Below are 109,350 nucleotides of genomic sequence, written 5' to 3' on the forward strand. Positions count from 1 at the left end.
GGTGAACTGTCCCTTTAAGGATGAAGAATTTCCGTCCCAAGTAAAGGCATAATTCTCAGCACGATAACTGCATGCTTCATTTTTCATTTTCAGACATATTTCATAACCAGATGATTAAATCAGGATCAGCTGCACGCCTGGAGCAAACAATGAAAACTTGCCTAACACCAGCCTGAATGCGTCTTAATGTGGGAAAAAAAAGCGCAGAGCTTTGCTCCACCCTCAGCGAACAACGCCTCCTGACGCGCTTATACAACACTTTTATGAAACATTTTGCATGTTGACACGTCTTCACCATCAGCACTGAGCTGCACATCAACAACAACGGGGGCTTTATTGTTGTTTGTTTATGGTGAGCATGATGCGTCTGCACGGGTAGGTGGACTTTCTCATGTAGCTGTGTCTCAAGTCTGTGTTAATTAACTTCAGCTGCAGAGCAACATACTGCGACATTATATGTGTCCAGTGAGAGAAACAGCTTGTACCATTCATATAGCTTATTATTCTTTTACAGAGTAAATATTCTGTGCAATTAATGTTGAGTGCATTTGTGTTAAATAGGTCAATGTGGTAAAGGAATCTGATCTGCAACACATCACCCTTTGTAACAACAGCATTACAAGCAGAGCTGAAAACTAACAGTCAAGTACTGTGGAATTTTTGAGGAAATGGCTCCTAACTTTAGTCTGCTTTTTACTTTAACTAAACTACAATTTAGTGGATAAAGAAGAACTAAGTGCATTTGCTTAAGTATATTTTAGTGTGCCAGAGTGCACACTTCATGTATGTCTTTAGCCTGCTTTAGCTGAATAATTCTCCTTTTTGCTATTTTAAAATATTAAAATATTGTACTTTTTACTCTATTATTATTTTTCACAACTGTAAGTACTTTGTATAATAGGAATTTTTTGTATAAAACACATGATGATGTTGAATTTGAGCATCTTAAACCACCTCTTAATTAATTAGTTACAACAGTCCCATGATGTAAAACTAAAAAAAGGAGTACTTAAGTACTTTTTCTGACGCCTGTGTTAACCTATGCAGGACTTTAACTTGGAATAAAGTATATTTATAAAGTGCTGTTACTACTTTTATTCAAAGGATCCAGCACAGCTTCCATGTACTTGATATTTTCATGCAAACCATATGATGATTGTGTAAATATGACGCACTTCCCTAATAATTTTAATATCTTTCAGGTCAACAGGCATGATGGTAGCAGTACTGTTGGCTCTGCTGGCTTTCTGTCAACAATGTGCCTCAGCTGACAGTGAAGCTCCACCAGAGGTCTCTCAGTACAATGGCACCCTGTATGCAGCCTGCAAAATGAGACCCAGCACCACACTACCTGACGGTCTGCCCAAAGTGTATGGCCAGGTGCTGTTCAAGCAGGAATATCCTCAGGAAAAACTCAGAGTCCTCATTCGCATCAATGGCTTCCCCACAGACAGTGATCCAGAGCCCAGGGCGGTGCACATCCATCAGTACGGAGACCTGAGCCAGGGGTGTGACTCCACTGGCGGCCACTACAATCCACATGGTGTGCACCACCCCAACCACCCTGGAGACTTTGGTAACTTTGAGCCCCAGGAAGGAAAAATCAATACGATGATTGAGTCTGAGGCAACGCTGTTCAGAGGGCTGTCTGTGATTGGGAGAGCAGTGGTGATCCATGAGAAGGTGGACGACTTGGGGCGTGGTGGAGATGCAGGGAGCCTGCTGCATGGGAATGCAGGCCGGAGGCTTGGATGCTGCATCATTGGGATATCCTCCCCTAACCTGTGGAATACGCACTATAAGCTGTTTAACAGGCGGCTGAGGAGGAATTAGTCTGATGGTCAACATACGGGATTTGCCTCTGTATTGATTAATTGTGTCCACTGTGTTCCTTGTCTGAAACAAAAAATCAATGACTTAATCAAACCCCCCCCTTTTTCCAAACATTCAAGAGAAGAACTGCTCCAACTTCATGTAAGAGTATTCCCAAAATACTAAGAATAAAGTACAGTAACTCAGATATGTTTTTATCCATGATTGCAGCAGGGTTGGTTTGTTTGGTCCACCACTTTGGTCCAGACTAAATATCTCAACTATTGAAATTTGGTACAGAAATGGTGCCCACACAATGAAATTAAAGTACCTTTCATCTAGCACCACCAGCAGGACACAGTTTGACATTTATCCTGTCAAATATCTCACATCTACACACAGATTCACACAGTTTGGTTCAGACCTTCATATGTAACAGGGTCAGTTATACAGCAGTAATAGGTGTAACAAAGTCAAATGTACGTTTGTAATATTAAGTATTATAATTCTACCTGACATGCTCAGGCCTCCATAGTCAATATGTGGAGTGTTTGATACTCAGTTTCTGTACCTCTGCATTCAACTTTGGGGAAGCTCACCTATATAGGAGTGTCTCCCACCTGTCCTCTCCCCTTTTGCTGTTGTACTCCATGGGAGAGGGGCTCGAGTTATATGGTTATAATTGACGGAGGATTTTGTTTTTACGTCTTGCTGTCAGAGTTGTCAGGAATAAACAGAGATCACCTCCAAATATATCCACTGTCTGGGCCTCTTCATATCATACATAGTCCCCAGAGGATGAATCCTACCCATTTTTTTGTTCATGTAACTTTTCCTCCATCGCCATCATCAAGTCAAAATTTCTGTACTTCTGTTTTGCCAAAGTTGGCACGCTAACATGCTAAGCTAAGATAATGAATGTGGTAAACACTACCACACCCTGCGTGACATCTGCACAGCATTACCGTATAAAGCTTCAGGGCTCATTTTGGAATCTGGTTTTCCCAGACAGTCACTGCAGCCTAAAATTACAACAATCCAGTAGTTGAAAACCTTTTATTTTGCAGAAATAAATCCATTTTTTACATTTGTTTTGCACACATATGGCTCTATGTCATTTCTATCTGGTGAGGTAATAATATCTTTCCACCACAAAAACACAAACAAGACATCAGTTCTGGTAATCTACATGTTGTGCCTTCATTGTGTTAGAGACTTATAAACTCTGTAAGTGTACTCTGTAATAAGACATCTGTTCAGATTCTTGTAAATCTTCAAATATGTGCTTTGAAGACACCTGTTGTGGGATTAAATAAGAGCAAGGTTTAATTAAAATAAATAAATAGTATATTATCATGCAGCATTTTCTATAGCTTTGATATTGTTTTCATTGTTAAAATAAAAAGCTGGTGTAAGGGTGTTTAGCAAAAAAAGCAAAATGCCCCACATTGTAAAATTTACAACAATATAAGAGATGAAACTGGAAATGTCTGTACTGTGTTTGAGGAAATAAAATAAAGCTGCTGCTTGGCTAAAAAACATTCATCACAGCTGGATGTCTGTTTTTGGATGTACTGATCAAAAAGATACAGTGGAGTACTTCAGCGTGGAGGGGGAAGTGTGGACGGAGGTAGAAAGATAAAGGAGACTGTGTCTTTCTGTGCATGGTCTTCATTTTGAGTTCTATGTGAAACCCTAAATCAGTGTTTGACCAGAGTTAACAGCTGATTTTATTCTCCTTCACTGCTGAGTACAATTCTCAGTCAAAGCGAGAGTTCCCACGACTAAAGCAAATGATCAAAGATGGAAGTTTTGTGCGTCAAAGGCAGAAAAATCGAAATCATTCCACATTTTTTTGCCACTTTTTATCACCATAAATCACAGTTTCCCTCCCTCTGATACATTATGTAACATTAACATTATGTAAAGCTTCAAACTTTGTGCCAAGAGTTTGGGAATAAGTGAAAATGGTGTCTGCACTCAAAACACCTGGATTACATTTGGATTAATTGGATTGTGAATCAGGCCGCAGCCGCACTAATGCTCTTCAGGCGGAATAGTTGCAACTCTGTGCCAAAACCTGTTGCAAGATTCTGTGGGAAAACAATCCTAAGTGGAGTGCAGGGTTTTATAACAGCATAACACTGTTCAACAACCACATCTGGGTTGCAGGTCGGACCACGACCGCACCGTGTTTTGGTCATGTTACAAGGGGTTACCCACTCGTTCCCTCTCAACTTGCCTACTGTTGTTGGCGGTTATGTTCAGGGTTTGACATTCTTTGGGCCATGTATGAATTCAAGACTCTCAAAATGGATCAAGTAAAGGAACAAATTAGATAATGAGTCGCTGACAGTTGTCAATTAACACTAAGGTTTTTCTGAGGTTAGTGATGAGTCATTCCTACTACTTTTACTTACTTTAAAATCCTCCATATTTCTTGGATTTACAGTAAGTAACAGATTATCAACACACCAGCTGTCAATCATAACTCAACAGTGTCACTTTCTCCTGTTTTTTTTTCTGCATTATTCATAAAAATCACATTACAAATGCATCATTCCTTCTTATCATTCTGAGGATTTCTCCTGGTGCTCTGCAGCATGTGAACGGCTCATGGAAGACTTCACTTTTCCTCACTGACATTAACATCTGTCCCATCCGACAGCTCTGTGTCCCGGTCTGACTGTACGTCCTCCTGCTCTTCGCCAGACCTTGCAGCAGCAGTAGCAGCAGCAGCAGCAGCAGTTAATATTGTGTTATCAATGTTTTCCTCTGTTTGAATATGCTCCGTTTCAACAGTTTCCACCCCTTCAGCGCACTTATCTGACTCATCCTTTGTTCCCACGGCATCAGAGGGGTCAGAGTTCTCTAAAGTCTGCTGTGAGTGGCAGAGGTCTGACAGATGGCGTGTGGGAGAGGAGTCGCTCGCACACTCCTCTTCTTCTGACCGCTGACTCGTTAGAGCCGTTAAATTTGCAGTGACCTGTGATTGGCTGGCGTCTGGTGTTTCTGTCTGAGGGCTCACCGGCTCTGCCTCAGCTGACTGGTGCGAGAGGTTCGGCTGGCTGGTCTCCTCGCTGGGTGGCGACTCCTCGAGAAGCTCCTCTTGACTAGTTGACACAGATGGTGCTCCACTCTCTTGGATTGGGACGTCTGTGGAGCTCTGCTGGTCGACGGCTGTTTGTCCTGACCCAGTGTCACCTGTAAGGATACAAGATTTAAGTACGATAATCTCAGCAACACACAAAATGATAGATGGTGTACACTGACAGAGGTTTAAGAATATTCACCTTCCTGTCCAGGAGACTCTGTTAACTCAGCCTGCTGAGTGTTCAGGATGATGGTGTCTTTCCCTCCTACTGTGACAGAACATTATTCAAAGTAAGCCTTTTTAAAAACTCATCTGTATATCACTACTTAAAACTGTTGGGACTGCATAGAAATGGAACAGATGTGAGAAATAATTAGAAGAAGGTGAAGTTCAAAGGTTAAAAAGTCATAAGAGGAAGTGAGAGGAACATACTTCCATATATTCCCAGGGACACATTATAAGTCAGGCCTCCAGGTAGCAAGAAGCAAAAGGACAGAAGAAAGAACAAAGAATGTAAATCATTGTTAACAGTAAGCTTCAATGACACACAATAGTCTCGGTGTATTCAGAGACTTGTGATCACCTGGCAGGCTCCATAATCCAGACATTTCTAATGTTTTTAGTTTGTTCTCCAGCTCTGCTACTCGGGTTCCAAGAATCCTAAAGACAAAAGACACACAAACAATGAAATCTGCCCGTTCTGTCCAGCATCCAAGTTATTACAGCATCTACAGAGAGTGTGAAGTACAAGATCGAGTACTTGTTGATTTGGCGTTGGTGCTGAATCACCATGTTCTTCTCGTGGATGGTTTCCAGCAGAGCTGTGGCCAGTGACTTGAGGTCGGAGATGGACTGAGGAGTCACGGGCAAACTGCAGCCGTTCTCTTCAGACAGTAGCAATTCCTTCACTGCACACACACAAAGATAGTCACAGTTTAACCCTTTGAAACCTGAGCAAATTGGCTTGGTTTCTTTCAAAAACATGGAAAGAAGGTAATGAGCAATGGAAGAAGAAATTACTCTGAAAAACTGAAAGAAATTAGTAAAAAGAGAAAATTAAAAAAAAACAAAAAACAAAAAAAACAAAAAGACAGAAAAAAGGAAAATTAAAAATAAATAAACAAATAAGGAAATTACCTGGAAAAAGTGTTGAAAATTATAATAATTCTGTAACATAATTTAAAAATGTAATAATAATGACAGAAATGTAGTTTTTTAATATTTTCCATAGCTTTTAAAAAACATATATATATATGTATATATATTTTTGTTGGCAATTTCCAAGACATTTCTTTCAGTGTTGTCTTTTTCCCCATGTTTCTGAAAGAAATTAAATTTTTACTAATGTGCATTGTCCCCAACAAATAAATAACTAAACCAGACACCATGTGCTGTCTGCAAAATAAAGGGTTATGAAATTGTCTTTCTTCACTGCTTCTGTAAATGTTTACATGCCACTTTGTGAGACTGTACATACTGAAATGTGAGGCGTGTTTAAATAATGAACCTTCTGACCTTGTTTAGCAGAGAGCACCCCGGTCAGAGAACTACTGTTGGGTTTCCCATTGATTTTAGAGGATTTCCTACAGTCCAGGGCGCTCTGAAACCAGAGGAAAACATTATTAATTAAAGGGTTTGTGTTTTATAAGATGTGCAAAATGTAAACTGTAAACTAAAAAATATAACTGTTAAAGAAATAAACATGACAAAAAAGAAATGTAGCTACCTTGTACTTCACCAGGTTTGTTTTGAGCAGGTTCATTTCTTCTTGAAGCTGACAGAACCGGTCATGCAAATACCTGAAAGATGATTTCAAAAAGAAACCCGTCACTGAATCATTAAACCTCACCGGTTCTGTTTACATAGGAAAGAAACCTTTACAGTCATCACTCAACAAAGGTAATTTAAATATTCATATTATTTCATTTAACTAATCAAATAGTAGCAGTGTTTCAACAGCATGCTAGACTTGTTCCTTAGACTGTGGACGAACTGCTGCAGATACTCTAATATTCTCTAACACAGAGAGGCACCAGTAGAATGTCTGTAAGAAAGAGTAACACACCTGTTCTCCATGCAAAGTGCATCTATGTCTAAAATGCGTATCTCATCATTGCCCACGATGTGGTTCATTTCCAAATTGAGGCGATGAGCCTTCTGCTGGAACACGTCGCGCTCCGCTCGTACGTCCTGGAGCTCGTCTGTGAGCGACTTCACGCTGTGCTCCAGGACCTCGTTCTACAGACACACAAAACACAACGTGTAAGCAGAATATTTCATCCACTCATATTTCTCTATATTTGTGACTATTTGAAGAAAATAATCACACTACTATCCTGTTTTACCTTTTTCTCCAGAAAAGACACTTTTACGCAATTTTTGGCACATTTTTTTTTATCAACATATTTTGTACATGTTCAGGTGAAATACCGTCTCTCTTTGTAGGTTGACACAGTATTTTTCTTAAATGATACATTTTAGTGTGAAAATAGAGTTGTTGAAAAAACCTGCTTAAGTTCAATAGAATTGTTGTTGTGATGATGTAAATTATACATTTTCTTTTTTTTTTTTTTAAAGAGAAATGTTCTTTTTTCTCCAATACATATATTTGACAGTTTTGGTTTCTGACTCTAAAAATCATGATTTTTACATACAAAACTATCAAACACAAACGATCAAGCACAATTACAGCTGAAACGATTTAGCGATTAATACATAATTCATTGGCAAATATTTGATCATTGTTTAAGTCATTTTTCATGCAAAAATGACAAACACTTAATGGTGCCAGCTTCTAAAATGTGAGGACTTGTTAACTTTCCTTCTAATTATTTAATTCACCTTTAACAAATTTAAAACTTATCTTCAACTTAAACTTAAAGGACATTTTCCTCGTAATACTTTAACACTTTGACTTGAGTTATATTTTCAATGCAGGACTTTTAATGGAGTGCTTTTTACAATGCGGAATTAAAACTTTCACTTAAAGATACACTATGTAACTTTCTGCTGCTGGGGTCTTTCATAATAGAAATCGAAACAGTAACAAAAGACAAAGCTGTAAGTGCAGTAAGTTTCTCCCGGTTAGAATTCCTTCAATATTCATTTTTCAGGAGGTTTTCATCAGGAGCTGTATTATCCACAGAGGTCTCTTCCTCTCCAAAACAAACTGACCAGTTGACTAAAACCTGTAAAAACACTGAGTAAAGTAGTTTCACATTAAAAAAAAAAATCAGTGTTTCTCATATGCTGTTTGGCACGTCGCAGGTGAGCCAATGTGCATGTTTTCTGTGATGACTTCAGGATCCAGCCCTTCCAGGTTTTTTTTTTTTTTTACCAGGAGCTGAATTATTTGCAGAGGCCTTCTCCTCTCCAAAACAAACAGTCTCAGTGATTTAAATCAGTTAAATTACTGAATAAAGCAGTTTTACATTAAAAATCACTGATTCTCTGACGCTGTTCGGCACAGCAGGGACTGGAGCCGAGCTAACGCCAACATTTGCTTAACTTACTTCACTGACAGCTTAAGATTCAGAAGTCCAGTGACTTAAATCCTTCGTCCATTTAAGACAGAGTTAAAATTGACCAAGATCTAATAAGCATATTGTAAAAATGTGGCTTAAAACTGGATAAAGAGTCAATTTATTACAGCTCCTGGCACACAGTGCACATTTCTCTGGGTTTGAATGCTGTTTGGTATAATGTAAGTACACAACTTAACAAAGCATATAACATTTGTCTGGTCGTTTTTAGATATTTTATTGCCAAAAAGTTACATATATCTTTAAATAAAGGATCAGGATACTTCCTCCACCACTTAATGTATGTTGTTTAATGAAGCCATCAGCTGACATTCACCTGAACAGCTGAATTAAAGCATTTAAAGACAGAGGACTGGAAGCAGCTTGATGTTCTCACCTGCTCTCTGGCTCTTTCTAACTGTTTGACCAGATCCTCTCGTTCATGAGCAGGAAAGTGTCGAGCGCCGACCTCCTCGTCTCCCAGCCTCTGTTTGGTGATGGTCATTCGTAGGAGCTGTTGGGACAGAGAGCAGCACAGTTTGACAATATGTTGATCTACTATATTTCATCCCATTCTAATTTCTTCCCAGTCAGACTGACTTGAACGCTACTATAATGCTGGAGATCTATTCAAGACATACAAAGAGAAACACACATACATTATATCCTTATTTGATTTTATTCCAGCTCACAGTGTAGTGCACAGTGTGTCATGGTACCTTGTTATCACCTTGAGCTTCCACCAGTCGTTGTTTCAGCTCCTTCACCTCCTCAGAAAGCTGACTGCTCTTCTCTCTGGAGTCTCTCAGTAGCTGGGCTAAGTTCACCTGGAGAAGACATGAACGCCTGGTATATGAATAAATTTACGACTGATATTTAAAGCTCTACAGAACAAGAATTTCATGTAAATATTCTCCCATCTTGTAATGTAAAATGATGAAGGTGGCAGCTGTGGTGAAGAAATATCCACACACACACTCATAAATGTGTCCTTCTTGCCAAAATAAAATTAGAGGGTTTATACTGTATGTACGCTGGCAGAAATGAGTGATTAGTGATGTACAAAGAAGAGCTCCAGGTTTGTCACTCACTTGATTCCTTTTCTCAGGCGGCAGAGAGAGATCTCCGTCCTATTAAAAAGGAAACAGTCAAATTTAATAGTGGACAATGACAACACTATATAATATAACTCTCATGGGGCATCCTTAGTTCAGCTCACAATGAGTTCCCTGTACTTCTTCTTGAGCCCTTGGTGTCGCTCACGGAGCTGGTTGGCCATCAGCTTGTACTGATCCCTCTCCTGCTGGCAGGTGTCCAGCTCTTTGGACAGAATCAGAAGCGCTTCTTTCTTGCTCTCCAACTTCCTCTTACAGACGAGGAACTGCATGTAAGACAATAACATGTTTTATAAGAGAGAAAGACTGGGTGGGCAGTGTCATCCTCCAAAAGCCAGAATCTTAATACTATATTAAAGGAGATGTAAGTGACACTCAGAGCATATTGATGAAGCAGAGTCAGAGCTGGGATTGCCTGCACATGGTGCTCAACATAGAGGTGGCTGAGCCGGTGGCTAGCAGCTAACAGTGCTATTAGTCCTAACAATGACAACAGTGCTGACATAGCTGTGTTAACTGAGGGGGGAACTGGAGGGTGGGCGTTACACTTCTGCACTACTGCCACTCTGCCACTGTCGTAGTGTAATTAGGTTCATTTTGTCTACTCAAAATAGATTAAGTGTAGAAAGTTTCTTTTTACCAGACAATGAGTTTTTAAGGAGATGTAGTTTACCTTGACATGTTTCGACTGTCACTTCAGTCTTCTTCAGAAGCGTCATCTGATGTGCGTCATGACGTGTCTTTATCAGCGACAGCATGAGACGTCCTGTCATTTTGGGGCGTGACCAGCCTGGCAATCTGATTTACCAGGCTGGTCACGCTTCCGGGATACCACCAGCTGATAAAGACACGTCATAACGCACGTCAGATGACGCTTCTGAAGAAGACTGAAGTGACAGTCGAAACATGTCAAGGTAAACTACATCTCCTTAAAAACTCATTGTCTGGTAAAAAGAAACTTTCTACACTTAATCTGCCACTGTCAGTCGGGGAAGCATTATAAGCAGTAACAGTCATACCAGCCCAGTGCAGAGCGGCAGTAATAAGCTAGCCAGAGGGACACACACACACATGGACTCATATGCACTAACAAGCAGGTGCAGCTGAACAATCTTCCGCAACAAAGAACAGACAAACTGATATTACAACACACACAGATGAAGCGTGACTTCATCGTCTGTGCAGGACGATATGACTCCACTATCTTTACAAAGCAAATACTGACATGCTGCTATATTAATGCTCTGAATCTGCATACAGCTCTTTGACTGGTCATTGGAGAAAATATTGAAGCAGTGGGTTCAAAGTAGGGCTGCAACTAACGATTATTTTCATTGTTGACTAATCTGTTGATTATTTCTTCGATTAGTCAACTAATCATTTTATCGAAAAATGTGTTAAAATGTTGAAAAATGTCGGTCTGTCTCTCCCAAACCCCAAAATTACGTCATCTAATGTCTTGTTTCATACTCACGCCAAAGGGTTTTAGTTCACTGTCATGGGAGAGTGTGTAAAGCTGCCAATATCTGAACGTAAGAAGCTGCAATAAGAGTATTTTGGGGTACTTTTACAGTACTTTTCTATGAAAAATGACTCAAACCTATTAGTCGACTACTAAAATAGTCACCGATTATTTTAGTAGTCGATTAGTCACAGATTAGTCGACTAATCATGGCAGCCCTAGTTCAAAATGGAACACACTTCATATCACAATAACCACATGAGACCCTCTGATATCTATCACTGTGACATATTTGTTAAAGTAGGAAAATCACATTTTTAGGTCTGCAAATTTTCATTAGAAATGCATGATAATATCGGCACATTATCGGTATCAGCCAATATCAGTTTTAAAGTGAACTAGGAGAATCGGCCAAGATGATTTTTCTTATCTTGTACAATGAATGAATATTATATACATTTAATGACACTGTATTTCATGTCTCCATCTGCTGATGGGCCGTCACAATAAGAGTATGCATGCATAATATTATGTTAATTCCACCACAGAAGAGACTTGACGAGCACTAAAATTAGGTAGGGAAAAAAGTGGATATATTGATATCAGTATCTGTTATCTGCCAAATGAGTGGTTATATATCTGCATACTGGATATCGGCAACAATTCCAATATCGTGCATCTCAAATTTTCATTATCAATTAATCTGTTGGATATGCTTTTGATTAACTGCCTATTAAATGGTGTAAAACAGTGAAAAATGCCCAACACAGTTTCCCAGAAACTCAAAGATATTCAATTTGCAATGATATAAATGAGATTATCACATTCAAATTAAATTTTTGGGGCTGTTTTCAATTAATTTTCTGTTAATTTTTTGAGACCCACAGTTGTGAAAGTGGTGCTACGCAATCAGCGGGTGGAGAAATGGCTTAAAATTTATACAACAAAGTTTCACGACATAACAACTTGTACAACACAAATGTAACATACTAGCAATAATAATAATAATAATAATCTTAACTGTCCATGTGTGGAAAATTGCCTTTGGTTTTACATCACATTAATATAACAATAACAGACATGGTTCCAGAGCAAATGGTGGTTATGAATCTAGCAAAGTTATTGCATTTGGTATGAAAGACTTTTTGCAAATGTTCTTAATTGTTGCAGCAACTAAAGAGAACATCCGGAGGGCAATCTTGTGAAGTCTTTTAAAAGGGGATGAACAGGATCGGCCACAATCTGTACGGCTTTTTGTCTCACCTGTGTTTTATTTTATTTGGTTTTATTTAACCAGGAAGTCCCACTGAGACTGATTTTTTTTACAAGGGAGACCTGGCCAAGATGGCATCCAATTAAAACACATTTAAAATGCAAAAAATACAACATATGATACAAAAATTCACATTAAAACAACAACTATTAAAACAAAGTGGCCTCTGAAGAAAAAAACAAGCACATGTCTCTGTCACCACCTTCTTCATGATGTTCTTAAATTCATCAATAATTTATAAAAACACCAAAGATGTGATGGACATGAGGATGACCATTAGCGCATCATGAGCTGTCACCAAACAGTAGTGACTGGGACAGATAATGTGTAACAACCAGAGTGAAGTAAATACACCTGCAGCCTGGTGCATGTAGTTTCACTCATCATCTGTGAATGGCACCATGCTCTGCAGGTAGAAGGAAAGCATTTACTTCCTTGTCTGCAGTCTGAGAGAAACCTGCTGAGATTTAATCCTCTTTACTGTATTTACACTAAACATCTTTAAGTATGTATGTGGCTGCAGACAGGAAGAGACACGCGGCATTTAAACGGAAACGACACAATGTACCCCTGATGTGACAGTGTGGTGCACAAACACGAGTGGAGGTTATACTGTAGTGAGTATTTTTTTTTATCCCACTCTCCTTCCTGCGTGTGTCCAGTCTCACCTCGTTGATCAGCCCCTGCCAGTCACTCTCGCTCCTCCTGCTCGGGTCCATCTCGCTCCGCACTGCAGGATAATGTTTATTAATAATGACGCAAGGTGAGTTTCAGACAAGCATCACCATGTTGTGATCAGATTCAGAGACATTTCGCATCATCAAAACGGATTAGGTGATCGAGGAATGCGAGCTGCATCACATCCGTCCGGGCCCTACGTCAGAGAAGCGTCACGCCGCATTTGGAAACCCTCGGAAAATTGGGCACCTTCTCTCTGTATTCTCTCTGTATTAAATAAGCTTATATGAAATTAGGAAATTAGTAATCATGTAAATAAATACAGACAAAATATATAACATTTATTTACTTATTCACCGTTTCTACAGTCAGAATCAAAATGCCTTTTCTTGTCATTGTATCATTAAAAAATTGTTCAACCATCCAGTCCGCACAATTAAATAATAAATCATAATCAATACATGAGTATAATAGGTAAAAACTACACATATGTTTCTGAATATTGCAGTTAGAATGTTGTATATTTCTTTTATGAGTACTGCACATTTAGTGTAGTAATTATACCTATTAAGAAAGATTCGTCCTGTGTATTTGAATTTGTTTAAGACCTTATCACTGTGGGAAAAAACTCTGTTTTTTCCAAGGTCATTAATTAATCTTTTAATATTCTAATATTTCATAGTAATGAGCAAGTTTATGGTTATATTATACATTTTGTCTGAATTTATTTAGGTGGTTATTTATTTCATACTACCTTGTTTGTATCAAGTAATGCAAACTTTGTGTCTCCACATTTTGTGCATTTTGTGGCACAAGTTACTTGAATTCGATGTTCATGTACTCTCAGTGCACAATGACAAACCCATCACTAACAGCGCACAAATAGGCCACTCTTTTTTCTTCTTCAAAGATTAATGGCCCATCAAATGCAGTACAAAGCATCAGTCATAATCATTCCTTCAAAATGAACATGATTTATTACAAGTTATATTTTTTCTAAAGCATCTGATTGACAAAAATAAATGAGGCACATGCCAAGGTTTGGGAAGTATTCTAGTTGATCTATTAATGTATTTTAAGGTTTGCAGTCTCAATTGACTTTCATGTGCAAAACAGATGTTTCATAAATTTACAGAACTGAAGCCCTGATAAATATAACTGGTGTGATTAGGGACTTCACAGCAGCCATTTGACCTTTGACCCCTTATTCTGGGACATCAGGGATTAGGGTGAGGGCAGAGGTGTCTCATGTTTCTTTGCCTTTTGTCTTTGAGCGTGACTGTATACATTTCACACAGATTAAAGAAGATGCTCTCGTCTCATAGTGTGCACGAGGAGGAAAAAAACAGCCTGTAACATGCAGCACTTCATGAAATAATTCATGACAGAGAATGCAATAATTCTACTTGCATGTGACATAGTGTCTAAGAATGTGGCGAAAGCTCACAAATCCAGATTGTTTAGTAAATATCTGTCACTGTTGGTATTATATAATGGACAGAAAATATATGAAGGCTACTTGGCAGCAGTGTTTGAGTCTAAAGTCTGGAGAGCAGGTGGGGAGAAATTTGACAAGAGTTTATCTCTGGAGAATTTTAAAGTGGGATCAATCATATCACCTCTCAGCACTGAATGACAATAATAACAGATAACTGATTATGACATATTCTTAAGCGTGTAGGTGTGACTTTAACATTGGATGGGACATATATGAAACAGGGGGTATAGGGGTCATCTCCCAGAAAATTCTGAGCACCAAACACTTAACGTCCTGCATGCTGGGGAATGTTTATGCACCAATGTGTGTCTTTTCTGCATCAATTTCTGGCGTGAATGTCTTAAATTTTGTCAAAAGTCAGTTTTTATTATGGGAGACAATGCACGTTCTAAATATTGAGGGGTTTTTGTCCCCTGCGCCCTCCTGAAATCTACACCTATGCATATCCTTGTTCTCTTGAATAAACCATATGATTGTATTAATTGTCCTCTGTTGCTGAAAGAAAATGCTGTCTCAGACGTCACATGCTGACAGCACTATCAATTTCGAACATGCTGCCTGAGGCACATTGTCTCTGCTTCATGGACACATTTCGCAGCCTTTGCATCTGACAGGAATGGAGGGAGGACAGAGTGAAACACAGAAGAATACGATACATGTGGTTAAATGTTCTTTAATGCATTTCCACAAACTCATTCTTATGCAGGACATGAGGACAGACAGAAGGGCAATAATGTTTTCTGCTTTCAACACAAACAAAAACATATTGCTTATGTTTGTTAGCATTTTGTAACATTAAGATGTTTGACCACGGGGTAATTTACACATCATGCTACTGTTACGTATGTGAAAAATGTTTATATTCCAAGCCATAATTAAATCTGTACAATACATGGAAAATAACAAAAGATCAGTATCTTAAAGAAAAGAGCACATATCTGTGTCTTAAGACCATGTAAGTGTCATTTTAAGTGACATAGCAGCACACACTTAACCTTGTGATTGTAATTCAGAGCAACACTCAGTATTATACACTTTGCATAGGAATCAGGAGTAAATTATATTTAGTTCTGACACTAATCAGACACTCTGTTAATACAGTAGCTTGTTATAAATGCTGTGCAATTAGGCTGAAGCTCATAATACTAAGCTAATACATTCAGCTGTGTTTCAGGGACAAACATCTTGAAGAAAACTTCTGTTTCATGTACATTTAAATCACATTAAGGAAGACGTAACAGTTTCTGGAACGACATGACTTCAACATTTTTACTGACTGCTCAGAAGACAAGGTTCCAGCTGTCTCAAACAAATCAATTCATCCACAGAGTTTAGAGTGGACATTTTGTAGGGGTGGGCAAATACCAAAATATCAATGTTACAGATACTAAGTTTTCGTTTTGAAGATCAATTCCAGCATCAATAGGATTGATACCAAAATAAGGATCAGTTTCCCTCTTCTATGTTATACCCAGTATTTAAGGAGCCAAACTGTCTCTGTAAACAAAACCCTGTTGTTGTAAATACATCTAATACATGTATTTCTTGCCTCTCTACTGCTGTTGTCAAGTTGTGTGCATTAAAAAGACAAGCATAAACAACATATGCATCGTGCACACTCAGCGCACAACCTGACTAGTTTAATTCAACACATAACTGCAGTGATGACTGAACGAAAGAGGAAACTGGAATTACCGCCTCGCTGTTCTATGCCTCCGCGGTCAGTCAAGTTGCAGTTTACATGCACAAGGTCCCGAGTTATGACGGCCATAAAAGTATTTTCGCAAAACATTATGATGTGACAGTGAATTTGACCTTTGGGATGTATAATTATTTTATCCTGTTAGACAATTGTGTAAAGTTTTGACATAATTAATAAATGAATTCTTGAGGCCAAAGAAATAGATTTTAAGGTCACAGGGACCTTGACCTTTGATCACCAAAATCCAATCAGACCATCCTTGAGTCCAAGTGGACATTTGTGCCAAATTTGGGGAAAATCCCTCAAAGCTTTCTTGAGATATTGCGTTCATGAGAACAAGATGAACGCAAGGTCACAGTGAATTTAACCTTTGACCACCAAAATCCAATCAATTAATCCTTGATTTCAAAGGGACATTTGGGTGTTCTTTAGATATCTTCACGCGAGTGGGACAGACAAACGGTCGGATGGACTGACAGCCTGAAAACATAATGTCTCCGGCCACAGCTATCACTGCCATGGAGGCATAAAAACCACAAGAAAGAGAACTTGGAGCTGCAACAGAAAAGAAGGTAGGAGGGAAATGCCTCAGCATCCAGACACCCGGCACAAAGACAGAGTTCATTGAAAGAGTGTTTTCAGAGATGCTCAGGAAATATAGTATCTCCAGGTATGCTGTCGTCAAATTAACATTTTAGTCAAATTGGATCTTTAGTTAATGTTACATTTTCAAACTGTAACTGGTCGTCTTTAGTTGTTACTTTCACAGACTGATTATTCACCTCATAAATCATGACACACTGTCCTCTCTTACATTAAAGTACATAAGCCGATTTTAACAGTAAAAAGTATTGGCGCTAGTATCAATATCAGCTATTCTGTCCCTGTATTACTTGTTTTCAGATTGAAACTAAATTTTGTGGTATCGCCCACCCCTAACATTTTGCTTGCAGCGGTGGATCCCATCTCATGGATTGGCCAGGCTATATGGTAGCAATGGCCGAGATGGACCACCCTTGGCTTGGTCCTTGCTTGTTTTACAGAATCACAATAAAAGCCATCACCTCTTACAATAATATCTAGTATGCCATAAAATTATCTTCATGCTGTTTTCATTTCAATGTTAACCATTTTTAAAATATTTCTGTCAGCCTTCAGTTTGACAGTAACGACTTGGGACCAATCAAACCTCCATATTTGCTGTAAATGCATATGAGCTGCAGAAACTTGCCTAAGATGTTTGTCTCAAACCAAGAAAGATATATCTAGTTGCATAAGGACGATATGCAGAATTTGAGTCTCTTTTGTAGCATAAACACAAATACTGATCTAAGTGACCAACTCCTACTGTGATTAGTCATAGTTTTGTGAGGCATTATAAGCTTAAATCTACAATGATATTCTCAAAAACCATCGATTTGCCCTTGAAGCTGGAGGAGAAGATGAAATTCCTGCGGTCAGTGGTCATTACAGTAAAGGTCCGGGGTGACTGCACATAAATGTCCTTGAACTTGTGGAATGTTTTGGTCTCGGTATCCCAGAGGTAGATCTGTGTGAAAGAATAATCGCTGCCAAGAGCAAGGTAATGCCTGTCTGTGAAGGTGAAAGGCTGGAGGATCATCGCTCCTCGAGAAGGCAGAGCCTGCACCTCAGTGAACTGCTTATTGGCCCACTTGAGAACTTTAGAGTCACCGATGTAGCAAGTCATGGCCAGATACAACTCATTCTCCACCCGGAAAGCCTTGACTGCCACCACGTCGTCGACATTTGGGATTTCACTGTGAAATATGAACTTCAGGGTGCTCTTGTTCCACAGGTAGATGACAGGCGGCTGAGACCGACTGGTCAAGATGAGGTAAGACTTCCCTTCAGACTCGACATACTCAGCATCTGTATCACGAAACCACTCATGGAGAAACTGGTAGGAGAAGAAACCTGTTTCATTGCGGTCCGGTTGGTCGGTCCACTTGTACAGTGTCGACAAACCCGCCTTGGAGCTGTCCACAATTACAAAGTACCACTCTCCATCCATTCGGAAGACTTCGATATCATTTGGCTTCGAGATGTTGAAGACCTCAATAGTTTGAAACTTTGTAAACTTGTTTTGTCGATCGTCAAACTTGTAAATATGGGAGCCTCCAAAGAGCTGGGTAACAATTATCAAGACATGGCTGTCGATCAGAACTGACCTGCACCCAACAACAGACTTCCCTGTGAAGATAAAGAAGTTAGAGGTGACACAACACCGAAAATGACAATAATTTCATAATAGAGTTATCTAAAGGCCCAAACACACCAAAACTACATCAAAGAACTAGTGGTGACAGAGGCTGACTGTTGCGTTGCCTCACATTGCCTGTGTTTTGGCCAATAAGCTGCACTTGAACACACCAAAAAGACGACAGCCAATGGCCAACCAGCACAAATGTTTTGTGCCTGCATGAGAGGAAATAACTCTCCATACCAGCAGGTGGTGGTAGTCTGTATTCGTCATTCAAAAAGGGAAACCGGAAGACTGAATTCAAGGCGCTAGTTAGCCAGTTAATATATAAACACACAACCTGATGTTGAAAAAACAAAATATATTTACTGTGCACTAGCGAACGATAACACAAACAGTTATGAGCCGTTTTTGCTAAAGAGCTCAATGCAAAAACTGACTGAAAGTCAAAAACTTGACTTTGTTGGCTTTCCTCACTTCCATTTCTCTTCTCATCACTAGGCTGACCTGCCAGTCAGAGTTATTTAATTCACCGACAGGTGCCACTGGTTTAGACGCCAATTAAACATGCTAAATCGGCCGAATAACAACCTTCAAGAACTGACTAGTGCCAACCAAGCGGCAACCCCTGGGGCTGATAAAATGGAGTCAACAGTGAAGTGCCATAAACTGTGGTCTTTAAATGGACACTTGAGGTTGGCCAGTCAGTCCCCATAGACCCCCATGTTAAAATGCCCAACTGGTAGAGCAGGCGCCCCATGTACAAGGCTGTTACTGCAGCAGCCCTGGTTCCCTAGCCCAAATATGGCCACTTCTGGCTCCAAAAAAACAAGAAGAGGTGCCAAACTATAGGCTTCGAAACAGGAGTCCAAAAACCAATGCATGATGTCATGGTACATCCATTATTTTTACAGTCTATTGTGCCAACAGTGAGGGAAACACCACAAAAACTAGGGCGACAGACACTCACAAATAGCCCAAACCTGACCAACAGACGACAGTCAGCTTGGTGTGTCAGTGCCATTTAAAAGATAGGGTGACATTATTAATAATATCTGACCAAAACCAACAATGTGTCAGTCTGTCTCCCAAGAAAAGAAGGTCATGAATATGCATGTTAATTTTCTTAATCAAATTAATCAATTAATCAAAACTTTTTCATGGGATCAATTCATCATTAGTTTTCTTTTTTTCATGAAATTTTCCGACTGTAAAAAAAATACAGAATATTATCATATTAATCCTGAAAGGAAAAAGATTATGAGTTTTGTCAAACCTGTTATATTGTCAAATTTCCTGAAGTTCATTTCAATGTGATCCCACTCCATGATCACACAGCTGTTGGAGTTGGGGGCAGCCATCGCCACGTAGATGTCCTCTTTGAAAAAGAAAATGTCCGCTGACATGGACTGAATGGGAATGGACTGATGACGCACAAAATCTGTGAGAAGTGGACAGAAACAGAAACGACCAGTCTGCTGACGAAGTGATGGAGTCGACATTTAAAACCTCACTGCTTCACATTTTTTATGCTGTGAAAAGCTTCTGAATGACACTGTGTAGAATCATGGCTATCATATTCTGGGTTTAATATTTTGCAATATTTAATACAGCGTACTTTCTATCATTCTTGTGTTTTTATAGTATCCTACATGATGTGACTATTGTGAAAATATCATTTTTTCTTACTCTAAGGGAAAGAGAAGACTGAGAGACTCAAAGAAGAGAATAAAGGCCTGACTGTGATTGTTGTTGCAAAGAACCATTCGTAGCTGCAAGCACGAGGACCTACTTGCTTAATTCAGCACATCACACGGGTATTAAAAACAAACATCACAGTAAGTTATGCTACCATATGGCCAACTAAAGCAGGGCACAGTATGCTTTGCAGGAGTGGTGTACTATATTCTGTAGTTTATCATCATACATAAGACACAGATAGGTCAAATAGCAAAACAGCCTATAAACACACAAATGTATGAGCTTCAGATTGCCGACAAGGGATCAAGCCCTCACCCACAATGTTTCAAGTTACCCATCAGATGAGACCCTATTTTTTTTGGCACAATCAAAACATCAAATGCAGGGGTCATGTTTCAACAAACTAGCACTCATCAATAATGGTCTAAGTTTACGCATAATCCATGATTATGAGGATAAAAAAAATTAGAAGCGGATGGCAAAATTATCATATTGTCAATATTTTAGAGGCCTGCCGAAAATTTGTTTTCAAGGGAGGTCATGTCTCACTAAGAGAGGTCAAGCTCCCCCTGGGTGTTTCTCAAAGTCAAGGAAGGATACTTAAAAGGCTGAACTTCAAGGAGGCTATATCATCCAATCCCATCGAAGGACTGTTTAAATATCAAGGATCCTTCAAAGTCTACTGAGGAGAAAGTCCTTCCTTCAGAGAATTTTAAAGGATGCATGTATATCCTCAGCGTGCATAAAGTACCCACAGTTCTTTGCACATGATTTGCTGGTGAAGCTTGACAGGATTTGTATTAATATCTACAGGAGTTTTTATCATACAAGCATGAAAAAGTATTGGTAGGACTCTTATAATTTACACTTTCAAATGTGTCCACTGCCAAATAACATGATTTTTAGGTGATTTTGAAAAGTTTTTAAATTAATCTGTCACAGCAGAGATGGAGCACGTGTTTTTTTTAAAGTATAATTCAGAGATATGTTCTTCCTAAAATTCATGTGACCCTGAAAATACTGCTTACGTTTGCTCCAATTGTACAACAACATTAGAGAGTGTCAGAACTATCACAGTATCGTGAAACCCCCTCCATCTCCAGAGGGTTAATGACACACATCTGGTGCACTTGCTAGCCTCTTCCAATGTATGTTCACTGAATGCTAAGAAGGGGTCTTATCTTGTTTCTGTATCAAGGAAGGATCCTTGACTTTGAGAAGCACCATCTGCCTCCCCTGCAGTTTGCACCAAGCGTGCAGATTGAGGGGTGTGGCTCTTCCAAAAATGCTTTTGGATTTAATTACAGCGCCATGTGTGGCCAATTAGCTAACTAGCACTTGTTTGCATGTTCATACTAAACTAAGATGGTGAACATGGTATAAACATTATGCCTGCTAGATATCAACATGTGAGCATGTGTCAGCGTGGGCATGTTTGCATGCTGACATTAGCATTTAGCTCAAAGATCTACTTTAGCACAGTGTGCCTGAGTGCAGCCTCACAAAGCGGCTGGCATAGCTATAGATGTTTGCGCCTGCATGTACATACATACATACGTGTGAGTGCTTTAAGAGACACACATGTTTCCAGGCCTGCAGTCTGCTTGTTTGTTTTTGAGTGCATGGTAGTGTCCTGTTGAATTATTGAACAGTTTTATTGATCTCTTTCTTTCTTTTTTTAACATGGCATCTTTAGCTGTGCCTGTGCCTGTTCACAACTGCCTTTGATAGTGTACTCTTCGTTTTACCTGTGGAGATGCACTCGCCCGGTGGAATAGGAAGGTCGTTGAGCCGCTTGCCCTTCATGTCACTGGGGCCTGCGCAGAAGACATCTGATACTGTGGCGTTTGTGTTTTTCAGCCACATCATCAGCCACTTGTTCTCACAGATGCACTGGAAAGAGTTGCCTCGGAGATCCCTAATGTACAACATGACAAAATCAGCTCAGACACATTTACTGAACACAATAACACATGTAATGTATCTTAACAGTAATTGGTATGACTTAACAATTAAAGGTCCAGTGTGTAGGATTTAGGAGCATCTATTAGCAGAAATAGATATAATATAATAAGTATGTTTTCTTCAGTGTATAATCACCTGAAAATAAGAATCATTGTGTTTTTGTTGCATTACAATAAGCCGTTGCACCGCCATGTTTCTACAGTAGCCCAGAATGGACAAACCAAACACTGTTTCTAGATGTTATAATAAGGCCATTCACGTTTTCACGTCAGCTACCATAATTAGCAGCCCCTCCGTGACAACCAGCATTGAAGAAACCCTAATTTGTAATGTGGAACTGTTTTTGTCAGTTTAAATTTCCAAATTTGTTTTGGAGAGTAAAAGACCTCTGCGGATTATTTGGCTCCTGGAGAAAAACCTCCTGAACATCTGGATCAGTAAAAAAGGTGAGCACATATTAGCAGGTCCTGGGCAGTGTCAGTGTCGAAGAAACACTGGTATGTAATGTGAAACTGCTGTATTCAGTTTTTATTTTCACCTTAATTACAGTCCATTTGTTTTGGAGAGGAAGAGACCTCTGTGGATAATTCAGCTCACCGTTAAAACCTTGTTAACAATGAACACTAATGGAATTCTGACTAGAAGTTCATGCTTGATGCATGGGATAAATTTCAGCTGGTTGCAATCGGCAATCCTCACCACTAGATGCCACAAAATCCTACTTACTGTTCCTTGAAGTATTGCAGAATCTCTTAACCAACACTGGGTGATTGTTTGATGCATACATAAATAATTTCAGCTGCAGTTTATGTTACAGAAAGGTTTTTCTAACAATCATTCACCGACAGGCACTTATGCATCATTGTAAGGACAATAATGTTATTAAAAAATGATAATAAACTGACAATTTTAACTGTAAATAGAAGTCACCATCAAACTATGATGCACTACAGAGGAGGAGGAATACAGAAACTTAACATTTGTGCTGTTCTTGTGGGGTTTAATGCAGCCAAACACAAAACGAAGCCTGAGTCAGCTTCACTTAGGAATGCAGTATGGAATAAGACAACACACACACACACACACACACACACACACTGCTGACACCACAAGTGCTTACTCACAGTTCCAGCAATGAATCCAAGTCGAAAAAGAGATCTCTTGGCAGAAACCTCATCTTGTTATTGGCAAGCGATCTAAACCAGAGACACGACGAGACCAGAGAAATGACATCACATCATTGTCACTCCTGAGCCTGTCTGGCTTTTAACATCAATCCTTGTCTGTAATAATAAAGTGTTGGCAGCAGACTTACAGATGAGTCAAATCTCGCAGACCACGGAAGGCATTTTTGGTGATCGTTTCAATCTTGTTCCCTTCAATGAATCTGTTCAATGAGATAAACATGAGTAAAAGAAATACAGCAGTGCATATTATCATCATGTCAGATAGTTTTTTTATATGAATAAATGGTGTAGCTATTGATACAGGAGAGGTAATGTACAGGGTTGTGGAGATTGAGATGGGTGGATTGAGGGGTGTGGCTGGAGAAGGAGAAATGATCTGCAGTTGTATTTACAGCATGATGTCATACAGCCTTTCAACATCATTATCAATTATCGACTGTTTTGCATTTAATTGTGAATATACTTAATTGATAAAGGAAATCACAAAACAACAAACACACATGAGGAAAGCAGTAACTTTGTCGACAAATACTCACAAATATTCTAGATGTGGGAGGCCGGAGAAAGCATCATCTTTGATTGTTGTCAAAGAATTTGCATTTAGAAGTCTGCAAAGGAAAAACATTGAGTAAACTGAAAATTAAAACTTCCCTCATTGGCACTTCAACTCCAAGTTTACCATGAGAGACAGAAAGAAAAGTTTGCATTACTGATAATCCATCTACTTTTTTGTTTGTGTGTCTGAAATGTCAATTTTTAATCAGCAATCAATCAGTGACAGTTTCACATGACAAAATTGCACTTACAGCAGCTGTAGAGAGGGCATCAGTGAAAACATGCCCTCTGTGATTTCAGAAATAGATCCATTTACCATGCTCCTGTTGGAAGAAAACAAAAGTCTTACTCGGGCTGGGGCATTTTAACACCCTGTACCAGACACACCAGAGCCAACTCTGCAGGGAAGCACCCAGCAGCAAGCAAATTGTCTCCTTGAACGCAACACTGATTGCTTTCCTCTTGACTAGCTATATAGATAATCCACAAATACGATGTGTTACTCACAGTGAGTTGATCTCACTCGGTATAGTCCGGGGAATCTGTGAGGTACCGACGCAGATGATGGTCTCCTTGGTGCAGGTGCATCCTGAAGGGCATTTGAAATTCCTCTTAGATTCAGCCGCTCCATAAATACACAGAAGCGCCAAACCGGCCAGTAGCCACTGCTGTGTGGATGTCATGTTGCTTCTTGAGCATTAATAATAGTAAATGAGGTCGTGGTCGGTGCTGGCAGCAGCTTTTACCCGCCTGGGCGACATCAGAATGCAGCACAAAGTGGAAAGCCCTGACACAGGCTGATACGACTGCAGCTGCGTCCCGGAAGGCTGCTTCGAGTATCGGGCAAGGGGGGAAAAACAAAAGCGTCGAGTTGTCAGTAATCACAATGGTAATTTGTTGAGAAGAAAGACGCTTAAGATTAGAGTGAATGTGTATTTAGTAAGGGACTGTTGTTTATTTATCAGAGGAGGGGGGTGACTTTGTTTTCTTGTTTTATTTTGACCCTCCCTGAAGCTGCAAATATTTTTCCTTGAGCCTCCTTCCACCAAAAAATAGTTATTAGTTTTTGAAAACTTAACCTTTGGTGTTTAAAACTTAAAAATTAATGTTAAAGATGAAATCCTGAAGTTGAAAAAGCTGTGTTTTTTTTTTTTTTTTTTAAACTCTTGTCGTGGTTAGTTAGGGCAAACGGTTTATTTTGGCAAATTTTTAAATGAGATGAAAAATAAAGCGATTTTAATAAAACTGACCTTTCGCTAAGTCCCGCCCCTGGACACAGACTGGCCAATCATAATGTAGCATTAGGCGGCTCAGACCAGGGTCCGACAACAACACAGCTGTGCTCCATTGACTCTAATGCAGTCGTTTCAGATTTCCTTCATTTTCAGGCTGGTTTTGTGGATTTGGAGCTAAATGTTGTGCCTGGGGCACGTCGTGTATTAATGATACTCGTTACCTGGAGAGGTTGGAAAAAGATACGTTTCTTCCCTGTTCCAAAACCAAAATCAGACCCTGAAAAGTGTAGGGTTAGCTACTGAAGATATAGCCTACTGAATGTATACACATGCTGCTTTTGCTTTTTAATGATTAACACTTCCTGCTGTACAGGAACCAGGGAGAGGAAGCAGGGAAACTTTGCTGATATTCAACCAGCTCTGTGTCATCACATTGTGCACAGATGAATGTTTGACTTCCCCCGGAGATCCCTACCCATTTGGCAGCGGAGGTCCGGGTGCTGGCAGCGGCACGGGGGTGAAGCCAAACACCGTTCATCTGCACACACTGTGATGCCACACAGCTGGTTCAATATCAGCAGAGTTTCCCTTTATATTCATTGTGTTCTGTGGCGATCAGCAGTGATGTGGTGGTTCACTTTTACACTGTGATCTGTAGCCTATAGTTCGGCTTTAGCTTCTAACTATCTTTGTCTTTTTAACCTGTTGTTGCTGCTGAGTCAGTTTGACATCCTGGATATATCCTTCAAACACAGACTGTAGACCCCTCTGTCTGCTTCTCTCTGGAATCACTGTTTCAGTTTTCCTAAAATATGGTAATATTTCTTCAGGGAGTGCAGTTAGTTACAGTGTGGGCTCCATGCTTACTCTGACAGCTTGTCGGACCATCACAAAGGGGCGGGGCAGAGAACCAACTCAGCAGTATATCTGACAGTGCTGTACGCAGGAAGGAATGTTTAAAGTGCTAGTCAAGGTGGAGAATCAATACAAAATGGCACTAAAGCACAAAAATGCTCGGTGGTTATTTCTGCATCACAGACAGCATTATTATTAAACACATATTTAAAATGTGCATGCACTTGCAGACTCAATCACGTGACACACTCAGCATACCAGAGCACTTTGACTTCGTTAGTACCATAAAGAGAGTGCATTAACAAGTAATGCTGTCTGTAGACCATACATTATATCATCATTACTCTCTCTAATGCATGTACACAAACAATCCTCCCAACTGACAAATATTCTCCTCTAATCAATGTTCAGTTTGATTGAGATAGATGTTACTGATGAACTGATGTTACTGAGTTAAGAGCTCTGCACTGTGAACACAGACACACACACAGTGGTGGCGTGGTGGTCTATGTGTGTGCTGTTACATGATTACACCACTAGAGGGAAGCTGCTGATAACCAAAAACTTAAACATATGTAAATGTTCTCTTAGTTACTTTCTATTGGGAAGATATCTTTCTATGCATATATAACCTCTTATGTTCAATGCTGTGGAAGCTACTTTAAAGGCAAAGCTTTGCAAACTACAACTACTTCACAGTGGAAGAAGTTGAACTACAGCAAAGCTACAATTGGGAGAAATCTAATTTGGTTAAATAAAAAAGAGTAGATCAAACAACAAATTGCTGTACATGATTGATTGATTGACTGATTTTTTATTTTGTGTCATGCACACTTACATGTGCCCAACCCTCATGGGTTTACAAGACACCATTATAGTTGCAGTAACAATCCAAAGTGCATGTTTTTTAACTATTCAGTCCAGAAACAGAATACTCTGTCCTCTTTCCCAGGCCTAGCAAAGTAATTTAGCTACAAAACAAATTACCTTTCTTAAACAAAACTCACATTTTTCATGATCATCCAACCAAAAGAAATCAGCATAGACAGAGGTCATCTTACTGAAAAGTACATTCCTTATGACCTCATATACAGGAGCGTAAAAGAAGAATTGAACCCATTCTCAGCATCACGTTAATTACACAACAAACAAATTCTGTCCTGTTTTGGGGTGGCATTAAACCTTCCAGTCTTAATGGCTAATGTTAACGTTCCTGAGCACAGTGTGCACACAGGGATCTTTGTCTTTTGTTAAGATTATACATCACTTAAGGATTCGCACTGTTGCTAATCTTTATGAGACAATAAGTTCGTAGTTTTGGTACCATATGTCAACAGACCACACTCCTAACTGTACATGTGATATGAAATGTTAACAATACACAATACAAAAAGTCACATGCCAACAAAAAATGTCACTCAACTGTTTATTGCAAAAAGTGCCCACTTGTTCATAGGTCATACAGAAACCAAAACATAAGCTAAATGTCCACTACTGGTGGGAAAGTGCAAGAAATATCAGCTTAGGTTCAATATACAATGTCCATCAGTCAGACACCTGCCTTCAGAAACTACAGTCCAAGCAGGATTACTCAGTCAGCCAGGTAACTTCTAAAATAGCATGCAACGACTTCTCTGAACATTCATTCATTCATTCATTCATCTTCTAACCGCTTCATCCTCTTGAGGGTCGCAGGGGGGCTGGAGCCTATCCCAGCTGACATCAGGCGAGAGGCGGAGTACACCCTGGACAGGTCGCCAGACTATTGCAGGGCTGACATATAGAGACAAACAAACATTCACGCTCACATTCACAACTACAGTCAATTTAGAGTTATCAATTAACCTAGTCCCCAATCTGCATGTCTTTGGACTGTGGGAGGAAGCCGGAGTGCCCGGAGAGAACCCACACTGACACGGGGAGAACATGCAAACTCTGCACAGAAGGGCTCCCACACTGTAGTGTAAAAGTTCGTGTTCAACAAATCAAGTAACAAGGTTAAGATACATAAGTTGATTAAGAGACAAAAAGATTATATAATCATGTTTCATGTACAGGGCGTTAAGCTCCTTGATCTGCATCTGAATATGATAAAACGTTGTATATGTCAAAGTATTCATAGCACCAGACTATGTAATCATGTTGTATGCACCTACTGAAAGAACACACTATGTCTTGTTTAATGATGAAACACATACTCAAATGTTGTAATACACACACACATATTCACATATTGTGTTCTAAAGGTTCACTTTGTATAAGAATGAGAGCACTGAGGACTGCATAAAAAGTCCCCAAAATTCACATGTTTTTTAAAAATAGAGTGAAAGCGAAACCAGACCTAAGGGTAGAAGATTTGGGAAATTCCAGGCTGCATTACACCATTAAAAACGGGCCCAATCAGAATTGGACACAAAGGAAAGTTTTCCACCAATAGAATTGGACTTGAATGGGAAGGATTAGCAAAAGAGGTGGAGACTCATTTGAATCTCCACCAGCATATAAACCAGGGCTCGGAGAGCAGTTTTTCAGTCACACTCCGGAGTCTGACTCGCTAAGTTGTATGTGTTAAAGCCTGTTGACACATTAAACTTGATTGCATCGGACTTTGCCTGTTTCCAGTGTTTCTTTAAGTTTTTGCCAGCTGAGCCTAAGATATCAAAATCGACATTTGAGGACAACTGACAAGAGACAAGAGGTTCAAGGTCGGGAGCCTACAGGCCCACTTCCAGGCGCCGACTTTAGACACTTCAACACCCGGGATCGAACTGGCAACCCTCTTGCTGTGGGACGACAGTGCTAACCACCACACCACCTTACCGCCCCTTCTCTGAACATTTGTTCATAATTAATAATAATAATCAACACTTCACTTAGTAATCATCATTCCTTTTCTTCTTAATGGCCCCAAATGGTTTGTAGTTTCAATGGTCAACTACAAAAACATGGCAAAAAAAGCAATTTGAAGATTTGAATCACTATGCAAACATGAATATAAATGAACTACCAGAAAGCTACTGCATAATCTAGTAAAAGTACTAGTTTAATTTTGAGTAGCTCACTGGGGAGCCCAGTAGCTTTGTAGGTAGAGCAGGCGCCCCATGTACAAAGGCAGTATCCTTGCCACAGTAGCTACAGGCTTGATTCTGGCTCATGGCCCCTTGCTGTATGTCCTTTACCATCTCTCCCTCTTTTACTTGTCTGTCCTGTCATCGGAGACAAAAAGCCCCCAAACTAACCTTAAAAAATTATATGTAGTTTACTGCTTCCCAACACTGCTTGTATAATGTGTAACAAAAGCAGAATAACTGAGAACAACTCTGCACACAAATGTATTTATTCAGAAGTGTAACTGAAATAAAAATTGCTACAACATATCAGAATGCTTCTTTCTTTCCCTTTTCAGGTTGTTTTCTTGCAGTTCTTTGGATTTTAGGCCAGTGTTTGCAATTTTATAGCTGTAAATGTGTGATATGAACCAAGCAACTACATGTTTTATGTAGTAAATTGATCAGGAGGAGGAGCAGGATGTTGATGATGATACTTTAATTGTGAGATTGAGTCTAAATTTTTTCTTGCCTCACTGCAGCGCCATCATAAGGACAAACATTTTGGACAGGAAACAAAGATACATACATTAATCAACAATCGAGACCCTTCAACGTGCATTTGAACATGATTAAGCTCCATGTTTAGTTTTATTATTGACTGCTGCACAATTGAATGCTCCACTCTAACCTTATTAAAACTGGGACTCTGTTTCTTTGATTTGATTGCAGCAGTCCATATTCACTGTTCAGGACATGACTGGGGTCAGAGACAGTGTTGTTGGCCAGCCTGTATATGTTTGTTGTTTCACTTGATTATTTGGTTTTGTAACCCACAATCATGGCCCCAAAGCTACCAAACTGACATTACAATTGCTCTTAATACCACATAGTACCATTGTTCATAGAAAGAAGTATCGACTGAACAATAGGGCTGTTAGATGTCGCAGCAGGCCCTAACAAGGTGCTGACCTTTGCTGGAGGACCAGTAGTTTATGAGCATGAGTGAAACCGAATACCCATTGCCAGAAGGGGGCAACCGTACGTGTCTGCCATTGCTGGCATAATTCATGGCAGCTCTACATCTAGCATTGCTGTTTTTAGGCTAGAGTATCTCTGAAACACTCAGGACACGTGCAAGATGAAACCAGATGATGCCACAGCAAACACCTCTTCGCCATTTCTTTCTAGACGACCGTCAACGTTTTTACATTTAGTCTCTGTAGAATACAAACTGAGCTCATGTTAGGCTCAGCCATTTGTCTCTCATGAACATGAGGAGATGTGTTTTACTCATCATGACCTCTGACACAGTGAATGTCATATTATTACATTCTGACCATGTTTAGGATGTCTGCACGACTTAATCAACACAATAAAGGGAACTTGTTTTTGGTTACTCACAGATCAAACAACAACATGTGAAAGAAGTTATTTATATTCCTTTAGTCTGTAAGGGTCGTCAGATCAAAGAATCAAAAGGCTTTTTCATAAAAATGAATCCTGAGTGCTGTAACTCTGTTTATCTGATGCGCTGTCTATTGGAGCTGCATCATATGAATGATTCATAATTGATATATTATCTGAAGCCTAATTTTTATACAAGTAATATTCATATGGTTTTTAAAAAAAACCTATTTGATTGTATTTCCCACCTTTGCTGAGAAACAGTTTTGTGTGAAAGGAATTAAAGGCCTGTCCCATATAGACACCTGTCCCAAATATAGGCCTGTTAATTTCAGCGATTTACGCAAATAATAGCCCGGGCTATTCATTGAAATTTTACGTTAGTTATGAAAAATATTACCATGAATTAATTTAGTGACTGCTCTTGGGAGAACACTAGGATCTGTTGTCGACAACTTTTAAATATGTGAATATCTGGGTATTATGATGCCAGGCCCAGTGCCGGTGTCTCCCCTATATTAGATTATGCTTCAGGGATATGGGGATTCAAACAATGTGTAACAGCACGCTTTCTTTTAGGTGTGAATATGTTTGCTCCTCCTCTGGCTGTTCGGGGTGATATGGGTTGGATTCTTGGATCAGTGACATAAAATTGTGAAATTACTGTTGATTACTACATTTGTCTTTGGAATGAATCGTACAATTCGTAATGAGCTACAGAGCTTCATGCTGATTTTGCAGAAAACTGAATTACAACATACTGTATGTAAAGGAATAATTTATCATGCAGCATGAACACAATTAGAAGAAAGTTACTGGCTAGATTCAGGGGTGTAAATACAGACAGTGGAGGCAGTGTGGGTTTACTGGGGCCCATCGGGTCTAGTAACAATCTAGAACAAAATTATATGTTATTATATGTTTACAGAAACTATAAAACTATAATAAAAACAACCCTCAGTTTGATGAATAATACAGTCATATACAGATTTTCAGTGATGATGATAATATGTATGTTGATGTTGTCCAATGTCAAGTCTGTATTTGATCATGTGATGATACTATAAAATATACAGTAGCTGCTTTGACGCACCGGCACTAGGGCCTTTCATAGTAGTGTGCATCAAGGCCCATCCTAACTACCATACGCCACTGGCTAGATTTGACGGAAATGGTCAAAAGATATCCTGTTAAAACCAAAATTATGAACAGATATATAAATCAAGCACAAATATAGCACTGAACCTTCTGTTGTGTGCATTATACAAATTGGGAAAAGCTGAGAATGTATCACACGGTCTTCTATATTATTGTTATTATGTTTTGAGTCAAGATGATCTAAATTTAATTAAATGTCTGTTCAAAATCCAGAAATGTTTTGGTGCACTGATAATGTCAGAATGGGTGGTTGTTTAATTTTAATGCCTATAAAGTGTCTACCTTTGTGTCTAACGCTTGGAAAAAACAGCAGGATGGTTTATTTGTTTATTATTTCTATTTCATGATGCTACTCTGGTTTCTGAGTAGCAGGTAGCAGTAGTAGGTTTCTGGTTTCTGCCATCTTTATTTTCTGAGGAGGCTGAGGTCGACATCTTCCGGACAATGCTGAGGATGTCTCTCAGTCAGTGTTCTCCTGTTTGCTGCTGTATGCTGGGGCAGCAGGTTAAGTGAAGCGAATGTCGACAGACTCAATAAACTGTCCCACAAGGCCAATAAAGTTTTGGGGGAGGAGGTGGACTCTCTGGTAGCCGTGTCACAGAGGAGGACGCTTTCAGTGATGCGTCATCTTGGACAATGTCTCCCACCCACTCCATGATGTGCTGTTAAAACACAAGAGTACATTCAGTGCTCGAGTAATTCCCTTGAGCTTCACCACAGAGCACCACAGGAAGTTGTTCCTGCCTGTGGCCATCAAACGTTTCAACTCCTCCCTCAGAGTGTGAGACACTCTTGGTGCTTCTCAAAGTCAAGGAGGAATCTTATTGCAATGTATTGCTTCTTCAACCTTGTGATATTCACAAATTGTTCAACTTATCCTTCGGTAAAAGTGACCTTGATGCTCACAGCGATCATTAATCCTCCTTAAGTGAATTGTCATGATTGCTGGTGTAGGGTAACGCTCTAATCCCCCTACATCCAGTGAACTAGCGCACATTTGACACTTTCAAATCCAAAGATGACCTTTTGCCCTTTGAACCATGAAACCCTTGAGGTTTGGGAGGCGTAACCTGGAGCAGTGCAGAGTCTGGCTGCTGGTGACTGCCTCACAGCAGGTGTTCAAGCTCTCGAACTTCTCCAGTTCCCACTCAGGAGCTGCAGGAGGCTCAGGAGGCTCAGGAGTCGGTATCAGAGAGTCACCGGGGCTGCTAGATGGCACGATCAGACAGGAAACACCAAGATATAAAGTTGGAGTTATGTATATGTTCAACAAGCCTCTGCTCGTGATATATTACAAAACCAGAGCAATCTATCGTGTTTCTATTTTAGTGTTTTCATCATCATTGCAATGATCATTTTAGTTTGATTTGATTTGTCTTTATTGTCAGAAATTTGTCATGCATCCCAGCACGTTGTTTCATTTATGTTTCACATAAATACAATAATACAAAACTCATTACCAGTGGTATATGGTTACAACAGGCCCCAGTGTGCACAATTACGATGTGCCCTAAGGCACACTAATTACTAGCCCCTGCTCGTTACATTCAGTGTTTGACCCAGGCTACTTAGAAGCCATACTCTGATTTAATAGGTTGACAGACTGAGGAACAAATGAGTTCTTCAGCCTGTTCAGTCGAGCCTGTGGGACTCTAAATCCTCTTTAATATATTGACCTTTTGACCCCTAGACTGGGTATAGATTTGTGCATCTTTTTATACACGTTTTCTCAAAGTTCAGCCTGGCATACACAATGTTTTTGAAAACTGCTGAATATTCACTAGAATTTAAAATAATGTTTTGTGGGCTTGAATAATATTTGACTGCACAGCATGAGTTTGTAATGAACAGTGATGTCATGTAACTAATGTACTAAAGTGCGCTATGTACAATTTGCTGTAGTTACTTTATAAATTGATATTTTACATGCAAACAATAACATCATATTAAAAATAATATAAGCAATGCATTGTTACAGATGAAACTATCCTACAGAGTATGTAGAAATAGTTAAAACATTTTGAATGAATGACTAGTACTGGACAGAGGTGGGACCAAGTCAGAAGTCACTAGTAAGTCTCAAGCCCTAAATCAAGACTGGCAAGTCCCAAGTCCTAAACTCTAAGTTCTGAGACTGAAACAAGTCATAATGTGTTCCTCACTGAATGTAATGCCACTTCAGTAACAGAGTTGAAATATATTAAATTTACAAAAATCATGACTGCTTTTTAAAATTTCTATTTATTAGTTAAAGTTTGTTAAAACAAGTGTGACTGAACTTAATCACAAAATAGTAGTGCTGACATTGAACTTCATAGCTTATATCACTATTAACCAGTATCACAACTGTCCTGTTTTGTTGGAAAAATCTCGATAACTTTCTCTTCCCATATTTGTAAGGCATTTTATCTAAGACTTAAAGTGATATTCTATATTGTTACCTGTTTTATGTTTCATGTCTAAATGAAATAAAAAGATTAGTTGATTTGAGAAGGGAAATTAACTGATTCATGGCACACTTTTTTAATAACATACTTTTCCGTCTTTGAGCTTGGGGGAAGGTACCAAATATTTTCAAGTCAAAAGGCTCAAGTCCGAGTAAAGTCACGAGTCATTGGTGGTGTTAGTAAAGTCCAAGTCAAGTTGCAAGTCTCAACTGGCTTGCTGGCTTTCCATAATCATAAGTGCTGCTATTGCTATTCAAAAAATAATATTATGATAACCATAACTATAGTTATAATAAATCCAGTATAGTTTTAATAACTTTTACTTTATGAGAATGCTATTATTTAATGATGGAGACCCTGTTTCAGACAATCAAGTGGTTTTACAGTAATTCATATAATTTAAAATATGATGGTATAACAAAAGTGTTGATTAGATAATATTTGTTTAATGAAATATTACATTAGTTGTTCCACCTGGTTTTGTCTAAATTTTAAGACAAAATTACATAATTTGTTTTAAATAGGCTTTTAATTTTTACTTGTTTTTACTCTATGTACTAATACGCCTGCCTAATGCACAACATGAACCTAGTTTCTAAGAGACAGGGTTGAATATCCCATCTCCTACTTTGACTTTTACACTTTCCATTTTGTGATCACTTTAATTTAAAGATGTGTGCAATCTGATCAGCTCATATTTGTTGGTAGGAATCTGGCTAATCAGAGCTTTTGTTGCTGCTCTGTGGATTAAATTAATTATAACTTTTTATGATTAAGTATTGCAGAAATCTACAGCTACTACACACTTACCAGGGTTTACCAGTGCTTACAAGCAGCCCATGTGGACCCAAGTCTGCTCTATGAGTGGCCAAACAACTGTCCGACCAACGCTTGTCAACTCTGGAAATCTGTCACTGTAAAATCAACACTTGTTAACGCTGGAAGATTTGCTGTGTAACCATTCAACTTATCCTTCACACTCGCACGGTTATTTTTAGAGCAGGTATACATATTGTGTATTCTGTATCAACATCTGAAGATTCTAAAGGTGCGAGCGAGGGTTGAGAAGATCTTCACACGGACTGTTTGTGGCATTGATTAATGGTGCTCATGATTTAACACCTGCTGTTTTAATGTAGCCACTGTAAGAAACTGATCTCAACATGCTTGCGTGAGCGGTGTCCCCATTTTAAATAGCTGCCTAAATTTATCAGCTTTGTGGAGGTCAGTTCAACCTGTGTGTGTGTGTGTGTGTGTGTGTGTGTGTGTGTGTGTGTGTGTGTGTGTGTGTGTGTGTGTGTGTGTGTGTTTTGGCACAGAAAGAGAAAATCAGATCTTTGACAGCTCTGACTTTGAGGAAACACAGACTACATATGCATTGTTTATCCAACTGAGATCTATCATGAAACACTTTTATTAATAATAAAGGAGGCATCTGTGCAATAATTTCATGAATATTTATGGAACTATGGTTAATTTTTATTTGTTTTATCTATTAGAATTCAAAAATTGGACTGAGAGGAGTAACTGCAAACTGATTAAAAGATTTCACAGGCGTCATGCACTGCTCTGTCATCTGATAGCAATTATAGGTTTAATTTATTGATGTGAAACTGAAGCTTGAGTCGTGACCTTTACTGCTGTTTGTCTTTGCAAGGCAGCAGCGCAACCGATACAAAGTATTCAGATCCTTCACTGACGTAAAGGTACCAATACACTAATGTAAAATTACTCCATTACATTATTGGAGTCCATACATCTAGCAAAAATATATTGAAATATCAAAATAAAAGTACTTGTTCTGCCAAAAAACAGCTCCAGTGAGTGACATACTGTATTATGCAGAATATCATTATATTGCTATGACTGATGAATCAGTCACTGTTGTAGCTGTGGAGGAGGAGTTAGCTTACACTGCTCCATATACATTTTAGTATTTTGGGTCCAGTGGTTTCCAATGTAGGGGTCGGGCCCTTTGAAGAATCACAAGATAAATATGAGAGGCCTTGAGATGATTAATGTGAGAGGACAGAAGATAAAAGGTTCAGTTCAGTCAGACAGCTCACATTTAAATGTTTATTTCAACTGCAGAACATAGTCAGAGTTTGGCGTCTAGAGTCTGGCCTCATTGCTCCCTGCAGATATGTTTACATGAGATATTAGGGAGTGATGATTAAATATTTCCCCCCCTTAGCCGGAGCCTGCAGGTGGATGCTGGGGTGGAGGTAGGGCTGAAATAGCTACTGATGCAGGGCAGCAGCAGCATAGACAATGCCAAGGGAGAGCTGGGTGGCAAATTGGAAGGGTGTGTTTTGTAAATGACATATGGGGTGTGACGTATGACGTGTGTGTATGAATCAGTGCAGCTCAAGTTGACTGCCCAAACTAGCTCGCAGGCGTCGCTCCATTTATTCCTTTAAGAGCTCAACAATAAGAATTAAGAGCAAGTAAAATGCCATGTGGGGCTACAAATCTAGCTATATCTATGTCTATTTGTATAGGGTCAAGTAAAAATTGACTTTGGGCGAGTAGATTTCTGACCCATGTGGTCAGACTTTAATGGACTTTTCTCTAATCTTTGCATTTTTTGTGTTCTCTGAAATGAGACTCTGCCTTTTCATCAGGGGCCACGAGCCAAAAGGGTTAGCAATCACTGTATTAATCTTTGCAATGTGTTTTATTTCAAAAGCTTAGTCTATAAAGTAACGAATTAATGAATGCAGCAGAATAAAAAGTATTATATATTTCCCTCTGAAAAGTGGAGTAGAAGTATAAAGTAGCCTAAAATATACTAATAACAAATACTCAAGCACCTCAAACTTGTACCTAAGCACAGTACTTGAGTAAATGTACTTATAAAACAGATTGTTTCTAAGAGGCTGCACCACATTAATGACACCAAGAGTAAAAGTGGGATTTGAGGGTGACAAAGGCTTTATACTGGTGGCCTCTGTCCTTGATATTGCTGTCAGTGTGCCCTCCACATGCAGCAACTGTTGGCCCAACCCCTCCCTGCTACATACCACCAATCTGGGGCCCTGTCCAGAAACAACACTTGTGTCTTCAACACTTAGACAGAGCTCTAATAACTAGATCATTACTCTGCGAGTTAACAATATTCAGTATTGTCTCATAGCAAACTAAACAAAAATCACTGTTGAACACTTAAGTCTTTGGTTACTTTTGGTCCATGAGTCCCACATGGCTCAGTGGTGGGAGTGGATTAAATTCAAGTGACACAAATCTAAGACTACATCTACAAATGACTGGATGAACGTGTAGTAAATTCTTTGAGCTGACTGGCACCAGCTGGTGGGGAATATTTTTCTCCATCAAGGAAAGGCAGCTGTTTGAGTGAGAGGGCAGAGGACTGATGGCATTCTCAGGTCCACAAATATTATTAGTGCCAATATTTACTAGCTTAGTACATTATCCATTGAATATTGTCCCAGTGTTCTTTGCACAACAGAATCACTGTACCACTAGATCACAGCCCTATACGCTAACAGCGTGACCTGTGTGCAGCGTTTGTCCATTTGTTGTTCTATCTTTATGTGTACGTTGCTTTCTTCTTTGTCTTTATTTAGCTTTGTGTCTGGGCTGTGTAAATGTTCCTGCACATTAACCCTTGACACCATGTAAATATACTGAAAGCTAGTGAGAACGGGAGTCGGATTTGTTAGGTTTTAAACACACATGGTCAATGAAGTTGAATCTTTAGATCCTGATCCACGAAAGCCTCAGTTGAGTCTCTGAACAGAACATGTTTAGCCTTTATAAAGCTCTTTTAAAGTCAAACTTTAAAAACATTCAACAGTATGTTGTTTAAAATAGCCTTAAAATGCCAGCCCAGTTGCCAGAAGAAAGTGTTGGCTTTGTACAGTTGTGCAAACCATACCTTACATTTGTATGTTTCATGTGTATCACATCAAATTCCTAAAGTTATATAATATATGAGCTGACTTTCTCAGCAGGAGGTGGCGGGCCACTGTTTGAGACCAACAAACAACAAAACTGGTTGTGATTTAGTGAGTCATTGCTGTGTTTCAAGCACCTTTTTGGACACCAAACATGGGCACTTGTAGTGATCCGTTGCCGTTTATCCACTGGGAAAAGTGCCACAAAAAGTGGCAAAGACATCGCTGCTTTTCCAGCAGGGATTGTGCCCCTTAAACTAGGTATTTTAAGCCAAAGCATGACCTTTTGCTAACAATAATCAATTGATTTTTGTACCTAAATCTAAAAACATGTTAACTGCAGTGTTGTTGAAATGTAACATTTTAACATATCTGCTACATAATGTGCAAATGTAACGTTTCCATGGTTTGCAGAAATGTACAATGCCAACATTTCTTCTGGCAGTTGGGTTGGAAACACACACCAATATATCAGAAGATAAATTACTGCAAAACGTCAATTAAAAGCATAGTCCCAGTTAGACGCCCTGTCCCTTTTACTAGACCGGTGTAGCTACACATTTTGACAAATAAAGGCCTGTCTCAATTAGAGGCCTGGTCTGGTTGCCAAGCAGTTCATTTTTCTTATGGAAGCTCTTCGGATGTATAAAATTGAGTTGTTGGCTACCTCAAATTTTGTGTCTATTCATCGATTACCTGGCAAGTTATTCATATTTCTTTAGTCCATAAATGCCCTCAGATCAAAAGAATCAAAAGGGTTTTTCATATAAATAATCCAATTTGTGAGTATTGTTTTTACAGGATAAAATGGTGTTGTGTCAGTATGCTGGGTACCATAACTCTCTCTCTCTCTCTCTCTCTCTCTCTCTCTCTCTCTCTCTGTCTCACACACACACACACACACTCTCTGATGTGATGTCTGTTGGAGCTAGATCAAATGAATGATTCATGATTTATTGATTTTCTAAAGCCTACTTTTTACACAAGTAATATTCATACTGCTTTAAATAATTTGATTATATGGCCTTTGCTGAACAACAGTTTTGTATGAAAGGAATTAAAGGCCTGTCCCAAATACAGGTCTGTTGATTTCAGTGATTTAAGCAAATAATAGCCCAGGCTATTACTGAAAATTTACGGTAGGCTATGTAATTTATGGCTATATTTAACTGAGTAGCTTTTGTTTTGGTTGTAATTAGAAGAGTAAAGCCACTGATTTTTCTTTTACCTAAAGTCTCCATTTTACCTCAATTAAAACAAATATAACTCTCCATTATAATTATAAATATTAAGCATGTTTATCTGAGGTAAAATTACAGTTTTCCTCAACTGCTTAAGAGCTTTTTTTAAAACAAAACAAAACAAAACATAACATTAAGAGCTATCATCAGACCGTTTTATACTGTACAGCACTTCCTTTGTCCTGTAGAAGGCTGTGACTCAGTCAAAAAGTTTGACTCATATGGCAAAAGTACACAAAGACTTTAGTCAGTGCCACCAAAATCCAATATCCCTTCATTATTAGTGAGGTCAGAGGCAGTCAAATGTCTCAATGAGGTGACAAAATGTTTTAGTTTAATGATTTCTTAGTGAGATTCACATTTTACAGTAATAAAGTCAAATATCTTACAAAACTAATGCCATAGAAATGCAACATTCATCCACAGGCACTTTATCTAAAGTTAAATGATCACACTATGAACTCATCCCTGCAGTGTTTTGGGATATGCAACAGTTTCTCAGAAAGTGTGCTTGAGTAGTTTTAAGAAACTCGTGAAGGGGAGCTGTTCTTCCAGGAAAGGTGCTGAATCTTGGCACTTTTGGAGGTGAGCATCATATGGCCTCGTGCGTCATGCGCACAGTTCCAAAATGACTGATTGTAAACGCTCCTGAGCCTGGCCACACTGAGATTCACACCAGAGAGAAATCATCGTGGGATTTTCCCTGGGACTCCCCCCATCTCTCTCTCTCTCTCGCTCTCTCTCTCTCTCTCTCTCTTTCTCCCTCCCACCCTCCTCTCTCCGTCCTCCTCGTCCCTCCAGCCTGCAGAGTTTTCCGTCCTGTGTCGGTATAACATCGTAAACGAGGACCACCTGACGGTAAGACCGGACTAAATGGAAGCAGCGGAGGAAACTCTCACTTACCGAGATGACACCTTACTTCACAGGAAGCTGCTCCCAGGGGACAAGCATAAGGACAACACGGACAGTAAGGGCCACGCAGTCGAGACAAAAAGCGACGAGTCCAACTATGTGGATTTGGACATGAAACCGGAGGGCGTAAAAACGGTGAAAGTGTCTTTCACTGGCGAGGGAAACCAGCTGTCTCTTATAAAGCATGGGGAGCATGACGAGAAGGGTAAAATCATTTCAGAGGACTTTGTTGAAGAGCAGTTACAGGACAAGCGGGACACCGACCCCGGGCCTGTTTCGGGTGAGCCTCCTGTGGAAACTCTGACCAAACTTCCCAACACTGATCAGGACTCAGAGAATGAGGAGCAGCGCCAGGCCGAGCTCGACCCGAGTGATTGCAGTGAACATGTGTGCAGTGAGGGCGATGAGCTCCAATACACGGACATGTATCTGAACAGCAAGACGGAGTCTGATGATGGCACCAGCGCGGTGCTGTCTGACCACTGCGGCTCCGACACCGTGGAGGACGAGTCCCACTATATCACGACGCACGAAATCCAGCTGACCGAGCTCGACCACGACGTAGATTACGACCTTGGGCGAGGGACCTGCTGGGATTTTGAAGACGACAACCTGGTTTATTCATTTGTGGATTACGCGTCTTTTGAAAGTGATGACACGCAGGAGGGGACTTTGATACTGGAGGGCAGGAGCCAAGCAAAAGTGCAGTCTAATCTTGGTGGAGCGGTTGTCAGCACCGAGCAGGAGGATAGTGATCTTTGTGACTCCGACAAGTGCGCCAGCTCAGATGAAAGTATGTGCAAAAACCACAGCGGAGACGTTAATGCGGGGAAAATTCATTTATCAATAAAAACATCCTCCAGGGCGGTGAACGAACCTGTCAACATCTCTGACAACAGCACCCGTGGCTACACCAAACACTTTGGAGACGGGAGCCACTTTTCTTTTGTGAGCTCTGGCGCCAGAGTGGGGCCCTTGTGCGACAGAGCCCAATATTTCATCCCTGCTCCGGGCCGTCAGCACCTTGCATCCAAACTGAGACGGAAAGATATTAATGAGTATTCCAGCGGAGCGTCCAGCTCCATCAGTGAGCTGGACGACGCTGACAAAGAGGTGCGTAATTTAACCGCCAAGTCTTTCCGGAGCTTGGCATGTCCATACTTTGATGCCATTAATCTTAGCACTTCTAGTGAGTCCTCCATGTCGGAATATGGACTAAATAACTGGTCCGCTTATGTGGACTGGAATTATGGAAACATATCACGGGGAAGAGAGCGGCGCGTAATTGCTCACAAGACTTCCAGCGCAACCTTGAAAATGAATAGGACTGTGGACAGTAAGAGGCATGGTAAGTCTGTTACCGGCACGAAAGCTCCGCAAGCCAAAATGTGCGCACTAAACAAGATAACAACTTCTCAACGATCATCCTCTTCTAGCCAAAAGATCGAACTGAAAGATCCTGTTCAGTCAAAGCAGCGTGGAGTCACGCTAAATTTCCGCTGTGTTGAGGCGCCTGAAGGCGCCAGACGTCCAAAATGCTCCAGGAAAGCGCGACCCAATGAGGTCACTGGAACCGTGTTGGCCAGGTCAGGGTGTGAGATGCATCACTCAGATAGCTCGGGGGATCCACACAAAAGAGCAGTTTTCGCATCAAGTTTATTGAAAAATGTAATTTCCAAAAAGATGCAGTTCGAACAGGAGCGCAAAATGGAGAGGGGTGAAATCTGTGACACATACCCAGCGCTCTCCCCGAGTTCTCAGCTCAAAGATCCAGACAGGAGTCAAGGAAGAGGATTACAAAGACAGACATCAGACACAGGCTCAGGTCTGACTGTCAATTCTGCTGATGATCAGCACCTGGAGGGCAGCAGACACAGTTACTGTGAGCCAGCAGAGGAGCAGAAAAGCAACAAAGCACCAGATGACTCAGAAAAGGAGCCTCAGAAAGCATCGCTCAGCCACAGCCAAAGCAGTGCGTTTAACTCACTGAAAGAAGAGGAGCCAGAACCTGCAAAGGACCCTGAACCCACACCTGTAGCTGACACTCAGACCACAACAAAAGAAGGATTAGACACCAGCAGCATGTTGACAAAACTGCTTTTTGTTCCAAGCTGCCAGCGCCTTTCAAAAGAGCAGGATTTTACAGAAGACCAGTCACCTGTCGCAAGCGCACCTGCAGGCCCACAGAAATGTGAAAAAGAGTTCAAAACAGGCAACAATGGAAACATAGTGGGCAAAGAAGAAACCGAGAAGTGGGGAAAACCCCCTGAGATAAAAATACGCCTGAGGAGTGTGAAGGAAAATAAAGGCTGTACACTGAATATCGCCAGCCTGTTAACCCCTAAAATAAGTTTCAACTCTGTGAACACATACAGGGCAGCAGGTGAAGCCAAATGCCACATCTTGTCTGCTGCAGATAAAATCCCAAACTTCACTGTTAGAGACATAAGAGACACCAAATGCAAGTTTCAAACACCAATATATCAGGTCAGAGATGTCCGTAAACTGGTAAAAAGTTCATATCGCTTTGTTTCATTGGAAAATAGTGAGAGTAAATGTTCCACAGCAGCTGATAAACCTGAGGCACCAAGAGAGCCGATTAAGCATGTATCACCATCTCCCATTGTGATTAAATGTCACTCTGTAAAAACAAATGTTAAACAACAGGCAGCTGAAGCGTCACAGAAACAACCAGAGGCTGGCATCTCATCAGAAACACCTCAAAGTGAAAACACACCATCACACTGCACAACCAGTAGGGCGCCATTTGTTGTATCCAAGCAGCTACATGCTGAGCAGTCAGATATTCAGCCAAATATTGAAACCAAAATGACAAAACAGAGGCAGGAGAAGTTTGTAGGCGACACGTCTGACAGGAGAAATGAGCCAAAAATACCCAAACAGGCTGCGTTAGAGAAGCTCAAAGCTGCGGTCAAAACAATGGAGCAGCTTTATGTTTTTGATAGAAATGAATGGAAGCGCAAAACTCAACCTCCCCAACCAATCACAGGCAGCCATGTGTTGTCGCTTATTGCTAGTGAGGAGCAAGGAGCAGAGGAGCAGGAGACTCCTCAGCCACAGGAAGAGAAGGGAGCTCAGACTATCATACATGTTCCATATACCGACGACACGTTTAAAACACAATCACAGCAAAGTAAAATGTTCAGTAACAAAAGCGTCCTTCATTTTGGCAATAAGGCTTGTGTCAGCGTGTCAGTTAGCAACCCCGTTCCCCAAAGCTCTGCACCACAAACATCATCGACTATGAAAAGCTCCACGACGCCGGTGGCTCCGCTGTCGGTGAAAATAGAGCCCCCGAAACACAGCCAGGTGGAGCAGGGAAAGGTCAAAATCATTCCCACTAATCCCACTGTCACACAGGCCTGCTCAGACTCTGAGAACTATTTAACCATACCGGGGCTCGGGTACACCAATGAGATCAAACTGCTGAATCGAGAGCCAGTTTCAAGGGAGGTGAGTTCAAACCAAATCAAAACAGGTGACAGGAAGACACCTGAGCAGAAACGGTCTCCGTTAATCATGGAGTACCCGTCCTCAAGCATCTACCATCACTCAGGGGTGACAACGGGGCCTCCAGCACAGCCGCAGGTGTTGTGTTTCTCTCCATCTGTCCCCACTGTGTCTCCCACACCTTCTGCCGGAGAGGGAGTCCCACAGACCCAGCGCAAGATGCTTTTGGATCCCACTACAGGACATTATTACCTGGTGGACACTCCCATACAGGCCACCACAAAGAGACTATTTGACCCTGAGACAGGCCAGTATGTGGATGTACCCATGCCCCAATCTCCCGTGGCACCTGTCACCCCTGTGCCTCTCTCTTTGTCCCCCCTGGCCCTGAACCCAGGAGCATACGCCCCCACCTACATGATCTACCCAGGCTTCATCCCCTCACCCACTCTGCCAGCCCAGGCGGTGTTGCCTCAGTCGCCATGTCTCTCTGAGGATGCAGGTGGAGAAAAGATTAAAAACGCCAGAAGCCCCAAGCCAGAATCGAATGCAGCAGGCGCAGAGAGTGCGTATTACAGCGCAACAGGTGAGGCTCCACAAGGGTCGCTGCAGCTTCCTGTAAGTTTGGGACATGTGACCGCCAGAGGAGGTGCAGCCAGCTCTGACAGGAAGCCAGTTATCAGCATCACGACGCAACAAGGTCCAAGAATCATCGCACCACCCTCCTTTGATGGAACAACAATGAGCTTTGTAGTGGAGCATCGGTGACCAAGGAAACATCTCATCACACATGTAAGTTAGCACATGTATTCAACATGTGTTGAATACATTTGATTGAAACCAGATCAAATATATAATACAAAGTTTTAAAGGTACACTCTGCAGGAATTGTCAGTTATTTTTGTAAACAATATTGCCAGCGAAAGTGAAAGCCAACCACAGATTCTCTCTCATTTGCGATATTTGTGTTATTTCTGCACCATGTCCACCATGTTCATAGCTTCCTCCTGGATGTGTGCTGCTTACTGGCACCTGGCAAAATAAGAAAATACAGGCAGAGGCCAGAGTCTCTGCAGATGAACACACCCCCACACACTTCTAGTGGGCCATAAGTGATGACTGAGAGGGTACATACATACATTGTTTTTTAAGAAAATCCTGCATAGTATGCCTTTAAATGTTTCTCACAAGATTGCTGTCAACATCAGGTAATCCTTAAGGTTAAACTGACTGCACAAAAACTGTTGTGTGTAATGCAAGTTTGTTTTAGTTCAGTCACATAAATAATAAAGTGCAAGGGGGTGGAGGGAGTGTTAAGTACATGTACTGTCATTCAATTAAGATACAAATGTTACTCAGTTGAATATTTCTTAATGGCTGGTTGTACATGATCATACAATTGTAACCATAAAGGTGCAGATGCAGCACCCAACTATTTTTTTATTCACACACTTTATAAACTCATCCAGCTCTCAAGCAAACATTGATAAAACATCCTCCTGTCTGTACCATAGCAGCATACAGACACCTCTGAGCTGGTGTCTCCAAATCTAGCAAAAAAATGTTAGGTCATTTTGAGGTTTTGAGATGAAGCAAAATAAGAAGAATATAGAATAAAAATGAATTGAATTTCTGGAAAAAGTGTAATCTTAACTCAGGATTCGTGGATGTGGTATACGATGGTAAGTGAACCTTGAGCTAAGCTTATTTTTTCAAACTAAAATAAAATAATTAAATGCAATTTTTAAAGAATACTGCACGCATAAAATTATCATTTGTGTGTCATGCCGTGTTACTTTGTATTCTTGAAGCAAACTTGAAGCAGCTGGTTTTCTCACATCTCCATGGAAAATGGCAAACATATTGATGTATTGATCGATTGGGGAACAGGTTTAACTACAGGAAAACTGTATCAAAACATCTGTTACAAATTCTTGCAAAACTTTTGCAGTATAATCTAAGCTTCTGTGATCCAGTGGTATGCTCTGCACTTCCTAAACACATGCATTTTTGTTAAAACCTCAGTATCCAGAACTGAACTGAAAGTGCAACTTGTCCATGCTCTCTTCAAAGCCAGACTTAATTAAAAAAAAGCTTGTATTTTGGAAGTACTGAGTATACAACAGCATCAGTGAGACTTGGATTATGCTGCACGGGTTGTGTGAGAGTTTGTGAACAAATGTTCTGCTTGCTGTTGTTAAAACGTGGTCCCCAAATCAATTAATAAATCAATATGATTACCATTTTTTGTGGAGGCATGTGAGAAAAACCAAGTGTGCTTCACAATTCAAGGAAACACGGCATGATTAGCAGTGGATCTACAAACAGTCATTTTGTGGATGAAGTATTCCTTTAAGGAATTGAGAGACTTAGCCATTTTATAATGCTAAAAAAAATTAGATAAAATTTAGAAAAAAATATCTCAAATAAATGCAAACAAAACAAGGCCACATGTTTTAATTTATAAGAACTGTACATTTCTGAGGTAAACAGTCTCACAGGATTGTGCTCATCAGCTGTATATAGACAAAGAGCTACTTGTACTTTATAGTTGTCATTAGATATTTTCCACCCCTGTTAATAAATAATCTATGCCCTAAATTGGCTCTGAGGTTTATGGAGTTTGATATTTTGAGGTTGTTGATGCTGAACCATGCTCTGTCATTTTGCAGCAGCGTGACACTCACACGTTCACGTGGCCCTGCGTAAAGGTCCTGATGTAGCTACATGAGTTTTTATCTTTTTTTGCTTGTAAATGTGGCCAAAGCAGCAGTCCAGCTCGGGGCCACTTCAGCAGTGGCATTTCAGTGTTAATAGACATGCAGTAGCTTCATGACAGGTAACCTGACTCCACTGAGCATGCTGGGAGATTGGATTTTCGGCCTCTGCCGGAGCGAGTCGGCTGAGTTCCCTTTTCTCTGCATTACACATCGTCGGGCTATTTTAATAGTGTGAGACGAGTTTGTTTACATGGTTTATTCTCAGGGTTGGAGAGTGTCACAGGAAAGTATTCCAGTCAGTGACACCTTACATCAAGTTATTCTAGAAATGCCTTGATTACTCAGATAACGTTACAGTTCAGTAATGTGTTCGTTCCTTGTTCGTGACATTTCATGAAAACTTTCTCCTGGCTGGATGAGACGGAACAATCCCTCCTGCATTTTTATATTAACGATCAGTTCATGGTTGAAGTAGGCGTACAAAAGAATAAGCTAAATGTAGCTTAAAGGTTCAGCTCAAACAAATAACAAAAATAAAGCCCTTTTATCTTTATCTAACAGACACGGGATTTATTTGAGAACTTTTTCTAACTTACATGTTTAGGTAAAAGCATAGTGAGGTCTTGAGTGTCCAGGAAATAGTTTCTAGTACCACACATTGAGTATAAGTCGCCTATGAGTTGCACTGAGTTTGTAACATAAGTGTAGTGTTAGAAAACCTCAATAAATAAAGCCAAAATGTTCCACATGTAGCTCACCAAAGTCAATATGTTAGTCTAAACCTTTCAGGGTTAGCTTAACATCCATCCACTCCAGCCTGACCTTTAGCTGCACTGTGTCGACCTCTGCCATGATCTGGGTTTGATGCTAGCTTGTTAGCATTGTCACATGTTGGCATATATCACATTATCGAGCTTGCTCAAATATAGGTTTCTCCCACTACGTCATATGTTAGCCGATATATTTTAATATTACTTTGGAAACTTATGAACTTTGGAAACCAAACTTTTTTCTGTTACAAGAAGAGGTAGCCTACGTTAAATGCTGACATCATGTTTAAAAATAAATCCACACACCTACCACACTGACCACATTTAGTATTCCAGAATAATATTTTGTGTATAAGCTCCAGATCCAGGTTAAACTCAAAAGGTTTTGATCACGGCAAACATTTCGACTTGTTATAGACGGAAAAGCACAGGTGCCCCTAATAACTGTAATTAAGTGTCACAGTAAGCCAATAACCTGCGTGCATAGTGCAAGTAACTGAAACACCAATGTGAAATCAGAATCAGCATCAGAATTAGCTTTAATGGCCAAGTAAGCGTATACGCTGCATGTAGCCTATACTCGACTAATTTAGAAATAGATATACAGTTAAAGTAAGGACATCAAAGTTGAAGAGGACTATAAACATTTGACTTCTATGTACAGATATAAATATATGCATATATTAAAAGTATATATAGGCTTTATATAAAGAACAACAACACATGAAATTGTAAACAGTAATACAATAGTGCAATGGTGCAGAGGGTGCTGGAATAAATATGGAATGATTGACGCAACAGGTTGCTTTAATACAACCGTTATTCATGCTATTAATAACACAGCATACTTTTCTCACTAGGAAATTAGTTATTATTAAAATGTGCACCATAATCTAATACACGAATGCTACTTGTATATAAACATTACAATACATGAAAACATTTTGAAGACAGTGAAAATGAAAATGGAATTGATAGAGGATATTTTTTAAGCATATGAATATTTTGGATTTTGGTAGACGGGCTGCAGCACTTTACGCATAATAATATTCTCTGTTTTTCCAACCCAATTGCCTGAAAACAGGTTTGGGAATTGTATGTTTCTGCAAACCACGCATTTGTTAGACGTTATCATATAGTGGATATGCTGAAACTTTACATTTAACAATGGTATGGTTAAGGTGTGGCTAGGTTTAAGCACAAAAAACACTTGGTCAGGGCGAGGAAAAGATAATCTTTTGGCTAAAAATACCCGATTTTGGGGGGCACAATCCCAGCAGGTACAGCAGCAAAAGATAAAAATTAATCGCTTTTGGTGCCAGTATCCTGGCAGGAAAAGCAGCCATGTCTCAACAAAAAACAACCACTGTTTGTGCCTAAAAAGCCGCTGGAAAAACAGTAACAGGTCGTGACAAAAACCCATGTTGTGCCCAAAACACTGCTGGAAACACAGCAATGACTCGCTAAATCACAACCAGTTTGTTGTTAGCTGGTCTTGAACCGTGGTCTGCAGCTTGGCAGGCGTCTCACTGAGTGACACATCATCCACCATCGCCTCCACCTCCAGATGACAAAGTCAGCTCATATTTCACTGTGACTTTGCAAACATTGATATGATGCGTATGAAACATGCAAATGTAACATATTGGTGATTTCGCACATGTACAATGCTGTTATTTCCTTCTGCCGACTAGGCTGGTTTTCCTGGTTCCTAATTTGCTTGTCATTTTTGGGAAGTTCTCTAATGATCCAGCTGGAGATGAAGGCATGGATGAGTTTTTCTAAATGAACAAACAGACAGGCCAGAAAAAAGACGGAACGAAAAGACAGACAAAAAGACTAATCCTCTCTCTCTTTACATTGTTAAATGCTGCAGCTCCAAAAACAAAAAACTTAAAATTCATTCTCAGTTTCTCATACACTCATGTACACACACTTACAACCACAGTCCATTCTCAGCTAATGTGTCAGGGCAATAATACAACTGCATGGGCATGAGGGATACATGTCAGCTGGGTGCGTGGCAGGCAGGGGCCTAGCACGGGGTTGAGTAGTGGTGTGAAGAGGAACAAGTGTGTGTGTGTGTGTGTGTAACTGGTGGTGGTGGCGGCGGGGGTGTTTGGTGGGGGCATGGCTGGGATAGTGATGCAGGAGGAAAAGGTCAGGCAATGTAAAGTATTTGTTGTGCTGATGCAGGGAGAGGACAGCTGCTCGGAGAGATCAGATGCTGCTGCAGCTCCAGCTTGGAAGCGAGTCTGTGGGGCTGAGATGGGGTCAACTTTTTATAGCCCCCTCCCCCTCTGCTTTTTCCTAAATGGGGAGAAGGAGGTGGAGAGCTCCGCCGACCTCCAGCACTCCTACGTAAACAAATCGAGTAGCGTGCCCCCGGCAGTGAACTGGCTGAATCTGGTCAGCTGGTTCAGAACCAGGAACTACAGGCTTAGAAGTGGACAATGGTTTAGGACAGACAAAACTAAACAAAAATTTTTCTCCTCTAACATCTTACCTTGTTTTTAATGAATCCATCAGATTAACACCCTCTTCTTGTCTTCTCTTATGCCACCAGACATCTCCACTGAAGAATCTGTCTTCATTCACCGTTAAGTGCAGTTATCGCCACTCCCACCTGTGATCTACCCCCCAGGACAACTTCCACCGACAACAATTTCTATCCCCACTCTGTGTTGTATCCTTGCAGCAGACGTTACTGTAATCTGTATGCATTGCAGCACTTTGTAGTGCAAAGCCACATTAAGCCACGTCCTCTGGCTGATGCTCTGCCATGTTGCTATATGAATCTGCTTTGTAATACTTTCCATTCAGCTGCTGTCTAGAATTTTTGAAATGCTGTTTGAGCCCCGCAACATGTCTATTCAAAAGGAAACGAGGCAGGCCTTCTGTTACAGTTCAGTGTTAATCATTCATTCATTATCATGAATTTAATGTTACCATGTCTTAAAGAGAGACTATGTAACTTTTGAAAGAAAATAAAACACTTTCTTTTTTTAAGGATGAAAAGTTGAACTCATAAACAATAAAATACAACCTTACTGAGGAAAAACACTCAGGGGATTTGCTGCTAAGACCTCTGTTGGTCTGTTATGGCCATATTAGCTGATATCATAGCTGATAGATATTTCTGTGTAACTGATGTCAGTTTTGCTGACTTTACACCTCCAGTTGTACTGCTGTTACACTCCATTTTAGGATGTCATAGATAAATGTTTCAGTGGTTTATCCCAGTGGCCCAATGAAGTTCTGCAACAGAAAAATCATTAAACCCCAAAATACTTTCCGCATAAACCGCCATTACTAAAGAGACATCGATAAAACTCCCACTTCCTGAAGAGTTTTAAGTGCATCTTGGACAAAGCTTGGGGCTACATTCAAAGACTCCTTTGCAGGAGCCACTGCATGAAGTTGTGTCTGTGGTAGCAACCAAAAAATCCCCCGGTGGGCAGCATTGGGTATCAGGAGGCCAGAAGGACTGGAGCTCCTGTGGTCACAGTTGCAAAAACTGTCAGATGACTCTGGTGGGCGAGGCAGGGTTTAGCCCAGACTGTTTTCAACTCCTGAACTGGACTGACACATCCTTCATAGAGGAGGCAGAGCTGGAAGGCCTTGGGGAAAGCCTTGTCCAATTCATTAGTGAAGGTCATGGAGGTTGTCAGAAAGCTCAGCAGTGAAGGATGCAAGGGTTGGATACGATTTGCAGCTTGAAGGTTCTGGACATTGTGGGGGTGTCTTGAGCAATATGCCTCCTTAATGTCACATAAGGGTCAGGGTCAGTGCCTGGTGGCTGGTAGACCAGGTTGGTGGTTTCCGTTTAAAAAAGCGGGAACCGGAGGGTGTGCTCCAGTTATTAGGGTATCACAGTCCTCAACTTTCCCGTGAAAACTTATGCCAGGGCACTGGAAAGGAGGCTAAGACCGAACCTTTGGTCCAGGAAATCCTATGCAAATTCCTTCCTTGTGGTGGAAGTCTTTACCCCTGCAAAGACACTGGAGGACTCATGGGAGTTTGTCCATCCAGTCTACTTGTATTTTGTGGATTTGTACTTGTGACCATTTCCCCTGGGGTACTGTATCGTGTGTTACTGTGGGAGTACGGGGTACCAGGGACATTATTATGAGGCATTCCGTCCTTTTATAACCATAGTGAGAGCTGTGTGAACATTTGGGCTCTCAGCAGGCATTGGGCTATGCCAGATTTGTGCCACGTCATGAATTCAGTCTGTGATGATTTTCATGGACATAATTTCCATTCACAGTTTAGATGTGGAGTGTCTGTTATGTTGGCCTGAGGACTGCATCCCTGCTTTTCAGCTGATGATGTGATTCTGCTGGCTGTGTCAGACCATGACTTCCAGTGGGCAGTCGGATAATTTATTGCCAGGTGTAAAGCAGCAAGGATGAGGGTCAGCAATTCCAAGTCTGATGCCACGGTGAGTCATTGCCTTAAATGAAGGACTTCAAGCATCTTGGGGATGCCTTGAAAGAAGAGTTCGGGTAAGATGGAGTTGGATATTGACAGGCAGATTGGTGTCATGTCAGCAGTAATGCAGATGCTGTACCAGACTGTTGTGGTGAAGAGAAAGCTGAGCCTGAAGGTGACGTTCTCCATTCACCAGTTGATCTACGTTCCAACCCTCATCTTTAGTCGTTACCTTTGGTTAATGACTGAAAGAATAATATGGCACACACAAGCCACCAAAATGAGTTTCCTTCACAGGGTGGCTGGGAGCACCCTTAAGGCCCAGACACACAAAACCCACATCAAAGAATTGGTGGTGACGAAGGCCAACTATGTGTCGCCTTATGTCTCCTCTGTCTCAGATAAAAAGAAGCACCTGAACACACCTCAAAGACTACAGCCAGCAGCCAACTAGCACATACGTTCTGCACCTGCGTGACAGGAAATAACTCCATACCAGCAGGTGGTGGTCTGTATATGTCATCCAAAAAGGGAAACTATAACACTGGCAGTTAAGACGCTAGTTAGCACATTAATAACACAACCTGATGTTGAAAGAACAAAGCATATTTGTCCCGCACAAACGAACAATTACACGAACAACTACGAACCATTTCTGCCGAAGAGCTCAACAGCTTACCCAATGATATTACAAGTTTGATCTCATGCTCTCTTGACTTCCTTACTTCAGTTTGTCTTCTGGTGCACTGAGCTGAACTGGTGGGCTCCACCATCTTTAATGCTGATTCAGTAAGCTGAAGTGACCGAAAGAAAGCTGACAATGTCCGACTAATCGCAACAGTGTGGGACACGCCACAAAATCTAGGGCGACAGATGCACACTTGACGACCCAACATTAACCAATGGCCAACTATTGGCTTGGTGTGTCAGGGCCCTCTGGGAGGGTGATACGCTCAGACATCTGAATGACCTTGGAGTAGGAGTGCTGCTCCTTCGTGTTGAAAGGAGTAAGCTGAGGTGGTCTGGGAGTACGATTTGGATGCCTACAACACCTGCGGAGGTATTCCCGACACGGGATACACTGGAGGGTTTACATATCTGGCCTGGGACTGCCTCAAGTTCCACCGGGAAAATTATGGGCTGCTTAGCTTGCCACCACCCTGACCCAAACAAGATCAGGAGTGGAGGATGGATGGATGGATAGATAGATGGGTGGGTGGATGGATGGATGGATGGAAGCAACCAACAGAGCACTCTCAGATATTGGGAAATGAAGGGGAATTTAATGTGAATCATCCTGTAATTGCTGCTTGTGGCCACAGTGGCCGCTGTTAATCAAGAGTTACATAGTCTTGCTTTAATTCACACATTAAGATCATTTCTTACGGTTAATACAACCTGTTTTATTTTACACTGTTTTCTGAGGACAGGGACCATTTCTCGGCACTGAATTTTGTTTTAATAAAAGCAGATTTATGGATGATGTTGAATGAACCCAAGTTCAGTCAGAGGAATTAAAATTATTGAAATTAAAACAATATATTCTGAAGATGTCCCAAGTAAATCGTAAATACCTGACATTGCTATGTGTCATATTAGCGCTCTCCAACACTATTTTTTCCACGTTTACAATAACTTTTCTATATTTGTTAAGAGTCGGTGGCTCATGTTCTACTTGAAGTATGTTTAACCTCTGTGCTGTGCCTCACAAAATGCTGCTAATACCTTTGAAGTGGTGTATGTTTGTGTTTTAAAAGCACTTTCTTCTCATGTAAGACATAGGAAAAAAAAACACACCAAGTGTGTTGCTCAGATGAAGCAGAGCTGGGTCTCTGGTTTAACAGTGTACTTAGGTCAGTAATTCCTAAGTACTGTTGGGCCTAAAGAGTCAGAGCCAGCAGAGATATTTAGGGGATAACTTCCTCTATTGGCTTTGGTTTATTTTACACGTTTGTGTAGCGCGATGGGAGTTGGTGCATCTGAATGTGTTCGTGTTCGTGGCTGTGAGTCATGTATGGCATTTCAGTATTCTGTGAGCGTACAACAAGGAGTCATGTTACTTCACTGTAGACGGGAGCGCACAGGCCGCACATGTGTTGGGTGTGTCTTTACACTTTACAGACAGCAATGTCAGGTTCTGTTTTCTAACCTCTTTGACCTCTCTAGTTCAGATATGTATGAATTCATTAAAATGACATAACAGCTGCTAACATCCATTTTACTGCTCTCTAAAGTTATTTTTTTTTACGTCCTGTTTCCTTTTGAATATGCAGCGGGGCATCATAGGTCATTGTGCTATACTTGACTCAGTTATACCAGCATCACGTGTAGAGATAATGCAAACTGTAGATTGCTAATTTTAGCATGTTTCAAATCTGAACACACATTAAAGGTATTTGGAGCTGCTGGTCAGTCTATGTACCTTAATTCTGTAAAATACATGTTATTATGCCTCTGTGGCGAACAGACTTTATATAAATTGCCCTATGAGTTGATTTCATTACAAGTGATATGAATTCATGCAGTGATCTGAAAGACTTGTTGTTGACTGCAGTAGATTGGATATGATGTTAGAACGTTTAATGCATTTTGAGGTGAAATGTGACTTAAATTTGTACGTTTAATTCATAACACATTGTACTTCTTAATGATAGTATTTTAATGATAATTTTAAATTAATGTGCCCCTGAGGCAGTCGAGAGCAGTGCAAACAGTAATTTATTTAGCAGTTATGAATCTGTTGTACAGAAATTACTTTTTTAAAAAGTTGAGCCAAAGAAAAAACAAACAAACCAGGAACTATAAACAACTCAAAATTAAGAGATATGATTTACTACCTCCTGCCAAAGAGTTTTAAAAGTATGTGTTTGATCAGCAACACATATTTCTCTGATTTTATATGGTTCATTAAAGCACATTTACATATCATTTTGAAACCCTGTGTAGCAGAACATATCTAAGACCGATATTATATTTTCTAAGCTTTAGCAAACCAGCTATTTTAATGTTGTCATAAACGCAAAATTCATAAAAAAAAAAAAAAAAACGTTCTCCCACATGCATTTATTAGTTTCTTGTAAGACCTTTATCTGTGAATAATAATAATAATGTACTTAATGCACTTGGACTGTCACTCTTTTGTCACCAGCACTGACAGCAATGAATGGCTGCAAACACTGGTGATAGCAGGAGTACTGCCATATGGACTTTTTAATTGTAAAATGAAACACTGTTAATTGTTTCTGCTGAATTTTGCCCAAAGATGCACTGTATCATAAATAATATAATTTGTTTTAAAAACATTCTTCCAGATGTCCTTCAACAAACCTGCTGACTTTGAGGTTAAATATATGAAACTGTATCAAAGCTTGTTTTTGTATAAAGAAAAGAGGGTTAACGGAAGGTGAGATGGACAGAGATAAGTGTATTTATGAATGTTCAAAGAGAAAGGGCACATATTCGAATGACACGCCTCAGTGGCCCAACTGTCATATAGTGGCATTGTATATATTTTACGCCTGATGTCAACTGTGACTGCCCCAGAAAAAGACAGAGGTCAGGATGACAGCAGAGAGACGCCTTGAAAGGAGAAGTGGGTGCTGCGTTTGCACTTGCGAGCTTGAAAGTAATGAACATGATGAATGAGTGTAATGTAGACTGACAAGCCTTCATATGTTTGGAATAAATTCAAAATCAAGCTGCTGAACATGTTTGCGTCCATGAATTTAAATCACTTCAAGGTATAGTTGTGTTTGGATTTAATATTGATGTCTGTATTTAATGTGACCACTCAAAAAAACCCACATGTTGGAGAAATTAAAATGTAAATAGGTATTTAAATCACTCCTTATATTTGTGTTACAGCTCAGATTCAGGTATGTGAGAATAGTAAAGAAAAATAAAAAACAGGTGCTTTACACTGATCCACTCTTTTTAAGGGTTTATAAAATTAATGGCTTAATAATGATTGTAAAAATGGATTAATGTCTCAAAAATCAGTTATAAACCCATATAAGAACACTTTAAGGAAGCCATGTTGTGAAAAATACCTTTAGCTGGTCAAACTTGATGAACTGAAGAGCTAAAGGATATTATTCATTTATTTATTTATTTGTTTATTTATTTGATTTATTTATTTGCATCTTGGCAACCCAAAACTTCTTTTTATTGGTGATTTTAAATATATTAATATATTATTTATTGATCATGAATAAAGTAATTATAGTTTTAAATTATAAACCCTTTATAAATAGTGCATTTATTACAAAGTGGTACCAAAACAGTGAATAAATTGATTAAGTTTACTTGAAGAAAACAAAGCAGTTTGCAGTTTGATAAAGATCTACTGGTAAAAACATACAAAAAATAAATAAATGACAAGGGTCAAAGGGAATCGCACAGATTTATGCCAACAGAAAAACACATTTGGCATCTGCCAGCGTGCAAGGTTAGCTTTCTGGTGACACTGAAACATCACCCGGGCCAAGGCTTAAGTTTAACCTGACAGTTTGCTGCTGTGTTTACTTGGTTGCCGTGGATGCAGCGAGACTGGCAGACACTGGTTTGCCCCCAGCTGCTCTCAGTGGTTTCTAAAGAATCTACATTAAGGCCCAGTTGTTGTATTTGGATGCCAGGAGGGGCTCTGATGTCACAGCTGTGACACAAGAAAAGTCAAGATTTATGGCCTCACCTGGATCAACAAGTGTGTGTTACATGTGGGCCACTGAGGTACATTTTGTCTCCTTGGACACAGCTATCAATACAAATATTGGTTTCCTTACAAGAGTGACGCCAACAAAACATACCTGCTAATGCGGAAAACCTTATCTTAAATCCGCTGTAATCTTACAGGTTCAAATGTTGGAGTTTTCCATTTTGAAATCAGCTGATTGGCAGACAGAAATTCTCACTTGAAACCATCAGGAGGCTAGAACTTCTACACTGGGAGCACTGGTTGTGAGGCTGTACAGCAGTGCTTTTAGCTAAAGCTAATGTCAGCATGCTAACAGTCCTATCATGCTGTGTTTATCAGATACAATGTTTATGATGTCCACCACCTTAATTTAGCACAGGGATACTCAACTTGGCCACTTTTGCAAAATGACAGGTCAGTCAGCAGCCCTGAACATGTACACAGGGACGTTTCCAGGATTTGAGGACATTTGAGGCTTAGCCAGCTGCTTTTACAGCTTGCAGCCTACAGTCATTTCAATGAGGGGAAGGTGGTGGAAGGGAAGCAGTTTCAATCATGGTGGTTCCGGTAGGAAGCAGTTGATGCCCATGTGAACACACAGATTTTTCTCTGCTTTGTAGACTTCACAATGTTGACCTTCTAGTGCTAGGTGCCTGGCTTTGAACAATCAGATAAAAGGGGGTGACATCATGGAAGCAAAACAACGACAAGACAGTGGAGCTGATAGTAGTGTCTGAATACCCAGAGTTGTGCAACACAGTGTTAGCAATTTATAAGGACAATCAGAATAAAAACTGGGCCTGCAATAACATTTCCACCAATTTTCAGAAGTCTGGTAATTCGTCCAAATATGTAGAAATCTTTGTTAATTTCAGTGGTTTCCATTGTCTTGCTACAGTATGCTGTTACTAACATGGCGCCAAGCTCGCTTGGGCTTCCATCCATGACGTTACCAAAGCACCTGCCCATCATCACAGCCCTAGAGACACTTTGCTTTGCACACTTTTTCCCACTTTTTTGGGAAACGATCTTGCGGTTAGATCGTTGTCATGCCGGTTGCTATGCAGCGGTGTAAAAGCAGCTTAATGTTCATTAAAAATGCGGAAAAAAAATCCCAGTGTGAATCAATTTATTTTCCCTGTGACCTAAAAACGGTTTCGGGGGCCAAACATCACCCTAACAGGGGCCAGACTTGGCCTGTGGGCTGTAAGTTGAGCATCACTGGTTTGGTGTGTTAGCATGCCAACAATTGCTAATTAGCTGAAAATATGAGAATCTCCTCTGGGGCCCCAGTTTGGATTTTTTTGGGCAGGAGTGCCAATGCAGAAGTTAAGCAATGTAACCTACTGATGTGGCAGGGGACAGCAGCAAAACGTATTTTAGTCTCCACAAAGAGTCCCACCTAAAAAGATCTACAGCAGTTTACTTGAGAGTATTTTAAGTGCTTTACCTTTATGTCACACTGCCCATTACGATAGGGCTTCAATTTCCCATCTCTACTCTAATCAAAGCTACTAGACTACATTAACAAAAACTGCAATCTTGGCTCACTGAATGAGGAAGCTTCTTGTGTACTACTGCCTCAACACAGTAAAATAAAAAATACCTGATGGAGGCAGCAGTATACCAGCAGCTTCTGTGTTCAGCAATGTTAAATCACTGTTTTTCTCAATGAGGTCTGGCTTTGAAGAGAGCGATATAATGGCTTCATTTCCCTGTCGGAAATAGTTGCCTGATGGCAAGGTAGAGCAGTGAAAAGCAGCGATATAGCATACACTTTAATTTTTTTAAGGTTGTACTTTTTTAAGTGGCTAAAGCAGCCTACATTTTGCTGCTTAGCTTATGTATCAAACTCCTGCCTGCTTCTACAATCTGGGGGTGAGCCAGCTGACATTTACTGTACAGTACAGGCCAAAAGTTTGGACACACCTTCTCATTCAATGCGTTTTCTTTATTTTCATGACTATTTACATTGTAGATTCTCACTGAAGGCATCAAAACTATGAATGAACACATGTGGAGTTATGTACTTAACAAAAAAGGTGAAATAACTGAAAACATGTTTTATATTCTAGTTTCTTCAAAATAGCCACCCTTTGCTCTGATTACTGCTTTGCACACTCTTGGCATTCTCTCCATGAGCTTCAAGAGGTAGTCACCTGAAATGGTTTCCACTTCACAGGTGTGCCTTATCAGGGTTAATTAGTGGAATTTCTTGCTTTATCAATGGGGTTAGGACCATCAGTTGTGTTGTGCAGAAGTCAGGTTAATACACAGCCGACAGCCCTATTGGACAACTGTTAAAATTCATATTATGGCAAGAACCAATCAGCTAACTAAAGAAAAACGAGTGGCCATCATAAGAGTCACCTCTGCTTCTGAGGATAAGTTCATCCGAGTCACCAGCCTCAGAAATCGCAAGTTAACAGCAGCTCAGATCAGAGACCAGATGAATGCCACACAGAGTTCTAGCAGCAGACCCATCTCTAGAACAACTGTTAAGAGGAGACTGCGCCAATCAGGCCTTCATGGTCAAATAGCTGCTAGGAAACCACTGCTAAGGAGAGGCAACAAGCAGAAGAGATTTGTTTGGGCCAAGAAACACAAGGAATGGACATTAGACCAGTGGAAATCTGTGCTTTGGTCTGATGAGTCCAAATTTGAGATCTTTGGTTCCAACCGCTGTGTCTTTGTGAGACGCAGAAAAGGTGAACGGATGGATTCCACATGCCTGGTTCCCACTGTGAAGCATGGAGGAGGAGGTGTGATGGTGTGGGGGTGTTTTGCTGGTGACACTGTTGGGGATTTATTCAAAATTGAAGGCACACTGAACCAGCATGGCTACCACAGCATCCTGCAGCGACATGCCATCCCATCCGGTTTGCGTTTAGTTGGACCATCATTTATTTTTCAACAGGACAATGACCCCAAACACACCTCCAGGCTGTGTAAGGGCTATTTGACCAAGAAGGAGAGTGATGGAGTGCTGCGGCAGATGACCTGGCCTCCACAGTCACTGGACCTGAACCCAATCCAGATGGTTTGGGGTGAGCTGGACCGCAGAGTGAAGGCAAAGGGGCCAACAAGTGCTAAACACCTCTGGGAACTCCTTCAAGACTGTTGGAAAACCATTTCAGGTGACTACCTCTTGAAGCTCATGGAGAGAATGCCAAGAGTGTGCAAAGCAGTAATCAGAGCAAAGGGTGGCTATTTTGAAGAAACTAGAATATAAAACATGTTTTCAGTTATTTCACCTTTTTTTGTTAAGTACATAACTCCACATGTGTTCATTCATAGTTTTGATGCCTTCAGTGAGAATCTACAATGTAAATAGTCCTGAAAATAAAGAAAACGCATTGAATGAGAAGGTGTGTCCAAACTTTTGGCCTGTACTGTATGTAATACTCTGTACACTGACTATGGATAAGTACCTCATACAAGCCCACTTTAAAAGATCAGAGTTATCCCTTTAAGGGGCCCCAGAAGTCCCAGGTTCACTTTGTGGCAAGTACCTTGTGGTGATGTTCTTAAAGGTGCAGTAAGTAGGATTTAGCATCAGTGTTTGGCTTGTCCATTCTGGGCTACTGTAGAAAAACTTAGTGATCCCACTATCTAATGCAGCTTTTCAGATATAAATTTGTAGTCACTTGAGTGTCTTTCTCCAACTTTACACTGTTTTCACAGGCCAGTGGTAACTAAACTGACTCTGACATATAAAATTGATGGAGGGCCCCTTTAAAGGCAAAATTTAAACAGTCCCACAGCTTAATTTTGCCACAGGGCCCCCAGAGGATTAATGTGGACCCATATCTTGTACAACTGGTCATACACACTGCATTGCTTTATCTGAATCCATAAGCCAAGTCAAACGGCAAAGTGTTTCCACTGTACATTTATTGTCAGCCAATTACAAATCTAACAAAGTCCTGAACAGGGACACACAAGTTCAGAGTAGCTCAAACGTCTTAAAACTACCTAAATGCTTTAAGACAAACAGACCAATTACAGCCACGTACAAAAAATATATTCAAGTGTTGATGGACCCACTTTTGGAGATTTGATTTTCACCTCAAATCTCACAAGTACAAAGTAGAAACGATGCGCATACATCGTTTCCATAGGAACAATTAGAAATCACCAGCATAATTATGAAAAATGGAATGAATTGATATAACTCTGCTAAATAAGTTATTTCAAGTGTGTGAACAGTGATACAGTGGCATAAAACAATAAATTACTCCTCCTCAGTAAACACATTTAATTAAAAAACAAAGGACTATGACAGAAAGGAGCGTATCTGTTCATGGGGGAGAGTTAACCCACTGTCTCCAGTGAGATATTTACATGTACATCGTTACTGTAACTGTGTTTGGATCATTACAGTGGAGTTCCCATCAAATAAAATATACATCCTGTGTGTGCCCATCATAAATACATTCCCCGAGGATATCCGTAAAAAGACAATGCAAGAATTCCTGAATTCAAACAAAATGTCAAATTAAAATGACTCAAATACTCGCAGGAATGTAAACATTGCATTGTGTTGTTTAAAAAAAACAAAACCATCCACCACTTTTCTCTCTTGCATACTTTCACAGCATGAGGCTGAGGTGTGTTAGCTGTCCCTGAATGCCATAAACCCTCTTTCAGTGACAAATTTGCTCCTGGATAGTTCATGGTGTCTCCTCTACCAGCTGGAGTCAAAAACCTTCTTGCACATGTTCGAGTTCTCCTGGTGAAGAGGGAATTCAGAGCCGGGGACGAGCTGCTTCTTGCTCTTACGCGACATGACGCTCTTCCCTGATGACACGCTCTCGTACCTGGTCATGTATTCACTGAAAGCAGAACATCAATAACAGACAGTTAGGTTTTTGTATGAGATAATTCAACAATGAACCCCAAAGAGTACTGAAATATTTTCTTCACAATACCTGACGGGGAAAGTTGTTTTGTCCATCTGCATGCACACCAGGAAGGGATATTCGGAAAACTGGACAGTGGTGATGAAGTCCAGTGCTGCCTCTGTTTCGAAGCTGACCTCCACGCCTGCTCTCATGAAGTCCATGTCCACTGTAACATTGCCAGTGACCACCATCGCTCCCCTGAAACCATAAAGTGAAGATGTCCAACAAACAAAGAACAGTGTGTTAAAGTCATGTTTTCCCATTATCATCTTTTCTAAAAAAGTATAATTTTATTTAATTAAAGTTCAAATAAAAATTACAATATTTCACATGGTAAATATAAAAACAAAAAATATATCCAGCTTGCCAGTATGTGTGTTCATCATGTAGAAAAGCACATGCCTGATTTATACAAGAATTTATACAAGTGACGTCTAGTCGACAGGATCCTACATTTCCACGCTTCCCATTCATTGTCCATGTAAGCAGCCATGCAACGCATTCTAGTAGAGCTGCGTTGCATTTTAAGAGACTGCTCATTTGCATAAAGTAAAATCTAGGCTATTTTATGCAAATCAGCGGCATCTGGGGTCTCATTTATAAACATTGCGTACGCACAAAACGAGGCGTGAAAGAGGCGTGTGCCACTTCCCATGCAAAAGTTGTGATCTATAAAAACAGACTTGATAGGAGAAACTTTGACCCATGCTGATGGACATTAAGTAAATAGGAAAATGGCAATGTAGATGATGAGATGGAAGCCTGACTGTAGAAATTGTCAAATTGGCCCACGCCATTTTTGGCTTTTGTTTTATACAGGAAGTTTCCAAACAGCTGCCATGTTGGTGTAGTCTAAAATCCAGGAGCAGACAGCCCACATGCCTATTGGCGCGCCCATCAAACATCCAATACTGGAAAGCAGTGCTTGCATTCAGAGAGATGAATTGTAAAAGGCATTATCTTCTATATCAGGACATTTTAAAGTGCAGTATGGTAAAAATAATGCTGTTTTTAAAGGATTTTTAACCACCATTTAACACTTGTATAGCACCTTTCCAGTTTTCCAACCACTCAAAATACGTTTCACACTATGAGTCACATTCACCCATTCACACACTTGGGACCAAGGCTATCGTATGAGGTGCCACCTGCTACACAGCTTTAACACACTCACATACCAATAGAGCAGCAATCAGGAGCAATGTGGGGTTCAGTATCTTGCTCAAGGATACTTCGACATGCGGACTGGAGGAGCCACTGATCTTCCAATTAGTGGACGATCTTCTCTACCTCTGAGCCGCCCCCGACATTATTGGCCTGTATGAGACAGAAAGTTTGCTCCGGCCGGTAGGCAGTGTTGTGTTTCGGCCTGGACGTTTCCAACATGCAGGTCACAAACGTTCTCATTTCACAGCTAAACAGTACACTGAAATATGTTTCTGAGAACATTTGTGGTGATGCAGTAACAGAACCTTGACTCATGTTTGATCAACAACTGTGTTCGACAGTGTAAAGCAGTTCACGAGCAATGATTGACATGACTGACAGCTGCTTTCTCTTAAAAAGGCCTGTGATTGGCCAAAGTCTCCCGTCATGGGCTAGATTTTCTAAAGCCTGAAAACAGAACCACACTGCCTACTCAAGCTTTAACGTGTGAGCATAATGTGCAACAAAACATGGGTAGATATGGTTACCTGCAGTTACCTGAACCAGACATGTTCAGATTGAAAAAAACATCTGCTAGCCAACCAGAACCAATTATTGTCTTTAGCCTTATCATGCCTACTGTTGGATATGGTCCTCGTCTGTGACCATGTATCTGAATCATACAGACTGTATCAAAAGCACAGTGAAGCTCAGACTCTAACGGGTACAGTTCAACTACCGTGTAACAACTTCCCCTTATGTTTCAAATCAAAGTGTGTGCCAGCCACACTCACATCCAACCTCTGTAACTTTGCCCGTGGAGACATGCCTTGGCAAAGATGCCAGTGTGGTTTGTTCTGCTTCTATAGATAGCCTGCCAGTCTATTATCAGAGTGGAAGAGGTACAACTATGCTGATCCATTCACCTGCCTCTGCCATTCCCCCTGCACACACGGGTCAAATCAAGATGTGACCCCTAACAGTGGTCCAGAATCGGGAAGAAAATCCCCAAACAGAATAAAAAAGCTCTTTAATCTGTTTTTTGAAACATACTTTTGTTTCTTAGGATGCTGTAAAAAAGGCAATAATAATTTCTGCACCTTAACTTAGACCCTCATTAAACTCACATTTCCTTTTCTATCTTTTGTAAGTCATCTAAGGTCGTGTACATAAAGAGCTGTACTACTGCACCAGTGCAAACTAATGCAAATTATAAAGCAATAAGGAAGATTAATGTTAAAAAAATGATGCAGTACCAGAACAAAACCTGAGTTTCAGTCCAGATATCAGTGTTTTTTTATGGCTTACCTTTCTATGTAAAGTAAAAATAGTCTTTTCTGCAAAGAACTTTTTTCCATTCATCAAAACAATCTTAAAAAGCATTAAAAATCTGAGAATACCTGACCAAAATAACAAGCAAACAGGATGAAGAGTGGGACCAAACTCTCAGTGTCATGTTTGGGTGCTTGAGTTTAGGTTACTGTTATGGACAAAATGTGTTTGGTACTTAAAAAGCACTGAGGTGCTCATGCAGCCCTGTCTTGGCCAGGCAAACCACACCGTATTTGAATGTTAAAAACCAGCGGCATTGCTCTTTAAACCCCATTTCATCACCAGATGCCGCGAGCTAACTGATACCAGCATGATGACGAGCTCCATTTTCGGCAGCTACTGTTGCGCGTGGACTGTAATGTTTTTAAAATTAGAGAACCAGACAGAGCTGACGTCATATCCACACAAACCCAGAAATGAGACAGACGTGAAGCACAATACTGGAACGTGTCCAACATGCCGGTGGAACAAATGAATCAGGCAACACTTATAGACCCTCTAAAGTTCACATGAATCCAACATCAATAGAAATCTATTTGCAGTGTGGTGACACGGCTCGAACGTCTAAAACAACTTTCCTTTCAGTCACAAAGGTTGTTTCTAAGAATTGTCTGCCTATCACAAAGGCCTTTGCCCTGCAAGTGTACATGTCATACAGTACTCCACAAACAGTCAGATAATTTATCACCCCAAGGCTGTACTGGAGGCTGTGACCTATATACACACTACACAACAGTATATAAGAGCTCTGCTGATGTCCTGATTCAGCTACAGGACAAAAACACCTGCAACAGTTGTTTTATTGCATTGTCTGTGGACCGTACCTGTTGTTGACGCTGGTCTTGGACTCCCTGTACCACAGACTGATCTCCATGCCTCCAGAGATGTCAATGGCTAACCCACCCTGAAACTCAGCACTGGCTTTCAGACCGGACTGCAGCTGGATCACCTAGAAGGCCGAAGATGATCGGGAAAGAACAACAAAAATGAGAGATTTGGTTACGTCTGACTCTAGAGTTGTACCGATACCGATACCAGTAACGGAAATGCCTCCAATACTGCCTAAAATACGGTATCGGGTATCGGCGAGTATAGCCTATGACCAATCTGATACCACGTAATGCCTTACGTCATTACACATAGGCACGCTAGAGGTAAATGAAACGGAGCGGAGTTTAAAAAGCATTCTATTGTAGCCTTTAAAATGTCTTTTTTACCAAATTGTGTGGCTGCACTTTAACCTGCGTCTTGATCTGTGTCAACACTGGATAATAATAATAAAAAGGTTTTATGGCATTCATTCTACTATTATGCATTTATTTATTAATATTTTACATAGAGTTTTAGGAGTTGAGACATACAACAATTCATATCCTATCCATTTTTATTTTACCCGCTGGTATCGGATCGGTACTCGGTATCGGCAGATACCTAAGGTTCAGGGATCGGAATCAGTATCGGGAAGGAAAAAGTGGTATCGGTACATCTCTATCTGACTCACGTGTAAAAAGCTGTAAAAGCTCACAGCATAAATGCCACATCCTTGAAGCAGCTGTCTGCATTTAGACTCTGTTCACACTCACATCACTACGCTCAACAACTGCGTTAATAACTTGAGTCATTTGCTATCTGTGCTTGTGTACACATACTGTATGAATCTGACCAAGTAAACAACTGACAAAATAGGCTGTGGGTCATTGCCTTCCAAAGTGACCCATAAAAACTGTTTGCCCACCTAAAGTAGATATGAAAGTATATATAGATCAGAAAACTTAAAAGGTTACAGTTACATAGAAAGAGCCCAGTGCTGAATACTGGCTGGGATGCAAACATCACTAGATTAGAACTGAATTAGAATGAGAGTAGATTTTAAGCTCCTCCCCCTTGTATACAAACCCTTACAGTACATGAGCTGGGACCGAGCTACATTGCTAACTCCCTCGTTAACTATTTGCCTCCATGAACACTGCGATCAGTTGCTGCTGATTTCTTGGAGGTTCCCAGCAACAGTCTGGGATGCAGCCTTTGTCTATTACACCCCAGAGCTATGGAACACACTTCAGATATCAGGAAAGCTAGCTCGCTAAATATTTTATCTGTTCACTTTAGCCTTTAACTCACTCTGACTTTCCTGATACAGGTCTGAAACGCTTTCTTTTTACACTTTTACTTCGTATTTAGGCTTCACACTGCTGCAAGTCTTTTAAAATCTTATTTGATTTTGTAATTTATAGTTTTACAACTCTATGATTTATGAATCAGTTCCGTTTAATGTTAATTATGGCTATTTTCATGTAGCGCACTCTGTGCTTATAGTGCCCTTATTATAAAGCACTTAGTGCTGCATTTCTTGTATGAAAGGTGCACTATAAATAAAGTTTATTATTATTATCACGCCAACATCGCACTACCTCTGGTTTGCAGCTGCATGTCACAGAACATAAACCTACGTCTTTTCAAGCAGGTGTTTCTTAAGAATATTTTTCCGGGCTTCTATTGCCTTTATTTTACAGCAGCTAAAGAGTGACTGTAAGGGGAGAGAAAGAGGGGATGACATGCAGCAAAGGAAGGTTCTTTTCTCATTACTTCTGTCAGCCACTCTCAACACTAAGATGAAGTACACTACCATATTAATGGAATAATTCACCCTCGAAATGACAACTTGTATACAAATTAGTCATGCCGTGCTACCTTGAATCCATGTAGAAGACATTCTTTGAGAGCGTGAGAGTTTGTAAACTGATGTTTTGGGACAGTTTTGCTGTTGTTGGTGGTCTCCAATCAATAAATCAATATGTTCCATGTTTTTGTCACAAATTCAAGGACACACAGCATGACTGCTACTGAAGTATTCCTCTCTCGTTTGAATGGGGCATTGATGTGGGACACAGTTGTAGCTGCTTACCTCAGAATGATCAGTCAGCAGGATGAGACCCTTCACCACATTCATGGGCTCCCCGGTCATGGAGAACATTTTGGACATGAGGTCACTGTAACCCTTGAAGAAGGTGACGGGTCGCAGCTGAACGTCAAACAGCAGAGCTGACATCCCGGCAAATGACTCCAGGTCCTCCTCTCCCTCGTCAGGTGTGGCAGCAATCAGTGACTCCAGACCCTGAGCCTCAATTGCCACCTGGAAGAATATTCAAATTAGTCTGAGTTAGCAATTTGATAATGATCTGTTCTGATATTTCACATATACTTCATGACAATTTAATGTATTTCAGAAGGAAAGGCACTTTATGTAATGCATTAAAACATAAAAAGAGGAAGTAAAACAGCATAAAAAGATTAAGATAAAAAGATCTAAATTCCTGTTCCTGCAACATCCTCACAAAGTGTGCTTTACCAATACATTACTGTGACTAATTTCAGTTTTATCATGTGGTTTCCTTACCTGCAGTCCATGTAGCATTGCTCCTTTACTAGCACCATAAATATTCATGTTGCTTCTCCTCAGGATCCCAGAGCCAGAGTACAGGATGTCCAAACTGTATGTGGAGGTCACATCGGCAGACTCTGTAGGAGGAGGATGAGGAAGTGCTCAGTGAACGTGCATAGCTGTTGACATGTTATTTATCTTATTGCTAATAGCAAGACTCAAAATTAGTTTTAAGTCTAGCGTGCATAACCAGCTACGCCAAAGGTCCGTGTTTAACTTGATTGACATTTTTCTTCATGTCATGTCATATATTGTTCATTTCTTTTAGGCTTCGGAGATGACGGGTTCATTACTTACGAGCCATGAATCCTGAGTATGCAGACGATGACCCAACCTTTGAGAAACGGTCATAGTTGTGGGAAACTGTGTCTCTCATTGCTTGTCGTAAAACTTTGCTGAAAAATAAAATATATATATATGTATTCATTTTAAAGAAGTGGCTGCAATATGAGTTGGTAAAATGTTTGGTTACACAAAATGCTCTTTTTGTAAGTCTTCCTCCCATAACACACCTGGCGGGCATCTCAAAGCGCAGGATGTCCTGGATCTTGGACAGCATATACTTGTTCATTTCATGAGGCAGATTTCCAATAGACAGCAACAGATTCTTCACCTCCATGTATGATGGGTTGCTACTGAGGATGACGTCAGCGGCAGCAGCCCTCACATTTTTCTCATAGATCCTTCGATTCTGGTGGTAAACCCTGTTCACTGTCAGCTTTACCTACAAATGAGATATTTGATTTCAGTTATATGCTAGTTAGCTCCATACAGCAGTAACAGTCATTCACAACAGCTGTAATGAATATGTGTGGCTCACCTCGTCGGTCATGAGGCTGACGTCGTATCTCTGCAGGGCAGTGAGGGCGATGGTGCTGAAAGCTCCCACCTCTGACTCTGCGTATTTGGTAAAGATGGGAATGGCCTCAGGAAGCAGAGAGTTCTTCAGAGCCAGGAGATACATCTGGACCTCAGACTCCACCTGCGTGCTGTCAGGGCCGCCTAAAATCAGCTTCTTCACCTTCACCACTGTCTGAGAGGTGCATACACAACAGAAGATCATCAGTCAGCTCAGTCAGTGGATTAGTTTGCAGACTATAACACAAAAGAAACATTTTCATAGCTGTACACAGACATTAGTTTATCATTTATCATCTTCTTGGAAGCTCACCGGTAAGTTGCATCCTCCTTTCTGACACAGTTTGTGGACCAGGGCTCCCATAATGATCACCACTGACTCTTTAATGTCTGTGCTGCCGATCTTTCCCTTTGAAATATCCTGAAAAAGAAACAATCCTCATTGAAATTCACCACAAACTTTAGATTTGCTTTACAGGTCCAGTGTGTAGGCTTTAGGGACATCTATTGGCAGAAATGGAATATATCATTCATAACTATCTTTTCAATAATGTATAAACACCTGATAATAAGAATCGCTAACTTAGAATGAGCCGTTTATATCTGCATATGGAGTGGGCCCTCTCCCACCAAGTCCACCATGTTGTTTCTACAGTGGCCCAGAATGGACAAACCAAACACTTGCTCTTGATATGGCCATTTGCATTTTTGTGTTTTCATATCAGCCACTGTAGTTTCTTCTACACACTTGGCACACCAAAGGAGTTTCAGTTTTTCAACCTCACCGCTAGATGCCACTAAATCCTACACACTGGACCTTTAAGTATACTGTGACTTGGTTTTTTAAGACTTATTTTTAAGGCTAAAGTTTTTAAATTTTAAGACAAATCATTTAAAATAGAATTTCATTTTTGTGGGCAGAGAGCAATAAATTAAATATATGTGTTTTTTTCAAAAACCAATTCAGAAAGAAGGCAGCACTCCACGGTAAAATAAAATGAAAAAAATAAATAAATAAAATAAAACAAAATACAAATACATAAAATAAAATAAAGTAAAATAAAAATAATTACAATAAAATAAAATAACATAAAATATAATTAAAATAAAATTAATTAAAATAAAAACTGGAATGTCTATTTGTTGACATTTTTGTTTTTTTCCCCACTAGAGTGCCACCTACTGTATTTCCTGAATTTAGTTCATTTTTTGGAGCAGAACTGAAATGCAATGCAGGTGAATCACACCTTTTCCTCTTCACAGAGATCTTATATTTCCTTTCATGAGCAAGAAAAGGTGTCAATCTATTACTGACAACATGACGCTCACCAGCAGAGCCTGGAGCATTCTCTCGTTGGGATGTGAAGCAAAGCCACATGCGTAGAGAAACCTCTCCTGCAGAACCAAACCTTTGGCATCTGTGAAGTTAAGGAATTGGAGCATGGCATCCAGAGATGCAGCGGTCTGGGAGGAGGTCACAGCATCCACCACCTGAGGTCTGATAGCAGGAGGAAGGAGGTAAATAATATGATGGTGAGTTGATAAAGTTGGACTTATTTAAAGAAACGGCAGAGTGATGACGTCAGTAAGTAAACTGAGATGTAGGAAGAGAAGGAGGAGCCCGTTTACAGAGATGTCTTGCTGGCGCTCTTCAGCACTTTGAGGATCTCGTCCTTGGACGCCTTCCTAATGCTCTGGATCAGGGCCAGGAAGCTGCGAGGAGCCGTGGCTTTGGACAGGCTCTCTGGCTCCAGCTGCTTCTTCTGAGTCTGCCAATTTTCAAAAAGCTAAGAGGGAGAACACAGGGGACAGAGGATTAAAAGAGAGATCATCTTCTGTCAATAAGGACGGTACAAAAATATAGAATATCTGTTTACTAATACGAGGTTATTTAGGAGTCGCTTTGCACATAATGACTTGGACAACTTGGGCCTGCATACTCTGAAGGAGGTCTGCAGGGACCAAACATTAGTTGTACTGATTCAATAAATGTCTAAAATGCAGCAGCAGTGTGGTCATACAGTATTTATGCGCCTGCATAAGAAATATTAAATGTGCAAGTGTTCTTTTTGAAATATGGTGAAAACATAAAGAAAAACTGTGGCGTGACAGTGAACAGATACTCACTGATGGACAGCCCTTGCACTGAGATTTGACCTTCTCTGCAATGATACCAACAGCTGCCATTTTGGCATCGATTGACTTGACAACACCAGCCACATCTTTCCCAGCAGCCTCCAGCAGTCCGGCCTCCTTCCCTACATATGTGAGGGTTTGCCTGGAAAGCAAGAAATGTAAAATTTAAAATGTAGCAGCACCAGAAATGGCAGCACACGTTTATTCTTTTTTTAAGAGATACTTAACTGATTTTTGACCAGCTTTGCATCATAACAATATTGGTAGTATATGTAAATGAACTGAGGTAAACCTCCCTCCATGTTGCCAGCGCCCAGATCTCCCTGCTCAACTCTCAGCTCATATTTACCAGTGGATTTTTGCTGGTTCTAGGGCTGTTGCTCAAACTACAGATTGTACTTCTGCATACTGCGTCAAGGCCATTAAATAAAGGCCAGGACATGCTCTCTGACCCCATGGGAGTTATGGGGTATGAACATGCGCGATATAACTGGAGCTTCAATGTTGGAGAGTTACTGCAGACAGCACTAGAAATAAAGGGATGGCGTCCGCTCAGGTGCTCTTAGGGTGCACTCTTTTGAGCCTCTGTCAGTGTGCTTGGCCTGACAGAACATTTTGGGTACGCTCATATTGAGGGAATAGAAAGTGTTTGTTTTTGGTCTTTTATTAAGTAGTAATTAAATTGCAGAATTCTAATTCTTACCCATATCTTGATTTTTCATGCAAACTATATTCTGACACAAGGCCAATTGCCGATGCTATTTAGTGCACCAGGGATAACGTTTTTCTGTAGGCCGATGCCAAAGTTAGCATCACACTGGTTCCCTCATCAAAAAAGCCTATGGGATTTTTTGACTGGATATAAAGAAACTAGACTACAGTCGCATGACCTGAAAAAGACTGTTAAGCTGTGTTCGGCGCGGCATGATGGCATTCTGTAATCTCAGTTAGCCACTTGTTAGCAACCACACTTTTTAAGACACACAGAGGCTTCACAAAATTCATGAGTGGGGTATTAACTGATGTATTTTTTGTTGTAGAACAAAGTGGAAGTCTCTTAAGCTCCTGTGAAACACGGACCTTTTGTCAGGGATCTAACAAAAAATTCTTCAAAGAACCCACTGACTTTAAAACAGGGGAACCAAGAGTGCAAAAATGCTGACTCATCTCTACTGAGCCTTTCGGCAACTGCAGACCAGACTTCTCTTTTAATCCCCCTTGATTTTCGTATGCTTAACTCCGTGGACACAAAGAGTATAGAAGCGGATTGAGAGAGACACCAAACTCAGATCAAACGGTAAAACTAGGCGGTGCTGATCAAATATAAAACAAGTTACTGTGTTGCCTATTTCTCACCTAAAATGTCTTTCGAAACATGTTTTAGTGCACTGTTTGGCTGTTTGGCTGAAAATGCTGAGATGTGTTGCCCATTCCCCTTTGACTATAATTCAAGAATGTTTGATACCAGTCGGCTGACGTATTGTTTCTTGCGGAAAAACAGCCAAGCATTACCTCACCCTACAGCAGGAGTGTTTTGTATATTGGTCCGGTGCGGTGCATTCTGGTAGTTGTAGGTTCTCTACCTCTTGAGAAAAACCAAGTGCCACAGCCCATTTTCCTGTTTTCTCTGGTTATATAGCACCAATTTCAAAAGTATTTCCACTGCATAGACAGCCAAGTTTTATGAAAAAATCATCTTTCTGGTAGTGAAAGACACTTACCTGGACACAACTTTAGCTGCAGCAGATCTGCGGGCGTTGACAGCCAGTGAGTGTAGTTCTTCAGCCACGGCCGAGCGGATGAAACCATCTTCAAGTGTGAATGTTGTAACAGAACTAGACTTCCTACTCACACCCAGCACCTGAAGAAGGGACACATCAAGGTGTAAATTATTAGCAATTCAGTAACATCATATTTTAGCATGGTGAGCTCATCTGGATGCCAACGTACCTGACTGTGTGTGGTGAATCCGGTCTCTGCGGTCTTACACGTCTCCAGGAGCTTGGTTCTTGTCACTTGACCTTTTTCTGCCTTGTACAAGACTGTGCACCTTCCAGACACGTCATTCTGCACCCAGACATTGAGTTTGTCCACATTAGCTACATGTAAATACATATTTAAAACATGAATAAATGAGAAGGGAGCATTATCATGTTGTTTACCTCTATAACCTTCCCAGTGTGGGGCTGCATTTGAAGTAAGCTGGCCAGCCCTCTTTTTAGGTTCTTGATGGTTGCAGGTTCGGCCCAGTAGGAATAAAAGGCCTTTGCCTACAAAGAAAGCAACATGTTAAAGAGAATGTCATGCTTTGGAACAATGGATACTGAGGCATTCAGTCCAGCTGATAAAAAGGGAAGTGACCCACAGCGCTGTACATGCTGCAACTCACAAAGGTTGTCAGGGTGTCAGTTTTCCTGCGCACACTTGTGTAGACAAATGCATGGTCATGACATCAGACACATTACATGCAGAAATAAGATATTCTCTGAAGTGCAGATCAAAAACAAAACCAGGATACTTTGGTATTAACACTAAATGTTTAAAAAGAGTTGCTCTCAGCCTCTAATTATATCCTCAACACGCATCAGCACGCAGCTGACCAGCGTGACAGATGAGCCGGTCTTATGTTTACCAATGTTGCAGATATCACATTAAAATGATGGAACCAAAGTCAAATGTGCTTTGTTAATCTTGGGAAATATCATATCACACCACAGTTTAGTTTTCCAACGAGGCTTCAGTTTGGCTCAATAATGGACTCTGCCCCTGAGTGGAGAAAGCAGCCTATTACATCATCCTACAGTGTCTCCTATACAGTATGTAACTTATTTGTGGCGCTCAACCACAATATCAGTAAGCACCACCATAAATAGACCGTCCACTGCTACTCTGTGTATTTTTCCTTCTGCAGGCTGCCATCAGTATAAACACCCTCACAACACAGGGGAGACACTGACCTATCCTGTGTCACGCCAGCTGACTTTAACTCCACACTGAACCAGTATTCATCCTAAAAATATCATTTAAGGTAAGATTTGGGGGGTTTTTCAGCTGGTGTCTGACAGTTACACAACGGTGACAGATACTTCTCAGGGTCAGATATAATATGCACATACGGCATACTGATGAAGTATCTCTGTACACCACTGAAGTCCTGGCATTGTGTGAAACCAAGAGGAACAACATCATTTCTGTTTACTGGACTTAATTGGTATCACTTCACAATAAATGTTCATAAGTAACCAGTTGTTTTATTAATCAGCATCTTAAGCATGTTATATTGTTGTATTGTTGTAACCAATCCACGTGAGTTCTGCGCATAACGTTCACCAACCTAACTTCCTTTTTTTGTTGTGTAGATGCAGAAGTGTGTCAAGAATGTCTCAAATTTCCCAAGAAAAAATACTGCTAAAGTTCGTGCTAGGCAATTTCTTGATGTTCTGCACAAAAGAGGGGTAAACTGTTCTGCACCGCATACAACATTGTGGCGGAACACAAATAAAAGTCATCGATTGAAAAATACTTTTCCACTGCAAAACAAACCCGGTGAATGGCTGAAATTACAAACTCAGAACAGTGTATTTTTATTCTCACTAGAACAAGTTGCTTTCATTTTTAAAGAATCATACCAAAAAAGTAAAAATAAAAAACAAATCACAACTATTTATTTAGTACTCAGTTGCTCACGCAATTTCTTCGCAAAACAACACTGCCAAAACCTGCCATAATATCAGGCAGTTTAAGCCCCAAAAATACCAAAAAGCCTGTGAAATTCTGGAGGGACTGATTAATGGTTAAACAAGCAATCACTCATGCCTTACAGATCAGTTAAAAGCCATAAACAAAAACACATTTTCGATTGCAAGGTTGTAGAAAATCCCTTCGCCTGTTTTTCCTATGTATGCATGGTAATAGCGTACAGTAAATCTATTGAAGCTTGTTAGTACATATTTTTGAGGCCTCCAGATCCTCTGCTGTCCTGTTAAGTCGTCATACGGTCCAATTAGTCAAAGGATTCTATCATTAGTAAATGATTCATAAACCATCAATAGAGTCTTTAGTTACAACTTATGAACCCTTTATAAAGTGGTACCCAAGCCTTTACTGTGTAAAGCAGTGGATCCCAACTGGTGGGTCACGGTTCTAAAGTGGCTCGCAAACTTGTCAAGTTTCTTAAAATCACAATTTATTTTGATATATGGCGAATTTTTGGCACAGAGCTTTTATTTTGAAGTGCAGTTTCCTGCTGTAGAGTGAGAGAACAGACAGCTACTTGATAGAAACAGCAAACTAGCTCAACGACAATTATGACACTGAATATATTAAACTGTGTGGACCTTTAACTAATGGCTAAGGAGGAATATGGACCCCATGGCTGGACCAGTTGGGAACCACTGGTGTAAAGGGATCTTTACTCTTGCGAGGGGTTTTCTTCTACGTACAATCGCTTGTCATGATAATGATATTTTTGACTTTTCAAAGTCAGAAAAAATGATCGAGGTCATGTCTGTTTATCGTATGATACTGCCTTTGGTGTTGAATGAAGAGAGAGAGAAAAAAACTATGCTGAGGTAAGCTTTACAGTCATTTCTAGTCAAATTAAAGGTCCATTACTCTTTAAAGGGTGCGCTTGCATTATTATGCAACTACATTATCAGTACATCAGTTGCATAAAATGGTCTTACACTCACAGTAATACCAATTATTGCCATTATTTCTGGGACAGTATCTCGTCCAACAAAAGTAGCTGTTGGAAGAGGCCTAACGTACAGTCATTTACAGGGGTCATATGAGTCTTCTCCTCAGCCTTTAAATGAGATATTGACCAATCAGCCTGCCATTATTCCTCTGGTGGCAATGATGCATTATTGGATTGCACACAGTGATAATGATGCAATAACAGTGAATGAGTTTGGCTTGAATTCAAACATCTCACAGCCAGTGAGATGACAGCATGACTCTTATCCACCAACGTGGAGCTGCTCTACAAGCCATGCTTATTCGTTTGTTCATTCATTGACCCTCTGAACCTGCTGACCTTTGCCCGCACACACATCTGCCTGGTATTTCCCCTGCCAGCATCATCACTCCTGAACAGCGAAAGTCAGCTCTATAAACAGGGGAGCGCCGGAAGCACGCTACTGACACTCTAACATTACGTTTGTAAGCATCTCTTGCATGTATGAGATCATGAATTGTCTGGAAATAAAAATTCATATAATACTGAGAAACTGCTGCTGTTGTTACTGGCCTGGAGAGATAATTTATGGTAATGTTTACTAAAATATTCATTCTTTATACTAAAAGGTGTTTTATTTTGACGGTATGTTGAAATAAGGATTAAAAACCTAATAGACTGAGGCTGTGCAGATAATATCACAATGAGTGGTGTAGCCTGACAGAGACTACTTTCTTTATATTCTTTACTACCAAGGATCTAAACTTCTGCAATGTAATCAACTGAAGAATTGCCACCTGAAAAGAATTAAATGAGCAAGGAGTGAGGAAAGGTCCTTGACAAGTGCCGAGCAGTGGTGCCCCCAGGGTGGGGCCATGGCCTGGTGCAAAAAATTGGAGTTCAACAGTAATGTCTTTAAGAGGATTGCAAAAGTAGGCGTATCTTGTGAAACTAGACAACTTAAGGCATCCATTGGTACCAATCATGGCACCATAGCCTGTTGGGAAAGAGGTTAAATAACGCTCCAAATTTAGGTCACAAAAATTGGGCCTTCAGACTTGATTGCTGTGAGACTCGGCTTATGTTTTGACCTGGTAAAAGATCCTTAAATGTTAAAAAGCAATAGCAAGCCTTTTAAAGCCACACAGGTTAGGGGCTGTGGTGCTGCAGCAAAGGTAGTGTTACCTTGTGAAACTAGACAACCTAAGATCTATTCTCTATTGGTACCAATTATGTCATGCTAACTTGTTGGGAAGGGGGCTAAATAACGCTCCAAATCTAGGCTTAATTTTGGCGAAAGAACAAACGGCATGGCCATTTTTACAGGGGTGCTTTGAATGCTTAATTCAAGATATCTGAATGAAAATGGGTTCTATGGGTGCCCACGAGTCTCCCTGAACTTGAGAAAGCTTGTCCCCAGTAAATATTTGGTCCTTACAATCACTGTATTCTTTCAGATTAATGCTATATATATTTGTTTTTTAAGGAAAGGGGCCACCAGCCTATTTGAAGAACAATGAATCGCCTAACATGTAGAGACACATAACAGATTAGAAGAGGATTGTTTGGAGCTCAAATGTTAACTTTACCAGTTTAGTCTGTGCACATCGGATAATTGGTTATGTTATTGGTGCCACTGGTGCCCAAAGTAATGACGCTAATGCTCCTACCTTTCCATTTCTCAGATGCAACATGAAAGGTTTAGTCAGAGCTGCTAGCTTGGTCTTCCCCAAAACACTCTCTGTAGTGGATCCATGCAGGACGTTCTTCTTCTCTGGTCGACTGGATGCAGGCTCGATCCTCACGTTTGAGATCTAAATACAGTATAAGAGATTTACTAATGTGAGTGAAGACTTCACATATTGTTTGTGCATTGTCAACTGAGGACAGGGAAATAGACAGACTTTGCTACAAGTTTTATCCAAAGTGTATTTGTGGTCAGAAGTACTTGAATTAATAAAACTAAAATGTCCTGTCTCAACATGTGATGGAAGCCACATACCGCCAGTTGAATCAGTTGGTCGTCTTTGTTGCTCGGATCTCTCCACACCAGGTTGACGTCCACATCACTTGAGATCCTGTAGCCAGCACTGCCCTCTTTTGACCCCCTGGTCCTGTCCACCAGCACCTCAGTGGTGTAGCTGAATTTGTACAGCTGGTTGTTGTTCAGCCGGGGTCCAGCAGCAGCCCCTGAGGAAACACAGGAGACACAGCTGGTGAGCAAACACATGTGGAGACAGTGAGAGTGATTTGCAGTAAGACTCTCTGCTGTCATCATATATATGAAGACACTGCAGGTCTGTTAATGTGCTGTAGACTCAAAGGAACATGCCACTGGTGTTTGCACGTGAAATTTACATTTGCCTATTAAAGATTTTTAGACTGGCAAATAGATTTTTCTAACCCTTAATAACACAATTTGCAGCAAAGTTTTTATAGTTAACTAAAACTAAAACTAGATGTGCAAAAACATTTTAGTTGACTGAAATAAAAACAAAAACTAGACTTCAGAAAGGAACGAAAACCAGCTGAAACAATATTGAGTGCTTGAAAAAATAAAAATATATAGGAAATGTCTTTAGTTTTAATTAATTTTGTCAAATCTGCTGGTCAAATGCAACAAGCATGAAGAGGTGTTGGTGTATCTGTTTATTGAGACTGGTTTCGTCTAAATGACTGTGAGTAAACTGCCTTCACAAAGTGCTGTGTTTGTGTTGTAATGCCTATTCTGAACCTCTGAAATCTTGCCCCTAAAAACACCCCAACATTATAATAAAAAAAAACTTAAAACTAAGACTGAAACTATTCAAAGCTGAACTAAAATCCTGCATTTTCGAACAATAAAACCTAAACTGAAACAAGTAAAGTCACTCTGACAACAAACAACTATGTTGGACTGAAAACAAAACAATTAAAAATATGTATATTTTGATACCGATAATGTAATTTTGATAGCTTCTTACATTTATAAAATTGCTGTTTTGGAGTATGTGATCATATCTCAGAATTTAGAGCTTCTCTCTAGCAAACACATACATAGGACACTTTTCAAAGCAATCTTTACACTCTCAACTGCCTTTCCATTGATGATAATGTAACTCTGACAAAGTAAAGATGACTAAGTGTTCACTAGGATGAATGAACCCAAACTAGAAGATTTGATAGCTGTATCTTTAGTCCAGGTAGGACATTTGCAATATGGAAAAAAGAAATATCACAATATTTTTGACCAACAAATTCAGTATTGATGTTGCAATGACATTAGAGGGTTGACTATTAGTGCTTCTACAAAATATTTACATAATGAGATAAATATTCATCAGCAATGTTGGTGTAAGGACAAAGTTTGTAAAGGCAATACTGTAATGCAGCCTTTAAAACCAGGGAAAGACAGCATTTACAATGTTATGACATATAGTCCCATATCCCAGAACTGCTCTTTCCGTTCTTTAATTTTTTGTCTCCTTTCCAGACGTATATGAGTATCTGTGGCTCGTGCTGAGCTGATTCAATCAGGGGCCATTCAACAAGGTGTGTTCACCCTGAGAACAGATAAAAACCTCTGCTCTGCTCTATTAATGACCAGCTTTCAGTCAGATATGACATTAGGTCACCGTGGAAAGACAGACTGACGTGTCAGTACTTGATTTCATCACCAGTCACTGAGGGAAGTGGAGCTGGGATTCAACAAATAAAAAGTTTGGGTCTTTTGTCAACATTTGGCAAAGATTTTTAGAGAACAGAAGCAAGACGACAGAAGTGGTGTGTTTTCTTGTTTTGTAATGTTGGATTTTATGTGTCTTTCTCCTTTTATCAATCAGTGATGTCACACAGCAGCACTATATGAAGATACTCCACTGACAATGAATAGGAGAGTGTCATTATGGTCTCTGTGTGATCACAGAGTGTTATTTCCTGCCAATATCAATCAGTTTGGGGGATTTTAAAGTCTCTGTAGCACACTAAAATGAGGCTTAGATCATCACTAATATTTCAGCTCTATGAAGAAGCCTGCAGAGCACAGCAAGGTGTCATTCTGAGCTACAAATAAATTCCATTGTCCCAAATAAATTCATTCAACCTTCATAATATAATCTTCTAAACATCCTCTAATATAATCTAATATAATCTTCTAAACGTCCTGCTTGGCCCAAACATCACACCACCACATACTATCTCAACTCACAGAAAACATCCCATCAACTCACCTTTGGCAGCAGCTGAGACGGAGGAAGCTGCACAAAGCAACAACACAATTAGAGTTAACATCGCGCGTCCTCTCTCTGGAGCCAGGAGATCCAAAACCCAGAGTCTGTGGCTGAAGTGGCACCGAGGGGCCAAAAAGAAAGGCAAAGCAAGTCCGAGCTTCTATTATGTTTTATCGGAGGGGAGGGCAGACTCCAAACTCCACGCTCAAGTACTAAGTACGAGATAACCGGCAAATGATTAACCTGAGGAGCAGTGATTTGGACAGGAACTTCTGCCATTGATAGACGCAGCCAGGAGCTCCCCTTTTTGTATCTGCGTCTGCGCGCGGCCATGTGATTAATTCATCAATAGAAATGGGATTATCTGATTGATTCAGTTAATCAAAGGACAAATGAATCTTGCTGTCTGGAGTTTCTAGTTTACTGCGTGCCCTGACTTGTCACCAAACAGTAAAGTTATTGTTGCAGGGAAAATAATCAATTAATTAACGCAAAGATATCTGAACAAGAGCATTAATATTTACCAGGAGGTGGCAGAGAGACGTCCTCATGTTAGACACCTTTCACCCAGTTTGTTTTTGGGATGAACAGTCGCTACTTTGTCGATGTGTGTGTTGGAGGAAATGGGCCGTCTGTTAGTGAAACCAGCCCTCTGGCTCAAGTTACAGCATCTCAGTGGATCCAAAAGTGTGGCAAACTTTAGCAGAGGGACAGGCTGTGTGAAATACTGAACATGGGGTGTGTTTTGAGTAAAGTTGCTGATTTTTCAAATTAATGCATCTCAGAGTTTATTTATGTGAAAATGCCAGTGTTGCAGCTGATTATAAAACTACAACCTCAGTCTGTAAAATGAAATTTGGGGGTCATACACTTAATTTCTCGCATTTAAGTGAATATTTTCGTACCTAATTGTGCATTTTATGCATCCATTCGTGGTGTAAATGCCAAACAACAGTCCTCTGCTACAAATGCACTTTGAAAAAACTGAGGTGGACACGTCCCCTATTAAAAACTTGAGGTTACAAACAGGAAAATATGGAGTCAAGAGGTCACTGAGGTAAGACAGAGCCAGACTGTTAATGGATTCATGAGTTAACAATGACATTTTTATTTAATAAAAAAAAAAAAAAATCAGCCCTGAAAATAAGTGGGAGCCAATGAAAATGAGCTAAAATGGGAGTAATATGTACAGTGTTGCTGTCTCCAAATTTATAGTGGAAAAATTAAGGAGTAAATCTGTCATCAGGGAGCCCAACATTTTTACAGAAGGGATTAGAACAGTTTTTTTTATCATTAACACACAACACACAAGCACAATAAATCAAATATCAGGATAATAAAAGATACTGAGTTTACTCTCTCACACACAACTGAATGAATGAGACACACACAGAGTCCAAACCTGACTCACTATGTGTTATATTAAAAACTCAAGTCATTTAGCACTAAGCACGATTTAAAGCATTCTGGCATCAAACTGTTGAGGGTGTGAATGTGTTTGAGAGGAGGATTGATTACATCAGTAGGAGTAAATCTGCTGGTTTTCTCTGTTGAGTCTAAAAGAGGACCTGTAGTAACACTGAGGCATCTGGACAAAGGTCAGATCGTTGGTTTGCAATCAGTCCCTGATAACGCCGCAAATACATACGCTTTCTAAATTGCAAATTATCAGGGTTGTGTTGAAAGAAACGTGTGTGTGTGTGTGTGTGTGTGTGTGTGTGTTTAACCTACTGATCTTTGTTGTTCTCTCTGTGAATGAGATCTATTTTAAGAGAAAAACAGCAATGCGTCCTGACGGCTCCGCCTTGGTCTAATCAACAGACGACAGTTAGGGAACTGAAAACAGTCAGAGACAACACATGAGCAGCAGAGAGACAAAGCCCTGCTCTGACAAACAAAACTAACCTTTGTTTCATGTGTTTACTATGTTTGTTTTTCCAGTCACTTGTCAGACAGTTTACAGCCACGTCTGTGAAAACATGGATGCTTCACACACATCTTCCCTTCCCAGCACAGAAGATCTATACAATCAGTTTCAAGATGTGCCCAAGATTCGAGTCACGATTTCAGTATCTGACCAAATGTCCCACCTTCTGTTCCCGAGATATGATGTTAAGTAATGCCCAGAAAAGTGTTTCTGCAGAACATTATGATGTCACAGTGAAGCTGACCTTTGACCTTTTGGATATAAAATGTCATCACTTTAAAATTTCGTTTTTATTTTCCTTTTATTTTTCTTTCAGACATTGTGTGACATTTTGTCATAATTGGTGTATGAATTCTTGAGTTATGGCCAAAAACATGTTTTGTAAGGTCACAGTGACCTTTGACCACCAAAATCTAATCAGCTCATTCTTGAGTCCAAGTCGATGTTTGTGCCAAATTTGAGGAAACTCCCTCAAGGCCTTCTTGAAACAATGCGTTCACAAGGATGAGAGAAACAGATGGATGGACAACCTGAAAACATAATGCTTCCAGCTACGGCTGTTGCTGGTGCAGAGACATAAAAACAAGTTTTCTGTGTGTGTGTGTGTGTGTGTGTGTGTAAGGGAAATGGCACATTGTTGTCCGTGGTTAATTAAGGGCTGTTATCACTGTTCTTCTGATCAGTGTTTTTGTCGTGACTAAAGAGATTGTAGCATCCTCTCCACCTCTTCCTCTGGTCATGGCTTCTTGATTCTTCCACCCCCAAAGTGCATGTCCAGGTGGGTGAAAGCTGAACAAGAGACCTTTATCACAGCAGAAATTTTGACATGTGACAGCAGGAAAAACAAAGGTTTCAATAGTAAAAATTAAACAATGGCTGAATTCCATTGAGGTGCTCCAGTGTTTAGGATTTAGTGGCTCCTAGTGGTGAAGCTGCAGACTGCAACCAACCGACACTTATAGTGTGTGACAAGCATGTAGGAAAACAGTGGGATACAAAAGCAAATGGCCTTATCTAACACCAGTGTTTGTTTTGTCCTTTCTAGGAAGGCCCCCGGGAAGTGTGTCGGACTTTGAGACCAAATTATGTAACAACAACTTCCAGGTCAATCATGAAAAAAAGAAAGTTTTTCCCAAAAACTTACATTAGGAAAGAGACGTCAATGGATACATTTTTTTGAGCATCACAACCCTGGTGATATTACTCGTTTCACTATCAGAATGTGATTCATTTGGTCCAATAACCTTTCCAAAGTCTAGACGAGCCACATGATTAATTCATTCTATCCCCATCCAAGTTAACGTGAGGCTAAAATGCAAGTTGGCCACTGGTTGGAGTCTTGCTCGTTCTATGGACCCAGTGATGCAGAAGAGGCTAAAATGCAAGTTGGCCACTGGTTGGAGTCTTGCTCGTTCTATGGACCCAGTGATGCAGAAGATTGGGGTAATTTCACACCTGGGAGGTTGAACCTTTTTGTTTTAATGCGCCACTGAACAACTTTCATAGGAATGAACAGGGGCGTTCAAAGTTCTCTATACATCCATGACTCTGGGCTACTGTAGAACAACATGGTGGACTCAGTGGACGAGACCTGATCAATGTTTGGATATAAAGAGCTCATTCTCTGGTAATGAAATCACGATTCTTAGTTTCGGGTGATTATGTATGAATGAAAACACAGTTACTAATATTATATTCCATTACTGTCAACAGATGCCCCTAAATCCTACACTGTGGACCTTTCAGTCAAAGGTCAAAAACACAGCCAGAAATAAAGTTCCTTGTGTAGGAAAGGTCACTATTATGTTGCCAGAGGTCAACGGATTTAATTTTTTGCTTTGACCTGCAGGAGCTCAACTGAGGATGGTAATATGTATTATAAACAAACACTAGATGGTGCTATTGAGTAATTTTATTTATTATTTTACCAATAACTGACATATTTTGTTGTAAATAAGGTAGTGTATTAACTGTGTATGACTTGTTCTGGGGGCAAACTGTATTTGTCTTTATTTTATTTCAATTTTAAAAAGTATTAACAGTATGTATACGCACACAAAAGTTTACAAAGACCAACATTTATTCAGATATATATTTACAACTTGTCACCATCCAGTTATTTACAAGAATCAGGAGTACACATGAAACCAAAGTTATAATCAGAAGTAAGTAGAAATCACAAGTATGGCACTGAGTAGTAAGAAAAAGTGTGATCAGTCAACAACAATCATATGAAGCTTTTAGTGGAAAAAACAGGATATCTGACCTCACTGCAGATGTTTAAGAGCTCAAAATGCAGGAATGCACTTCTTAAAAAATATCTCTTGTGTAAGGATGTTGAGTTCATCAAGGCTGTAGGAGATCTGACTGCAAAGAAAACGCTCTGTGAAATATACTGCAGGTTAACACCACCTCTACATGGCTGCTGTTACTTTCATGCTGCACAGTTCTATTAAAGGTTGATGTAAATGATATGCTTCCGCTTAATGTCTAGGAAGGAAAAACACAGAAGCTGTATGTCAGTTCTCAAGTTTGCATTTAAAATAATGCTGGTGAGAGACCTTCAAGTAATGTGTGTGTGCAGGCTATAAATTATTTCAATGTTCAGTTATGTGCCACCAACCGAGCGGTACCAGCATGCCATTCATGATGAAGCCTTGGAAATAGCTTGTATCCTAATTTTCCAGTGAAAACTTACAGATCAAAACAGAAAAAAAACAACACAACAAACAAAGGTTCAATTAATTCCATCAAAGAAACACAACAATTAAAAAATAGAGGAAAACTGACTGAATGAACACTGACAGTAAGGTAATGTGCAAGGAACGGCACGACACTCGTAACGTGCTGAAAAACCTGTCAAACAGCTTTGGGAAAATAAAAATCTGACATTATGGAGCACCATCAGGATACAAATTCAGTTTTTAAGGAAAAGTGCCCCCTCCAGTGGCTGCTGCGTGAGTAAAATAACAGTCCGTTATGACAGAAACTGCAACGAGCCTCATCGCTCGTGTGTGAAGATTAAAGTGCTTAAGGCTGAGTTTTGATTTGGATGCCACATCTCCTGCTTTCTTTTAAATGTCACTGCAAAAACTCTTAACAAACTACGACTCTGCAAAGCCCACAACATCAACTGTATCCCCTCATGACATTACATGTTACTATATCCACCTCAGCCCCACGAAACTCTGCTCACAAACTGCATGTGTCTGTATAATATGAGCACAGATAGAAATAAATCTAAAGTTAATTCTCCTTCGCTTTAAGTAGATTCAGTTAAACATTCAACAAAGTGCTAACTGGCCGATTCACTCTTAACTAAGGACTATTTTACAAATATTTTTTGTTTTAAAATACTTAACATTAATGAAATACATTTAGGAGAGCCAATGTCCTACCAGTAGACAATAGGCATGCAGTGCATTTCCAGAATCACTTTGCTCTTTGTACACAACCCCTTACATGCAGTGTTAAAAACTGCAGCTGTGAGACATATAAAACCAAGGCCCTTTCCTGAACGAAGCACTACCTCTGATAATCAAATCTACCAGCTATTCTACAAGTTATAATCCCTTTAGCGCCTCTTTCACAGGCTTACAAACACTCAGAACTGGGACTTCACCATCATAGATGCTTATACTGTAAAGCATTTGTTTCATTTGTACTGTATGGGAGCTACAATACATCTTAGAGGTTGTGCTTCATTCAAAAAACAGGGCCACAAATAACTCTAAAAATAACTCTACATTTACTATTTACATGTGAATGAGACTCTTCGTTTGGGACACATTAGAGGATTAATTTATTTCCCTTCATTGCTGGCGTCCAAACTGCAGAGTCCTGTGGAAAATTAAAAAACACTTAAGACAGTCCACGAAGGGAAAATCCATAGAATCAATCAATATGAATATATGCTGAATCGTTAACAATGGAATCTAATAGTGCTTACCTGGTACATCCTTCTTGCCTTTGGAGATTCTGCGGAGGTCTTAGGTAAACAAGCTGCACAAAAACAAGAGGGAGATTTAAGAACTGTAATAAAACCAAGACATAAAATGCACGACTACACAACAAGACATGCGAGCTGTTCTGTGAGACTGTGGTTAGGTAGAGCAGCTGTGTTTTGAACTACATCAGCCACATGCAAGGTGCAAGGGCACTGATGGAGGCCACAAGACACACATCCGTCTCACAGTGAAACTTGTTCTGAGTGCTACAAAATGTTGCTGCAGTTTTGGGAGAAACACAGTGAACAAACGCAAATGTGAACGTGATCGCATTTGTGGCAGCAGTTGACAGTTTACAATGGTTAAAAAATAGGTATATTAAATATAAAATGTGGTTTATCAATCTTGCATCTTTCTTTTGGGCGTGTTATGTAGTATAATTATTTTAGAAATGTCTTAAATGACTGATATCTTTAAATAAATATTGTTTTGGATAGGAAGTAGCTGGCTTAGGAAACACTATGTGACTGTCTCTGCGGTGTCGGTCAGAACACGGGTGGGCAGGTATGTCAGGAACTCTTATTAAAGGTTACAGAAACAGGTAGGTGTGGTTTTATCTTCAAGGACTCTCACCAAAGAAAAATGCACATAAATCCACTCTAAAAACATATTACTAAGTTCTGGAGAAAGTCAGCCCAACTGTCTTTGAGATCACAAATCAAACTAACTAGGGAGGGTCTTGTGCTCTGTATAATACTATTGATCTGTCCTAATGATGGAGTGCTCCTCAGCCAATCAGGACTTTAAAGTAATAGAACATTAAATTAAGGGAATCCTAACCTGAAACCTGCACCCTGAGCACACATTTGTTCAAACGTTTTTTTTAAAGATTTTGCATACTCCCTGCCATACTCCAAAGTACCCCTATGGATACCCAAACCCTCATTTGAGAAACACAGATTTAAAGATACATTGTGCAGGACTTAATGACATCTGTTGGTGAGGCTGCAGACTCCAACCAACTAAAACTTCTCCCGTGTGCTAAGCGTGTAGGAGAACTACAGTGGCCAGTCTGAAAACACGAGTGGCTCTATCTAGAGCCAGTGTTTGGTTTGTCTGTTCTGGGCTACATAACAACATGGCGGGCTCCCTATGTAGATATAAACAGCTCATTCTAAGGTAACAAAAACACAACGATTCTTAGTTTCAGGTGATTATACACTAATGAAAACATAGCTTTGAGTATTATGTTTCATGTCCGCCAATAGATGTGTCTAAATCCTACAAACTGGACCTTTAAGGCACAGTGACTTTGTGCTAAATGCTGCTATATGCATGCTAACAAGCTCACAATGAAAATCTTAGTTTAGTGCAGGGGTTGGCTGTGGTTCCCTTTGGCTTTGACAAAAGATTATATGGAAATGAATAACAGTTATTATTTGACAGTTTAATTTTCTTTCATCATTGTTGTAGGCCTTAAGTATTCTTACATTTCCAGTGGTATGTATGTGTAGCTTATATGCTGAATAAAAAAAATGCTGTAACATCTCGTCAACTATGTGCATCATACGTCTACGGCCTGGCGCCTAATCGTAAGTCTCCTTTGGGAAGCTAGCTATTGATTCTAAATTCAAAAGAGAAAACATCTCGGAGGAAGATAGACAATTTCATAGTGAGTGGACAGATTTGTTTGCTTTCATCACTAAGGCTGCAGTTAAAGCACCAAATAATCATAAATAGCCCACTGTAGAGTAGCCACTTTGTTGTAAAGCATATCAGTAAATGCTAATTTAGACAAATTAGGAATGGTGACAGGCTGATGTAGATTAAATAGTCTGTGTAGCCGTCACTACGAGACACAAATATGTATTGTATAACATTGTTTGGGGCCAAAAAAAGCTCTAGTAAAGGTTGCTGACGTCTGGTTTAGTGTGTTAGCATGCTAACATTTGCTACACAGCAGTAACAAAGTCAGAAGAGTGGCTAGAATGTTATAAATTAGCAGGTGATAAACTAACATATTCAGTGCTGGACCTACCACATTCGGCGCCCTAGGCAAGAGTCCCCTGGCACCCTAGACAGCTGCCTATGTGGCCTTTAGAAAGATCCACCACTGGACATTTCATTCAAAACCACAAATGTCAACCTCATACTCTAGAGCAGTGTCTCTCAAACTTTCTATGTCATGGCCCCTTTCAGAAGCTGTAAAAAAGCATGTCCCTTCACCCCACAATTCTTTTTTTTATCATTCGTTTACAATAATTGGGTAAACAGGACCCATTTTGATTTTTAGTGAAGTAAAGGTCATCATGATAGCATCAATAAATTCTTTGTTTATTTTCCCTACATAAATCACATTCATTCAATTTTGTGTCACTCCATTCTTTTCCCCTGGTCATCTATGACCCAGCTGCAGTGGCTCTGTGCCCCCACAGGGGGGGCGCGTGAACCACTGCCCTCCAGCAAAAGTCAGGAAACATTAATGTTGGGACCAAATTTCTGCTAATCCATCCAACAGCTGTGGATATTTCACTCTGGCAAAAAATGTTAAAGCTCCTGCATCTATGGAGCTAAAGCAATTAATTAAAATATTTATCAATGTCACACTACTAAATTGTTGTCCCCAGCCTGAATAAACTTGTGCATGAATGAACAAACTGTTGCCACCTACCAACTCTCTCTCACAGCTTCAATGTCGCTCACGAGATTCTGCGCTAAACAGATGCCAAAAATCTGCAACAAAACACAATATTGTAGATTAGGTGAATCAAAGTTTGACAGAGATCAGGTAATAAACTCAACTGCTCACAGCTTTCCTCACCTGTAGTAATGCAATCCCAATAAAGATGCCTGCCACCACCGTCAGGTTGTCTTGAAGCCACTTCTCAAACTGAGGAACGCATCCTTTGATATAGATGAATGTCCGCTGCTCAGAGTCCTGACAGAACAAATAAAACATCACAAATCTGTGTAATAGCCTGACAGGAAAGTGAAGATGAAATATGTTGGTTTTTGTTTATCCTTTAAAAAGTTTTGAATCTTAGTGGCTGCTGGCGATGATGTTGGGATTTAATATGCTTTGTGGGAAACAACAGTTATTTTTAATGATAGCACATGATTCTGATTTCATCCTGTGGTCCCCTCAAAACCCCTTTACAATAAAATCCCTGCGGACTAATGTTGCCTGGTTGTTAACACACACTCAGCCGCTTGTTTTTCTATTCTGACTCTTGTAAAAAAAAAAAAAAAAAAGTTCATTCTGGCTTTTTCCTCACATTTAAAGTCAAGAAAACAAACACAGCCTTTTCCTTACATTATGCTACCATGGAGAAAGGCCAAAGCTAATGATGGGGGAGGGGGTTCAATACCCAGTGCATTGCTGCAGCATGAGTAATACCACACGGCCCAAAGTGCTGATGGGGAGCCAGCTGCTGTATTCTGAAGACTGTGGAGTTTGGAAACACACTGAAAGAGGAATATTGTGCCCAGGGTGGAGTAACTGATGACCTCATGCAGTCAAATAAACCTGCCAGAGGCAAAATGAGCAAGAGCAGTTTCTAATCTTCAAAGTTTTATAGCTCCGGCTTAGTTTTAGATGAGGGTCTCACTCTGTGTTATGAATGTACGGTTCTGTTAAGTCACTCACCGTTTTGGCTCGGATGTCGTAGCCACACTGAGTGTTGATGACGTCCTCCTGTAATGAAAACATGGGTCATGCTTACACATTTTTAAAAGGTAGAGTCAAAGACATGCATGTATACTGTAACATTCTGGGAGGATGTAAAAACAGTAAAGATGTTTGTTTTCAGCCTAGACTTCATTTTAATATTTGCCACTCAGATGAACATACTGCACCAACACTGCTGTCCAGTGCATTACTGGAGAGCTCCCAGAAAACTATACCTACGCAGACCAAGCTGTAGACATTAAACTCAAGTTTTGGATTTGAGTCACATTTAGGTCACAAAAAATTGTACTTTAGATTTGACTGCTGTGAGATTTGATTCCTGTTTCCATCCATCCATCCATCCATCCATCCATCTTCTAACCGCTTCATCCTCTTGAGGGTCGCAGGGGGGTTGGAGCCTATCCCAGCTGACACTGGGCGAGAGGCAGGGTACACCCTGGACAGGTCGCCAGGCTATCGCAGGGCTGACACATAGAGACAGACAACCATTCACACTCACATTCACACCTGCAGACAATTTAGAGTCACCAATTAACCTAGTCCCCAATCTGCATGTCTTTGGACTGTGGGAGGAAGCCGGGGTGCCCGGAGAGAACCCACGCTGACACGGGGAGAACATGCAAACTCCGTACAGAAGGGCTCCCACACCCGGGATCGAACTGGGAACCCTCTTGCTGTGAGGCAACAGTGCTAACCACCATTATTTGTAAACAGTATGTTAGTAAGTAAGATGGCCTTTTCTAAAACTGGGCTGTCTATGCAGTAAAAACATGCAAATATTTCTGAAATTGGTGCTATATGACCAGAAAAACAGAGGAAAAGGGTTGTGGCATTCGCTTTTGCTCAAGAGGCAATAAAAACAGAATGAACTGCGCCGTACCGGACCATTAAACGCTCCCACTGGTGGGTGACGTGATGTGAGTTTAGCAGTTTTGACACAGGAAACAATATGGCCACCATTAGTTTTACCATTTGATCTCGGTTTTCAGCCTTAATTTTAACAATACAGGAAACATTATGGCACCCACTTCTTGTTCACAGCAGTGCCTAATTTTACGGTTTGATCAGAGTTTAGTCTGAGTTTGAGAGAGAGACACACAGAGACAGAGAGAGAAAGAGGGAGAGGAAGCTTCTCTATTCTTTGCGTTGGCTGTGGGGGCATACAAAAATGTGGTGGTACAATCTGTAGTTTAAGCCACAGCTCAGTCCTTCAGGATGTGTACCAGCCTCTAAAGCCAATTTCTGTAGCGACTAAACAGTGAAATTACAACCTCTGGGTCCATGCCATGACGCTACTGAGGCCCAAAAAACCTTTTCCCATAGACTTAACATTGTGCACGAGACATCTGCGAATCATAGATAACACAAGGTCTGATAAAATTTCAAAAGTCTAGTTGAGCCGCATGATTAAATCATTTTACCACCATTCAAGTTAGTGGAGGGCTAAACCGAAAGTTAGCTTGCACAAGTCTCTAGTGTGCTTACTCTGTGGGCCCAATAATGTGGAAGATCTGGGTAAATTTACACCAGAGAAGTCAGACTCTTTTGGCATCATGCACCACTAAGGAACTTTCACAGGAATGAACAGGGCTCCACCTTCAACACTGCGTCAAGTTCTCTTTATACATCCGTGCCAAAGCCCACAAATTACAAAACGCATCATGCAGTGGATTTTTACTGGCTTTTTTGAGCTGAGAAATGAGCAGGGACATCTTGGCACTGGCAAGCAGTTTACTGTAGTCCATTTAAACCTACTACCTACATTGTTGTGATACAAAGCTGGTTGGAAATTTGCAAAGAACCCCTTAAGTTTAAGAGGAGGACAATATAGTTGGTTTTGGTCTTTTTCTGTACCTTATTCTTTAAATTCTGTCATTTTAATTTTAATGTGAAAACCTGTGACTTGGACTTGCTTCAAAAGACATAAAAAACACCTTTGCACAGTAACTTGAAAGTGCTTTCATTCTGAATCATGTGTTAATCTCCAAACTACATTCAGGCTAATTATGGAGTGTTGCTCTCAAAGACGATGACCTTGGTGGAACAGTATTGCTGTGGGTCAGCAAATAGAGAAGACTCTTGTGCAACTTTCATTATTACAGTGAAGCACGGCTGTTTTGCTGAAGCACTGTCACTCGTCTGCACAGACAGCAGCAGTTCGAGCATTTTTCTGCCAAAAAACAAGCCTTGGTCGAGATAACCCCTCCCAGTCGCCTTTAGACTTTGCTGTGCTGGCAGAGCCTGAGAGGACTAAACACTGAAGCTTCGACGTCCTGTTGGAAACCAGCCATGACAGTCGACCGCGTCAGCCAGCCTTCTGGAGGACGCAGATAACCAAGCAATGTGTCACAGGGAGGACCCTCACTATTTCCCCTTAAACTAAAGGTTTCAACATGTTAGAAAACGACACACTCAATTTGTTCAAAGACTCAAAAACACCAAATTACACCCAGGCTTGTTATGTTTTACCGTAACTGGGAATAAATTGGCTGTGCATTAGAAAAACCCAGAGTGCGGTGAGTTTTTTGCGGTGACATACCGCTGGATCTTTGGTGCAGCAGGAAAAGGGCACTCCACATTTCTCACGACTCGGGTTGGAATCAGTGCAGTTGAAGTAGATGTTTAAATTCCAGTCATCCGCTCCGAAAGCTCCACAACACTCCCACTACAAGGTTAAAAACACACACAAAAAGAACTCCTATATGTCAACACATAGTCCCACAGAAATGGTAAAAACAACACTGAGCTGAAGTGAAGAAACCTAGCGCTCACATATTCCTGGGTGAAGTCTATCAGGTTCTGCAGATCAATGTCGTCTCTGTAAGCCCGAATGTTGTTGTTAATGAAAAAATTGAGCTGGTCCTTGATCCAGTCTTTGAAGACAAAGGCCAGGACTCCTGCAGTCAGCTCCAGGAAGAAGATGATACCCAGGAACACGGAGAACTGAAACACATTTAGCAAACATTATCATGAGACCACCAAGACTGGAAAAATCTTTGAGGGGAAAGATTTTCTTATTTCTTCACAATGTGTTTGATGAGGCGACGTACAAATTTCAGCAAGAAAGAGTTTTCCCGCAGCGCTCCGATGCACCCAGCAAATCCAAGGATGAACATCACACCGCCCACCACCAAGAAGAGCCAGACGGGGTCAAAGCCCCCCAGGTCTGTGATGGACGAGATGTTGGAGAGGACACCCTGGAGAAACAGAGTCAGGGGTTAGCTTGTAGTATACACTCTCACAAGGTCCCAACTTCATAAATGTGATGAGCTCAGTGGACTGACAGAAAATTAATTGCCAACTAGTTTGATAATCACTTAAAGGAATAGTCTGACATTTAGGGGAATAAGCTTATTCACATTGTTGCCGGGAATCAGATGAGAAGATCGATACTAACTTCTGTACGATTAATATGGAGGTGGAGCCAGCTTAGTTTAGCATAAAGACTGAAATCAGGGGAAATTTCTAGTCTGCCTCAGTCCAAAGGCAACAACATCCATACGAATAATGAAGTGTAAAAATTACACATTGTGGTGTTTTGGAGGTTATGAGCTGGATAGGGGAGGCAGGCGTTGGTTGGCACACAGCTACTTTGTGTTTTTTTGAAGGTCACAGAATTAAAAATTGTAACATAAATATGTTTGCCTTCTTCACCTGCGCTCATCTACTGGGTTAAAACATCAGAAAGTCACTAACTGTTTTGGTGAGTGTGACACTTCAGTTTTATAGAATCAAAAGCAGAAAGTGGTCTGTGGACTAAATGTATTATAAAACGGTGTTAGAAAGAGATATTGGAAAAGTGTAAGGGTACTTTCACACCTAATCTGTTTGGCTCGGTTAAAACAAACTCAGGCCCATTTGCGCGATTGGTACGGTTCCTTTGGGCTGGTGTGAAAGCTGTCAATTGAACCCTGGTGTGGGACTAAACAACCAAACAGAGACCACTCGAAAAGGTGGGTCTTGGCCCGCTTCCAAACAGATGTGGTGCAGTTTGTTTGTGGTGTCAAAGAAAATGAACTAACCACAGGATTCTATGATAGCAGATATGTGTTTTTTCCCTCTGGTGTGGACCAAATGAACTAAACCTCAAGTGTGATTGTAGCTTGTTAACTTAATTTCATCACAAAGTTGGACCCAATGTGAACAGTTTAACGAACCCCGAATCATCCAATATTTGCATAAATGTCCAAATCTGATTCGGCTGACACAATTCTGACTCTAGTACAGCCCTACATTAAACATATTTATTTATAGCTGAGACCTTAACCATACTTTTGATGCTGGTTGGAACACTCTAACATAGTTTATGCCAGAGAAATACGACAGCGAATGAAAAGTGTGCCAACCAAGCCCAGTCTCCCCCATTTCTCGGCATACGTAGTGACTCACTTATCCATAAAACAGCAAATTTTTGTTTTTACACATCAGTTTGTGTTCAGATTAAAATAAAGAGGTGTAATGTGTTAATGTGTGTACTTTAGAGCAGTGGTTCCCAACTGGTCCAGCCACACGGTCCAGATTTCTCCAGAGTTATTAGTTCAAGGTCAACGAAGTTTAATATATTCAGCATCATATTTGCATTTGGCCATGTTGTTGAGCTAGTTTGCTGTCTCTGTCAAGCAGCTGTACGTTAGTCACTCACTCTACAGCAGGAAATGGCACTTCATAATAAAAGTGCTGTGCTGGACATTCACTGTACTCTAAAATAATGTGTTTCTTACAAACATGACATGTTCGTGAGCCACTTGCGGTCCATTCAGAATGGACCCATGACCCACTCTTGGACCACAACCCACCAGTTGGGAACCATAGCTTTAGACGTGCTGGTTGGTGGATTTTGTTACCTTTGGACAGAGCCAAGCTAGCTGTTTCCCCCTGATTCCATTGTGCTACCCTAAGCTAAAAGACTGCTGATTCTACTTGACACACAGGCATGTGAGAGGCGTCAATCTTCTCATCTGACTCTTCACAAGGAAAAATATTAGCCTGTTTTCCAAAATAGTACACAATGACTTTAATCATAAGTAATTTATTTCAATTATACCAAATATTCTCCTGTTCCAACTTTTGCACACGTGACAATTTGCACTTTTCTCTGTTTTATATCATTGTAAACAGAATCTTTTTGGGGTTTTAGACTGTTGGTCAAACAAAAGACGACATAACTGTGATTAAAATTTGTATTGACCAAACAATTATTCGAGTCATCAAGACAATAAGCATCAGATTAATAAATAATAAAAACAATTGTTAGCTGCAGCTACATGTGAATAATGAAGCACTGATCTAAGACATGATCTTGATCTTTAAAGGTTCCTCAGTGAAAGTCAAGACACATTTAAAGTCACTGGACTCTGTCCGTCCCCCTTTTACACCCCAGTGCTGAGTCTACACAATGAATGAATCTGTGAAATGCATCAGATCCTTTCCTCTGTCCATTGTTCAGAGGGCCGTCCCACCGGAAAGCATGACATTCCTTTCTGATTCAGTAAAGCCACTGCTGTTGTATCACACAGTCAGATGGGTGTAAACGACAGGAGGTGAATGTAATTGATCCGCTAAAAATATGTATCATCTGCAGGTGTCCATGAGTGAAAAGATTCACACAGTGAATTGATTCAGGTTATAGTTACACACACACATAAGCATTAAAATCACCTTTTCGCTCCATGCCCACAACCCAATGCCGAGGAAGGCCACTCCGAGGAACTATGAGACAGACAAAGAAGAAAGAGACAAGAGAGCAGGATTATTTTTGCTGTGACTGCACCATGTAGTCACCACACACACAGCGGAGGCACAGGAGAGAAACCACTGAGAGATTTTTCCTGGCAGTGATCCATTAACTAAATATTTCTCATGTAAGTCTGCAGTATCAGCAGGAGACTCCCACATGAGAAAGCATCTTCTAACAGCCTGAACGCATTATGACTGCACACGTTTCCACCTACGGAGTAAAAGTTCAAAGCCACATTTCAGGAACTTGAGGTCATGAATCAAGGCATTAATAACATTGGAAATAACTGTAACCCCTAATATTTTACTGTGTGTTTGTATCTCTTGGTTAAGTTGTAAAATGTATCATGATGACGCTGACTTTGTGGCTCTTATTGATCCAAAACTCTTGGATGTTGGAACATATTCACATGACAATGCTCTTTTAGCAACTGAACAACCTCCATCTGCTGAAGACAACCATGAGATCTGGTTAAAAGCTCTTGAACTTGGACATCAATCATTTGATTTGGTCTTAAAATGTACTTCCATATAAGATTAATAGCAATTTATAACCATAATAAAAATCCACTAGACCCTCTTAGACATCCTAAACAGCTACTAAAGCTAAATTAACAAATAACGCTGCTCTTCAAAGAGCTGCTCTGAACTCAGGACATTTTATTTACAGACTGGATCCCAGTTTAGGATCCCCCCCTCCATAAATAGACACAAAGCATTTCACAAATGAACATGTCAAGTGATGATTTGTGGAACAGTTGCAGAGGAAGAAGGAGGAACAGATGCTTTTGACACAGCCAACTTCCTCTGATGATATATGAACAGTGAAGGGATCAGAGAGGTCGCTGACTGCAGCCTGAGATCCTGCGGGGCCTGACAGGTGGCCTTCCTCTTCATCACTCTGAGGTCTGCGAGGGGCCAGGAACATATTGGCTCCACTTATGGTGCAACTTTTAAAAAAGGAATAGGCGACATGACGACATGTACTGCGAGACAATATAAATCTGTTAAATGTCAAACATTTTTTATACTGTGACAGGTCTCCTTTTGATGTTGTGGGGCATTTACCAGGGTCCTGACCTCCCAGTCCATCCACTCCGGTGATTCTGTCTGATATTAGGGAAGCTGGGCACATGAGTCAGTGGGCCTTTTTCCACAGAAGTCATCTTGACATTGCAAACAATGGACAGAACTGCTGTTTGGCAATATTGGATTTACATGATTCGTGATTTTTACATCAAAATGTGAAATGTCAGGTATTTAATTTACTGCTGACAGTGCCATCTGGTTATCTCATCCATTCACAATTTTTCAATTGATATTTGTTGTATCACGACACATAGATGCAACAATTAGCTGATTCAGTTATTCAATGGACAGAAAATTAACCAGCAACAGTTGTGATACTTGATTAACCATTGCAATCAATTATGAAGCAAAAGTGCAAAACATTTTCTGGTTTAATCTTCTCAAATGTGATGATTTAACGCTTTTCTTTTAGCCCTATCATTGTAAATTGAACATCTCTGATTGCATGTTAAACCAAAAAAATTTAATTTTGGCTATTTTCTGATGTTAAGACATGACAATTAATTAAGAAAATAATTAATAGATTTATCAATAATGCATAAAATAATGATGTTTAGCTGTGATCTAATAGGAGTGGGAATCACAATGCAACATTACTGCAATTTTAAACATTTTCCATAGTATAGCAGTGACATATATTGTGATTTATTACCTTTTTTCAACTGCAAATTATGTCACCAAAGAAACACTTTGTGAAAATCAGTTTTAATCTAATAAGACAAAGTGTTTATCTCTGCCTGGTTATCTCACTTCACTCATTTTTACTGCAGCAAAATGTGTCTGAGCAGAAAAAGCAATTGATTTTTATTGTTCTTGGCTTTTAATTTGTATTTGCAGTATTAATAATTTATATGATTAAAAATCAATGCTTGGCGTCCATGTATCATCACGACTCTATGCTGTATTGACCCCCCCCCCCCCCCCCACATCTACACATTATTTAAGGAGATAAAGAGATTAATGTTTAGTCTATAAAACATCAGAATATGGTAGAAAATGCTCATCAGAATTTCCCCAAACCCCCAAGTTATTGTTATTATCATTTTAATTTCACATTCATTCACTATAATGTGAGATCTGGGAAAGCAGTGAATTCTCATCAGATGTCTGGCGTTTTTAATCAACTAATCAATTCCAGTTTTCTGTCAATTGATTAAACAATTAAACATCTCCAACCCCACCTTTCAGATTTAGTATTAATGAATGACATTAGTAAAGCCTACCCTTAATCACAGGTGTCACAGTGGGGGAAAAGTGGGACTGATTACCCAGAGCCCTAATGAAAGGGGGGTCTTGAAAAGCCTGTAAGGAAACATTTGGTATTTTTGCTTTTTTTTTCTCTAAGTAATTAGTGGCATAACTAAATTGAATGGCTTGAATACATTGGCTGAAAGACTGAACTTTGTACTGAAAAATAATGGAGGCTCTCTGAGGCCCGTCTCCCCCTTAGAGGTGCAAAATAGTTTCGTCCACCCCTGCACTATTCCTCTCTTAACTAGAGCTAAGTGATGTTATGCTGCTGGAGTAACAGTGTACACTGTCATGACTTTTTCCTAAAAAGGGGGAAATTGTGGTTCCAGTAAAAGAGAGACAAAGAAAAAAGGGAAAGAAAGCAAACTGACTTTGCAAAAAAATAAAAAACAAAAATAAAATCACAACAGATGATCAAGAGAGGAAGGGCGGGGGGCCCTCAGAGACTGCTTATGCATAGGGCCAAGAATCTGGTGCTATGCCCCTATCCCTAATCAGCCCTTTAAAAAGTATGCCTCATCCTACTTCTTTGTTTCAGAATAAAAGAAAAAAAGCAGTGGAGGCTCTCTGAGGCCAATCTCCCCATTTAAGGCACAAAATGGTTTAGTCCGCCCCTGCTATTCCTCTCCAAACGCAGCTAGAGCCAAGTGATGCTCGTTATGCTGCTGGGGCTCCAACGCACACTGTTGTGTCTTCACCCTTAAAGAGGGGAAACTGAGGTTCGAAAAATAAAAGAAAGAAAGGGAACTAAAGGAAATAAAGCAAACTGACTTTGTAAAAAAATATTTCATAGGGTGTATGAAAGAGACATGGCTCAAGAGAGGAAGGGTGGGGGCCCACAGTGCTTATGCATTGGGCCCAGACTTTGGTGCAACGCCCCTGTCCCTAATAACCCTTTAAAAAACATGCCATATCATATTTCTTTGTTCCATAATAAAAAAAACAGTGGAGGCTCTCCTAGGTCCCTCTCCACCCTTAGAGTTGCAAAATGGTTTAGTCCGGCCCGTACTATGCGTCTCTAAATCCAGCTTGAACCAAGTGATGCTCATTGTACTGCTGAAAAAGGGAAAATTGTCAAAGATCCTTGAGAAAGTAGTCGCAGACCAGCTGTGTGATTTTCTCCAGGATAATAATTTATTTGAGGAATTTCAGTCAGGATTTAGAGTGCATCATAGCACTGAGACAGCTCTAGTTAAAATTACAAATGACCTTCTGATTGCTTCAGACAAAGGACTCGTCTCTGTTCTTGTTTTATTAGATCTTAGTGCGGCGTTTGACACAATTGACCATCAAATTCTACTGCAGAGACTGGATCACTTAATTGGCCTAAAAGGTTCAGCACTAAGCTGGTTTAAATCTTATTTATCTGATCGTTTTCAATTTGTTGACGTTCGTAATGAATCATCCTTACGTACCAAAGTTTGTTTTGGAGTTCCGCAAGGTTCTGTGCTCGGACCAATCCTATTTACTCTATATATGCTTCCTTTAGGTAACATCATTAGAAATCACTCTATAAATTTCCATTGTTATGCGGATGATACACAGTTGTATTTATCGATGAAGCCAGAAGAAAGTAATCAATTAACTAAACTCCATAACTGCCTTAAAGACATAAAAAATTGGATGAGCACCAATTTCCTGATGTTAAATTCAGACAAAACTGAAGTTATTGTTCTTGGCCCCAAACAACTCAGAGACTCTTTATCTGATGACATAGTTTCTCCAGATGGCATTGCTCTGGCCTCTAGCACTACCGTAAGAAACCTCGGAGTAATATTTGATCAAGATTTGTCTTTTAATTCTCATTTAAAGCAAACCTCACGGACTGCATTTTTTCATCTGCGTAATATTGCGAAAATTAGGCCTAACTCTCTATTATCAGGTAGCTCTAGTAAGTCCTTAAAAACTCTCCAGCTAATTCAGAATGCAGCAGCTCGTGTACTAACAGGAACTAAGAAACGAGATCATATTTCTCCTGTTTTAGCTTCTCTGCACTGGCTCCCTGTAAAATCCAGAATTGAATTTAAAATCCTACTGTTAACTTATAAAGCTCTAAATGGTCAAGCTCCGTCATATCTTAGAGAGCTCATAGTGCCATATTATCCCACCAGAACACTGCGCTCTGAGAACGCAGGGTTACTCGTGGTCCCTAAAGTCTCCAAAAGCAGATCAGGAGCCAGAGCCTTCAGCTATCAGGCTCCTCTCCTGTGGAATCATCTTCCTGTTACGGTCCGGGAGGCAGACACCGTCTCCACATTTAAGACTAGACTTAAGACTTTCCTCTATGATAAAGCTTATAGTTAGGGCTGGCTCAGGCTTGCCCTGTACCAGCCCCTAGTTAGGCTGACTTAGGCCTAGTCTGCTGGAGGACCCCCTATAATACACCGGGCTCCCTCTCTCTCTCTCTCTCTCTCTCTCTCTCTCTCTCTCTCTCACTCTCATCCTATTACTGCATCTTGCTAACTCGGCCATTCTGGATGTCACTAACTCGGCTTCTTCTCCGGAGCCTTTGTGCTCCACTGTCTCTCAGAATAACTCATACTGCAGCGGTGCCTGGACAGTGTGACGTGTGTGGTTGTGCTGCTGCCGTGGTCCTGCCAGATGCCTCCTGCTGCTGCTGCCATCATTAGTCATTAGTCATACTTCTACTGTTATTATACACATATGACTATTGTCACACAAGTATACTGTCAGATATTAATACATACTTTCAACATATTGTATCACAGTAGCCAGAACTATAACTATAATATTATTACTTTCATTAATGTTGTTGTAAGCTACTGTCATTACCTGCATCTCTCTCTCTCTCTCTCTCTCTCTCTCTCTCTGTCTCATTGTGTCATATGGATTACTGTTAATTTATTATGCTGATCTGTTCTGTACGACATCTATTGCACGTCTGTCCGTCCTGGAAGAGGGATCCCTCCTCAGTTGCTCTTCCTGAGGTTTCTACCGTTTTTTTTTCCCCGTTAAAGGGTTTTTTTTTGGGGAGTTTTTCCTTATCCGCTGTGAGGGTCTTAAGGACAGAGGGATGTCGTATGCTGTAAAGCCCTGTGAGGCAAATTGTGATTTGTGATATTGAGCTTTATAAATAAAATTGAAATTGAATTGAATTGAAAATTGGGGTTCCAAAAAAGAAAAGAAAAGAAAGAAAGGGAACTAGCTTTATAAATATATATATTTCAAAAGGTGTGTGAAAGTGACATGGATCAAGACAGGAAGGCGGGGGGCCCACCAAAACTGCTTGTCTATAGGGCCCTAGTCTCGCTCACCAGACCTTTCTCAAGAAAAGAAAGGTCTGGCTGGGCCGACTCTCACTTTGAGATTGGAGAAAAAAACACCCCGGCTGCTTGTACTTCTTTCAACCAATCACAGTCGTTCTGGGCGGTGCCACAGCAACGGCGCGCTTGCAAAAATATTGCCGGGGGGAAACAGGTTTTGGTGTAACACGCCCACAAAAATATCACCTACAGGACGTGAACCATGGCAGAAAAATGGCTACATCCCCGCAAGATCAAACACCGCAAAAGTTAGTAAAGGACGTGTTGAAAACTGCTACACAACCGGAGGTGGTAGGGCGGGACTTCAGCGGGTGGCTCGTTCCGCCCAATGAGAGGCTGATCTCTGCAGTGAACTTCCGCCTGCTCAGACTAATAGGGCCCAGACTTTGGTGCTCCACCCCTGTCTCTGAGAACCCTTTAAAAAACATGCTTTATCCTCCTTCTTTGTTTCAGAATAAATAAAAAAATAGTGTAGGCTCTCTGAGGCCAATCTCCCCCTTTTAAGGCGCAAAATGGTTTAGTCCGCCCCTGCGCTACTCGTCTCTAAATGCAGCTAGAGCCAAGTGATGCTCATTATGCTGTTGAAAAAAGGGGAAATTGGGGTTCCAAAAAAGAAAAGAAAAAAAGGGAACTAGCTTTATAAATATATATATTTATTTCAAAAGGTGCATGAAAGTGACATGGATCCAGAGAGGTAGGCGGGGGGCCCACCAAAACTCTTTATACATAGAGCCCGGACTCTGGTGCTACGCCCCTGTCCCTGATAACCCTTTACAAACAGGCCTTAACCTACTTCTTTGTCTCAAAAATATCACACGACCTGTTAAAAATAGTAACTGGAGGCCCAAAGTGGGACGCCCGGAGGTCCTTAATGGGGTTACTGGTGTGTGTTAAGCCCAGGAGGTGTTCGCTTTCCCTGATTTCACTCAGCACATGATGATAAGGGACAAAGACACAGCTGCCACTGACACTACCATCAAATGTCCTCGCATGTAAACAGAGTTATGGCATTAACAGTGAGGAAAGCCCCTCACCAGAGCTCCCTCACACTGATGCTGTCTACACAAAAACAAAAGCTGTCAGCGCGAGCAAGTGCGCGCTGGAGCAGCGGGTTGATTGCAGGGGATGAAATCATCCGTGTCTCCTAAATGAAAAACCAACGGGAGGAAAGCAAAACGGCTCTCAGCGGAATTACGAGCCAAAGCTGTTGTTGATGGAGAACAAAAACATGCCATGTCAGTGTGTGTTAAGCTGAGGACGCAGGGCCTGAAGTCCTAACACAGCAAACAGACGGGACTTACCCAGAATATGATGTTGAATCCGAAGATGAAATACTTGATGCAGCAGCTCACTTCATGAGCCTTGAAATGCTTTCCTGACATCATCTTGGGATGGATGTTTGTGTTCAACGCCGCCCGCAGAGGGAAATGATCACATCTATGGTCCTCTTATGTTTGACAGCCTGGTTGTGGAAACACCTTTTTTTATTTGTTAAGGCTCGACAAACGCGCCGTCAATTCTCTCAGCGCCTGATAATAAACATTCTCCTGGATATCCGCGGACAAAAGGCGCAGGTGGAGCCGCAGATCTGCCGCTGTGTCCGCAAACACCGCACTTTATTCCCGGTACGGATCTCCAAAGGTATAACGGAGAAATAAATCCATTGAAGTCAACCAGATTAAAACCGATGGTCTTCTATCTGACCCATAATCTAGACATGGCTGTTATGTGATAGGCACCGGTGAGAGCCAATGAGAGTCTTCAGTGGTCAGAGGGGGCGGGACTTCCTCCAGCAGAGGGCGTCACTGCCCCCGTATGACCGTGAGTTATAGTGTGCCATGATATTTAATCACTTAGAGTATAATTTATTCATCGCTGACTAATTTATTTGGCTTATAATAGGAAACTCGACTATAAAATTAGAGCTTATTAGACCTGTTGGGCTACGGGGACCCGGTGTGGCCAATATTAAATAAATCAAGTTGACATAATGGAATAAATAATCAGATGTAAACATGTAAAACAATAATTAAAAGGAATCCTGATATTTAATCCTGCCTCTTTTCATTATAGCAGACTTTATTTTGGCTGATTTTATTTTTTTGTTTTAAAATGTCTTTTGTGTCTTTGTGTCTCAAATCACCACCACCTTTAAATTAATTTTTCAAATCAGTTAATTCATGTTTTAAATTATCTTTAAATGTCCTTATATATTGGATTGTCTTGTCTGTTTATGTTCATTCTGTCTATTTTCATGTGTGCTTACAATGCCCTTTCTGTACTGCACTTAATGCTGCATTTCTTGTACAAAAGTTGCTATATAAATGCAGTTTATTTTTCTTAAAAACACTTTTATTTCATAAAGGGATATAAAATAATAAAGTACAAAAAAAAGAATGAAAATAATAACATAGAAAATAAGAATGAAAAATGGAAAAAAATTAAATAAAAAAACAACTTCTGGTTGCCTGTAGACTAAAAAAAGATCTGCAATAATAACTTGTAAAAAAAAAAAATAAGCAGGATAAAAACACAAAGTTAAAGTAAAAATATATCTAGGCTATTTCACATTTTTTGTCTGTATTAAATCATATCATTTTATAATGTTGTAGGTATGTATATAATATTGATTGTAGAAAACAAGGGTCGCTCACTCTGGTTCCACATCGCATTTCTTTTATTTTGATGATGTTTCAGTCTTTGGGTCTTCTTCAAGATCAGCAAAATCAAGTCTGCTGCCAGAGATCAGCACCTCATTATAATTCTTAGTTTCCTTTTATATCTTAAATTTATATAGGCCTAATATTGAACATTTTTAATGACAAAATAAGTCTGCCCAAAGAGATGGAAATGTGGCACAGACATTACATATCTAATTCGTGGTGCTCAGCAGTGACTATACAGTGGTGGAAAAAAGTTTTCGGACACCCTTAAAATTTTACACAATCTCAAATATTATCATGAAATATTTGTGGAAAAATCTTTTTTGTGTTTCAAAAGGTGTGGCTGCATTAGACAGATATAAACAAATACAAATTATATTTTTTTGTTTATTGTTTACAAGAAAAACTAACAAAACTAAATTCTTGACAGTTTCAATATGTCAGTTCTCAACATTGTCGGTATCAAAGTCAACAAATAACAGAGAACGTGTTCAAAACTGAACAAAAAATAAATAAACCATCACATCATCAAATTAATATTCAGTAGTCCTGCCATTGGCACGTAGTAGAGCTCTAATCCTGGCTGGCATGTTCCCCACGAGCCTTTCACACTGTTGAGGGGTAATCTTGTCCCATTCTTCTTGAATTACTGCTTTTAATTCTTCTAAATTCTTTGGTTTATGCTTTGAAACAGACCTTTTGATAATCCACCACAGATTTTCAATGGGGCTCATGTCTGGGGATTGAGCTGGCCACTCTAAGACCTGGATACTGTGCTCCTGCAGCCAAGTTCTACTGGCCTTGGATGTGTGGGAAGGGGCATTATCTTGTTGAAACATCCAGTTTTTACCTCGACGGAACAGTGCACGCGCAGAAGGGAGCATGTGGGTTTCGAGAATGGTACAATACTTGGTAGAGTTCAATGTGCCATCACAGACAGTGAGATGACCAACACCAGCAGCACTCATGCATCCCCAAACCATGATACTGCCTCCACCATTTTTGACAGTAGGTACTGTACATGCTGGAGATAATGCTTCGCCTGGCCTTCTGCGTACCCTCACATTAGTAGGAGGAAGATAAAGCTGGAAACTGGACTCATCTGACCACAAAATCTTCTTCCAATTCCTGGCTGTCCAGTTCTTGTGTGCCTGGGCCCAACGACGCCGGGCTAACCTCTGTCTCTCATTGATCAGGGGCTTCTTGATAGCCTTGTAGGACCTTAAGCCATGATCTAAAAGTTGGCCACGTACAGTGCAGGTGGAACACTGGACACCAGTTTGGTTTGACCACTGCTGCTGAAGCTCCTGTGATGTTATTGGGCGGTTTTGCCTGCACATGCGGATCAGGATGTGGTCATTTCTTGCTGAAGAAACCCTTGGACGCCCAGATCTTGGTTTGTCTTCCAAGCTGTTGGTTTGTCTGTATTTCTGCAGAGTGTATCCAACTGCTGAAGGACTGCATCTGCACTTTCTGGCTATCTGGTGGCAGCTGTATCCTTCCTGGCTGAGAATCTTTATCTTCAGGCATGTTTCCTGTGTTAGATTCCTTGTTTTAGCCATTTTTGTGTCTGAAGAACTTTCAAATGTGCTGGCTTTATGTAGACACGAAGCTTGGCAACAAAAATTGTGTCTTTTGATAAAAAGAACGACCTTCATCACTGGTACCAAAATGACCCAATACTCAAAATTTCTTATGTATTTTTATGGAACCAATCAATTTTAAGTTTTTAATGGCTTTTTTAGGATTTATTTAGTATTTTGGCTGTGACTGTACTAAAAGAAATTGCACTTGAAGACCTAAGAGTGATTATCAATGCAATATTTCACAAATGCATGGGGTGTCCGAAAACTTTTTTCCACCACTGTAAGTGTATATTCGCTATAAAATAAAATTCGTTTGGTTTTCGTAGCCTTATAATTATGCTTTTATATATATATACAGTACAGGCCAAAAGTTTGGACACACCTTCTCATTCAATGCGTTTTCTTTATTTTCATGACTATTTACATTGTAGATTCTCACTGAAGGCATCAAAACTATGAATGAACACATGTGGAGTTATGTACTTAACAAAAAAAGGTCAAATAACTGAAAACATGTTTGATATTCTAGTTTCTTCAAAATAGCCACCCTTTGCTCTGATTACTGCTTTGCACACTCTTGGCATTCTCTCCATGAGCTTCAAGAGGTAGTCACCTGAAATGGTTTTCCAACAGTCTTGAAGGAGTTCCCAGAGGTGTTTAGCACTTGTTGGCCCCTTTGCCTTCACTCTGCGGTCCAGCTCACCCCAAACCATCTGGATTGGGTTCAGGTCCGGTGACTGTGGAGGCCAGGTCATCTGCCGCAGCACTCCATCACTCTCCTTCTTGGTCAAATAGCTCTTACACAGCCTGGAGGTGTGTTTGGGGTCATTGTCCTGTTGAAAAATAAATGATCGTCCAACTAAACGCAAACCGGATGGGATGGCATGTCGCTGCAGGATGCTGTGGTAGCCATGCTGGTTCAGTGTGCCTTCAATTTTGAATAAATCCCCAACAGTGTCACCAGCAGAACACCCCCACACCATCACACCTCCTCCTCCATGCTTCACAGTGGGAACCAGGCATGTGGAATCCATCCGTTCACCTTTTCTGCATCTCACAAAGACACGGCGGTTGGAACCAAAGATCTCAAATTTGGACTCATCAGACCAAAGCACAGATTTCCACTGGTCTAATGTCCATTCCTTGTGTTTCTTGGCCCAAACAAATCTCTTCTGCTTGTTGCCTCTCCTTAGCAGTGGTTTCCTAGCAGCTATTTGACCATGAAGGCCTGATTGGCGCAGTCTCCTCTTAACAATTGTTCTAGAGATGGGTCTGCTGCTAGAACTCTGTGTGGCATTCATCTGGTCTCTGATCTGAGCTGCTGTTAACTTGCCATTTCTGAGGCTGGTGACTCGGATGAACTTATCCTCAGAAGCAGAGGTGACTCTTGGTCTTCCTTTCCTGGGTCGGTCCTCATGTGTGCCAGTTTCATTGTAGCGCTTGATGGTTTTTGCGACTCCACTTGGGGACACATTTAAAGTTTTTGCAATTTTCCGGACTGACTGACCTTCATTTCTTAAAGTAATGATGGCCACTCGTTTTTCTTTAGTTAGCTGATTGGTTTTTGCCATAATATGAATTTTAACAGTTGTTCAATAGGGCTGTCGGCTGTGTATTAACCTGACTTATGCACAACACAACTGATGGTCCTAACCCCATTGATAAAGCAAGAAATTCCACTAATTAACCCTGATAAGGCACACCTGTGAAGTGGAAACCATTTCAGGTGACTACCTCTTGAAGCTCATGGAGAGAATGCCAAGAGTGTGCAAAGCAGTAATCAGAGCAAAGGGTGGCTATTTTGAAGAAACTAGTATATAAAACATGTTTTCAGTTATTTGACCTTTTTTTGTTAAGTACATAACTCCACATGTGTTCATTCATAGTTCTGATGCCTTCAGTGAGAATCTACAATGTAAATAGTCATGAAAATAAAGAAAACGCATTGAATGAGAAGGTGTGTCCAAACTTTTGGCCTGTACTGTATATATAGCAAGGGCCTTGCTTTAGAGAGGTCGCCATCTTGCACCACCATGTATGTACGGCAGCCCGAGCGGACAATCCAGCCAGCCAGAGAACGCGTTTCACGTGTATAAATGATACTGCCTCCACCATGCTTGACAGTAGGTACTGTACATGCTGGAGATAATGCTTCGCCTGGCCTTCTGCGTACCCTCACATTAGTAGGAGGAAGATAAAGCTGGAAACTGGACTCATCTGACCACAAAATCTTCTTCCAGTTCCTGGCTGTCCAGTTCTTGTGTGCCTGGGCCCAACGACACCGGGCTAACCTCTGTCTCTCATTGATCAGGGGCTTCTTGATAGCCTTGTAGGACCTTAAGCCATGATCTAAAAGTCGGCCACGTACAGTGCAGGTGGAACACTGGACACCAGTTTGGTTTGACCACTGCTGCTGAAGCTCCTGTGATGTCATTGGGCGGTTTTGCCTGCACATGCAGATCAGGATGTGGTCATTTCTTGCTGAAGAAACCCTTGGATGCCCAGATCTTGGTTTGTCTTCCAAGCTGTTGGTTTGTCTGTATTTCTGCAGAGTGTATCCAACTGCTGAAGGACTGCATCTGCACTTCCTGGCTATCTGGCGGCAGCTGTATCCTTCCTGGCTGAGAATCTTTATCTTCAGGCGTGTTTCCTGCGTTAGAGTCCTTGTTTTAGCCATTTTTGTGTCTGAAGAACTTTCAAATATGCTGGCTTTATGTAGACACGAAGCTTGGCAACAAAAATTGTGTCTTTTAATAAAAAGAACGACCTTCATCACTGGTACCAAAATGACCCAATACTCAAAATTTCTTATGTATTTTTATGGAAACAATCAATTTTAAGTTTTTAATGGCTTTTTTAGGATTTATTTAGTATTTTGGCTGTGACTGTACTAAAAGAAATTGCACTTGAAGACCTAAGAGTGATTCTTAATGCAATATTTCACAAATGCATGGGGTGTCCGAAAACTTTTTTCCATCACTGTACCATCACTATACTGTACCATGATACTTTTTTTGTTTTACATTCTCTTGTAGAGCATCTCAGGCTTTTTTTTTCCCTTTTAATTCCATATCTTAAGATTTAGATTATATATCCACCATGATGTGCAGAATGAACCCCAGCATAGAATTAAAGCAGCTTTATATTTTACATTTCTTCATAGGGTCTATGCTACGATTTATAGACATCATTAAATGCATCTAGTTACTATTCTTTGCCCAGTCCTCGTGTGAGTCAGTATGCATGGGACCACACAAAGTGCCAGTGTATCTTTTGCCCATGTATCGATCTGTCTGACATATTACTACTGCTGATGGCTGCTTGTTTCTGCCTGTGAGTTGTTTGTATGGTCTGGGTTAGACTGTGAAACTGAATTGTGCCTCTGGGATAAATAAAGTTGTCTGAACTTAACTGAACTTAACTTCCTGTTCTATAAATGATCCAGGGATATTTTTACATAGGTTTTGGGACTGTCCTCTCATTGCTACTCTCTGGAGATTTGTTAATGATTCTTCATCAGATTTGACTGGGTCTGAGCTATGATCCAAATCAGTCTCTTTGTCTTCTAAAGGGCAATTCATCCTTTACTCTTACTGGATGCAGGCTGCTGTTTAAAGGCTTCACAGCTGCAAAGAAGATACATTAACAAACGAGGTACACACCGAGTCTCTCTTTGAGTTCATACTGGATTTTGACCTTTAATAAAATTGCAAAGTTAAAATGTACAATAGATAAGATGACTGTACCCTAGGACAATAAGGACATTGGCGTATATCATAGCAGCCCCTGATACTCTATTGACTTACATGCTTTAACCTCAGCAGCCAGCATACACACACTACTGATTCATTTGTCCACCTTATGCCCAAAAATCTGTATATCTAACACCCTGATCAGTCTGCTGTGCAGGACCGTGGTGGTTCTGGATATTAATTCAGTCACTTTAATCAATTATTTTAATTTTCCTACACTACAGATAGAAGTATTTTTGGAGTCTTTGTCAGTACTGAGAGAAATAAAATAATGGATGAGGAGAAACTTTGCCCCCTGGTGGAAAAACAGTGTATCATCTGCTTCACTGTTACTCAATACATGAGAGACAAAAAGCTACAGCATGTCAAATTAAACATGAAAGAATATTTTTGATACATGCATCATTCCAAAATGTGTGTGTGATTTGTAAAAAAATAAATAAAAATAAACACTGGCAGTCATTTTGATTATTGGCTTGGTTTATTGCATAAAATAAAATAAGTACTAATCTATTACAAATATTTGTTTACAAAACAGGATAAATTATGAAAATAAATATTTCTGTGCAGTTCGTCTGTATTGTCAATGCAGGCAGAGAAAAACTGAGATTATATACACATGTAAGTCTACTAACAAAAGAAAAAAAAAAGAGACTTGACTCATCGTTATGAGATCATAATCATACCTCATGTCAAGACAAACATCATATTGCAAAGGGCAGCATTAAACAGGCCGTCCTGTTCACACCAACGGCTGTATCAGAGGGTGATTCATACACACAGTCCGCCATGGACTGAAAATGAAAAGTATTATTGGGCACTACAACAGCTTTTTTTTTTTATCACATTGACTCCAAAATTCCTCCTGGAGATAAAACTTAAAAAAAAAAAAAAAAAAAAAAAAAAAACAGTTTGGCAATACAAAGGTAGTAATCATGCAATATCAAAAACCACTCACCCTTTCATTTTGGCTGCACTTCACTTAGAAAAATATTGTTTTGGATTCAACAAAATATTTCAGCATCTCACAAAAATAGCTTTTTTTTCTTCCTTTTTTCTAAATCATGATCCTTCATTTGACCCTGCGTGTGCGCGCGAGTCGGCGTTCCCAGAAGCCTCTCCATGAGGACGGGAGTCAAATAATAATCGTTAACACAGCTTGAGGCAGTTTTTAAAAACAACTTTTAAAACAATGGTTTGTGGTGAAAAAAAAAAAAAATAGCTTTGGTGATCCTTGTCGTTTGGGGTTAGTGTTTTGCAACACCCAGCGTACTTCCCTTTTATATTCTACAGAATTTCTATTCAGTCCTGCCAAATGAACACTGATAAGTTAGATGAGGTTTTCAGGTCAGAGCTAATAAAGCCTAATCCGACCCACATCTTAACCAAAACCTTATTCCCAGTTATGTAACGTAATCATTACACTGCATTTCCCCTTTTTAGAGCAAACAGTTTCCAATACATCACACAAGAACACAATGTACCTTCATTTGCTTCTGTGCTCCGTTATACTGTTTGATTAAGGCTTTTGCACAGTTTTCAATAATATGTAGCACAAAGTCTAAAATACTGAGCCTGGAATAAATAACCCTGAAGAGAAGTTTAAGAGCTGAGACATCCTGTAAAACAAAC

At 40.3% G+C, this 109,350-nt stretch overlaps 6 protein-coding genes across 9 annotated transcripts; 2 read left to right on the forward strand and 4 right to left on the reverse strand.

The window, feature by feature from the left end:
* The first annotated feature begins 218 nt into the window (after window positions 1-218).
* Window positions 219-3,353, forward strand: LOC117255441 (extracellular superoxide dismutase [Cu-Zn]-like). The gene is made up of 2 exons (XM_033624363.2): window positions 219-375; window positions 1,203-3,353. The coding sequence occupies exons 1-2, from the start codon at window positions 350-352 to the stop codon at window positions 1,831-1,833; spliced, it is 657 nt and encodes a 218-aa protein (XP_033480254.1). The 5' UTR covers window positions 219-349; the 3' UTR covers window positions 1,834-3,353.
* LOC117255439 (coiled-coil domain-containing protein 149-like) lies at window positions 2,855-13,141 on the reverse strand. Of its 4 annotated transcripts, none has more exons than XM_033624358.2 (13): window positions 12,946-13,141; window positions 9,647-9,808; window positions 9,519-9,557; window positions 9,147-9,254; window positions 8,825-8,941; window positions 6,972-7,144; window positions 6,633-6,705; window positions 6,422-6,506; window positions 5,667-5,814; window positions 5,490-5,566; window positions 5,339-5,374; window positions 5,106-5,171; window positions 2,855-5,016 (listed from the first exon to the last, which is right to left on the reverse strand). In XM_033624358.2, exons 1-13 carry the CDS (start codon window positions 12,994-12,996, stop codon window positions 4,439-4,441), a joined length of 1,713 nt encoding a protein of 570 aa, XP_033480249.1. In that variant the 5' UTR covers window positions 12,997-13,141; the 3' UTR covers window positions 2,855-4,438. The 4 variants fall into 4 exon arrangements, with proteins under 4 accessions (XP_033480249.1, XP_033480248.1, XP_033480252.1 ...); XM_033624357.2 differs by having other exon boundaries at window positions 5,106-5,174; XM_033624361.2 differs by lacking the exon at window positions 5,339-5,374.
* Window positions 13,142-15,110: 1,969 nt separating this feature from the next.
* LOC117255440 (leucine-rich repeat LGI family member 2-like) lies at window positions 15,111-24,682 on the reverse strand. Its single transcript, XM_033624362.2, has 8 exons — window positions 24,292-24,682; window positions 24,036-24,107; window positions 23,766-23,837; window positions 23,358-23,429; window positions 23,167-23,238; window positions 21,826-21,995; window positions 19,653-19,817; window positions 15,111-18,366 (listed from the first exon to the last, which is right to left on the reverse strand). The coding sequence occupies exons 1-8, from the start codon at window positions 24,465-24,467 to the stop codon at window positions 17,531-17,533; spliced, it is 1,635 nt and encodes a 544-aa protein (XP_033480253.2). The 5' UTR covers window positions 24,468-24,682; the 3' UTR covers window positions 15,111-17,530.
* Window positions 24,683-39,863: 15,181 nt separating this feature from the next.
* LOC117255426 (uncharacterized protein C4orf54 homolog) lies at window positions 39,864-55,315 on the forward strand. The gene is made up of 2 exons (XM_033624326.2): window positions 39,864-44,266; window positions 49,531-55,315. The coding sequence occupies exon 1, from the start codon at window positions 39,965-39,967 to the stop codon at window positions 44,240-44,242; it is 4,278 nt and encodes a 1,425-aa protein (XP_033480217.1). The 5' UTR covers window positions 39,864-39,964; the 3' UTR covers window positions 44,243-44,266; window positions 49,531-55,315.
* Window positions 55,316-59,968: 4,653 nt separating this feature from the next.
* Window positions 59,969-78,983, reverse strand: mttp (microsomal triglyceride transfer protein). The gene is made up of 18 exons (XM_033624750.2): window positions 78,796-78,983; window positions 76,590-76,777; window positions 76,258-76,401; window positions 72,072-72,179; window positions 71,860-71,976; window positions 71,631-71,770; window positions 69,901-70,051; window positions 69,403-69,560; window positions 69,103-69,271; window positions 68,087-68,194; window positions 67,736-67,948; window positions 67,428-67,639; window positions 67,213-67,310; window positions 66,871-66,992; window positions 66,379-66,606; window positions 64,298-64,422; window positions 61,023-61,193; window positions 59,969-60,926 (listed from the first exon to the last, which is right to left on the reverse strand). Exons 1-18 carry the CDS (start codon window positions 78,854-78,856, stop codon window positions 60,779-60,781), a joined length of 2,661 nt encoding a protein of 886 aa, XP_033480641.1. The 5' UTR covers window positions 78,857-78,983; the 3' UTR covers window positions 59,969-60,778.
* A 3,801-nt stretch (window positions 78,984-82,784) lies between these two features.
* Window positions 82,785-101,450, reverse strand: LOC117255564 (tetraspanin-5). The gene is made up of 10 exons (XM_033624597.2): window positions 101,019-101,450; window positions 94,016-94,066; window positions 91,408-91,554; window positions 91,130-91,300; window positions 90,897-91,022; window positions 88,316-88,363; window positions 87,491-87,607; window positions 87,341-87,402; window positions 84,672-84,724; window positions 82,785-84,562 (listed from the first exon to the last, which is right to left on the reverse strand). Exons 1-9 carry the CDS (start codon window positions 101,100-101,102, stop codon window positions 84,712-84,714), a joined length of 819 nt encoding a protein of 272 aa, XP_033480488.1. The 5' UTR covers window positions 101,103-101,450; the 3' UTR covers window positions 82,785-84,562; window positions 84,672-84,711.
* Between the last annotated feature and the right edge of the window lie 7,900 nt (window positions 101,451-109,350).

This window comes from Epinephelus lanceolatus, chromosome 3 (genome assembly GCF_041903045.1).
Source record: "Epinephelus lanceolatus isolate andai-2023 chromosome 3, ASM4190304v1, whole genome shotgun sequence".
Taxonomy (NCBI): domain Eukaryota; kingdom Metazoa; phylum Chordata; class Actinopteri; order Perciformes; family Serranidae; genus Epinephelus; species Epinephelus lanceolatus.

Coding starts and splice junctions, on each gene's coding strand:
- LOC117255564 (XM_033624597.2), bottom strand. CDS start 101,102: ATGATGTCAGGAAAGCATTTCAAGGCTCATGAAGTGAGCTGCTGCATC. Junction 91,555..94,015: donor TGTGGGCATGGAGCGAAAAG/GTGATTTTAATG, acceptor CTGTTTCTCCAG/GGTGTCCTCTCCAACATCTC. Junction 87,403..87,490: donor TTGGGATTGCATTACTACAG/GTGAGGAAAGCT, acceptor GTTTTGTTGCAG/ATTTTTGGCATCTGTTTAGC.
- LOC117255426 (XM_033624326.2), top strand. CDS start 39,965: ATGGAAGCAGCGGAGGAAACTCTCACTTACCGAGATGACACCTTACTT.
- LOC117255439 (XM_033624357.2), bottom strand. CDS start 12,996: ATGGACCCGAGCAGGAGGAGCGAGAGTGACTGGCAGGGGCTGATCAAC. Junction 9,809..12,945: donor GGCAGGGGCTGATCAACGAG/GTGAGACTGGAC, acceptor TCTTACATGCAG/TTCCTCGTCTGTAAGAGGAA. Junction 9,558..9,646: donor AGAAGTACAGGGAACTCATT/GTGAGCTGAACT, acceptor CCTTTTTAATAG/GACGGAGATCTCTCTCTGCC.
- mttp (XM_033624750.2), bottom strand. CDS start 78,856: ATGTTAACTCTAATTGTGTTGTTGCTTTGTGCAGCTTCCTCCGTCTCA. Junction 72,180..76,257: donor TGCATCTGAGAAATGGAAAG/GTAGGAGCATTA, acceptor CTTTCTTTGTAG/GCAAAGGCCTTTTATTCCTA. Junction 69,561..69,900: donor AGTGCAAGGGCTGTCCATCA/GTGAGTATCTGT, acceptor TCTCCCTCTTAG/CTTTTTGAAAATTGGCAGAC.
- LOC117255440 (XM_033624362.2), bottom strand. CDS start 24,467: ATGACATCCACACAGCAGTGGCTACTGGCCGGTTTGGCGCTTCTGTGT. Junction 23,239..23,357: donor CTGCGAGATTTGACTCATCT/GTAAGTCTGCTG, acceptor TCTCTGGTTTAG/ATCGCTTGCCAATAACAAGA. Junction 19,818..21,825: donor GGGCGAGTGCATCTCCACAG/GTAAAACGAAGA, acceptor CACTTCTCACAG/ATTTTGTGCGTCATCAGTCC.
- LOC117255441 (XM_033624363.2), top strand. CDS start 350: ATGGTGAGCATGATGCGTCTGCACGG. Junction 376..1,202: donor AGCATGATGCGTCTGCACGG/GTAGGTGGACTT, acceptor AATATCTTTCAG/GTCAACAGGCATGATGGTAG.